At 31.9% G+C, this 129056-nt stretch overlaps 13 protein-coding genes, 1 long non-coding RNA gene, 1 other non-coding gene and 1 pseudogene across 17 annotated transcripts; 4 read left to right on the forward strand and 12 right to left on the reverse strand.

Moving 5' to 3' along the window:
- Positions 1 to 4073: 4073 nt before the first annotated feature.
- LOC114425439 (probable prefoldin subunit 3) lies at positions 4074 to 9233 on the reverse strand. 2 transcript variants are annotated; one of them, XM_028392367.1, is made up of 6 exons: positions 9065 to 9231; positions 7718 to 7775; positions 6901 to 6972; positions 5634 to 5753; positions 5100 to 5201; positions 4074 to 4505 (listed from the first exon to the last, which is right to left on the reverse strand). In XM_028392367.1, exons 1-6 carry the CDS (start codon positions 9199 to 9201, stop codon positions 4425 to 4427), a joined length of 570 nt encoding a protein of 189 aa, XP_028248168.1. In that variant the 5' UTR covers positions 9202 to 9231; the 3' UTR covers positions 4074 to 4424. The 2 variants fall into 2 exon arrangements, with proteins under 2 accessions (XP_028248168.1, XP_028248169.1); XM_028392368.1 differs by lacking the exon at positions 5100 to 5201 and having other exon boundaries at positions 9065 to 9233.
- A 16142-nt stretch (positions 9234 to 25375) lies between these two features.
- On the reverse strand, positions 25376 to 27163 carry LOC114367891 (transcription factor bHLH147-like). Its single transcript, XM_028325133.1, has one exon. The coding sequence runs from the start codon at positions 26764 to 26766 to the stop codon at positions 26158 to 26160; it is 609 nt and encodes a 202-aa protein (XP_028180934.1). The 5' UTR covers positions 26767 to 27163; the 3' UTR covers positions 25376 to 26157.
- A 7537-nt stretch (positions 27164 to 34700) lies between these two features.
- LOC114425585 lies at positions 34701 to 38424 on the reverse strand. The gene is made up of 3 exons (XR_003669252.1): positions 38267 to 38424; positions 35652 to 36013; positions 34701 to 35309 (listed from the first exon to the last, which is right to left on the reverse strand). It is a non-coding gene; the product is annotated as an uncharacterized LOC114425585 (long non-coding RNA).
- A 2599-nt stretch (positions 38425 to 41023) lies between these two features.
- LOC114367319 lies at positions 41024 to 42071 on the forward strand. Its single transcript, XM_028324478.1, has 2 exons — positions 41024 to 41094; positions 41440 to 42071. The coding sequence occupies exon 2, from the start codon at positions 41460 to 41462 to the stop codon at positions 41829 to 41831; it is 372 nt and encodes a 123-aa protein (XP_028180279.1). The 5' UTR covers positions 41024 to 41094; positions 41440 to 41459; the 3' UTR covers positions 41832 to 42071.
- A 5003-nt stretch (positions 42072 to 47074) lies between these two features.
- Positions 47075 to 52719, reverse strand: LOC114367841 (probable protein phosphatase 2C 42). The gene is made up of 4 exons (XM_028325054.1): positions 52095 to 52719; positions 51370 to 51740; positions 48286 to 48522; positions 47075 to 47710 (listed from the first exon to the last, which is right to left on the reverse strand). Exons 1-4 carry the CDS (start codon positions 52396 to 52398, stop codon positions 47498 to 47500), a joined length of 1125 nt encoding a protein of 374 aa, XP_028180855.1. The 5' UTR covers positions 52399 to 52719; the 3' UTR covers positions 47075 to 47497.
- An 853-nt stretch (positions 52720 to 53572) lies between these two features.
- LOC114367739 lies at positions 53573 to 55002 on the reverse strand (annotated as a pseudogene).
- A 943-nt stretch (positions 55003 to 55945) lies between these two features.
- Positions 55946 to 58238, reverse strand: LOC114425786 (GDSL esterase/lipase At4g16230-like). Its single transcript, XM_028392745.1, has 5 exons — positions 57974 to 58238; positions 57681 to 57808; positions 57351 to 57596; positions 56732 to 56987; positions 55946 to 56398 (listed from the first exon to the last, which is right to left on the reverse strand). The coding sequence occupies exons 1-5, from the start codon at positions 58221 to 58223 to the stop codon at positions 56169 to 56171; spliced, it is 1110 nt and encodes a 369-aa protein (XP_028248546.1). The 5' UTR covers positions 58224 to 58238; the 3' UTR covers positions 55946 to 56168.
- Positions 58239 to 64630: 6392 nt separating this feature from the next.
- LOC114425679 (probable pectinesterase 67) lies at positions 64631 to 66516 on the forward strand. The gene is made up of 5 exons (XM_028392628.1): positions 64631 to 64953; positions 65059 to 65221; positions 65419 to 65625; positions 65710 to 65957; positions 66073 to 66516. Exons 1-5 carry the CDS (start codon positions 64685 to 64687, stop codon positions 66224 to 66226), a joined length of 1041 nt encoding a protein of 346 aa, XP_028248429.1. The 5' UTR covers positions 64631 to 64684; the 3' UTR covers positions 66227 to 66516.
- Positions 66517 to 66831: 315 nt separating this feature from the next.
- On the reverse strand, positions 66832 to 67590 carry LOC114367740 (glycine-rich cell wall structural protein-like). The gene has a single exon (XM_028324933.1). The coding sequence runs from the start codon at positions 67588 to 67590 to the stop codon at positions 66832 to 66834; it is 759 nt and encodes a 252-aa protein (XP_028180734.1).
- Positions 67591 to 71212: 3622 nt separating this feature from the next.
- On the forward strand, positions 71213 to 73647 carry LOC114366860 (huntingtin-interacting protein K-like). Its single transcript, XM_028323875.1, has 3 exons — positions 71213 to 71465; positions 73069 to 73135; positions 73228 to 73647. Exons 1-3 carry the CDS (start codon positions 71281 to 71283, stop codon positions 73306 to 73308), a joined length of 333 nt encoding a protein of 110 aa, XP_028179676.1. The 5' UTR covers positions 71213 to 71280; the 3' UTR covers positions 73309 to 73647.
- Positions 73648 to 76328: 2681 nt separating this feature from the next.
- On the reverse strand, positions 76329 to 82762 carry LOC114367878 (probable serine/threonine-protein kinase DDB_G0272254). The gene is made up of 13 exons (XM_028325114.1): positions 82271 to 82762; positions 81722 to 82142; positions 80980 to 81646; positions 80667 to 80707; positions 80338 to 80406; positions 79341 to 79441; positions 79131 to 79209; positions 78742 to 78840; positions 78536 to 78604; positions 78387 to 78436; positions 78199 to 78280; positions 77607 to 77701; positions 76329 to 76966 (listed from the first exon to the last, which is right to left on the reverse strand). Exons 1-13 carry the CDS (start codon positions 82546 to 82548, stop codon positions 76840 to 76842), a joined length of 2178 nt encoding a protein of 725 aa, XP_028180915.1. The 5' UTR covers positions 82549 to 82762; the 3' UTR covers positions 76329 to 76839.
- Positions 82763 to 86431: 3669 nt separating this feature from the next.
- LOC114367291 (phytochrome B) lies at positions 86432 to 93234 on the reverse strand. The gene is made up of 4 exons (XM_028324451.1): positions 90939 to 93234; positions 89411 to 90218; positions 87847 to 88140; positions 86432 to 87334 (listed from the first exon to the last, which is right to left on the reverse strand). Exons 1-4 carry the CDS (start codon positions 93031 to 93033, stop codon positions 87118 to 87120), a joined length of 3414 nt encoding a protein of 1137 aa, XP_028180252.1. The 5' UTR covers positions 93034 to 93234; the 3' UTR covers positions 86432 to 87117.
- A 5573-nt stretch (positions 93235 to 98807) lies between these two features.
- LOC114367520 (ATP-citrate synthase beta chain protein 1-like) lies at positions 98808 to 104936 on the reverse strand. The gene is made up of 17 exons (XM_028324721.1): positions 104784 to 104936; positions 103863 to 103982; positions 103647 to 103749; positions 103381 to 103446; positions 102973 to 103096; positions 102755 to 102889; positions 101751 to 101811; positions 101602 to 101678; positions 101334 to 101489; positions 101106 to 101234; positions 100828 to 100960; positions 100588 to 100715; positions 100290 to 100395; positions 100096 to 100172; positions 99797 to 99867; positions 99403 to 99687; positions 98808 to 99142 (listed from the first exon to the last, which is right to left on the reverse strand). Exons 2-17 carry the CDS (start codon positions 103960 to 103962, stop codon positions 99067 to 99069), a joined length of 1827 nt encoding a protein of 608 aa, XP_028180522.1. The 5' UTR covers positions 103963 to 103982; positions 104784 to 104936; the 3' UTR covers positions 98808 to 99066.
- A 6376-nt stretch (positions 104937 to 111312) lies between these two features.
- On the reverse strand, positions 111313 to 116209 carry LOC114366983. The gene is made up of 12 exons (XM_028324041.1): positions 115854 to 116209; positions 115547 to 115595; positions 114770 to 114916; positions 113784 to 113917; positions 113622 to 113691; positions 113400 to 113490; positions 112951 to 113020; positions 112737 to 112832; positions 112541 to 112640; positions 112085 to 112168; positions 111894 to 111985; positions 111313 to 111688 (listed from the first exon to the last, which is right to left on the reverse strand). The coding sequence occupies exons 1-12, from the start codon at positions 116124 to 116126 to the stop codon at positions 111557 to 111559; spliced, it is 1338 nt and encodes a 445-aa protein (XP_028179842.1). The 5' UTR covers positions 116127 to 116209; the 3' UTR covers positions 111313 to 111556.
- A 2741-nt stretch (positions 116210 to 118950) lies between these two features.
- On the forward strand, positions 118951 to 126106 carry LOC114367930 (FIP1[III]-like protein). Of its 2 annotated transcripts, none has more exons than XM_028325195.1 (9): positions 118951 to 119428; positions 119775 to 119983; positions 120209 to 120335; positions 120590 to 120655; positions 120759 to 120830; positions 121219 to 121317; positions 121399 to 121592; positions 122111 to 123782; positions 125304 to 126106. In XM_028325195.1, the coding sequence occupies exons 1-9, from the start codon at positions 119099 to 119101 to the stop codon at positions 125829 to 125831; spliced, it is 3297 nt and encodes a 1098-aa protein (XP_028180996.1). In that variant the 5' UTR covers positions 118951 to 119098; the 3' UTR covers positions 125832 to 126106. The 2 variants fall into 2 exon arrangements, with proteins under 2 accessions (XP_028180996.1, XP_028180997.1); XM_028325196.1 differs by having other exon boundaries at positions 118952 to 119419.
- Positions 126107 to 126885: 779 nt separating this feature from the next.
- On the reverse strand, positions 126886 to 126957 carry TRNAT-UGU. Its single transcript has one exon. It is a non-coding gene; the product is annotated as a tRNA-Thr (tRNA).
- Between the last annotated feature and the right edge of the window lie 2099 nt (positions 126958 to 129056).

Here is a 129056-nt window from a genome sequence, read left to right on the forward strand (position 1 = left end):
ACCACTCAGTCGATTTATCATACAAAATTATGCAATGAAGTTATGTATTTTGGCTCCTACGTGTCAAATCGAAGGGATGTTTTTTCTTAAACGACAAGAATTGAAAGCACTACGCGGTTTTGGTATATTCTGTGATTGCTTCTAAGTCACGCTCTTGCCTTTTGCAATTTGCAAAGCTCATATATAACTGTAGGAACCCGAATAAAAAGGAAAAACTAGGTCTTCCTCCTTTGCTTTCCTTCGCCAGTGTCTTCTTGTTCTATTTCTTTAAATATTCTGTGGTTTGTTTAATTGTTTTTATCTTATTTTCCTTCCAGCTACCATTCCCTGCATTTTATTCATTCCGTTCTATCAATGCTTTCAACATCTTCACTATTTTAATTGCATGCATGACGGTGATTCCCTTTACCTCTTTTTAAATTGTGAATCGGGTGAATATATTATATGCTGTGACTTGTTTGGATAATACGAGACAATGAAGCGATAATTTAGCACGTCTTTCATCTACTCCTATGTTTTTCTTTTTTCCTTTTATATGCAGAAAAATCCTTATTAATGTAACAATTCCATTTTTCCTTTGTGTTTATTTAGACCACTTTATAATAATAAGTATAAGTATACATATTACTGAATGCGGAAATCAACTAATAAAAGATTTTTTTTATATTGACAGAATATTGTTATAACTTATAAGTTTCAAGTTTAAATCTTGATACAAAATTCTATCAAATAATTGAAGAAAGACTTTATCATTCATAATAATTCTATTTGGTATAAATATGATTATTTCCCATGAAAAACATCTATATTTTTTCTTACAAAATAAGTAAATATAATTATAAGCATAACTTAATGTATAAGCATTCGCCATTGGGATTTAGTAACAGTTACAAATTTTGAGTAAATTGATGAATTTAATGTATATAGAGATTTAATTTCTTAAAGATTTTAATTTTAATATATTGCTAGTTTAAAAACTTGTATGCGTACTATAAGAAATCATAATAAATATAACTTTCAAAATAATATTATTATGAATATCATTAATTTAAATTTATATATATGACAAACACGCGGATGTGAATTTTTGAGAGTAGAATAGATTATGCAAGGTTTATTATTTAAAATCAGAGATTCAAATTTTATAAATAAAAGTTAATAAAATTATGAAATGGCCGGGTGTGAAAAAAATAGCAAAAATTAAGGTATATTAAATTCACAGACAAAAAGCAAAACTAAGAAAGAGAGTTGGATAAGAAAACGCGCATTCGTTTTTTGGCATGTCAAAATGCCATCATTTTTAACACTGGTAAGAGGTAGTTCAAAGAACGTACGCATGATTAGTCCGTGGTGCATGGATGATATATTACTTAGAAAATAATAAGAGTGCAGAGGTAGTAGTGGAGACAAACACAAGACACGTAATAAACGATGCTACGTAACAGTAGAGCTAGAACAAAACAAAACGATTGAATCATTTGATTTGGTCGCAGAAGGGTTAAGTTCATTGCACATGCTCTTCACGTGCGTGACGTAGGGCAGTGTCGTGGACTCTTAGCTGGAGGAGAAGGAAAGCGGCAACGGGTCTCGGCGGCGCTGTCGGTGGTTGTCGCTTCATTCAACTCTCTCTCTCTCTCTGACTTGTGTTTTGTTGTGTCTATGTGGTGCTGCAGTGGTCTAACCACATGGGAATGAACAACCCACATAAAATCCCAAGGTCGTGTTTGGTGGTTTGAACTAGAATACCCCAGATGTCGCCGTCTCGAAGGACGTGATGAGTCTGCACTCTGCAAAACTGCATGCAGATTCAGAACTATATCTCACACCTTAGTCAACAGTCAAACCCTGTGAATATTTGTTCTTCTTCGATCAATCACCCAAAATACACTTGTGAAAAGCGTGGATCAGTTAACTTGGTTTTTAATTTCTAATTTTTGTTTAATACCGTAATTAGCATATTTTATAAATTTTAATGATTTTTCTAAGAACCACAATAGTAAAAAATCAAATTGGATCTTGAAATCAATAATTCTCATGAATAAATAATACTTAAATAATATTTTTTTTTGTAATGAAATTTTTGTATGAAACACTTTGATTCGTTAAAAGAAAAAAAAAAAAAAAATTTCACCTCTTTTGATTCTTCTTTTTATTTTCTTAGTTTTGTAATGACTAAAACTAAAAAAAATACTCGTGTTAAAAATAAGATTTTATCTCACGTTAATAAGTATTGATTTTTTTAATAACTAATATTTTCATTAAATAATAATTATTTTTAGAATCTGTTCTATTTAAACTCATGATCCATTTACAACTTAATTCATAATAATTATTTATTTATTCATTAATTGTTAATAAATCACATGAATGCGAGACATTAAATCATATATTTTTATGAAATTTTTATAATCTTTGATCTTTTGTTTAGCTATGAATATTGTTTATTATTTTTTTAAGAACTCATTATTATATTATTAGAGAATGAGTAATACAGTATTTATTTTCTCTCTCCTTTTTTTTTCGGACCAATTTTTCTCTCCTTTAAATAAATGGCCATGCAATATTGAAGGCTGATTTGTCTATCCCCGTTCCCTGCTCATTGGAACCTGTCCCATTCCGCAGGCGCGTTTTTATCCCATTTCACCGTTTTAAATTAATTTAATCTGACTAGTATTTTTTTTTTCTTTCCAAAAATATTGATACTGGATAAAATCATTACTGGTTAGTAGTTACTTTTGACGATAATAAAATTTAAATAGCTATTCTTTAAGGCAAAGATAAAATGCATATTAAAATAATTGACTTTGAAATGTTTCGCTGCAACTGTGCCTAAAAACACCTCATTTTGACATATAAAAAACAGAAAAGAATTTGATTTGGATTTACTATATTCTCATTGTTTTTTTTTTTTTTGCGCAATACTATATTCTCATTGTTTTAATTACATAGAATTATAAATTTAATAAATTGAATTTATTAAATAATATAACATGTCATTATAATAAGTTTAATGACTATACATTGTTAGTATGAAAACTTTTTACTATTAAACAATAAAAAACACATTCAGTAAGTATTAATAATATTTTTGATAAAAAAATATTCTATTTTGCTTCTTCACAAATATAAAATTAACAAAAAAATTACTATTGATATGATTTTAAAGATAAATATTATAAAAATTAACTGGCTTAAAATGCATTGTAATTTTTAATTTGATAAGGTGTAAAATTATTCATATTGTCAATATATAACTATTTTCTCTAAATTATAGTTTTATGCTTGTTTAAAAATATATCTAAAAATAGAAATGTATTAGTACACATGTAAAAGGAAGAAAAAAAAATAGGACACGAGAAATTAAGATCTACGTGGCTGAATGGAAAATAATGTTAATTATATTTTTTATCGTAACTTTTTCAACTTTTCATTTTTAGCCCTTAAATAAAAAAATTAATAGCAATATTATGGTAACAAATAAAAAGCTTTACATGTGTCCATTCACACAGGCTATTAGATTGAGATACTTCAAAAGAATTTCCCAAGAAAGGGCAGAACCCATTTTAATTATTGGCTTTTCTGCTTCACACTTTACCTAGGTCGTGTATGTTTTGAACGCAGATGATACCCACTATCGTTGTTATGGGTCCCCATGTGAAGAGTCTATGCCCAAAATATTAATTAGACAGCCAACCGTATGAGTATCAACCTCATCTTGTTTTGGCACATGAACAACAGTGCCACTCAACCAAACTCATTCATCCCATTCAAACAAGCAGAACTTGGAGACTAGATCCTGAATTACCCAGTTTTCTATTATTCCGTTACTTTCACAATCTGTATCAGTAGACCAGTTGACTAGATCATATAAAATAAACATGGCATCATCTCATCCTAGACTAATAGTGTTAATTAAATATTTCATTAGAAACCGTCCAGATCTACGACTCTTTCGAGGATAGATAAGATGAAGCTGACATTACTAGAGAGCAATTGATAGTGATGTTTTGTCCCTTTTCATTCACAAAATTGAAGCTTCTGTGGGGCCCTTATGATCATCTCTGTCATCTAGATTTTGGACTTAAACTCAGCTTACTCAGAGACAACTAACATTAGCAACAGCAACAGAAAACTTAAACAAGTAAAAAATGTTGCAGAGTAGAATATATCCATATGATCACACCAAACCAAAACTTTCCCATCAACCTAACATATGGGCATTTTACAAGAGACCAAGACAATAATAACATAAATATACGAAAAAGCTCCTACTAGTGTCTACTGTGGTAAAACCGGAACTAGAGAAAGGGAGCAACCCACAATTTATCTAAATCAGAAATTGGCAAGAGATAAAAATCATACTCTAAGCAAAAGGTATGAGTTTTCAATTTTGGATCTAGGTTTGAATAAACTCTCCTTTTTAACTAGTCTTGAGCAGTTGTAGCAACAGCTTGTTGAACTCTCCGTTGATGAACATCCCAATTATACACACGAGCAATTGTAACCTGATAAAATATAGGTAAACAATCAATAACTAAAACTAATTATTTTCCAGAACAACCTATGAAAAGATTGGGTGATTGCTGAATACTGATACATGTACTCAACAACATTTATGCAAAATACCAAAAGGAGTGTTGAAATGTCTCAAATGCATCGTATAATGTGCATGGTAGATATGAAAATGACGGTTGAAAATTCAGAGTGGACATTATTGTATGCTTGCTTATTAAGAAAACAAAGGAATGAATTAAAATGTGCCACTGTTTGCATGTTCATTGTTTGTTTGTGAATGTATTTTTCCTTACTCAATTTAGATCAAAGTAAAACCAAAAAGCAATATGAAGGTCCAACTTAAATAATCTTCGTTCCATCATTTTCCCAATTTAAAAATTTTCATTTTCTTTGCCAAAAGTTAACTAGTGAAAATAATACTCTCTCTCTCTCTCTCCTGCTAAGAACTTCCCTTAAAGGTATTAAAGGGCTCAAGGGCTTGATGCCTTTCACCATGCTATACAAGTTCAATGTCCTTGACGTTTCAATGGGAAGGTGTAGAAAATGTAGAGGGGTATGGAGCCCTTGATAGTTAGCAAGCTGACCTGAGTAATTGTCACCTGGTCCCTCAAAAACTGTAAATCAGCAATAAGAACTTCCAAACTGGCTCTAGCATTATCCAGGTTCTTCTGTAGAAGACCAGTAGCCTGCAACAGAAAGATATATAGGGGGTTTTAGAATATGGGTTTGGACCTAACTCAATCCCAAAAACTAGCTCATAGGGTGAGGATTGTCTGCCTCTTATATATTTTATTGTGGCCTTATCTCTAGCCGATGTGAGACTTGAGATTTTCTCAACACACCCCCTCCCACCCAACACTACTGGGCTTGATGCGTGGATAACATGGTGGGTGGCCCATTTAATGGATTTAGGATAGACTCTAATACCATAATAAAATGTGAGTCTGGGCCTAACTCAACCCCAAAAGCTAACTCATAGGGTGAGGGTTGCCCTCCACTTATATACTCTATATTGGCCTTATTTCTAGCCAATGTAGGACTTGAATTTTTCTCGGCTGGGAGAAAAATAAAAGAAATAAAAAAACAGAAATAACACCTAAATACTAACATACAAGTACCTCTTCTAATGAATATTCCAGCATAACATTAGCTCCCAGCCATAAACACACGGAATTGGTTTCTTCTATGCGTGCTCGTGAATAGATGCCTTCTGATACCTCAAAATCAGCAATAAGTTCCTGTATTTAGGGTCAAATATAAATCTTCAGTTTCTAACATAACATTTGCTTTTCACTTGCAGTAAAAGATTTTAATAGATTACTAGAAAGGTGGCTTGATATAGTTTAACAAGTGATCAAAATTAAATCTTTTGGGACGGATAGCAACAGCTGAGCCTGATTTTTTTAGGGGGTGGCAGTAGTGGAGGGAGAGTGATTTTTTTAGAGAATTAACTCTTCATTCAAGATAAAAAGAAGTACACAGACATATTTTAGGTACAAGGAAGATTATGAAATAATCTACTTATATAGCCTGTTTGGAACCGTGTTCCAAAACCATGTCAAAGTGGATTGGACACAGAAGAGTTAAAATGAAGGTGGCTGTACAATGCGGTACCAAACATGCATTTATTAACCTTCATTCTTTATTATTCTGACTCTTTACTCTTGTGCACCTATGTGCAGACATACAGAGTGGTAGATATAGGCATTCAGAACACAATCTCACAAAATAAGTAAACCTAGCAAAAATGAACTAAAATTTGCTGTTGTATGAGCATACAAAATGAAGGCGATGAAGAGCAAGCACAAACATGAATGAATACTCTTGCAAGTGCATCTAGGACTAGGACTGGTTCCATATCAGGAAAGAGATTCACCATGGTATCAATGTTATAAGCTATGAGGGATGAACACAAATCTTAGACAAATCCCAACAGACAGAAAGAACTTTTTCATACAGTAAACTTGACATAAAAACTATAAGCAGCAGCAATGAAGCCTAATAATTAAACATGGGGACCTGGGTCATCAACTTTTCATGGAAGATAAAATACAGGTGAGGAAACTACATGCTAGCTGCCAACAAGGAAAAAAGGATACATCTAAACAAAGGTCATAAGCCATAAAATTGGAGCTTTGCTCACATATTATTGAGGAATCAGGAAGTCTTGAGGATGTATCAACATCACAAAATATGGCAAGTCAGGACAATTATATATGTATTGACAGAATAAGATGCATGAAATTTCAGATTTCAGCTGTCTAATAACAGTTAATCTGACCACTAATACCTAGACATTTTTGTAAGATAATAACTTTTAAGCATCTTTTACCAAAATAATATTTACCAAAAAAATTTGTTAAGAAAATCAGGCTCTAAACGAACCTCACCAGTACCCTTCTTAGCTTTCAATGTAGCAACAACGTCTAAGCACTTTTCAATATCTGGTATCTTTGCCTGAAAACCACCACAAACAAAAAGTGTCACTACAATAGGTTGATTAGATATGTAAAGAAAAATTGATGAGCACTTCAGAGAGATAGTAACTTTAGATGAATCAGTTAATGTTGAACATTTTTTTACTAAAATAGAATAAAAAGACAACCAAAATATTTTTCTTGTTTTACTTGAAATTTAAAAATTAGCATTTGCTAGTGAATCAATAAGATGATTTTACATTATAAACCAATTTTCCACTTCAACTTATAAAGCCTAGACAGTTAGGAATGACCAAAGTTCAAAATATATGACAAGACAAACTTTGGATTGGAGTCTAAATCTATTAGCCTGCATAGCATAAATACAACTCAACTCAGCCGTGAACCCAAATGATTGTTCTGATTGTAGCCTACATATGTTTTTGAAAACTATATTGTAAAACCTCATGATACGAGTCCCAAGATAAATAATAGTCATATGTTACAGAGCAAATAGCCTGCTTGATCCTGTCCAGCAGGCCCCAAAACAGGCATAAAACTTTCAAATTCAAACTTCCTCTTTTGCAAGTTAAAATTTCACTCAAATGTTATTGATTCTAATTTGGAATATAATAAGACTTTTTTTTGGTCTCTTGTCTTTTTAGCCCACAATCAAAATACCAGCAAAACAATAATAACATAAAAGTATATGTATGACTCATTGTGGCTTATCTAGGATAGATCATAAAGTAAAATCTATTAGATATTTTTTAAGGAAATGAAACCTGAAGATCCCTTTGCTGAGCAAGAAGCTTCATTTCTACTACCTTGTACTGCTGAAGTCTGTAAGATAAATATGATGGATCTCAATTCATACAAACACTTATAAAAGTGAAATTGCCATGAAAACTAGAAACAAATTCACATTGGTTTTGCAAGTGTCTGGTCAATGCAACAGAACTTGTGAAACCTAGTTTTTCTTAGTAAAATTAACACATTGGTAGCATTTGTGGACGATTTAGAATGCGGACATATAGTCCCTATTCCATGTTTGATATATTTAAAAAATAGAACAAAACTTGACATGGTTGAAAATTGGTGCATGACTAAAAAGGTAGAACCAAGGAGATTAGAACCATACCATTCCATTCACATGTCAAACACTATTATCATGAAATGATAACAATGAAAGGAGGCTCATATGGATAAATTCCATTTAATGAACATAAAAATAAGGAATGACTTAATTATACAAATTGCACACTTAGTGAATCTAATGAGTGACAATGTAAGCATCATGCATTGATGCATTCCAACGTTTTGAAAAGGAATCAGATCATTGCAACCTAAAATTCACATCAAAAGCTGCCTCATTTATTAACCCCGCTATTCATATCACAAACAAAAATAACAACAGACCATAATTTCAAGTAGGTAGTATGAAGTTTATCACAGAGATCCAGAAGTAGCCAACAAATTTATTATCCATCATGAATAACTCATTTTACATCATTTGGCCTCTCCAGATTTCCAGGCAATAATTCAGTTAATCATGTACAAATTTTCTCCCCAATCCAAAAGAATCACCGCATCACACTGTGCAGTCTACAAACCAGCCATATTGATCTACTTCAGCTCACATTCAGCTGAAATTGTTATCCACACCTAGTCCCTACCTCTGTATAAAAAATCTTCATTTCTCATTTCATCACTTTTAACAATACCGACTGCCAACATTTACAAATTCACAACAATTTCTGTAACTCTACACGCATTCTTTCGAAAACCTCATAACTTCACACCATAAACTACTCCTATACCACCCAAAACCCCCATACATTTGTCAACCACACTTAAATCTCTGCATATTCTCTCGACTCCCATACTCATTAATGAAGGAAACTCTACAAGGCACTACAACTAAATGCAGATTAAAAACCTAGTTAGGAACTACTAACTCAAACCACAAATGGGAAGATAATTACCACACTGATGCAATCCGAAAAGACTATGAACAAACAAAAGAAGCTGATTTCTACTATTAAGAAAGCCAGAGGAAAATATCAAGCAGATCCTTAGGTTTCGAGAATATCGAAAGTGAGAAAGTAAAAAGGGAAAGTGAAGATGAAGACCTCTCTTGGAGAAAAGCCAGGGCTGAACCAACATCGAGACCCGATTGAGTGAGGTAAGTTTGGACATCCTCTACGAACTGAGCCCCTGGTATTCCTCTTCGCTCCGACACCGCCGATTCTGAAGACGAAGAAGCCATTGTTGACGCTCACACACCAAAATTCTCCACACGACGACCCTTTATTAGTTGTCGTTTAATTTTGGTTTTGGTCCAACTCTACTCTTATTGGGCCACGACTAAGCCCAAATCGGGGTTTGGTTCTCCGTTATTTTCACACCCCCCCTTTTAATTTTGATTTTTTGTAAGAGTAAAAGTATATCCATAAAAATAAATAAAAATTATTACACTCCATTCCTTTGCATTAATACATTATCACTGACCACCAACCGTGTAGATAAACTAGCGCAGATTTGTTTTAGCTTTAACAATAGTTTCCAAAAAAATACTTGTAGTTTGCGTGTGTGTGTATATATATATATATATATATATATATATATATATATATATATATATATATATATATATATATATATAATATGATATTATTATTAATATCTCCACAATTTAAGTCCTAGATCCTCCACTGAAAACATAAAATAAAACTTTAAAAAGATTATGTGAATAATAAAAAATATAATATTACAAGTTATCACCATTCTTCTTTTAAGATGTCCCTAATGTGTCTTATTAGATTAAATTTTCATCTAAAATATTATCCATATTTATAAAGATTATGAAATAAACTCTCTGGAACAAGGACAAAAAAATCTCATTTGACAAATTGAACCTTATAGTTTATATGAGCCAATTTTACTTGTGTATAGAATTTGAAATCTTACTGCAGTACTTAAGGTATTACGATTAAGCCAACATACATGCGAAAAATTAATTCCAAAGAGTTTACCCACTCTCTTTTTTTTCATTTTGAGAACTAAAGTAAAAAAAAATCAAGAAACTTATCCTTTTTACTAATGAGAATAGTGGCATATCCCTTTTCTTTTTTGACACTCTTTTTCCGACATATATATATTAGGTTTTGATAATATAGAAATGAAACCTACTGAATAAGTATGACCTACATATTTAATTAAATTCATATAAATCAATAAAAAAAATATTGTGTCAGAAAAAAATATTACTAACATTTATGATAAGAAAAATGGGCCCACATATTCCTAGTTGAAAGTAATGTCAATAATGGGCGCTTTAGGCTCTATCTTTTCATGGATTTCATAAAAAAATATCTTGTAGGACTTTGCTTCATGCACCCCAATCCCCAAACGAACAAGGGTGTGTGTTAGGGTTGAGAGTGAAGTGTCGCGTGAGTAAAAGTGCAAAGGGTATTTTTTCTTTCGGATCTAGTTTTAATTATGGATTAGAGAATTCAGAATAGGCAAAAAGAAAACTTATCACTTCTAGATTGTCTATTCCAAATGCATAATTTTGGAACAAGTAATATGGAATATATGTTATTTCTATATCACTTATTTTGGAATTATGTATGCATATTTTGGATTGTCCATTTCAGAATTATCCATACATAATTATGCATACATATATTTCAGATTACTTGTTTCACAATTATGTATGCATAATTTTGGAAGAAACAATCTATAAGTGCTTAGTTTTTTTTGTCTATTCTGGATTCTCCAATCCAAAATTATTTCCAGATTTAAAAAAAAAAACTTGAAACTTACCTGGAACAATTACTTTGATGTAGAGTGGTGACCCATGGAGAGCAACTGTGGTGACAAAGGCTTTTAGATGGAAGAAAAGGGAGCAATTGTGGTGATGGAGGAAAAGAAAGCAACTGTGGTAGCATAGGCTTTCAGACGGAGGTTCCAAGGAGGCAGCTCCAGGATATTTGAAAAAAGTTGGTGCAGATAGCAAAATTGGGGTGCAGGAAGCAATTGCCTATCTTGTAAACCCATCAAAACCTAGACAAAAAATCCAATAAAAGTAAGGGGAAACAGTCCAAATACTAAGGACATTTCTAAATGAGTAACTCTCAGAAGTTAAAAATTATTTTACACAAGTTTTCTTACTTCTCCATTGTACCACATCATTTTGATTATTTAAGTGTGTGTTTTATTATCCATATGAAACTTTATTCTCACTTTCCAATTACTTCCAACTTCCAAGGTGAATCCATGTATCATGTGTCATTTATGTTCAACGGAAGCTAACAGGTATTTCAACACACCCTAAGTAGTTCAATCTTCTTTTCTTTTCTTTTTTTTTTTTTAAATTTTAACCCAACAATTAAAAATTGATTTTAAACAGACTCCACCAGTTTACTGAACATTTTTATATTCTTGTCATTTCAATCATTTAATGCGTGATATTTGAACCAAAAACTATTTTAAAAAATCAGTGGGAATCATTTAAAATGAAAAAGGGAGAGTTGATGATACGAGCAACCAGAGTTCTCACGTGGTCAACTCAAACTGCTCTCCAAAAGTTCTTAATTGGTGTCAAGAATGACATATGAGTTGCTTGTCAAAGAGAAATCAGCATTGCAAATGGCCAAGAGAATGGAAACTTATGTGGATCTCATTAACGATATTCGAATCTTATTCTCCACTTAACGAGTTCACTCATTTAATAGATTTATATGACAAAAGAGTATTGGGAAAATAAAAGTGTTAAAAGTATACTACTAGCATTTCTCCTCAACATATTAACATCATGGTTGGTGGCTGATGAAAAGATACAAAGATAAAATGAGATAGCAGGCAGAGGTATGGACCCAATGGTAGGATTTACATGAAGTTTATCTAATAAAAGGGTATCGGAAAATAAACATGTGTTGAACAAATTAACATCAGGGTTGGTGGCTGATAAAATGAGAAAGGGAGGTATAGACCCAAAGAACAGAAACTTCTACTCAAGAAAATGGACAAATGAGAAGAATATTTAGGGTGTCTCAACTATTTTAGTTGTGTCACCAATTCAATTCCATTTGATTCCTATATAAAAAATAAAAAAAAAAGTCCTTAACTGCTGAACAGTCTGTCTTACATTCCTTTTCTCATTACATTTTGATTGGAAAGCCACTCTCAATTTTATATAATTTTTCTCCGTCTTCTGTCTAATCTTAAAGCGTATTTAAAAGGAAGGAATATGTGTTAATAGCCACAATTCAGCACCCAAAATTAACCCTCATTATATATGCATGATTGTTCCATCATTTGTAATAAGGTGGCGTCATGATATTGTTGAAAAATGATAAGACTTAAAATTAAAGCATAAATTTGTCCATGCCTTTGCTAGCATGAGGGAATAATCTTATTTTACTATATATCTGGTGTTGGATCTGGTTCACACTTGTTTAATGGACATCTTTTTCTCTTGGACCATGTGCTTAATTCATTGCACAAACGTAGCCTCCAAGAAAATAGATAGGAAATTAAGGTCCACTCAAGGCAAGGTTGCTTAACCAAGTTATGGGTATGTGAGCAGGATCATAACCTAATAATTTGACACTTTATGAGTTGACAATGGCGGCTAGTGACACTGCCATTTATATATACATGAACTCTACCATCTACAAAATGAATTAATTGCCTATATTCGCCGTCATATTCTCTATCAAAGGTTCCACCAAATTTATATGAATATATTGTGGATGTGATGTGAAGCGAGAAAAAAGAATAAGTGGTTAAAGAAGTAGGTGAAATATTTAGTGTTGTAAAACATAATATGTTTACTATGCTTATGTCAAAGTGCTTGAGGCCACAAATTTTATTATTCCCTTTGCAATTGACTGATTGAACGTTGTGGTGCGTAGACGAACGAGGTTCATTTCCAAAGAGACGAGCCAACGCAAAACTGACTAGCTGATCCACGAAACTTTTACTTTTGCTCAAGCAACAGTAAAATATTTTTGAATCAGCAATATAAGTCTAGGTATAGAACACTTGTTTTTTCAATAATGAATTATGGTATTCGCAAAAGGCTAAAGAATTATTAATTATTTATACAATTTCTCAAAGTTAATATGTGGATGAACACAACAAGTGACGAGGCCTTGATTTGGTGAATGAAAAGGATAAAGAGAGAGAGAGAGAGAGAGAGAGAGAGAACATAAATAATGGTTGAATTTTTATGAGTTTTTTTTTAAGAAAAACGATTTGTATACCATTAAAAAAAACTTTTGAATATTTTGTAAAAGCTTTTGAAAACGTCATGATCAAGAGCCCATAATGCTTTTGAAAACGTACAAGGACTATGGCCTTTCACACACCTCGTTTAAGTAGTCTTAAAGTGCTTGGTATGTCAAACCATCCTAGAGTTTGTACCAAATCCATTGCACTTGGGTTTTTCAAGGAAATGGAATTGGTGCAATCACCAACTCACACTTTCACACCAATCTGAGCCGTTAGACGAAGATTTTGTAGTATTTCTGTTGATGAGTCAAATCCAATTTTGCTTTTGTTGGGTTGTGGATAGCACAAACAATGATAGTGCTCTCTCTCGAGTTGTCTTAGGCTTAATTATAAAGGATATAGCGTTAGCTACTGAGCTCTACAACTTGTCGTTGTCCAATTAATTTTTCTTCTGATGGACACTTGTATGATGTATCCTCATGCAATTTAATGACAAATTTCAACTTCCTCCCTCATTCATTTATTGGACAGTTTTGGGTGGATCTGAAACTGGAGTGAAACCTCTAACTAGTAGCATTTGTCCTCGAGGAAAGGCATAGATACCATGCTTGTGGATTTGGATGTTGCAACAAGCTTGTACGTGAATTTTCAAGACTTCAGACTCACTTCTCTTTGTCTTGGGAAATAGATTCAGTGCAGTCACATTTTCATGCATTCAATTTATTTTATATTTGTTCTAAATTTCAGTAGTTCAATTTTGAACAACTGAAATTTGGAATTCATTTTTTAAAATTAATTGGTCGAAATAAAATATGAGTTATTCAATCTTCATTTGATAGTTCCAAGTTACTAAATGCATTGAAAAGTGAACGCAGAGGATCTGATCCTCTGCCTCAGTCTTTCAGTCAATGATAGGTATTCTCACACAACCTTCCAAGCTAGCTTGCTCCAATTTTTGCAAAATGCCTCAATCCTAATAGTATTAAATCCTATGTAAGAGTCACAACATAAGTTACATAACTGAAGAGTTATTAAATTTTAATATTATTTTCTAATTACCCTTTAAAAAAAAAACACCAAATACACATAACGATAACGTATGGCATTTTTAGTTTTGCCCTGTATCTAACCTATAAATTCTCTTCATCACCTGAACATTCACTTGTCCTCATTGTGGCATATTCTTTTCAACATCACCTGCACATTCACTTGTCTTCGGTGGAAACTGACAAATGCTACATAATTCTTTCTAACATGTTTATTCCTTTATAAGAGAAATGCTTGAAAGAAGAAACCAAAAGACTTAAAAAAGATTTAATCGAAACAAAAGGATTCATTATCTCAAATTTCACCATTATTCTGTACCAATTATAGCCATAGATTTAAGAAGTCCAAAACTGAAAATCAAGCACAAGTTGTACAAAATAAAAATAAGAATAAGGAAAAATTAGAATAAATTATCATTTTATTCTTGAAAGTGTATTGCATTGTCATTTTAGTTCTTGGAATTAAAAAAAATCAAATAAATTATAAAAAAATTAGATGTTTCATCTAAATTTTCAAATTTAAATTTATGTTAATATTAAGTTACATACATACATATATATATATTAATTTAAACTAACGCTATTGACAAATTATACTTTTAAAGATTTATTAAAAATTTACAAAATATTAATATTGAGAATCTTGAGAGATAAATTGAAAGAACTTTGGGGACAAGCAAAATTGCGAAAACTGGCCATGGAAAAATAATCATCATAATTGAAGAGGTGCAAGCCAACAACTTACATTGTCATTGCATTAGGCATGTCAATTAATTGTAGCCAATCCAAGCGGCTATTGGATCTAAAAAGCAGTTTGGGCACTTAGAAGGATAAGATGGAAAACAGAGGCAAATCAATTTGTTCACAAAATCACAAAACATACTAATCATGCCACTATCATCTTTAAGTAAGATACAACTCTTATCCTACCCACAGAAAAGGATGTATGACTCCGAATTTAGTGTCGTCAATTAATTAATCTATCAGAAATTAGTAATATGATACACTTTTGAGATTATAAAAATTCAGGGAGTTATACAAATTATTTATTTTACTTTTAATTTCAAAATTTTGTTGAGAAAATAGTTTAAATACTTAAATATTGTCTTAACCAATTCGGATAAGCCTAACGGTAAGGGTTAGAACTTACAATAGACGCATGAAGACTTATGTTAGATTCTCAATATCATCTTGTTCATCAAAAAGTAAAACACATTCTCTTATATTTTATTTTTTCCTAAAAAAAAGCTTACATTTTATTTTCCTGTATAACTTATTTTAGTTTCCTCCTCTTTTTTTTGGTTGATGCCGTGACGCAAAGTGGAATAGCAACATTTAAACCTAGTTAATGATATCTAATTCTGTTCAACAATGAAACAACACTTTTTTCTTTGGGTGAATACAATATGAAACAACACTTCAGTTCAACCTTTTTGACCTCTACAAGATCCCTCTTCTCAAGTCTCAACTGTAACCCGTCAAGTGTCGGTTAAATAATAACTAAGAACAAAATTGGCTTCGGGGCCTTGAGGATGACGTCCATTTATTAAACAAAATCACTACCTATCTTTTTTATTTTAGTCAATTAAGGGTGGTAAAGTATTAAATATTTTTTCCTTGAATAATTGGCTCATGCTGCGATGTCTCTCATAATACATTGAAGAAGAAAAAAAATACTGTTATTACAATTTTGTTTTAAAATATATATTACAATAGTCACTTGTTATTACAAAACTTCTAATATAAAATATGGGAGATGCTGGAGTAGTTATATAAGACTAGTTCTGTTCTACTATAACTCAGTTTAGTTTGAATTTATTTTGACAAATTTAAATTTTACAAATTAGACTTTACGTACGTGGTTTAGGTATAGGTTAGGTACTATATAATTATTCTAGTCATTCTTAATCGGGTTCGATGACCCATACTTTTTTTCTTTAATTTATACTTTTAAACAATTATATATTATTATTATTATTATCATCGATTTTTTTAATTAATAATATTAATTTTGCATAACATGATAGTATTAATGTTTATATTGATATTATTTGGTCGAAATATATTTAAATTTTTTATACTTCTTTAATACTATAACTTAACCATATATAAGCTTAAAACTTATACATTACGTTGACTTGTTTTTATCTCATATATCATGAGAACGAGTTTAAATTTAAATAAATGATCCAATTAATTTTTTTAAAATAAGATAGAGTTATAGACTACACTAAACTCAACACAACCCATGTGTCCATACAATTCCGTACCGTGTTTCGCCTTTATTATATGATAAATGCAATATTAGATTTCTAAACCGGTGTAAGAAGAAAATACTACCTATCTATCTTGTTTAGGTGTGAGTGTTTATTGTAACCCTTTAAACGCAAGGCAAGGGCACCACATGAAGAAAAGATGCTCTCTTGTTAAAATTAGAAATATTCTCTTTACTTTTGTTCAATGAAAGGGAAAACTAGGTTTAATTTAATGTTTGTTTTGAAATGTGGTCATTCTTTTTAAAATATAGCCCGTCATTATTTTCTAGTCTTCTCATGTGTGTAAGTGGGACAACGAGTTCGGTGAAAAGGCTATACTGATTGGCCTGAGTTCAGGAGATTGGCCTAAATAAACTTTAATTTAAAGTACCCATCCTTTAGCATTTCCTTGTCTATATAAAACAAAATGCAGGAAAAGAAGAGAATACACTTTATTAATTATCACCTAAATGATTACTTGCTTAGAGATTAATTGTCTGCTAGCCAGAAGTTCTATATTCACAAGCCAGTTCTTGATTATTGGATAGGAAAATTTAGTATTGATAATATACAATGTGAGATCTCGTATGAATGACAATATATATGCTTAATTTTTAACTGCTGAAATGCAGCTGGTGCCACTTATATATGACCAAACCTCGTCAAATTAAGATAGCTAGGAGCAACACTGCAACAGTAAAGGATCAGTATTTCAAGTAAAGACATATATAGTAGTATTTTTTATTTTTTATTTGGAAGGCAAAGGCATAGTAGTATGCGCCTTGCCTTCACTGTGTTTGTTGTATATCTTGTACCCTTTTCGTTATTTCTTACCTATATATATATATATAATATGTTTTTTTGGTTGATTTAAAAAGAAAAAGAAAAAAAGACAGTATATATCTAGAGAGAAGAAAAAAAAATCCGAGATAGGTCGATCGTTTCCCGTAGCAAATATATGGCAAATAGAAGTAATTATATAATGTGATCTTACTAGTTTTCATTGTGTAATCTGTTGGTTGATATAAGGAATATCCGAACATTTGTCACTAAGTTTTTTTTTTTTTTGCCTTTGTCGTTAAGTGAAACTATTACTTCTTGAAAGCATTCTAGAGATCAAGTCTCCTTTTTAATTGTCCTTTGTGTTGTAATGGTTAAGGAAAAGTGGGGATATCATGTTGTGGATTATGTTTAAGGGAATGTGGTGTCCTCAGGGTTCAGGAGTCAAGTATCAACTATATGGCACAACTTAATTATATATATATATATATATATATATATATATATATATATATATATATATATATATTTATTTGTAAATTATTTTTATTAAATTGGTACAATTAAAATAAAAATATGTAAACATGTAAAATAAAATAAAAAAGATTTATATAATAAATAAATTTGTTTAATTTATAAATTTTAATATTCAGAAAAATGTACTCTTGACATAATGATAAATATAGAATATTGTTTATAAGATTAACCCACCAAATAAGTTGCACAGTGGTTTAATGTCTTACTATTGTATGAAATGTCATGGACGAATAACTTATTGGTAAATTAATCTCATATAAAATATTTTTAATCTTAATTATTTGAATAAATTATAATTTTAATATAAATTTATTGATTATTATTCAACTATTGTCTTAGTATATGCATAGCACATAATAAATATTCATTTGTATCTAATTATAATTATCACCTATCATTATAATTATAATTCATATAAATCAATATTCTTAAATATACAAAAGTTATATTTTGAAATTATAGTAAATAATTTAAAAAGTGGTATAAAGTTATTTTTAAACTGAAATGACAAATGTTATAACAGTTAAAAATTAAATATATACAAAGAAAGATAAAATGAAGGATGAAGACGACAGATAGAGATATTTTTTAGTTAGTTGTGATGATACTATGTGAAAAAAAGACAAATTCAAACTACTTTTAGGCACCGATGTTTTCTTGGTAATATCAATTTGGGCAATTTCATCTCATTTTCATCTCTTAATTCTAAGAATAATCATTTTTTTAGGGTAAAAGATTGGTCACCAAATCAATCACTTATCAAAACTCAAACTAGTTAACTAGTCCAATTTTATTATGCAAATATATCAATAATAAATTCTTCTAATTTTTAATGATGCATAATTTGTCATTAGAAATTAAAAATAAATTATCATTTTCATAATATATAGTCACTCTTGAATCATATATATTTGAGATAAACTTTGCTTCTTTTTTGTGTGACATATACTTTGTTTTGTTTAGTAAAATTTATATTAGTGACGATTTTTAAATTAGAAAATAATATATATATATTAATTTCAAATATGTTGCGACAAACCTTGATCACCGGTGAATAAAATTATAATGAAAACTTATTTCTTTTTTACTATTGTGAATAATATGACTAAATACACTAATGATATAATATATTATTTGTGGATTTTTTTGCTATGCCAAAATCAACCGGGTTATATTATCTGCAGTATTATTATTATTATTATTATTATTATTGTGTCGATTAGTCATTGGTTACTTATAGCAAAAAAACCACTGGTATTTCTTCCAAAATCTGCAAATTTTGTAGGCAAGGAAGAAGACGAATTCTAAATTAATGTACAATATTAAGGGATCATGCTAATTGAAAGCCAACTTCTCATATCTGCGTATAGTGGCGACCATATGGGGTTGCTATCTCTACACATACACTAGCTTTTTCTTTTTATCTTTTGCCACTTTATTAATTTTTCTTCTTGAATTTGGATGGACAAGCCATGACCCCTCCATGTGGTTTAGGGAAAGCTTTTTAAATAAATTATGCAGATTTTCAAATGCTATTGTCCTTTTCTTTACCTTAGCTTTTGTTGTACTCACATGGAGCAGGCCATATGAAAAGCAATTTATATTGTTAAAGTAAAGAGAGAAAGAATAAGTAAGGAGGGTTGGTTTTGCTCACATGGCAAAGAGAAGTGGGTGGCAACATGGTTTATGGTGTTGGTGTGTGTCTTAGCACACCACATGTGACTATGATTTTTCAACGCCTGTTGTGTACCTCGTTATTCTCATAATTTCATACCTAAATATATAATATATGTTGTGCTCGATCTTCTTCATTTTCAGCACATATAATATATATTACCTGCTGAAAGAGGCTTCAAGGAAACAAAAGAACAGAGGATGATCATGACCTTGTTTTATCTTGAAAGTGTGTAACTGTGTGGCATCATCATCGTGTTTTTTGGTACAACCATTGGTGTTAAGGTAAAACTAAAGAATAGTAAAGTGAAAAGAATATAAAGCTCTAAAAAACAATAATTTGTATGGTTTATTCTTTGATTTTTTTTTTGTTGCTTTGAAAAAGAAATTTGCTGCTGCTTTTATTATTTGATTAAAATACACAAACAGTACAATTTTATTTATTTTTTATTTATAACGGTCTGACTTTTATTGCTGTGTTTAACAACGTGAAAATTTTAAAAAGATCGATGCACGAGTTTCTGAAATAAATCGTAAATGTTATATAGCTTATGATTTGTTAATATATATATATATATATATATATATATATAAAATACTATCATATATTAAATAGATTATCATTAAAATACTTTTTATATATAATGTATTTACTAATTAAGAAAAATAATAATACCAATTGTTCGTGTAAATTATAGACTACAGTTTTAAATAATTTTTTATTTATCTGTTCATGTTATTTTATTCATTTAATCTGAAACGCTCATTTCACTCTAGTTATTTCTGAATGAGAGAGACTTAAAATCATAAAAAAAATTCTCCTTTTCCACTCTTCTTTTTTGCCCATTTTTAAAACAAAACAATTTCATTTTCATCTCCTATTAATTTACTATTTCTCCTCTTTTCACGTGCTCTTTCGTATCTTAGTGAATCATATATGCTTTTTGGTAGAACTTCTGATGATATTCACATAAGAAATGATCAAGAATAGAAATATCAAAGCAATCAAGAACCTTAATGTTTCATTTACCGGGGACAAAGATTTCTCATCCTCATCACTACCACGTTTCCCACCTAAAATTTACAAGCATGATAAAAATAAACCAAAATGGTTACGCAATCTATTCTTTAATCTATGTCTTAAAGCTACTCTAACCTACCTTTAATATATAGTTAGTGTAGTCATAAAGCACAAACTGATAGCTACTTATTTTAAGTAACGACAATTGCTTTGTGGCACCGTTGTATGCCACAAGCTAAGCACTAATAATTTGATGCTTTTGTGGAGGTATATTCCTAATTAATTATAATTATGTTCTGAAGTTTGGCTCGGCTCTTTAGTCTTCAAAATTTCAAAATCAAGTTCTAACTGCGGAATAATTAATAGTACATGGCTGTCATGAATGACAATTTTCAAGTTTCAACAATATATTTATTATCACTTTTCATTTAATTAATGAAAACTATAAAGAGAGATACACAAATATCTAGGCATCCCTTACTTAATCAATTGCCTCCTTTAAAGGTCAAGCGATCATATTATTCATTTTATACTTGTTAGTTGTTACGTTTGATAGTCAAGATTAAAATAAAAATAGATAGTATGATGAAAAAAGATATATAAGAGTAGAAAAACATGTAACCATAATAAGCTCTTATCTTGTGTTTTTATTTTATTATATTTTTGGAAAAATAGAATGTAAAGTTACTTTTATAATTAAGGAAAAATATATGATTAAACTATTTTCATATAAATTATAAGTTAATTTTATAAGTTAAACTTAATAACTTATTTTAATTTCAGCCTTAAGTTAATTTTATCATTAAAGACAATAGGATTAAAATATTTTCATATAAATTGTAAGTTATTTTTATAAGTTAGCCTTAATAACTTATTTTAATTTTAGCCTTAAGTTACTTTTATCATCAAAGACAAAATATGATTAAACTTTTTCATATAAATTATAAGTTATTTTCGTAAGTTAATCTGAATAACTTATTAAAATAAGTTGAAAACAGCTTATTAACATATCATAAATTATTTTCATAAAATTTCCTAAACGCTTAACACAAATGTGTTTGTCATAATATAAATTTAAATAAGCTGTAAATATACTCTTCCCAATAGACCTTACCAAGCCTGCATCGAATGCCTCACCTAAGTTCACATAAGATTCGAAAAGCATCAAGTGAAGGTAAATTTGTGACGTCACTATTTAACAACACACCTCCAAAAGAAAGAAAAAGAAGCACACCATACACTATCCAATTATATGGCTCTTGTACTATAATGTTGTAATTTTTTAAAACAACTACCATAATGAGTATTTTTTTAAAAATTTATGAAAATTGATAAATCTTATTTTGAAATATGATTTCATTATGAAAAAAATCATGTTTCAAAGCATAATTTTGTGTTTGAGAAAACTTATATTGAAATTATATATGCCCATATGATTTTAATTTTTTAATTATTAAAAGCTGAAATGGTATATTAAAATATAATTTTAACATGTTTTTTAATTATTTTAGAAATCGTATATTAAAATACGATTTTAGTTTTTAAAGAAAAAAATATTTTAAACAAATAAACAGTAAATCTTATATCAAAGTATGATTTACTCATTTTTTATAATTTTAAAAAAAATATATATTTTGGTAATTTTTTAAAATTCTATCCGTTTTCGTAATTAACCCATTCAATTATCCTTTGTACATTTAAAATAAATAAAAAAAATTGTCCTTTGTAACATTTGAATTGACATAATGTAAAGAAATATTATTAAAGAGTTTTCACTAAAGAAACATCGATCCAAGTTTAGTAAACGACTATGTCCGAAGATTGTTTTTATGAAGGACACGTAAACCATATATATACATGCACACGCAAAAAGAATTAAACTAAAGTCATACCAACCTTTCAAAGATTATAATTAATTAAGGTAGGTTTACTCATTTGTTAATAAAACAAAATGGTATAATCTATTTAAAAAAAATTAATACAGCACAATTATGTAAAAAAAAAATTATTTACTGGTATTGTAACTTAATTCACAGTGAATATTAAATTTAAACTAAAATTTTAATTTTACGATATATGAAAGCAAATGGAAGGATATAGGAAAATGGACCAATTGTAAGAAAAGAAAATGATGAAATTAGATTACAAGGTGATTTTCAAAATCTATTGCATGTTAATTTTTTATAATAATTTATGAGTTAGATTACTTCCACACATTTTTCTCTTACATAGATAACTCATGTGACACCAATCATATCATGTCCATTCCTTTCCTCTCGCCAATTTCATCATCATAAAGATCATATTCATCACATGTAAAATTATGTGAAGCAAAATTAAATGAAACCAACATTTCCCAATATTATATGCTGCTAACTGTAAATGTTATCTGTTAAAGACAGTTAGTTGAAACCTGAAACGAATATTGCTTAATGAAGTTTCTTACCTGATCTTAACAAATATTTTTCGGTGTGGCATCAGACAAATTGCACTCAAGTTGCTTTTCACTACTATTATTATTATAGCAAGCCAACATTCCTTGTCCTTTTTCCTTTACAGCGTTATCATACGAAACCATTTGATCAAAGTTTCAAAAGCGACACCCGTAGAATTCGTATAGGAAGAGAATTGGGTGGAATAAAAGTATTATTGGTTTCATTCTTGGGTAAAATAATCGAGAATATCTTTGTCAGAAGAAACATTTTTGGGAGAAACGCATGATTAATGGAGAGGAAAACAACACAAAGGGAATAAATTTGTTAATTTTCTTATCCCTTTTGAGTGCAGATACTCTCCTCTACGGTAGATTAGAGAAATATTTGGAGCAGTAAAATTTTTATTAATCAATATTAACCTTAAATCATATACATAATCACACCAGATTCATTCTCTATAAAAAAATTTATTATTAAAATGTTGCATTAGTATATTTATGAATATTATAGAAAATGGATCTAATGTGGTTAGGTGTATGATTTAAGATTAAAATTGATCAATAAAAATTTTATTACTCCAAATACTATTCTAATCTACTACAGCAGAGGATCTGTACTCTTCCCTTTTCCCTTTTCTTGAGTCTGTTTTTGCTGTGATGGTAACATTTGTGTTACGAGTTTCATTAAGCAAACTCCACATTGACCTATGACCATTGTCACTTGTTTGAAAATAGTCATGCTTTTTATTATATGGAGCAGGATGTGGACAGATACAACATAGGCCCTTTATTTTATATTCCCATTTCCATTTCTTCTATAGTTTTTTTTATTAATCAAAATCACATTTGGTCCTTCTTTTGCATTTTTTTTCTATTGTCAGAATCCCCAATTGGGTGACCCTGGCATGGTGTAAAAAGCAATATTCAATAGCCACATGGGGAGATATTGAATTCTGGTCACCGATTACAGAAAATCTTGAAATAAATAAGTGCAACAATCACGTGACAAACTTTAAAGGCACGTACCAGTAAATACTGGAGTAGTACGAAAGATTAAAGCTTTTGATTTGAGAAGGACCTATTGTTCAATAATTAATTGCCTTTGGTGGTAAATTAACCCATACCCTCCTTTTTCTAAGCCATTTTTGTTAATGAATCATAATCCTGAAATGGGGTCTAGGAGGGAAGAGGCACCACTACTATTGATAGCGATGAAACTAAGGCACTCGTGTGCTCTCTCTGCCACCGAAAGTGAGAGGCAGTTTTTTGTCTGAGCCTAAGAATTAACAGCATGGACGCGTGATGCGGCCACGTGTCAACTCATTAGTGGTTCAGGCCATTTGCCCCCATGTGGAGGAGCATGTGAAGTATTAGCCTCAGCTTCTGAGGTACAGCCAAATTCAGTTTATGTTTTTTTCTTTATTTTTTTTAAAAATTATTAGTACTAGTATTATTTTTTGGGGGTGTGTTTTGTGATGGTGGCTTTGGCTGGTAGAGGTTGGAGGAGGACGTTAATGTTAGTAGAAGAAGAAGAGAGAGAGGGTGATGTAAAAATGTCTGCAGTGTCGTACGAGGTGGGGGCGACAAGCCACATGGGACCATAGTAATGTGTCGAATAAGCATGTTTTTGGCACTTTCGGCAAAACTTTAGAGAAGTGGAGTTAGCCATGCAATTTCATTGACACAAACTTGCTTTCCCCAACAATACCCTAACCGGGTAACCTTATCCTTCTCTATGTTACTGAGATAAAGACCAATAAATTCCCAGCGTTCAGTGCCTTGTTGGTAGTTTAAAACTCTTTCTAGAAATTCACTATCATAAAACCGGATCAGTATGACAGGGATTACTTAAAGCAATAGAGCTACCAAAATATACACACACAACCTAACAAAAATTACCCATTTGCAAAAATCTATAACCAATTATAACCTACGCACCACCACGATTTTAAAAAACTGTCTGTAAAATAGTTTTAGTTGTAATACAAAGTTTTTGAAATTTTGCAATTATATATATGATGATCCCAATTTACTCTATGGCGTATTTATTTACACTTTTCGGTAGAGAACACTATTGATCATGTAAATCAATTGGCGCTAGTTTTAGACATGTAATTATATTATACTCGTATATTCTAAAGGAGAGAGTTTTCTACTCTACATTGATCTTATCAGACTATAACAAGTTTATCTAAAATTTTGCTACTACTCACAGTGGCTGTGCAAACCATGAAGAATGAATTCTTTACCTTAACAAGGACATACACATTTATAAGTTATTACCCTCAAGATTGGATCAGTTCAGTTTGCAAGCTTCTTAACTCTACCTGACCAGCTTCTTCATCATCATATTATCATTTATTATAGTCTCTTCTTTAATCAATCCACCACTTTATTTAGACAAAAACTGAATGCTAAAACTTTTTTTTTCAGAATCAAAACGAACCCACAAGAAATAAAATAAAATCATAGAACATATAATTGATGTTACATTACATAAACCATCCTTGATTGCAGTAAAAAAAAAAATCCTTCATTGAGGAAGTTTTTGAAAAAAGGCAGCGATAATAATAGAATAACAGGGCGAATGGTGACTCCAAGAAACTGGGGCTGGTGAAATCTTCTTCAAACAGGTTCCTTCAAAGAGTGAATTCAAAAACAGGATTCCTCGCTTGAGGGCTAAGAAGATGCATCCCTTGTTGAATCCCCTCCAATGCTTCTGATTTCTTCGTCTATGCCTATGCCTCCAGAGATGGAGGAAATCGACTTCTTAAGGTAGCTTTCCTCTTCTTTTGTGGAATCGTTGATACAGTCAATTTAGTTATCGAGATATACACTTGGTGATTGAATTCTAATTTGTTGTTTTCAACTACTAATACATATATATGCTCTCAAAGTCTCACATCCCTAAAGGAGGATTGACTACCTGAGGAAAAGACCTGATGTAAAGGATTTCTTTCAGAGGATTGAGGAAGTTAAAATTAAAAGGAAATATATATTTTTTATAAATATTAAAAAACAATATTCTGATAAATGCTCCAAGCTAATTAATTATGAGATTGTTTTGCTCAAAAGGTAAATTTGAAGAGAAAAAAAAGAGAAAATAGAAGAAGATATAATATGTATGTACTTGGCCATTAACATAAGCCGAGTAGAGTGAGGGTGAAAACGAGGCAAATAATAACAAAAGTAAGAAAAAAAAATATATGAAACGTGGCATAATCGCCGGAAAGTGAGATCAACTAGGCGGCGCGGCGGTGGCGGAGGTGGAGGCGGAGGAAGAGCCTAAGAGTAAGTCAGCGAGAGCTTGCATGGCGCGAACCTGCATCTCGAGCGCGGGTATGTAATCGATGGCCTCTTCGAGAATCACCGGAAGCGGTTCTTTTCTGCAACCGGGAACCAACCGGCCCAGAACCCTAACTTTCCTCTGAACCGCGGGTAAGGTTTTCCCCCTGAGCCGGAGAACGCTGAACCGGGCCTTTTTCTTTGGCCGGCCCGGCCCAACAACAACAACCTTCTGCCTCTTGTGAACCGGCTTCCTGAACTTGAGCTTCAGCCGGTTCGTTAAGATGGCGCGGCTCCACCGCGTCCTCCCCTTGGCGGCCACGGCGAGCACCCTGTCGGCGGCATCGCGCACCGCCCTGCCGCGGCGTGGCGCGTCGCCGGAGATGTTGACACGCGCGAGGGCCTGGTGGAGCTTGGAGGAGTATAGCTGCTGCTGCGCGTGGGTTTTCCATTTCGCGTCATGCTGCTGTTGGTGTTGCTTAATAGATTTCTTCTTCTTCTTTGTGCGGTGAGAGTCACGCGAGCGATCCGCGGTTGGATTCGCGATCAGAGATGACGACATGGTACAACAACGTTGGGGAAATTAAAACCTAAAAGGGGTTTTGTGGTTTTCGTGGGTTTCTATTTGTGGGAACAAATTGTTGGATTCAGATTCGGGTGAAAGAGGGAAAATTTATGATTTTTATGGTTAGATTCCAGAGGTGAGGGAATAGGGTTTGAAGAGATATATGTGTATATATAGTTGAAGGAGCTTCTGAAGTAATCTAATATACTTATGAATGGAAATTAAGGATTTGAGAGAGAGAGAGAGAGGGTGGTGGTGGTGGTGGTGGTGGCTGGGAATGAATGATTTTTATGAATGAAAGAAATAAGAATGAATGGTGTTGGGTGGGTGGTTGAGGTGTCCCTTCAACTTCACTAGGAGGTTGAGTTTAAGGGAGAGAGAGAGAGAGAGAGGGTGGAGAAGGATTATATAAAGGAATGGCGACACCCCACGCGTCCTTTTCCTTTTCTTCTTAACCTAATAATTAACTACTAAGCTCCTTCTTAATCATGCCTTTCTTTTTAATTTGGGTTTTGTTTGGAAGCTTGCATGTTCGGATGTTGGGCCTTGCTATGTTTTGGTTTGGCAGCTGAACAGCTCCATACTTGTAAATAGATAGATTTTCTTTTTTCAGTAACACAATCTTATTTTAGACACCATTGAATATAAATATTTCTTTGAATAATAGATATTCAGACCTTCATTCATTATAGAGGACTAATTTATTGGTTGTTACAATAATATTGTGTGATGCATGACTCACATGTGAAAAAAATTTGTTGATCGAATGAATTGAATTTTTTTTAAATTGTTGTATTATTAGTTTAGTCATGTATATATTATTCAATATACTCTTACAAATTGTTTAAATTTGGTGAAAAGGAGAAAAAAGAAGGAGAAAAATTAAAATGATTTTCTCTTTAGTTTGGTTGGACATGAAAAATGAAGGAAAAATAATAATATATTAGTCCCACCTATTTATTCTTTCTTCCCATTTTGTAAAGAAAAAAAGTGACTTATAAGGGTTTAAAGACAAAAAGTGTCTTTATTTGTTATACAACTCTTTTTTTTATTTGGATCATTTGTGTTATTCGGTATTTTTTCTTTCTTTCATTCCACTACATAACCGAACAACTTACAAAATTATCTCATTTTCTACTCATTTTCTTTTATACTCCTTTCTTTCTTTTCATTTTTCTTTATCTAAATCAAACATACTATTAGTCTTATTAGAATATTTTGGTGTAGAAATTTAATAGAATTTTTTATTCAATAAATAATTTTTACATAAGAATTTATATTTAATAATTTTTGCCATAAAATTAACTACCATTTTGCTTTGCGAAAAATAAGAATTAACATCAATATAATCTTTAACGATAATCAAGATTAATTTATCATTTGAGGCATGAAAAAGTGAAATCACATTGATTCTTTTGTTATATATTGTTACGGTGTTTTGTCTAATAAAGTATTACAATCCATTAAGTGCTCTTGTTGTAATAGATTATTGCCACTTCTGCTTTCACGTTGCGTTGTCTGTACTTATCTTTTCTTCGTTTCCAATCTCACTTTCCCTTCCTTCCTATCTCCAAACTAGAGAGCATTTAAAATCTCGTTAGTGGAATTGTTTTCGTACACAAACAATTTGACTTGCTAAATATTCCTTAAATCACATGTTAAATATTTTTTATTGATAAAATATCCTTTCCTCCTTGGTCCCATTTTCATATTTGTCCTATTTTAATAATTTTTAAATATTTAAAGCAGAAAAATATAATGATAAAATAAATTAATTTCATTAAGTTGAAATTAATTAATATAATTTTAGTTTTTTTAAAAAAATAAAGAAAATAATTTCTATAAAAGTTGAAGTATATAAGTTAGTTTTAATTTATTAAAATGTTTAATTTATTTACCTTCTTATATTTTTTTTCTCCAATAAAAACTTGTGACAAACAAAACGTCGTCATTATCTCTCGATCTGCACCAAGTATAATTAACAATATTTTAAAAAAAAAAAGATGTAGAGCACATGCATGCATGGGAAAAATAAAAGGTTGGAGAGAAAATAAGGGAAAGAAACAATGGAGGGAGAGGGGAAAGTAAAGAGAGAATGAGAAACAGATAAGAGAAATGAATAATACTCTATCTTTTATAGTAAACTTGTCAGAGATGACAATGGAGTATGCAGCACGTTGACATTTGGGATGCCTTTCCACCTGTCTTTTTATAATTTTAATTTTTGTATTTTGAAATCAAATAATGATATTTAAGTCTTATTTATTTTATCTTATTTTTAATAAAATATATTATTTTCCTTTTATTGTTATTTTTGTGAAGATATTATAAAGACATTCTTTCACTTTTCATTATAGAGATAGTTATACTCTTTTCTCTTTCCCAGTGCCAATTTTATTTTTCTTTTTTTAGTTTTTACACAAAATATTTGAATATCACTTATTTTTTTATGCTTAAATTTTTTTTTCCTATATATAGGGTATGTTTGACCCAACTTATTTTTAACTTAAAAATTACTTTAAGTTAAAGTTAAAAATAGAACTAAAAGAAAAATATAAATTGCTTGTTAAATTTCATTTTTTTAGCTTAAAATTTTTTTAAAACTAAAAATAGACTGTGCCAAAGACTTTAACTTCATATAAGACATTCATATGGCGTCCACAATGAATTAAACCTGCCAGTTAATGGATCGTTAATATAAGGACTAAAATAAATATCAAACTTTTCAAAAGATCAAATTAATATCACACTTCTATTTTATGTGACAGATACAATTGTATATCTTGAGTTTTTTTGTGTGTAAGAAACTTTGTAAAATTAGGCTACACATATATATATTTGAAGAACTTGATATAAAACCTACCAATTTTTTTTTGTTCTTGTAACTTCCCTAAAAGGTACGGCAGCACACATGCAAGTTCGGCTTCTTTGTAAATAGCTAGCAATAATTGACCCAACCGTATCCTCCAAATCACATCCAAAGGATATATGTCTTCATAAAGCTATTATGAAATTCCACTCACTCATCTAATTTTGAGAACTTGATTAGGTTCTCGAGAAAGACATACCAGCAGTACAAGGGCTATTAAATAACATAAGAAAAAAATATATTCCTAAAATAAATTTATATAATATTTGTACAGTTATAAAAGTGATAAAAGAAGAATAATGTTGCAGTAATTTTCAAGATGATTAAATAATACTATAAAAGAATATCATATAAATAATATATCTCAGACACAAAAGACATGTTTCTTTTGATTCAAATATCACTTGGGCTAAAAACTGATAACTAATTTATTGAGATATTAAGATTCAGTGAAGGAGTTAGTATTTTTTCAATAAATATTTTTTTATATACACATATCAATGTTTGTTGAACCGTTTTTAAATTTTATCCGATGAAAGAATTTTATTTTGATATGTTCCTGTATTCGGTGGTTATGGTTGTCTCTCTTCAAATCTTACAGCTAACCTTGAGTACAGCTTTTTTGGCATTTATGATGTTAACTTCCGTTGAACGAAAGCAATTTTTTTTTTCTGCTCTCAAAAAATGTTGTTAGCATTGCCTCGGAAATCGTGAATCATCCACCAAACTTTGTTTCCATGATTACACAAACAAGCATGTCATCAATTGTGCCTTGTGATTAAAAGCATATTTTTACACACATTTGTGATGTTCTTCTGTCTTAGTATTTCAGTTTATTCCAGGATCTTTGTTGAATTAATTTGACTTGAGTTATGGCTAGTTAGGGTCTTAGGGATAAAATTGTACCAATTCTTACTTTTTATTTATAAAATTTAAATTCAAAATCTTATGTAATAAAAACCAAACTTCTTATTGCTTGAAATAGAGACTGGTGGCCTAATAATGTTTATAATCAGCAAATGTCGTTTTAGTGATTATTTGACAAAAAGGTATTGCAGTTAAAAATGCATTTTACTATGTCGGTAAAACTTCCCATCTTCTAATTTGAATGTAAAACTAATCCAAATGGTTCTCTTCTGTTTAGTAACCTAGACAAATAAAAAAAAAAGTAACTTGAAAAATAATAACCAAATCGATGAAGTTGCATATTACAGATTGCTGCACTTCGTAGCTGTTATCCAAAGTGCGACCAAATGTGCATATCTCAGTTAAAAACTTGTTTTCCTTTACTTGTTTAATTGTTATAGTGGTAGATAACCTACAAATAAAGTATAGTTGACAACAAGTACTTAATGTGGGATAATTTTGAGTGCAAAAGGTATGGATATCCAACATTTTTTATTTTTATTTTACAAAGTAGCAGAATTGGAAAACACTCCCAATACTATACAAGCTCAAAGCATTAGTAATTCCACCTAATTACAGCTACTCAACTAACTCCAAGATGTCAAGTGATCTTCCTGATAAGAGTAACCCACTAAGAGGAGAAAGAGCCGTTAGGGGATTCGATCCACACCCATAAAGAAGGTGAAAGTTTTTTCTGGATCCTTAACTATTTATTTCAACTCGCATTGGCATGGAAATGTTTTTTCACCCATAACAATTTTACTCAACTGAAGCATATGAATTTTACTAAAACGGTATGTTGGGTGAACGAAACCAAAATTTAAGTTGTGCATTGACCCTGCATAACCAGTACATTCATTTAATCCTATGTCTTTATATCTCCCATCAAACTTTGCCCCCAAAATCACAAGCAACATAATGCCAATCAACACGAAAGCTCACCGAGCTCAACTTTGACAAATTCTGACAATATTCGAGTTTCGGTGCCCCGATTACTTTATTATGAGCATTGAGCAATTCCATCAATACTCCATTAGGAATGGGGCATGTATGCACTTACTTGTCTTTCACCTATTAACTGAAAACATAGGCCCCACAAATTGTTTCTTTTTCATTCCGTGCAATGATTATTGGGTTTGATGATCTGCTAACACCAAAATAACACTAGAAGGAAATAAGATTGATTGAGTGATTAAAAAAAAATCTATTAATAAAAGATTAATAAATTGATAATTAATATTTACTGATAATAAAAATGGAGATAGATAGATAGATGCATTTGCTTTGTTTTGTGGGTTGTGTTGTTGCACTTTTCTATCCCCTGCATTGGTTTTGTATTTTGGTTGGGGATTTGGATTTTTACTCCATTGAGGTTGTGGATAGTTATGCTCCACAGTATACCTGAAAATTGAAATGGACCCCAGAACCCTTTGCAATAAATATTTTATCAATATGATCCTCAATTATTTCATTGTTAGCCCTTCAGAACCAAGCAGCTGACGAACAATATATATGGTGTCTCGTCTTGCTTTTTGTATTTTGTTTCAGAGCTTGCTTCCCACCATGCTCCCATTCCCAGATTGTGATAAAATAATGTGTGGTGCAAATTCAGGGGTTCAATATCGTGTCCCTACAGCAGAAACTAGAAAGCTACTCAACTAAGTGATGGATTAAAAATATAAATGTTTTTTTTTCATCTAACGAGTGACGTGATATGATAAAAAAAAAAGGAAGTAAAAGAATGAAACAAAAGGGTGTTAGATCATTTTTTATATTTTAACAATCTTATTATTAGGAATGATTCAGAAATCTACTAAAGGGGCTATTTATTTTGTTAATTATTTAAATATCTGACTTTTAATAATTATCTAAAAAAACTTTTAGCAAATAATTATATACGTTACATGATATGTAATTTATTTTTAAACTAAAAGTATTACAATAGGTACAAAAAAAATAAATTTATACTACACTAATTAAATTATTTCAAAAGCTTATATTATTTTTCAAATACATTCATTGCTTCTAAAATATTATTCAGAATACCTGTAATCATTGTTATTACTGAGAGTGTTTTTTTAAAATTAAAATTACTCATATATTTATTGAAATTAACTATATTAGATGATGTATTGATTAAATTTTTTTATTTTATATATTAATAATGAAGTATTAGAAATACTTAATTATAAAAATTTGATAAAAAATTGTGTTAATTAAAAATAAAATGTCATAAAAAAATCTTATGGTACAGACGTATAGTTAAACCAATCCTTTAATGAAAGTGCTATAATCTAATCCCAAAAACCTCTGCAGAGCCCAATGCTATAAAAAAGAAAAGCCCAACAGAGGGTGCCGAAAATGAAAACCCAATCAGTTGGCCCAGTACGTTTGAGTTGTGCTATAGCAAGGTTCCATCGAAGATGGTTTGGGTTTTAAAAATCTTTACAACAAATTTAGAACTGTCAAACGTGACTAAGTGAGGTTTAGTGCGTGTCTGTTTCTCCTCCAAGATCCACGTTTAGAGTAGAATCACATCAAAAGTGATGCAAAAACAACTATTAGTCTAAAATGTGGGTCAAAAAGGGAAATGCAAGTTCAATTTGAAAGTAATTGGAGCAGCTTCTGCATCATTTTTTTAGTACATATGGAATTCCACAAGTATGGTTTCCCAAAGGGAAATCTCCGTACAGGTACGGGAACGACACAAGAGGTTATATTGTATATGACTTCCATACAAAACTGTTTATATACTATTTGAACTCTAGTTCATGTACCATCTTATTTCAATCATTATGGCCTATGGGTGGCATGCATGTGAACACATATAGAAACATGAATGTGCACTAAATTCGATGCAGCGCTAGGGAATCAAATTTGCTTTTCCTACATGATGATACTCCTAGCACGACCCAGTGGTAAATAACAGCCAGTCGTCTCCCTGGGTTTTGGTTAAGCAGAAACAGTTAAAGTGGATATAGACACACTCTTGATGTCCCACAGACTGAAAAACTCAACATAAGATAGTGTTTTAGTGCAATTTTTGCTGATGCCGATGCACCAAATCTTACTTTAACTAAAGTTAGTTCTGAATGTCTTACTCTCATTGGCTTAAAAAGTACATGAATGGATTACATCAAAACTTTCACTTTTTAAACCACTAGTGCCTGGCCACATGCTAGCTCCATGCTTGGTGATATCGCAATTATTTCACCACTAGAATTCAAACAACACAAGTGAATTTAAGTCGGTTTCCAAATTTCAATCAATGGTTTTTAGTGAATCTTATCAGTAAGAAATAGATCTAATTATTCACTTTAAAAAGAACAAGACCTATATTTGATCAGCCATCAGTGTCACTATTCTATCAGCATTCTATATCCTCTCCCCCGTTAGTTTTTAACTACCTGACCTCCATGAGTAAAATGTTAACCGTTAATTTATGCTAGTTTCTCAAGCTGTGGATCCCATCATTAAATTCAGTGGTGTAAATTATCTTGGAACGTGAAAAGTGTTATGCAAGATTTTCCGAATGTTGTTCATGTGTCAACATAAGACCTACATTTACTGGGCCAACGGATAGAAAATGGCCTAGAGAGGTATTGAAAGAAACTGGTTCCACACTTCCATCAATTAAAGGAATTTAGGACCCTAAAATAAATAATAAAAAAAAAAAGCTCAGAGAGAGAGAATGAAGACATGAACTATAAGCAAAAACTAAAATAACATCGTCAAAGAAACCAGTGGTGTTTGAATATACATTCCCAAGACCACTAAAAAAAAAGAGTACGTGTTACCGCAAACAAAAAATTGCCAAAGTTGAGGTGCAACTGACCAGCATGTGAAGTCCTGATCATATTCTTCTTTGTGAATATTGTGATTTTTTCTCTCACATACATGTTGAGCATGTTGCTAGCATTTGTCTTGCTCATAAATGCAAAGACAATACATGCAGCTTAAATGAACCAACAAAACCTTTATAACGCATCAACAGTTCAACACAAACCACATATACGCAATTAAGATGGATTGCTTTATAAGCATCGTTTGAGGTAAAACTGATAGTTTGATACACATCTTCTGCTAACAGCAGTAATCAACCACATCATAAAAGTACTCAAATATGTATAAAAACTTCAATGGAAAACAATGCAAGTTCAGGGCAATTCTAATTTTTAAGTAGCTCAAGTCAAGTGTCAGACTAAGAACCAGTTATACCAGTTTCATGATTTCCAAGAATTTTCAGTTAAAGAGATATATTTACAAGCTACATAACTGAAGATGTTACCTCTTCTCCCATGGTTAAAAAGCATATAAACCTTAGTGGAATCGTTCAGGTTGGCGTCGGTCCTCTGTAAGGGCCACGAGTATACGAAGTGAAGAAAAGCAGAACTGATACTCCAATTACCCAAATGAAGGTACACAGAAACAACATTCGATTTTTCATCGAAAGCAAATGAGCAAACTGATCTCTCTCCTCTGGCAGGGTATAGGTTTGGAGATCGCTTATAACATACTCAATTATTCCATCCATAAGCTCTCTTCTACATTGGGGAGCAGCGTTGAGGACATCAGTTTTCACATTTCTGAGAAAATTCACAGTAATCTCTGCTTCCACAGAGTTAAACTTAGAACTATCAAATTTATCGGTGCTGATAGAATTAGTGGAGCTAATAATTCCCGTCGCGTCAGTGATTTCTTTAGGAGTTAAATCAGATGGAACCAAAGTCACCGAGGAAGGTTCTTCCAACAAGAAGGTCTGAAACTGAAACATATATAAAACACTTAAATCAGACGAAGCTTCCAGTATCAATTATCCTATCAGTACAAAATGCCTAATCAATCCAATATCCAATTGAACTCATATCAACAATTAATCAACACATGTAAGAATTGTGTCCGATGCATAAACAATAAAAATTTAAAATACAATTTGCACACCGAATAGCTTAAATTAGAAATACGATTGACAGACTTTCCAAGCTGCGACAAATTTTCGGTAGCGTTTTCACTGTCTTGTCTTCACATGACTCGTATCAATTGAAAGCGGCAACGGAAGCATCACAAAACGCAGCGGAAGAAACAAAACAGTGAGATTCGAACTTACCGTGACATCTTCGCCGTGATTTGCATACGAGATCTCTGAGATCGGTGATAAATCCACGGAATCTTCAGAAACGGATGCAAATGCAGCATTCAAGTTATTACCTGTGATCTGGCGACAGAGAAGGAAAGGAACACGAAAAAATGAATCTAAAAATGGAAAAAAATAAAAAAGCAAAACAAAAAGTGTGAGAAATTAACGCTGATGAATTGTACTGTGCCTTGTTCGACTTCTTAGACGGAAAATCCTTGAATCTGCCATGGCGATTCTCTGTGGAGCGCGCGAACACTTTGTGTGGTGTTTGGTGCTCTTTCATTGGCGTTTGGCGGGAGTTGAACAGTGATATGCGAAATTTCAATTTTTAACTATATATAGGTCGAGAATTCGAAATGGTGTTACATGTAAGGATAATATTTTTATATAAGCGATAAAAAATTCTTATATATTTATTATTTAACATTAAAATGATTTTCCTATTTAAATTTTTATTAAGAATTATATTTGTGGTACTTTATTGTATTTTTAACAAGTGAATAGCAGTGCCTTTTTTATATAAAAGTTATAGATCAGTTTATTACACTTCAAAATAAAAATAGATCAACTTATTTAATTATGTCAATTGAAAAATATATTATTAGCGATGAAAATAAAATAACCTATATTTTTTTTAAAAAAGCACTTGGATCTTTTTCATGTCCATGTGTTTGTAATTTAAATATTTGAATCTTTACCTATTTGGTACTTGAACTATTCAATTTTTTTTCAATGTAATGTTCATATTTCATATTGGTATTTTGTTATATACACTTTAATTAACGGTGAAAAATCAATGAATAAAAAATATTGATTAAAATACAAGTATGAACTATAACTTAATTGTTGTAAAAAAAACTATAAATTAATTAAAATATTATTTAAAGATCTTCAATAAAACATTAATATGTTGGTATAAAACGAACACATTTTGGATCCTTTGAATAAAGTCTTATATTTAAGTGTGTGATAAAAAAATATGATTAAGATAAGAAATTTTATTAAAGATGGTAGTCATATTTTTTAGAAAAATTAATCATTAATAAAGTTATTGCTTCACACCAATAAAATAAACTTCAAAATTTATTTAGAGACTAATTAAAAATATATTTTATCCTTATAACTATTACAATAAATAACTTCCACGTAAAAATATAAACTTAGCTGACAAATTTATAAATGCATTGCTATTTTAGAAAAACATATCTAAAGTCTCAAGTTTTTTTTTTTGCCAAAATAGTATACAATGATGAGTTAATAGAGTTATTACAATAAGAAAAATGTTATGAGCATATTATCTAGCTAACACATTCTTTTGAATGCATCATTTTTTATATTGATAAAAATTTATTAAAAATGATACAATTTTTGGGTCTCATATCATATTTAAGGATTTTTTCTTTTAATTTTATAATTTTCAATAAATTTTAATCAATTAAAAAATTATTTAAAGAAGTACGTATACTAAAAAATATATTTCTAACACTTCTTATTAGAACAATGAAACAAACAAGACATACAAATTGTAGTTTGTGAGGTGTGATGAACGAACATAAATTTCTAGTAATTCCCACCATAAACCATAAAGCAGCGGAAGTTTACAAATCGCACGAACATGCACAGTGAAATGATGCTCTGAATATTATCTCTAGCCGAAGAAAATCTCATTTAACTAAAAGGAATTTTTATTTTAAATCAGCAATATTATTTAATAAGAATGACTCTTTGATGAAAAGTGTTAATGACTTTGTAACCAATAAGAGAGGAAAGAGTACATGAATAGAGGAAAAAAGTTATTTTATAAGAAAAAAACATTTTCCTATACTTCACACACAATAACCTATTTTTGTATCCATTCAATATTTTTCAATTTGATTAAAATAACCAAATATTCTTACAATTTAGTTCATTTGATTCACCCACGTAACAAAACGTCTTCTGCTTTGCCTTAAACTATATATATATATATATATATATATATATATATATATATATATATATATCTTTTCTTTAAGATTATGTTATAAATTATAGTAATTTTTTCTCTTGAAATAAACTTATTCCCCACGAAAGCTGCTCCAAAATGGTTTTTATTGTTAATTATTAATTAATCATGAGAAACTTTGAACTCTTCTACAAATATAACAGTAAATCATAAACGTATGCTAAGTGTCAACGGCTGCAGTTACATGAAAATATATACAGTGCATATCGTCATCGGACAGTAAAGTTTTAGTCAATTTACATCAATTGGTCTATTAAAAAGCAGAGGATAAACTCTAAATCCATATAAAAACTTATGGATTTATTACACAAAAACATTACACATTGATTTGAGGTAACCCAAAATTCAAGCCTCGATAATGTATAATGTTTAAGTTTATACACCAAGTAATGAAACTATCAAAGTAAAAATACACAAGAAGTTATAAAATTAATTTGGTGATGGAATGAAAAAAAAGAAAAGAAGGTATGATAAGTTTAAGTTTTTATCATTAATAAAAACTAAGAAACTAATAATAAATATTTATCGATAAAAAAAAAATAATATGTATTAAAATTAAAAAAAAAAACACCTTAATTACCTGATCAATGCAAAAAGTTTTGGTTAAGTGCGAGATACTTGTTAAGGTACAAATAGTTATTCTCTATCGTCTCATGCCGCGCCGCCATGAAAAATGGGGATTCCTCACAAATGTCTTCAAGCTTGAACTTGAAATAGGGTCAGGATTGATCTTATCGTTCCTCATGGCTCTTGAAGAAATAAAGAGAATGAAAAGTACAAATAAATATTATTTTATTTGTAAGGATTAAAAATACATTTAAACCTAAAAATTAACACGGATTATGACTATTTTTTATAAAATTATATTGTTGGTTTTTTTTTAATTTTAGATAACTTATGATTGCAATATTGGTTAATGAATATAAACTTCACCAAAAGTTAATAGTTGATTTTATATAATTAAAACCAAAAGTTAATATTTTATAATATATATATATATATATATATATATATATATATATATATTTCATTTCAGTAAGAAAAAATCATATTATATATAAAAAAAGCTCTATATAAATTTGCATAGAGGGTCTCAACTCTCAAGCACCTTAAGTCAGCCTACTAGGGTCATCACAGGTACCCGAAGATAACTTTGTTTATCATCCCAATGTCTAGAAGCTTATCTGTAGTATGGAATATGGATGAAGAAAACATAATGGCCAAATCCGCGGCTAAATCTAATGATTTTTATGCCAACCAGTCAAAATTAATATCTTCCCAAGAGAGACTATGTAATTTGTATAATTTTATATAGGGTGGAAAAAACCTAGCTAGCTAGCTAGGGATCGATCACCTTCTTCCTCTTCCTCCATTATGTTATGCAAGTGGAGTATCATTTTACATAAGAATTTTTTTTTAAAAAAAAAAATAGAGAGGGATCAACCTAGTTTAAGAGTAAATACTTAACTTCACTTTTTTTTTATGGACATTAGATTTTATTAGTCCAATTGAGCATTTATATTAAGTAGATCAAATATATAAATATTTTCATACAATTTAAATTTTTCATATTTCATTAAATAACTTTATTTCAACATACAATGTATTTTTCAAAATATAAGTAAATATATGATTACATATCTATAAATATTCAATTGATCTAAAATTTTAGATGAATGATCATTAACACATGATATTATATGAATGGATGGTTGAATTTACAAATTTCATATTTTATAAAAAGTTATTAAGGAGAAGAAATATAAAAACTTGATTCAGTATTTTTTTATCCACAAATGCTAATTAATTATTAAAAGTGTAAATTATATATATATATATATATATATATATATATATATATATATATATAATCTGGAAAGTTATAAAATTAAAAATTAGTTAGTAATTATCACTTCGGAAAATAATGCCATGTGCATTTATTTTATAATATTAACCACCAATGGACAATGGTGTATTTTCTTGGTTCTTATTTCTCAAAATATTAACAAAATAATGTCGTACGTGGTCTAGTATATTAATTATGTATGTAAAGGAGAGCTTATTGAACAAACGAGATTCAATGTAGTGGAAAAACTTGTACACACATTTCAATATTTCATAAAATCACTTTTCAACACACCTAAACTAAAATTCTGATTATAATCGATTATAACAATAATCAATAATGTTAAATAATATGATTTCGCAGTTATTTCAAACACACCCTTAGTATTCTATTGTGTCTCAAGGATGGTTTCGTATCAAGAAGATATCTAAATGAAGGGGGAAAAAGAAATGAAGGAGAGTTCATTGATAGAATAAAGAAATTCCTCAAACTTTGAAAACATCCAAAACCAGAATCCAATCTTGATGAGTACCAACATCCTCTTCAATTCCACTTGTTCGTTGAAAATTATGTCATTCCTATCAAGCCATATAGACCAAATAGCAACCAACCAAATTATCATCCAAATTCTCCTAAGAGTTTTCCCTTTTACTAGACTCAAATGATTAGTGAAGTGAGTTTTCCCTAATTCAGTGCTACTATCAAAGCCCGACCAGGAATAAAAAATTGACCCAACCTCCACCGATAAATCACATGAGAAAATAGGTGTTTAGGTTCTTGAATATCATTGCAAATTGGACAAAACATTGAGGAAGCATCCAGACAGATATTTTTCTTTTGTCTAAATTCATCTTAATAGGAATCCTGTCCAAAATCATCAGAAACCATGTAAAGGCTTGGGAGGTGCCAATTGCAAAGCCAAAAGTCATTCAAAAATTAATTATAGTTTACCCATCTCATCATTCTTAATTGTGACCCCTTAAACTCTTTCAGCTATTACAAACCGGTTGGTATATATGTTGACTGCATGGATTAATAATATGTTATAATGCTTTCGTGATTCATGTGGATGGTATTTTAATTACACTAATTTACAATTACTATTAACGTACAATAGTAGCATGCTATTATAACATGTTAAAATTCATAACTAAACATTAATTGTTACCACATCGGATTGTTAGTAAAAACTGGCAGTCAACTAGTCACAGTACCTGGAACAATAAAAATATAGCAAATTGTCTCCCATTATTAAATCATGAAGCGGAAATTTTGCCTTTAATGATTGAATAATTGAACATAAAACCATGAATTTGCATTACTTACCGATGATAATAATAATTTCATTTTTGGTGGCCTTTCCAAGTGATATACAATGGTATATAGCGCATCATGAATATTAATTAGTGGCAACCCCACTCAAATTCCTTGCCATCTATAGTGCTACCTCAGGGGCTACTCTACCTCTTTCCAACAGTACTGTCACACATTAATCACCTCTATAAATTACCACATTTTGCAGCACAATCGTCGTAGCCTTCAAACATTTAACATATAACTTGGTACTAGCTCTAGTATACATGTCTAAAAAATCATATTTCTATGTCTTAGTTTTCTATGCTTCTAAATTCAAACTAGTCTTGTTAATTAGTAGGTGATATATATATATATATATATATATATATATATATATATATATATATATATCAGTAACCCAGTAACCTAATTATTAAGCTCTGATAACTCACACGGTTAACTAGGTTAAATTTTTCTACGAACTATGACTTTAAGCTTACCATAAGCAACAAGTATTGTTAAAGATATATACTAAGAACTCACGTAGCTACTTATATAGCTTAATTCCTTAATGTTTTTATTGATTTATTCTATGTTTATTCCTTTTGCAGGTTGTGGCAAATTGTGAAGCATGAGGACCTTATTACTTGCACTCTTGTTAGCCTTCATGATGATGGTGACCATGCTGCATGCTGGTGCAGTGAAGGTGGAGCATGAGCAAAGAACAAAGCCAAAACGCAATCTACTGAGTGAAACTTCTCTTGGCCGAAAGGGTATGGGAACCGACACAAATAACCAACAAACCATGAAGGTTTCTGCAAGTAGTAGTGCAAATACCATTAGCACTGCTGATTCTGTCAACAATAGCAAAGCGAAAAAGAACAGCGACAATAACGGCGACGACGATGACGACAAAAATGGTAGCTATCAGAGCTACGGTCCAGGGCCAGTCCTTAACAGCCACCACTATTTTCATATTCGCACCCCACCCATTCACGGCTAGCTCTATCTAGTTACTGTGTAAGTGGGAGACCAATATATATATATGCATGGTGTTGTATGTACTGAGCGCACCGGTTAAATAAAGTGCAACTAGCATGTGTCTATATATGTGTGTATGTGTGCATGTTAGTTTCACTAAGATATATAAAGCTATTAGTCTCTCCATGTGTAATGTGTAAGTATGCATTCCTGGTTACTCTAGGGCAACTGCATGTATGCATGTTTTTCTCTTTTTGGCTGATTTTCTTGGTAAACAAGACTATATCATAAGCAACTAAAAACAAGCTAGTATAGTTCTTTAGTTTCATCTTTTAATTTCTTTATTTTCATATCTGATTGGTTTGGAAAGCATGAGTGAAGTAACTAAAAATCAGGTTATAGATTATAGATCATTCAAATTCCTCTATCCCGAGCTTAAATGGGTGACCAAAACCTGTGAACTTCATCACTCAAGCAAATCTAAATAAAAAAAATAGTGGATTAGTTTGGATATTAAAGTTTAATTCAAAATGAGTGCAACTGCAACCTGGTTCTTATTATCGGATTAGATGGTGAGTTTAGGGTTTATACCAATTTTATGTTTTTAAATTCTACACTCTTAGCCTTATAATTAAGCACCTCAATTTATAAAAAGACTACCTGCAGTATTAGAACCATTTTAAATTTTATTGTATGACCGTTTGAATGTCAAGTAAATATATATATATATATATAAGCTCCAGGTAATTCTGCTTCTATCTAGATCTGTGACAATGTAAAATTTTGTTTCTTGGATTTTGAGGAAAGATAGGCATATAAGGTTTATCTCAACCATAATATGTTTTGGTCTCTTAAAAAATTCAGACCAAACTATAGTATAAAATTAATAATTTATTGTTTATTATTTATTTCTTACTCAAGGTATTTTTGCAATTAATTCAATGACTGATAGTTTTATCAAATACATCGCAAGTTCATACGTATAAATATGTAAAATTGTAAATAAATAACATTAACAGTTTTCTAACTTATCCTCAATTAAGTTTGGATATAGTCATTTCTCAGAAGAAGAAAAAAGAAGTTTTGTCATTGATATATAAATGCTTTTATTAATTAGTATTTAAATTTAACAAAAAAGAATTAAGTTGACCATTAAATTATTTTAAAAAAGTTGACCATTAATTAATGAAAAAATTACAATTAAATTAACTATTGAAAAATACAAATAAGCAAGAAGTTACGTAATACAAATTGTGATAAATTAATGTAAGAGGGTCTTAACTCTTCACCAATGACTAATAGTGATTAGCTAGTACACGATTAGTTTTCATCAATAAAGGTTTCAGTATTATGTATGAATTTTTTTGTTAAGAGACTTAGCCTCACATCATATTATGAATATTGTTTTACTTAAACAAATTTGCCTAGCTCCTATAACAACTAGGAGGTATAAAAAGATGGATGTTAGATATGGGCTAGTTCGTACCCACATGACGGGTATTCATCATTTGAGTATCCAAGAGGTAACCGATATTTATAAATTATTATTTTTAGTTAAAATAATTTAAAAATTACAAAAAGTATAAAAAGCTAGAATAAAATATACAGTGATATGATAGAGTAATAGGTAAAATAGGATATTTGTTTATATATAAACTAGAGTGTAACCCGTGATTTTGCACGAAAAATATACAATAAACAAAAAAATAGAAAAGAGAAAAAGAAAGTAAAAGAAAGAAAAAAAAAACAAATATAATGGTTATATAAACTGTCCGGTCAACACAGGACGAATATATATATATATATATATATATATATATATATATATATATATATATATATAAGTAGGAACAATATCTAATTTAATATAATGAATACATAGCTTATTTAATATCCGATTGTCTATTAATAAATCGTTGGTTAAAATGGAATTAAATTTAATGTTTTTAGGTAAATTAGTCTTAAGTTCGAGTATTATATATAAGAAAATGATTAAAAAAGATTTTAATAAATTAATTATCAATAAATTAATAAACACTTCATATCTATAAATTATAAATTAAGAGTGAAAAAGTCACTTTTTTCTTTCTTTCTTGCATATACCCATAAGTACAGGGAATTGCTGGTCAAGTTTAGACTTTACTTGCAAGTATTAACAAAGTACGGATAATTTAGTCATCCTTATGTGCATTTACATGCAAGACTAGGCAAGGAAACATTAATACTTGAAACTATATATTTTTGTCCTCCGTGTTAATACAGTAACATCCAATTTTACGTTGGATATGCATATTGATTATTGAATAACAAATCAGTTAGTACGAAAATATTTCCTATAAACTTTCTTAAGAAATTCGTACTCTATCATATTTGACTTATCTGCATCAAGAAATTTTTCAAAGATGTCATGTAGACATTTGACTTGATAAAAATCATTTTTAGCCTGAAAAAAATTACAAGGGAAGTTTTCATAGTCAATATGCACTTGACAGTCTTAGATTTGATTGAAAATCCATAATAATAATCTAATAAGTTATTGTATGTATACTTTCAATCGACCGTGAATCATCTGTAATGTTGTTTCACGAATTTTATCACGTACAGAATCCTCACGTACATGTATATTATGTTTCTATATCTTAGTATCTAAGTTTGGATCTAATTTAATCTTACAAAATTTATTTGTAAAATAAAAATTATATTATTTCTTATTTATATATTTTATTTTTGTTATATTACTAGTCAAATGTTATTTATATATTTTATTTTTGTTATATTACTAGTCAAATGTGATTATATTCTGTATAGAGAATTATACGGATGGCAACAAGTAGCTAACAACAGTTCTTTCATGTTCATGATAAGTCTTTCTTTCATATTATATACATTTACGTACTGTACCCACAACTGAGGCAAGACCCGTCAATTATGCCAATGCCTTTTATCATGAAACGCATATAGCCATCAATTAACTAGCACATCAAAGAATGACATAGATCCTTTGCAACATATAACTAACAAACCATGGGAAATCCCATTACTTTATTTCGAGGTGAGAAGAAACAAGAAAGAAACACACAAGGTTTGAACTGAAATAAAAGAGAAATAAACAAGATTTTTAGGCTGTTTGAATTAAAAAAAATGATTAAAGAAATTGGATTCTCTTTCCAATTGTTTGGTGATTAAAAAAAAATGGATTCTCTTCATATATGCAACTATTTGAGACATACTTCTCAAGTGGCAGAAGCTATTAGCTATGAATCGATATTTTGTTAACACTTGATCTTGGCACAACATTATGTTTCTTTCTTTTCTCATATATCAAATTATCATCAACAAAGATACAATTCTCATAAGGGTGTTGTTATTGGTCCTATTAGAATTGTTCTTTTCCCCTACTAAGGGATTAATTATTTTTTTATTCTAAAATTATTTTTTCCCAATCATGATTAATCGTGATTCTATTGTAAATTTTTTTAGGCCCTAAATATAATAATGGAATTACAATTTCGTTGTTATTTTTTTTACACTCTCTTGAAACAATGGAATCAAAATTTAATTGTAATAAAAAATGAAATCACAATTTTATTTTATTCTTTATCTAGACACATAAAGAAATTACGATTTCATTGTGGTGTTTAAAATCCAAAATAAGGAGTAACGAAATCGAGATTCTATTGTAGATTTTGTTACTCTTTTTTTAAAAAAAAATAAAAAAAACTGGTGGAGGATAGAGAATGGAAGGGTTGCTGCTGTGGTGGAGGAAGGAGAAGAGGAGAGAGAAGGGGGAGGGTAGCACGAGGGGGAAGAAGGAAGAGTAGTTCCCCTCTCATAAGTATATCTCCTATCCATGCGAGAGTCTGCCCAATTTGAGATGATATAGAAATATTAGTGAGAGAAAGGAATTAGCCATGATTATTTCTTGTTGTTGTTAAAAGAAAAGAAAGCAAAACTACAATCACGGAAGGAAGTTAGCAATAGCATCACCAAATAGCTGCATCTTAAGGACAACAAAAGGACAAACCAATAGATGTTATTAAATGGAGAGTTAGAGCTTAACATTTCACATGAATCTCATTAATGTTTCACATGCAAAACAGTGACATCTTAATTCCTATAGACAAGAGTCTGATGTTCTCAATTATTAGCCTGGTTAGTGGTTGGAAAGCTCTGAACTTCACATTTCTGGTGATAAAAGTGTGAGCGGCAAAGTGGGCATTTCGATAATTTTACCCAGTCATCAAAATTATTTGAGATGAGTACATTTTTTTTTAAATAAATAAAAAATTTCAATGTTTTTAGTAAATTCTATCTTAAGTATATATGCACAGGACTATCAAAATATATTTGAATCTATACTTTATAAATAATTTTACTTTACCATCAAAAGAAAATTAACTCTTTTAAATTCATTTCTAAAATATTATTTCTAAATGAAATTTAACTTTTTCAACATCGAATCATTTAAATTAATTTTACTAAGATATAAAATGAACAGAGCTGATACCGATTAGAGTATTAATATTATATATCTATAAATGTTATTTCGAATTTTATAAGTACTTAATTATGGAGGTAATTTTACAATGTTCCAATCACTATTGTAATTATATTATTATTAATTTTGTTGATCAATTCTTATAATTTTTCACTTGATGAATTATATATTTGTTGATAAAAAAAATTGAGTGTGGGATCATTATTGTATTATGTTTTTCCAAGTAACACTCACACAGCCTTTCTTACGCTGGCATTTAATTTTTTCCCCTTAAATAGAAGATGCTTAACAGTGTTATTAAATGATTATGTAAACAACTTTACCACATAAGGATGTAGATTATCAAGCATCAGCCAGGATCTGTTTATCTAAAATTTTAAAATGATCCATAACCACATTTAAAGTTAAAAATTATCCCTAACAATGACAAGCCTTTATTTGTAAATTTTTTGAACGATTGAAAAATATTTTTTAAATTAATAAACTTTTCTTTTCTAATTAGAATACTTTTCGTCCGTAAGGTAATAAATCTTTAAAACATTCATAATATGAACACTTCATATGGTAAGTGCTTCAACTACACAATTTCTGAGCACACTCAATTTTCTAAATTAATCATTAGAATTGGACACTAATAAAGTTATCAAACCCAACACATGCATGTTATATGATTCATTAATCATTCTATAGTCCATGAATTTTAACATTGGCGGTTAGTGTTGAAAAAGACAAAACAATCATATACCTCATTCCGCTACGATAATTAATTATACACGAAAACTCTAACATATCTTCTGATCAAATAATTGAATTCATTCAATCAACAAGCTGATTGAGGATTATCCATGAACTCTTACATACATGATACAACTTTGCTCGTGCACGAAATTTGCACGGAGATTAGATCAAGCACTTCCTTCTAATAACAGCATTATTTAATTCTAGGGGATTTGACAAATTGCTAGACAAAATTACTTTTCTGATTTTTTTTTCTTTTTCATTTTCATGGATAAATTTCTAACAAGTGTTACAAGTTCGTGCGTCATCAATAAGTTGTCTCGTTATCAGTAACCATACGTGGCAGCACTATGAATGGTATATTCTAGCAACGTGCCAATGGTGTATTTTCTGGAATTGGCACAGTTGCCAGAACACCCGTATAAGAGAAGCATGTTTACAAATCATAAGAGTCAGTGATCGAGAGCACTTCGAATTGTGAGTGGCGTATTTAGAACTGCGCCTCTGGATATAAGGTCGTGGTTTAAGAATAAAACAATAACAGTTATATCGTCGTGAAAATGGCGACGAACCTTCTTGTCAATCTTGTAAAGGTCTGAATATCGCATTTCACGCTTTCTTGCTGCTTCGTGTAGGGCAGCCTTGACAAGTCTCTTGGCACTACCCTGAATTCACACAACTTATAAGCACCAATGGATTCAAGATAGGCACGAGAATGGCATGAGCGCATGACAGTAGAAAGAAAAAACTAAACTAAACAAAACAAACAACCAGCTGAGAAAATAAAATCAACCCCTCAAAATTTCAACTATTGTGCAAAAATAAAATGCAAATCCATATCATGAAATTGTATTTCTAGAACTTCATGATTCTCGAGTACTCTGCATCCCTTGGAGGAATAGCAATAGAGGTTGCAAGAGTTTCGCAACTCATTGACAAAGTCAAAGCACCAGGCAAAACAGTAGAGAAGTTGACAGTGAAGATGTATAACTTGTTAAGCCTATGATACTGGTAATTACACATACTATTCTATTCACTGTAATACTGCAAAATAGTAGTAGTTGCGCTCATAATACAGGCAAAGATAGATGTAATCAATGTGTTAAATCAAGTTCAAAACAAATAAAAGCAAAGCATTCTTTAGTCATATTTAGATGACGGAAAGAAACCATGAACCAAGTGATGTCCAGTACACAACTAAGTACTATTAAGAAAATCAAAAGGTGGAAAAGAATCTTACCGCGCGTGGACTGCTGTGAACAATATCCACTGCTTGATCATTACTCAAGTGCTCCCATAAACCATCTGATGCAAATATAAGGAAGGAATCATTTGGTTGGAGAGTATGAGAAAGAATAGTTGGATTAGCAGACAAGAAAGGCATGTCCATTGGTTCGGGGAGTCTGAATTTTGCATTAATGGGTTCGCGGTTAAACTGCGCATGTTTCATATATACGTCACCTATAGATCTAGAAACCTGCACCAAATATCATGAAAGTGGTGATATGTATCAACATTAATTCGAGAGTGGAAAGTAAGACACTAACACTGAAAAATAAGATAATGGTTGCAGGAATTTCTTGGAAAAACATGAACCATTAATATCATAAATTGAATAAAAAAAGCAGCTGAAGATTGAATGGGAAAAGCATATTTACAGTTTGTGATTACTGCTTTCATTGTTCTCATATATAACCACGATAATAACGTGAATGGTTTTTCACAGAATTTATACCTGAAAACTAAGGTTTGTATACAGGAACCAAGAAATAGAATAAATTTTCTTGTTTCTAACAAAATAGATGAAGTTTCTTATTGTATCCTTTTTCACTTTTACTCCATAGTAAACGTTTACAAGTTGTTTTTGATTTTCACTTTCATGATATATGTGTAAATTAAAAATTAGGTGGGAAGTAAAAGTATAATTGATGAAAAATAATGTTACCTTGAACTTTGAAAACAACAAATAGGAACAAAAATCTAAAAATTCAACACACAAAAAGAAATAGAGGGATATAAACAAAATGAGTGATTGATCATTTTGGGTCATTTTTATAAACAAAACACCAATATGAGTCTATTTCAAAACAATTTACCACTATGGGCCTGTTTGACCGTTGATCGGTCAAAATTATATGTTTGACTAATAAGTTCAATAAAACATGACATGTGTCAAATAACATGCCAAGTGTCATGTTCTCCTTAAACCTATCAATCAAAATTTTGGACAGTCAACAGCCAAACAGACACATAACGGTAAATTGTTTTGAAAAAAAAAACCCATATTGGTATTTTGTTTATAAAAATGACCCAAAATGATCAATCACTCAAACAAAAATAACAGCAAGATGAGTAGAAGCAGAATTTTGTGAAATAAAAAAATATTAAGTTTTCTAAAGTACCAATTATTTTACATTAGTAAACAACCAGCTTAAAACACTCCTCTCCAATCCCAGCACCCACCTTTTTCATATCACAATTACCATAATCATAAGAATTTTTCTAATAAAAAGATTGACTTTTACATTTTTTTAATCTTTTTAAATCTTCAAATATATGATGTGGGATAACCAACCCCCTCATGCAAAATATAGGTGACAACGTTGTTGCAATCAAACTTCTAGCCTATTACTAATCTTTCTGTCGTTGTGTTTCTTGGTATGTTGCTGTATCATTTCCTGTGTACTTAATCGAAGCACAAAAACACTAGATTTACATTGATAGTAGACAACTCTGAAATATGAAAAATACAAGCAAATCTATTTATGTTGTATTTATGTAGGTGGTATAAGATTATCACTTCTAAACTCACGGAGATGCTCAATGATATATACCAATAATATACTGCAAAACAGAAGGCCAAGTGAACACTTTCGCTTGATATATGTGTTATGCATAGCATTAGATAGGCATCAGCATTCAACGCTTCTTTTGTTATTGCATTGTCCTATAGCCACTTGGATCTGAAGTAGGTTACTTCATGCCATTGGGGAATTTGGAATCCAGGGCTGGGAATAATCTCTCAACTTGGACCAACTCCATTCAAGTTTCAACTAGTTTTAAGGAATTTGGTATAACTACGGAAGATTAACTTTATGCTATTTGGCTAGCTATTAATTATGCTTGTTTTTGCATTTACTGTAATGATCATATCTTTAAAAATTCTTCTCAATCCTCACATCTCATGTGGAAGGATTCCTTTTCTGGCCTATTTTTCGTAAAGCCCATGAAACTGTTAGCATGCCAACGAATAGTCAGATATACAAAGGGTTTATTGAGTTTTATTGTCTTGATCTCCTTGATTGTCTTTTATATGTTTCTTGCTTGTTCCTTGCTTTATGAGGATATCTAGTTCGACTCTTTTCTTCATAACGTTTCTTTCTTCCCCAATCATCTTTTATAGCACAAAGGATATTTATACTTTCAGCAGAAAAAAAAAAGACAGTCTGAACTGAATGGGTTTGTTTAATAAATTAGAATGCACTGACAGTGAAAAACTTTATTTATACTAGATTAAATTGTGAAGTATAGTAAGATAGTTGACTTTTGTAATAATTACTTTAAAAGTCATTTCAAGAGTGATTTCTAATTGATTGATAGTGTAAAAAATTATAGTGACAATATATGAAAATTAAACTATTTACAATGACTTCAAACATTATCATCAAGCTTCACTAACTATACTTCCCAAGTCTGTTCTCTGCTTCCATTGCATGAAGCTGTATGCCACAATGATTAAACTTGGTTGAAGTAGAAGACGAATAGTTTTATAATATTTTTATGCAGCAATAACTAAGTTAATGTATTTTTCTTTTTGGTGAAGAACTTAAGTTAATGTATTCTAATTCTAAATGAAAACTTTCTTTTTATCAGGCAATTTGGAGGAATTTCTGGCAAACAATATTGTAGAAGATAAAGAGGATGGGAATAGCATGAGGAATGTCATGTGGCACACACAAATATATAATATATATAATAATAATATAACTTAAAGATAAATTACAAAATACGGTAAAATAACAATTATACCCTCCTGAGACTATGGCTTTACATATCTTGAGTCGGTTAACATATATGGTTTTCATAAACTATAGATCATCAAATGCAGCATGTATGGAAACAGATGTTTTTTTTATTCCTCTTCTTTTTAGAAGCATGAGGACAAAGGTTCAGTTGGTTCCAACACTATTGTCCTATCATCAAGACTCAATACTCGAGTTCCTTCCGCTCAGGACTTCAAGAAGAAAACACAATAGAGAATTCAAACAAACATTAATTGGCAAGTAAGGAGGGTTTTTGAGAGGACGCAAGCATATAAAATTACCTGAATAATTCCCTTTACTCTCCACACTCCATGTTTGAGGACAACAATCTGGGGGTCATTCGGGTGCAATTCCTTAAGCTCCTGCCTGATAGCCTCAAAATTCGCATTGTGCTCCGTAGACAACTGAATCGCGGCCATCCCACCGGTGTTGCCGACTCTCCTACCCAACACAGCACGGGAATCTCCAAGACTCGCCACAAAGAGCGTCTGCCGGCAAATAACCCCAACCAAACAACACGTCCCAGTAGTCGCAATCTGCGGCCGGGAGCTCCACAGCTCCGAAACAAGCGCCGTGAACCCCTCCTCAGTCCGCCGGAACGCCTGTTGAATGGCCTCAGATGTCACAACACTCTGTGACTCAGCCAATATCGCTGCGGAACAAACAACAACTACATGACAATGGCTCCTAAAGTACCTAAACACACAATATCCATTGACCATTCCACACACATACATGACAATATTAATTTTTTAAAAAAAGGAGAGGTCGATTGTGACATAGCTCCAACAGAATTACACAACACGCATTTTTCAACTGTGCAATGATTCCTGTGAAAACTGAAAAGCGCAACTACTTTTAGGTGGTGAAATTAAAGTCCAAAACCGAAATTCACGAAAAGCGAAGATACGAAAATCACTTGCAACTAAAAACAGTTCTGACTCACGATCGAGAATTGGAATTGCGCTATATATAAGGAAAGAGATTGAATCGCGAAGTAACTAACCTTGGAGATTGCGGAACAAGTTGTCGCAGACATAGCGGGAGCAATCGGGGCCGCCGTGGCCGTCGTAGACGCCGACGAAGGAGCCGAAGGCGCCGGACTCGATCTGGCTCTGGTCCTCGAGGACCTGGTTGGCCTGGACGACGGCCATGGAGAAATCGCCGGCGGCAAACTTTCCGATGTCGCGGAACCAGAGGAGGCCGTCCTTGCATTCTCTTCCGGCGGCGGCGGCGGCATTAGCGGCGTCGTCACCGTGCCCGAACGGCTTCCAACAGCGCGCGATAAGGCTCATCAATGCATGGAACATCCCACATCTCTCAGAAACCCTAACCCTAGGCTCCCCAGCACCGGAAAGCTTTTTTTTTCCGAATCTGAGGAAAGAATGGGATAAAGAAGGAGTGCGCAATTTAAGCAGGGGGCGCAGGTTAGCGCGAGGTGATGAAGGAAGGAAAGGGCGTGTGTGTTCGGTGGTGGAGGAACAGGAATGGGCTCTTGTTGGGAGAGGATGGTGTGGGGAAGCCCTTGTTGCGTGCTTTTCTTTTTATTATCATCACCTCTTTTTTTCCACTTAATATTCTTTTCATAGTTTTTTTTGGTATAGAATTATTATGTCTCTTCCCATGATTAATGCACATTAGAATTCAAACTCAAAATCTTATATTAAACTGAAATAATTATATATCAATTAATTCCTCTTTACTCACATGGAATTGCTTCAAACAAGGGAGAGAAAATTTAAGGTAAGGATTTGACTCATATATCATAAGGAAATGAGTTTGAATTTTGTTTTTTATGTTAAAACCTTGTCACCCATGCCAAGTCAACTTTTTTTTTTTGTCTTGAAACCATTTTATTCCATTAGTCATTTTTCTATTATTCCAGCACCCAATTACTATCTCAATTATATATTAAATCACCGCCATCTACCTTCTACGTCTCTTCTCCTTTTTATCAGTGCCACAAAACTTACAATTTTATAATTATTGGTGATGCAATTCTCGAATTAAAATTAATTGTTATTTTTCATCATGTCACTATCGTTTTCTATTCAAAGGTAGAGTGAATATCTTCTTTACTATTACCTTTTAACCGTGGAAGAACTATAACAATTCACGGCTGCTAATTAGCACTATCTTTTTTTTTTTTTTATGCGTGAAACTGTTATTAAATTCGTTTTCTAGCATAATACACTCTCTTTTTTTGGTGGGAAGCATAATATACTCTATCCATTCAAAAGCTTATCTTACTAATCAAATGCTATGTCAAAAACTTATTTTGTCATAACATTTTATCCTTTGCCTAAAAAAAACTATTTTATACTTAAGTAGTAATATACAAATTATTAATTGATGTATAATTTTAAAATATTAAATAGAAAGCTCAATACTAAAATCAAGAAAATTAAGAATTCTTTTTTTAAGGTTAAATGAAATTAATTTTGAAATCTTGTAAAAATTAATTTTCAAATATGGGCTGGACTGTTACCGGAATATATATTTAAATTGATGTTAACCATAAGTTTTACATTAATACGTGTCCTATACTAAATAAAATTAAATAACGACCCCTCCAATTTTGTCCTCAGTTCTGCAACAAGGTTCTTCAATTGGGTGTTAAAAAACTGAGCTAGCTCATTTGGGAAAGTTACACATTCATCTCCAGCTAATGGGTTAAAATCCCTCACATATGGTATGCACCCAATAGGCCCTACATTAGCCACAACAATTTTTCTGGCCCCTAGACTGAATAGCCGCCGCAAATAGTAAATTGCTCGTGATCAACAAAGAAAATAGAAACATTTTTTTTTAAAACAAAGCTTTCTAGGTTCTTAGAAAAATTAGAGTGAGTTGTAGTCTGAGTCTTGATATCAATGTGACCACAAATGTTTCCGGAGATACCAACACCCTTTCTGGAATTTGAGCCTAGTGCTATTGTAAAGAGGGCCTTCTTAAACAAATTGCGAGCCGCAGGAACACCAATTAATGAGATGATTTCTTGCCTAGTATTTGCATAGGTGTCAATCTGTGCATCGAAGTTGATTCGACCACCCTGTTATTAACATGAAGATTATGCTTATCATCACTATTTAACATATAAATGGCATACAAATCACTAGTTTAATTTTCATAAAAAGTCAACCAATTATAGATTAACTTAAATATGATTTTCAAAGTAATCATTACAAAGATAAGCAATCCATTCTAACAAAGGAGTGTGACACAGGACTAGAAGTAAGGAAAAGGCTGTTTTGTATGGTTCAAAATCGAAATTTGAAGTTTAATACTCCCAACTATTGTACATAGAACTTAACCAAGCATTAATTGAAGCATAAAACTTACAAAATTTTCGCCATGAGTTATTAAGAATTCCACCTGCACCAGAGGCATAATTGACACCCTTTAGAACCACTGATCCAGTAGTAGTGGGAACCAAGGCCCAGTTTCTGATCTGGTAGCACACATCACACAATTAAAGAGAAATAATAATCAATACATTAATTTGAACAAAGAAATAAAGAAATATAGAACCTAATGAAAATCAGTAACTCTCACTTATGACATCTGCAACTGTTTTTCCATTGCTGAACCGCCCAGTGGGCATTCCAAAATCAATTCCATAGGGGTCATGGTTTGCTTTGGCCAGTGAAACAGTGTAGTTGTTGTTCCCCACATCGAGCAGGGAATCCCCGAAAACAAAAGACGCTGGTATATCATTTGAGAGGCCAATCCTGAACAAGAGCAAGACCACAAAAACTCTTCTATTATACCCATAAAAAAGGATATTATTAGAGAAAATGCTTGTTTTGTTCTCTGCTCAAGGATGGGGCATACAATGAGTTTTATAATATGCCAATGATTAAGGTGAAATACCCAAATAATTGCCACTAACTGTTAGTCTTGTTAAAGCACATTGTGGACCCACCAAGGAATTTTTATAATATGGTGTGGAAAATGAGCTTAATTATTTAGTAGGCTAGAAAACAAGTTTTTCATTCTATGGCATCAAAATCGCTAGTGTCACACATTGTAAGCATAAAGGCATTGTCCGTGAGGGAAATGATTAGTCAATAAATTGATAAGGGGTGGCAGTGCAATTATAAAATGGTCCTGGTTATCCCAATTTATTCTAAAGAGTTGTCCTGTTTAAACAAGAGTTTACAGTAAGGAATATGGTGTTGCATATGGTACAAGCCACTTCTTAGTGAGGCAACAAAACTGGTCAATTATAATGGGATTCCTTACGCTATCCATGTGAATATTACTGAATGTCACTCCTGATACTGATCCACCTTGCCATGTCTTGATTCTAACCTCATTATCTGAGACTTCTATAACTGAGTCCCTCACGGTAATGTTTGAAACACAGGCTCAAGAGTTGTGAAGAAGGTTCATATGAAATGGTGGGTTTTTTTTTTTTTTTTTTAAATGTATCTCTTTCTTTATGTGATATTTGAATCTAAAATCAACCTAAATTGGAATAGAACTATTATTTTGGTTAAAAAAGATTAACCTTCGATATTAAAGATTATTCAAATGGTGTTGCATCGTCAATGTTTCAGTAGATTAAATACCTAATCTATTATTAAAATGGATTAAACATAAATAAGCTTATAATTTAAACAGAGCAATAAGGCCTTGCTATTCATATTTTCAGTTGAACAAAATGAGACCTATGGTTCTGTTTATGGTAATTGACTTTTGGATTAAACATTTAACAGTTTGGTTCCTGAGCCATGCTTTAGCTGCATCCGTTGATTGACTGTACTTAGATGTCTTGGATTCAAAAGATATGCTCGTGCTTGAATCCACCACCAAAGGTAATGCAAATAAACTAGGATTATAAAAATGCTTGCATTTCATCGTAAATCACGAGTTTCACTGTTACATTTTAAACTAGCCAGTGCATTAATCACTAGAGAGGCACACATTTGACAATTGACATTTCCTAGTTGCAGGGGTACCCTGCCCTAACAACAACATCAATCAATAAACATATTGCCTACTCTCAATACAAAATGTAGGATATCTATAATAGTATCTCCAAAGCATCCCTCAAACATTCATATTAGCAGAAGAATCAGATCAAATATTGAATGAGTTGGCCAACATTCATTGGAAAAATGTCATTATGATCACCATCTAAGAGGCGCTTAGCGATGATAACATTTGCAGCATCAGTAGGATGCCAAGGGTCCCAGAACACATACTTGGATCTGTCCCAGCAAATGCTCGAAGTAGGACCACAGGGAACCAAACCTCCAAAACGCCCAGCCATGGAACAACACGAGGAAGATGGGTTCTCAAAACCTACCACATTAAAAAAAAAGGGTCTAATTAGTTCAAAAACATCATGCAAAGGTGAAATTATTATATGATCGGGAATCACCATGATACTAATCAATTTTCACATGACACATAATCAAGCATTATTTGTTTTTTCTTGTAATTTGAAAATTTTGACTATATATTATGTAGAGATTGATTAAAATTAAACATGTTATGATCTTGAGACTATCTAAATATTTCTCCATCCAAAATTAAGGTAATAATAGATATGAATGGGGTGGTCACTCCTTGTGACTGTCCTATTTTTATGATTAATGAAATTTTAACAGATTAGTTGTCACGTCAGACACACACCATATGCTTCGTAATTGTTGAGTATATCTTCTAAAATGTTGTAGACATCTGCATAAACAAACATTGCACCCTTCAAATTTGAATTGAGCTCTGCGATGAGGCCCTTCAACTGGATATTAAATGACTGTGCTAACTGATTGGGGAAAGTGACACAGCCATCACCAGCAGCTGGATTCATATCCCTCTGAATTGGTATACACCCAATAGGCCCCACATTTGTCACGATAATTTTCCTGGCACCTAGATTGAATAGCCTCTGCAGACATTAATGTTCATAAGCATAACAATAATTAACACCAAACTTTATAAAAGAACAATGATATAATCATCAATATCCTACTAATCCTTCTAATATTTAGAGAAAAAAAAAGTTTAATTTCTATACATTATTAACGTAAAAAATTTTATATTATCAACCAATTAAAAATTATTATAACAGTAAACAAATTTATATATTTATATATATATATATATATATATATATATATATATAAATTTATGATCAAAGGACAATGTAAAAAATTATTCACATAGTCAATGTATGAGTTATTTACTCTAAAAAAAAAGTACTATTATCTGAATGAAATATTAAGAAGCTAGGTCTTCTGAGAAACATTACAATGAGCTGTTCTCTGAACCTTGAGACTAAGGTGGTCACAAAGAGTTCTGGAGATGCCAAATTCTTCTCGTAAATTAAGACTGCTGGTGCTAAATAGTTATTAATGAAATCGTTGGAACCCATTGCTACTGAAAATAAAGACCTTTTGAATAGATTGAGAGCCGCAGGAACACCAATGTTAGAGATGATGTCTTGCCTTGTATTAGCAAAATTATCTAATTGTGCATCGAAGTTGATTCGGTCACCCTACAAAATCACATGCACATTGTTACTATTTCATTCAACTAAGAGTTGGAACTTAAACAATAGATATTGAAGCAGAAAACTTACAAAGAGTTTTCCAGTGAGATTGAGGATTCCACTTGCACCAGAAGCATAGTTGACACCTTCCAAAACCCCTGGTCCAACTGTGGTGGGTGCTAAGTAAGGTGGTGTAAAACCAATACCCATTTCTTGACCTGATTGCACATGATAAAGCTATTAGACAAGTGACAGATAAGTGAACAACAACAACGACAACAACAAAGCTTTATCCCATTATTAGATAAGGTTGGCTACATGGATAACACCATGCAATAAGTAGGATATATAAGAAGAAGAAAAAAACAAGCAGTAAATCTTGCCTATAATGTCAACAATGGTTCTTCCATTTGTGAACCTCCCTGTTGGTCTTCCAAAGTCAATTCCAAAAGGAACATAATTGGCCTTTGAGAGGGAAGCAATGTAATTATTGTTCCCAACATCGACAAGAGAATCTCCGAAGACAAAATTTGCTGGTTGTAAATCCGAAGTTGTAATCCTAAACAACGATAGGACTATAAAAACTTGAAACAAAATCTTAACAGTGACTAGTCTATTCAACTTGATACCCATTAGAAAATATATAGAACAAATAATCAATACAATGAAAAATTTGAAGCTCTATTTTTTTGTCTATAACTAACTGCTATAAGGTGCACAAGACCATAAGAATATGATTGGTATTTGATAATGTTGATGGGGTCAGGATAATATATAGAGAAGTTCCTCGAGAGGAAAGAGAAATTTGTATCCTCTAGTGTTAGTAAGAAGCATGATAATGTCATGCAATAAGAAAGAAAAACATAAAATAATTATAATACGATGTACTGTATCGTTATTTGTGGAGTTTATTAATGTAAGTTGTCTTTTTTCCCTTTAACATGATATTATCTAATGTCATGTTTTTCATTTGAGTTTTGAAGGAAAAGAAAGGAGGGACACATTTTTTTATTTTATGATTAAGAGAATTATATAACCTTTACAAAAATAAAGAAAACAGTTAGTATATTAATAAGTTTGTACTAATATATTACTTTATTTCTTTCATTTAAAAAAGTTATCAAAAAAAAAATACTGTTTTATTAAAAGTAAAAAAAAAAAAAAAATCTCTCTCTCCGTTACTTTTAAAACTCAACTTCCCAACATACTGTTTAAAATCAAAGTATGGAGATAGTCAGCATTAATGGCTCTCATGTCCAGCAACCAATCATGAATGCAAATCTGTTACATCTATTTTATAAGATAATAAAAAAAAGTGCTTAAAAAAGATAATAAGAAAAATATTCTTTTTATTTTAAAACATATCTTTTCTTTTACAAAAAAATGCTAATACTTTTTCATGAGTTAAAAGATAAGCAACTTTAGAAAAAAGCTATAAAAAATAATTACAAATTTTAAAACTTTCTAAAATCTGTCTCAAAAACTGATAAAAATAAATACGTTTTATTAAATTAAGTTTTATTTTCAAAAAATACAAATATTCACTCTTAATCAAGACATTAATTAAGAAATTAAAAATGATTTTTTTAAAAGTAAAGGGGGGCATTTACACTAATGTAAAGACATTTTATAATGTCATTTTAGGAGTGAATAGGCAATTTAGTCCCTGAGATTGTACCTATTTTGCATATTAGTCCCTAACTTAATATTAAATTTAAAATAATCCCTATCTTTGCATAAGTGTTGCAAAATAGTCCTTCCGTTAAATTGTAAAGTAACGCCGTTAATGAGGTCAATTTTAGTGCCACGTGGACTATCCACGTGACACTAAAGGATGACGTGGCATGACACGTGGACATGTTTGATGCCACGTCATTTGATGATAACAAAATGAGTAAATAGACAATTTAGTCCCTGACTGTGTACCCTTGTTGCATATTAGTCCCTAACTTAATGAAAAATTCAAAATAGTCCCTATCTTTTACATAAGTATTGCAAAATAGTCCTTCCGTTAAATTTTAAAGTAATGTTGTTAGTAAGGTCAATTTTAGTGTCACGCCATTTGATGATGATAGAATGAGTGACTTCTTCAAATTTAATGGTTTTGAACCAATTGAGGCATATATACGAAAAAGAACTCACACACTTGCACAAATAAAAAGAACCAAAAATCCACAGCAACAACCTTATCTCTGTAGCTGTCAACACCAATGAGCGAGGTCTGCATAACCATTCTCTTTTCCTCTTTTTTTTTTTCTTCAATTACCATCAATGTATCATTCTGGGTTCTGATTTTTTGTGTGTTTTGAATAGGAAGAGAAAAAACCAGAGGAAAACAAAGTGGAGGAGAAAAAAGCAAATGAAGAAGAAAAGAAAGAAGAAGAGAAAAAACCAAAGGAATCAAAAGACGACAAGGAATCCAAGGAGGAATCTGCGCAGTCAGAAATCGTGCTAGGCACAACCTTTGCAATGCATGGACACTTTAAGCATGATTTCTAGCATCTTTTAAGTTAGGGACTATTTTGCAATACTTATGCAAAAGATAGGGACTATTTTGAATTTTTCATTAAGTTAGGGACTAATATGTAACAGAGGTACAAAGTCAGGGACTAAATTACCTATTTACTCATTTTGTTATCATCAAATGACGTGGCATCAGGCATGTCCACGTGTCATGTCACGTCATCCTTTAGTGCCACGTGGATAGTTCACGTGGCACTAAAATTGACCTCACTAACGGCGTTACTTTAAAATTTAACGGAAGGACTATTTTGCAACACTTATGCAAAGATATGGACTATTTTAAATTTAATATTAAGTTAGGGACTAATATGCAAAATGGGTACAATCTCAGGGACTAAATTACCTATTCACTCGTCATTTTAGAGAAATTATTGGATGGTACTTAAACATCAATTGTTCATGATATAAAGTCATTTTATAAAGTCTATATATAACAGGTATTCAATTTTCACAATTTATAAAAAAGAAATAATAATACTTAAGTATCATCTAAAGATTAACCGATAATCTATTTTTTTATATTTTATCATAAATTATTATGTATAATAAAGTTATTGTCTTATAAAGATTAACTAGGATGATGGTAGTCTAAAACAATCTAATAATTATCTAAAAAATCATTCATGATTAATAGTGTAAAAAAGTTTACATTAGTGTTATCAATATACTCTCATCATCATGTATGAAAAACTATACTTTCATGATAAGTTTTAATATACTCTCAGTATAGTTTTTGACAAAAAAAAAAACTTTTTATCTATTAATTTCTGAAATATAACCCAGAGACAATCATCGATGCAACTTGTTTTGTCCCCGAACCAGCTGTTTTCTAACTATGAGCTTCTTCAACTATGTGCCAAAGTTGTGTGCAACACAATGAAATCCGTGCATGGCATAGCTAGCAATCATTCATTTTAAAAATATTCTTCAACTATCAACAAAATGCAGGAGGTTAAGTGAAAGCCTACGGATTGTCACGTTTCCCCAATTAAATGTGCTCCTGCCTCTTGCAAAAAAAAAGTATGAATCCATGACACTTGACAGGAACTTTCCCCATTTCGTAATTTCATCACTGCTTTGAATTTAAGATAACCTGTCAACTTGCCACTCTTCTTTTCAGTTTCTTTACGGTGCACAGTGAACAGCATATGAAAGAATTACAAAGCTTTTCATCAAATTGAAGCTATCAGGTTTGAGGAATGATCGATTAGGATGCATTGCATCATATATGTACTTATCTTAGAATTTAGATTTGTTCTAACTCAATCCAAATATTCTATTGATATAGTCATATTAAAGTATAAAAAAAGGGATAAGTCTCATTTAAAAGTATTTAGGATTGAATTAGATTAAACTCAAATTACAAGATAATATTAAAGTTTATCTTAATAATTACTACCCTACCACACATAAATGTCCAGTTATCCAATTGTGTTTGACATGTTCAATTGTAGGTGTGAGAAAGATATGTTGGAGATCCATTATTGATCAGTGATATAATAAAATTAACGTATATAAACGTGAAACAACTGTTATACATCTGTCAATTTTGATGGATTGAGTTTGATCTAAATAATAAGAACTTATATTGGTGTTGAACATGCCCAACATGTACAGTAGCATCATATGCATGCATAAACGCGTAAACACTAGTGTTGCTGGCAATTGACTTCTATTTTTAACTATACAAAAAAAAAAAATGTTGGAGTAGGACTTCCAAACCAAGTTCCAAAGTCCGTGAAACTTTGTTATCTCACCCTCATTATTGTTTAGGCATAGTATGACAGTAAGATATGGGCGTTCAGTATTGTGGCTACAGAATAAATAATGGCGGGTAGGTTGTCAAATCTTTAATGCAGCAAAAATAGTGAGTTTATGTCCGAATTTTAATTAGCAATTAGCAAGGCACCACAGACAGGTGAATGTCTGCGTGAAGCAAATACTCTACAGTTTTGTAAGAATACAGATAACATCTCGTTCGCACCCTCCAATTTTTCACGTTCTTCATTCAATTTGTTCAGTTATGATTTGATGGAGCAAATAAGGATTAGATCAATAAACTTGGATACTTTATATGGATTATACAGTGCTGGTAATTGCCACCATTATACCTAAAAAAGTTGGGTTAAATTAGAAAAAAAAGTGTTATCTAAATTGTGGTAAACACGAAAAATAAAATAAAGTACTAAAAATAAAAAATAATTTTACAAGAATAAAATATAAAAAAATATTAAATTATAAGGACTAAAAAGATATTTAAGTTAATTATAAATTTAAGGATATATATTTTTTATTAATTGGGAGGAAAGACTCCATCAAATATAATTAGTCAAATTTTTCAATAAAAATATTTATTGATAAAATTGATAAATACTTCACACAAATAATTTTGAGTTATTTTAATTTAATTAAAAATTTTGAGCTTAAATCTTATGAATGTAGTTATATTAAATGTTGAAAAGAATTTTTTTACTATTAAGTGATTCTAATTAGCTCAAGTAAAATTATCTCATATATATATAATAAATTTACAATTTATATGTTTAATTCTTTACACAATTCAAATATATTTTAAGCTAATTTTAATTATAAAAAAATTAAAATTACATTTAAAATTCAAAATTATAATTGCAATTCTCTCTTTCCATTAAGACCTCAAGTTGTTGCACGATTAGATCAATGGTAATTAAATAAAACACTACATTTAGAGTTACTATTTGATATGTCACTATAAAATATTTATAAATTATTAAAATTATACTCTTTTTTTCAAACAAAAACAGACCTGCGCAAGAGCAAAGAGCAGGGAGATACAAATCTATTTTATTAATTTACAATAAAGCTAAAAAGAATTGAAACATAACGATAACTTTTTTGTTGAAGTTTAAATTAACCCTTCTTTTAAGGAATGCTGATAGGAAGATATTTTGGTCAAAAGTTTTATGAATGAATATTTAAGCAATAAGGAGGGAGAATAAATTGTTTGAAGCAAGAAGAAAAAAGGTTATTAAAAGAAAAAAGTGTTTTCGTACATTATTACCAAATTATTTAACATTTTTCTTCATTGCTAGGTAAATCATCATCTAGGAATGACGAGCAACATTAATCATAAAATCAACTGCAAGTCGTCTTTCGTGACATATAATCTTCATTTGTTTTCTCAAATGATTTTTCCTAGTGAAATTACATTTAACAGACTTTTGCTATATCTACACTCCTTTTTTGCTAAGTATACTCCTATTTAACTTTTTCAACTTTTTTATTATCATATATACTCTCCATACCATAAACATTGATACAGAATTATTATTCCAGAATATACTTTCCATAACTATGTTTTGTTTTTGACATTACTAAAAATATTTTTTGGAATATTATTTAATGTTTTAGAAAGTACTTTTCGGAATGTTAAAAATTAAAACTGAGTTCTGGAAAGTATTTTTTGGAACAATTGTTTTTTACATCCTAGAAAGTATTTTTTGGAACAATTGTTTTTTACATTTTGTCTTCCGAAAAATATTTTTCCAGAATGTTAAGAAAAACATGCTAAAAAATTCAAGCAAAAAACACTAGGACCATTAAAAATCTAATATAAAAGAAAAATTGTACAATGAAGCAATTGAAGTGGAGAAAACATATAATTGATATGGATCATTCAATCTAAACAAATCTAAGAGGCACTCCACTGCGACAACAGGGAGTTTGGAGGATGAAAAAAATCCTAATAATACAACAAAAGGACAACATAACAAGAGATCAAAAGGGATAAATAGAGTGAAAGAGGGGAGGGAGAGGGAGTGTCATGAGAGAAGAAAATGTGTTGTTTCTATGAAAAACGAGAGGTGTTGTTGTGTTGAAAAGGGGGTATGCCAGGGAGAGAAGATTGTTTTCAAGAAAGGAAGGGTAGTGTACTTAAAAAAAAAATGGGATGGATATAACTATTGCAAAGTCCATTTAATAGTGGTTACTGATATTTTTATATATTTTAGACTTCTATCTGACACACAATCAATCTTCTTTCACTAGTAAGATTGACCTATTTAATTTGAGGTAAAATGTTAAATAACGAAATGCACAAAATAAGCATGTGGTTGATGAATACATTTTAATTTAAATACATAAACTTATCAATATCAATTATTTTGGAATAAGTATTTAATTTGTACCAATAAATATAGGCGTAAGTATATATCATACAGAAACTTGCGTTTTCATTAAGAAATGAGATGTTACCCTGATCATATGTAATCAATTTTAATCCTTCAATTCATTTAGTACCGGCCAAAAGCCCAAAAGTAGTAACATAGAAACCAAACTAACCACTTGCCGCATGGGTCACGCAACTAAATTAAATGAACTAATGGACATCCTCCAATATAGAGAATATCTTGTAACCATCCTTTGTCCTTCAATTGGGTGACGCTCAATTTTACCTTCCTAACATCTTAACTCCAAAAATAAAGAATGCCCTTAGGCACTTAAGAGCCTCCCATTTCCCATAGTCATGCCTCACACAAAAGCCACGAAACGCAAATTCTAACTTCACATTCTCAACCCACCCACTCCAAGACATGGCTTCTCCTCGTTCTTGGTTGTCTTTTCATGTCTCATCATTCATAGTGACAATTCTCATTTTTTGCTTGTCACATTGTGCTCTTTGCCTTGATGGACAAACCGTTGTAGACTCTCCTTTGTTAACAGAAAAATTAGGAATCAATCGCACCATCAAAGTAGATATCAATGGCAATGGAGAGTTCAAATCTATCCAAGCTGCCATAGATTCCATTCCTGAAGGAAATTCTAAATGGGTCATCGTCCATGTTAGAAAAGGAATATACAGGTACAAATATATTATTTATAATAACCTAACCATAACAAGTTAATTGATCATATTTAGGAACTTAACGTGCTAAATTTTATTTATTTTCATTTTGATCATGTGAAGAGAAAAGGTGCACGTACCACAAAATAAGCCTTATATATTCATGAGAGGGAATGGGAGAGGAAAAACTGCCATAGTTTGGTCTCAGAGCTCTGAAGATAACATAGATTCTGCCACCTTCAAAGTCGAAGCACACGACTTCATTGCCTTTGGAATTAGCTTCAAGGTCAATTCTTTCTATATACTCAAAACTTTGCAACCTTGTGATGGAAAAGGGGGTTGAAAATGAAATAAAATTTATCAGGAGAAAATATTTTGTGATAAAATTTAAGGAATATGCATTGTATTTTAAATATTTTTTTACATTTATCCACATCTAGCTAAATTTTTTTAACAAAGTTGTGATAGTTATTTTCATTGCAGAATGAGGCACCTACGGGGATTGCATATACCTCGCAAAACCAATCAGTGGCAGCATTTGTGGCAGCAGACAAAGTGGCATTTTATCATTGCGCATTTTACAGTACTCATAATACTCTTTTCGATTACAAAGGTAGACATTACTATGAAAGTTGCTACATTCAAGGCTCAATTGATTTCATATTTGGCCGTGGCAGATCGATCTTCCATGTAAGTTACATGCGTCTTTCATCCATACTTTTCTTAGCAACCATTATTAGGAGTGAATCACACACTGAATACGTTTCTATGTAGAAAGCGGATATATTTGTGGTGGATGACAAAAGGGTAACGATTAAAGGTTCAGTCACAGCTCAAAATAGGGAAAGTGAAGGTGAGATGAGCGGGTTTATCTTCATCAAAGGAAAGGTTTATGGCATTGGAGGGGTGTACCTAGGAAGAGCAAAGGGTCCTTATTCTAGGGTGATTTTTGCTGAGACGTATCTATCTAAGACCATTGTCCCAGAAGGGTGGACCAATTGGAGCTATGATGGTAGCACAAAGTAAGAAAATCACTAATTGAACTTCCTCTTATATTTGTACATAGTATGATTATGTATTTATGTTAATGAGATTAATATTGATTAATTGTGTGGTAATAATTGATTAAAATTGTAGAGATCTATACCATGCGGAGTACGAATGCCATGGACCTGGAGCTTTAACAACGGGACGTGCTCCTTGGTCTAGGCAGCTAACTAAGGAAGAAGTTGCTCCTTTCATATCAATAGATTACATAGATGGCAAGAATTGGTTGCCAGCGTGGGTATAATCGTGTTGTTCTCATGCAAAGCTTTTAGATGGAGAATGAAGGACGTGAGAGACTCTTGAATATGCATTTGGATTGTGTTAGCAGATGCTGCATTGTGTAGTCACTTTGTCATGACACAGCTTGTAATTTATAGTAGTACTTTAGATTTATGCCTAGTTCGCATTTTAGATTGAATTAAAATTATCAAAGATCAACCGTTTTTAAGAGTAGGTATCGTTATTGCCTTGTACTTGTCTTCTTTGGCTCTTGTTAATGCTATAAAAGATTATTTGAGTTAAACCAGAAACATGTAATTTCAGGTGCATGTTTGTTATTTTTATAGACTGTTTTACATTTACAAGTTAATTGTGGCGGTAATGGATTGTGTTCATGTAGAACGTACGCTAACTCAATAATAATAATAATAATAATAATATTTTTATTATTATGTGAAAGCTTAAGATTAACAAAAACTACAATTTATTCGTTAATTTATATTATACTTATACTTGCATCAACATATGGATGCATGGACATGAGTTTATTTAATTAATATATATTATTGCACGTTACATCCATGCATGCATGATAGTGCAACATCATATTTTTAGGAATATTTATTTATATTAATAGCCACTGCCACGGGAACTCCCACTTGCATGACCACCTACAACTCCTCCATTGCCGCCACCTTTGCCACCTCCAACACAAGCACTACCACCATGTCCCCCTCCAAAGCCACCACCAACACCTCCACCTTTTCCATCTCCATATCCCCCACCAACTCCTCCTACAGTGCCACTAGCAACACCAGCTCCAAATCCTCCTCCATTGCGACCACCATGTCCACCTCCAATTCCACCAGCTCCTCCTCTGGCACTTCCTCCTTTACCACCTCCATAACCTCCACCAACACCAACTCCTCCTCCTCCACCTCCACCTCCACCATGTCCACCTCCTATGCTGCCTCCAGTACCACCTCCTCCAACTCCACTACCATCACCAGCTCCTCCTCCAATGCCACCACCATCTCCTCCTCCTAAACCCCCACCAGCACCACTTCCACCTCCTCCAACACCACCAACTCCTCCTCCAATACCATCATGTTCACCTCCACCACCTAAACCTCCACCAATACCACCTCCTACACCTCTATAGCCTCCACCACCTCCGCCAGCTCCTCCTCCTACACCACTTCCATGTTCATCTCCAAACCCACCACCTGCATCTCCACCACTTTTACCGAAACCTTCTCCGTTGCCAAAACCACCTCCTTCAAAGCCCTCGAGTAATTCATCTTTTTTTACTTTTTGGCATTCTGCTATTACTATCACTAGTAATAAGAACACAAAAAGTATTCCGATACTCTTACGTAATTTCCCCATTACTGAACAATCACAAAAAATCAAACTAGAAATTTTTGCGTTATATATGCTTGCAATTTGAAAGCTAGCAAAGGAGTAGTATTTATAGTGGAAGCCACACTACATGCCATTAATTCACGTTGTTGAGATCTCTCTTTCATTGTGATATTGATGCCTTTCCATAGTATTACTGTCCATTACTTGGCCAAAACAATTCAAACTCGTCTGGAATATGGAGTATAAGACTTTTTTTTTCCATGCCATTCCTTTTTTGGCACCTAATAATCTATTAATATGTTTATGAAACAACTTTTATATCTGCTAAACTTGTTAGAACACTTAGTTTTTTAAACAAGAAGAACTAATGCTAATAATGCATCACATATTTTTAAATATATAGTAATTGTTAAGTAAAATTTATCAAATAATAAAAATAAATATAAAATGTGCCATTATTTATCTCTTAATTTAACCAAGATTTTTGGATACTAATTAATGACTTATATCAAATATTGCTGCCGACAATTTTTAATCTGAAAGTGGGATGAAATTTAGTGGCTCTTTATCCATTCTTGACTTTCATCCATTACCTTTCATTTAATTTAATTTGTTTTTACCAAATAAAGTACCAATTGAACTCAAAATGACAGCAAATATAGACGTAAAAAAAATTTCAAACGAAAATGATCACTTCAAATTAAATTTACTATTTTCATTCAATTTTTTGGTAATTTGTTCAAGCTCAACTAAGATCTATTGTATCAGTTAACTAAAAAATAAGGATAATTAATGGCGATTAATTCACAAGTTTAGTGCACTTTTTCATGGCCCGTTAAATATGTACTATCTACAGCACAAAATGTAGTTTCAAAATGAGAGCAATAATCATACTGTTTTTCTTTGAATAAATGAACAATCATACTTATAATTGTATAAATTTGACGGAATTATAGAGTAAGATGGACCTACTACTCAAAATAGTTGAGGGTCAGTTTGACACAGCCTCTTGCATGAATTACACACCGGCCAAAAAAATTATATGATAAATTCTTAACTAACCATAGAATAAGAAAAAAATATTGTCATATGCACTGTAAACATACATGCATATACATGATTTTATTAATGTGAATAAATGGTTCAAGGTTTAACAAGAACATAATATTTAATATTTCATTATAAATATTGTAAAATATTAACAATTAAAATGAGACCTTTTTTTTGTTAAAACATCCAAGTGAGACAGGGTATTATTATTATTATTATTATTATTATTATTATTATTATTTTAAAAATATTCGTGAGTCTTTTTTGTGAATATAAAAAAAAAAATAAGTTGTAGTAACAATATTCCATTTTAAAAGTTTGTACATTCAAATTTGCTGTCATTTTAGTTGGTAAAAATTCAAATAGGTCATGATCAATAGATACAAATCTACTACTAATTTTAAAGTTATGTTTAAAATTTCTCTTTTGAAAGTTCAGTTTGACTTTTCTCTCTCTGGTCTCTGTTTTTTTACTGATGACAATATCCTCACTTTTAATTATTTAATGAAAATAAATTTACGTTGAATATAAACCTTTTAGTAATGTCAATTAATATAGTCTTCGGTAATTTTCGTTATATATTTTAGGTCTAAAATAAGAATTATATAGAGGCTTCTGTCAACAACAAAAAATAAATTGGAGGCTCCGAGAATAGATATAAATAAGTTACTGGAGTAATACATGTCCATGTATGTTTTGATGAAAAAGGCCAAGACATGGATAGAGTTGTTAATAAACCGATCAAATCCAATGAGATTAAAGAATGGATAACTGAGTAAACTGAAAATTAAATGGATAAAAAAATTAGAAAATCAAAATTTTTAATTGGATTAGATTTTGGATTTAATTTTAAAAATCAATCCAAATCAAATTTATATATATATATATATATATATTCATAAATTTTTAATATCATTCATTTTTTTATTTCTTATATATTTATAAAATTATCATATAATTTATATCTATTTTTAAAAATATATTTAATTAAAAATATTTTTACTAATTATTTAAGTTAATAAATATTTTATTATTAGTTATATAATGACATATAAATAAAATATGTGGTATCTTTTATTGTATTCATTATATATCTTACCTTTTAGTTAGTTAGAAAAAAATAAAAATAAGATTAAAATCTAAAATTGATCCAATTTAAATTGTGTTTAAATTGGAATGAATCTGATAAAAAGTTTAAACTAAACTAATTGGATGATAAATTAACAAAAATAAAATAATTAAATCATATGATTTTCTCTTTAAAATCTATCCAATCTAATCTGTTAAACCGCAGTGTCGCCTCTACTGTAAGATTAGGGTGTAATTCCATTCTTATATTTTTTTTAAAATAAATTAAATAAAACAAACACCTTGTGAGCCACTTGTCATTCGTAAATCGCAAGTGGGAAACTTGTGTTGTGTGTCCCATCACTTAGTACACACACGGAAAAAAAAAAAAACACATGTATTATTTATTAATTAATTAATCCAAAACCATATATGCAATTAGTGCGAGTTAGCTTTTCATACATGAAAAACTATGTACTCTGAAGTTTAAAACTGCAAGAGTGATCAGTTTATTTTGGAAATTTAGCACTCTCAAGCTTTATAGATTTTTTACCCACTCTAGTAGATTTTAGACGTTGTTTACAGATATTTAGAAAGAAACGACACGTATGTAAAAGATTTATCCTGTCATAAGTCATTAAGTTGAAACTAGTAAAGAGAACAAATAATCTAGTTGAATAGCTAACCTTACAAAATTACCGAATTACATAATGTTTAATGTTTATGTGCAAAGTTCCTAAAACCAAAGCTTTAGAGTTCTCAACCAAACTTTAGAGTTCGGGTGAATTTAAGATGATAATTGATAAATAACATCAACCTTATTCATGAAATATAATTTGATTAAAGGATTAGATTTAATATTAGAAGATAAACTATTTTAATTATATTTTGTCCATTATTCTCAATTAGCCTATCTAATTAGATTAGACGATTCACAACCCCTCACATCTTGAGTTAAAAAGGCATAAACCTTTGTTATGCTCAGATGGTCAATTTAGTTAGACAATTCACACCCCCTCAAGCACTAAGCTTGAAAGATATAAATATTTGTTATGTTTGATCAACCTGGTCAAATAGTTTACAATCTTTTAAGTGTTGAACCTAAAAGACGAGAATGCTTATTATGTTCCATTAATTTATTCAATTAAATAGTCCATAACCCAATCAAGTATTAGATCTGAAAGGTATATTTGATCGATCTATATGACTAAACAATCCACATCTCATGAAGTGCTGAACCTAAAACACATTTTTGTAAAGTAAAATACACACTAAAATTACATTTTTGTTGTGTATTTTTTGAAGAAAAAAAAAACAATTTATGTAATGTATTTGGACTGCATCCCCGTTACGCACTAGAAGCGCATTTTGGTTGTGCATTTTGAGTGACCGAAATGTGTTTCCATAAGGGGTATTTTTGGAAATAAAAAAAGTCAAAGGCCTTATGTAGAGGCCTCTAGGTGGAAGCCCATGGGTGATAGGCCCATTGGAATGAGGGAAGAAGGTCCACAGTCCACTCCATTGTGAAGGGTTAGGGCATAGAAAGAAAGAAAAAGGGTGGGGAGTGGTGAGTGGTGCGTTTGGGAAAGCGTAGCAATGGAGGGCGGAGAAGAAGGAGTGGAGATGATGGTGGACTCAAAGGACTTACAGCAACAGAGCAAAGCGTTGGACAAACTCACTGACCGCGTCGAGGATCGCCAACTGGATTCCACTCGCGTCCTCGAGGCCATGGCTTCCATCGCTGCTTCTGCCCAAGCTGATCGCAATGCCATGCGTATTAGGTCACTATATTTCATTATTCCTTATACTATGCTCACTACTTCATTTTTCTCTTAGGGAATCATCATTGTTGAAATGCATAATAAACTTCAAACTTTAAGACGCTATTATATGCCTATTTGAGACTTTTCTCTCACTTTTTTCATTCCAACAATGATCCACCCCCAATTACTTGTTCAAGATGTCACACCATGGCCACCCACTGTTGGGTCACGAAGGAAGCCAAAACCGTAAGGCATTAAGTGAATGGATCCCCGTTGTTTATAGGCACTAGCTCATGAAGCCTGTGATGATCCTTTAACTTACTTGCCATTACTAAAATTACTGAGAACAACAAACAGAGAGAAGTCAGAACCACTATACCAAAGAAATGAGTGAGGAGAGGACCCTTAATACAAACAAATGAAAAAGGAGAGAGAGCCAGCTGAAACAATCAATCGAAGGGGAAATAATGGCTGTAGAAAACAAGGACTCAAATGGAATGGAGAGAAATAGAAAAGAAATTGAGAAGAAAGGAAATAGAGTGAAACAAAGAAGCAGAGAAAGAAAGAACAAAAAGGTTACAATACACAATCCGGTGGGTTGTTCATTGGACATGGTGTACATCGTCATTTGGTTTATAATAAATGTAGTAGTCATGGAGTGGAGGTCATTAGGCTAATAATAGGCTTTGCTTGTGCATGGACATCAAGTCCCTTTTTCTTAAAACATGCTAAACAAATTGTTGAATGGTCAAAACTAATCAGTTTTTTTTTTTTAAATAAAAAAGCATAAAATACTTTTTCTCCCATGACTACCATAGTCACCAAGTCAAAGGCAGCTGCCACAGGTTGCAATGTAAACCCACAATGACACTAAACATTTGATGACAATCTGTTAGAATTTAGAATGCTGCAACCAATAACACCGTGGCCACCGGTTGACAACACTAGGCTCGGGGGTTATTTACTTGGTAAATATATAGGTGTTCCCTTCCTTTATTCAAGGTCAAACCCCAAAACATCAATAAAAAATTGTATAATTTTACCCTTACATTCTCTTAACCTCCAGTGTGGTAAGTAACAAAAAAATCTTTGATGGTCTTTAAGCTGAAAAATCTGAAATTATAGGAGGTGTTTTTATTCCTAGTTTTATAATTCATGATATGGATATGGTTCCTTTAAAGTGACCAACTCACATTAGAAGATACGGTAAGTAATTTCAGCTGTTAATGAGAAAATTAAAGGTTGATATTACGTGTACCTGCATAACAAATCATGTATGTTTTGGAATATCAGCAAATGAAATTGTGTACTTTACCCTTACTCACCTTAGAAGAGCCAAATCATATAATTTCAGTTGTTTACTAATGTTTAATATCGAAGCTTTCCTTCACTTCATATTGTTGTACTTCTTTTTTTTTTTTTTTTGTATATGAATTGAAATATAAAGTTGCATTGCTGATAGAAATATAAAGTGAAGTGCTTGTTTATTTTTTAGGTCATAATTTAAACATTAATGAAACATGATTATGCAAATTAAAAAGACCCTATAGATGATTTGTTTGGTCTGCATTTGTTTACCTTTTATCTCTAAACTTTAGTATGCATTGTTATCCAATTACAGGGAGAAAGAATTAGCTGCTGTTAAGATAAATGCAGCAGATGTTGATATAATTGCAAATGAACTAGAGGTAACTTCTTCAACAGATTGTTCATCAATCCGTCTAGAAGATTTTATTCCATTGAATAGAATATTGATATATTTTCTTATTGTTTCCAACAGTTGGACATAAAAGTTGCTGAAAGAACTTTGCGGGAGCATAAAGGTGATGCAGTTGCTGCCATTCGGCACTTGCTTCACTAGCGAGGGAAGTAACAAGGGTGAATGCTTCAGAGAATTATATTATGTGTATCAGCTTATATTGTTTTTCATAGAAATTGAATCTCAAATGTATACTCTGACCTAATTCATTAAGAAATCATAACTGTGTTATTGATTGACATCGAGTTTACCACCCCTCCCCCTAAACTTTTCTGTGTTAAGAAAAGAACCCGTTATCTAACGGTGAAGTTAAGTGCTTCATGAGGACCTCCACGTGTCGAATCATACATATGCTTGCTCATTAAGCATAGATAGTGTTTGTTATCTTCAAGCTCAGCATGTGATTGTTTCAACTCAAATAGAAAGCCTTATATTTTTCAACTCTTGTAGATTGCGGTCTGTAATGCTTGTGCAAGTAGCATCTCTTATTTTGTTTGTTTCATCCAAATTGATGAAGCTAAGATTTCAGATTTTTTTGCCAGTGTTTCTTGAAATGGACATTGATGTGATGGAAGTGTCCACACTCTTACTAACTTTTGCTTATTCAGTAAGATTATGTTGCTGGCACCATGCAATGCCAAGGTCCCCCACTCTATGGTGCCTTTTCTTTCATTGGCCATACACCCTAATAATGTCTTGCAGAGTTAATTATTGCCATCCATTTTTGTTTCTAACTCCACCAGTTTCCTCTTCCGAAAGGGCACTGTACTTCCACTTTATGAGTAATAAAATCTCAAATCATGGTAATTAAATAGGTGATGTAAATTTCCCAAAGGCCGGTGTATCTATAATGGTAGGGATCCAGTTCGGGAGCATTTTTTTTTTGTTAAATTAGTTTTTGTACTCAATTAGGTCTTTTAATTTTTTTGTGCTCAATTAGGTCATGAACATTATGCATTCAACCAGAATTACACGTCATTGACTATCAAGACCTAATTGAATTTATTTTAAAAATTAGAGGACCTAATTGAACTTAAAATAACTTAGAAGACCAAATCAATCAAATAAATTAGAGAAAAAATTAATTTAAGTTTTTTTAACACAAATTCTGTGAGCATTTTTTTATTTTTTATTTATCATAGAAGTATTTTTTTTCTTTGGCCAAATGACTTATTTAGTCATTTATCTTCTTTTATTTTTTGGATCATTTTGGTCTTTTATGTTTTAAAAAAAAGATCAAAATGATCCTTCGGTCAATACAAATTTAATACCATTAATGAAACTAAGTGGTGATTAAAAGTCGTCAAAAAATGTAATTTTTTTTCTTCATCTTCCTCCTCTTCTCCCTTCCTCCTCCCTTATCTTCATCTCCAACTCAACAACATACAACAAAATTCTTCAACTCCAAAATACCAATCACACCCACAATCCAAAAAACAAGATCGAATGGTCTCAAAATGGTGGAAAACTAACTCAAAACAAAACCTCCAATTTACTCAATTAGGGTTTAATCTATTCCCGACTTCCTCCTCCACCACGACCACCACATCGTCGATCAAATCCAGTTCCTGTTGCACCACTGCATCCTAGCGCTCCTCGACATTTGCAAGAAGTTCCTCAAAGTCCGTGATCTCGCATTTGAGTTTGTTGTTGTGACAACCTTCGCAACACAACAATGACCGCAAGCACGAGGGTAGTGGAACTCTACGATTTTGTTAGTACAGATCTACCTTGCTTCCCTAACCAAAGTCACTCATCGACATGGTTGTTGATACAATTCTGTGTAGTCTCTCCAAATTTGAACTTGTTGCGATGGGTGTGCTTCAAATGCGTCAACGAACCACCACCAAGCCAAGTTACACAACTTGTGAGATTTGACTTTATGAGATTTGATTGTGTTGTTGAAAGACATGGATTGGAGGAGAACGGTTGTGTATGTGGGGAAGATAGTTTTTTTTTCTTTCAAATTTATAAATGTTTAATAGTGGTGACTAAAAACTATCATTATCTAAGTTTTCCAAATGGTGTTTAGTGTGCATTGATGGAAGGATCATTTTGATCATTTTTTAAACAGAAGAATAAAATAAACTTTTTAAAAGAAAAAAGATCAAAATAAATAATAAAAAAATTAAGATAAAAGACCAAATAGATCATTTCCTATTTTTCTTTCAAATATTAGATTTCCTTGCAATCCGTAATGGTATTTTGCCCCCCTTCCATCAGCCAAAAGAACAAAACAAGGTTCTTTGAGACATTCTACAAATTGCATGAGAAAGTTTGATGTGTCTCCTTTGTTATCCGCTTCACGTGATCTTATTCGTCGTGTCGCACTCCCACCCGAAAAACAAACTCAGCAGCAGGACAGAATAAAAATAATGTTTAGATATATATTGGAGATTAAGAATTTAATTTTATAAAGAGTTTTTATATTATCATGGACATTGTCACACTGATTTATATATAATAATTATCTTGAAAGTAATAACTTATATGGTATAATTTGTATCATTTTTTATTGATTGACAATATAAAATAATATATACTGGTATAAAAATTAAACACGAGTAACTTTTTCAATGTGGCAGTTAGGTCGTTTTCAGTCTTTAATCTGTTCATATTGTATAGTCGGAATGTGTTCTTATATTCGAAAAGTAGCTGAATCGATCGTCAAATTTATCTATCAAGAATATGACGTTGGCAATTTTTTTCGAAGATGAAAATTGCTCACAAACTTTATGAATATGCAATCTATCAGTCAAATTCGTTCTCATGTTAATCACATAAGTTAATTTATTACATGTAATTAATAATTTCTTGTTCCTTCTCCACACTTAAAACATCTACGAGGTGAAATGAAAAAGGTGTTTATTTCCCTCCCATTTTCTTCAACAAAGGAAAGTTAACCTATATCTTCAAGGGATTAAAAATATATTCACCATTGTTTTAAAATGGATTAAGTTTACAAGATACTTAAATTCAAATTAATATAAGATACTACTATATCCTTACTTTTCTCATATCACACATTTATTCATTTTAAAAGAATGAAATCTATCTTTTAAATGCTCCAATTGATATATCCCCTTAACTGTCTAGCTGATATAGGTCTAAGAGATTAGTGATATCCCTACAACTATCAATAGTTTTTCATGTAATCAATAAACTCATGTCAAATATACAACTAGAGTTTCAGAAACTTATTTCTCATTCTCAAATTCTCTCTCTGAACTCACTCTGTTTACTATTTTCCTGTCTCCACTGATTTCTTTTGTTCTTTTTTCCAACTTTCTATACAACTAAAAGTGGCACAAACATTTCCCATACAAAATTACAATGATGATAATGGGAACCTATTCACAACTAAAACATCACTAGTAAGTTTAACAACTTCTATGGTGCCATCAAGGAAATATCATGACAAAACCAATTTGGTAACCATTTTCCTACTTATAGGATGATAGCTGGACAAATATAATGATGAACCAGCAACACAACAGGACTCCAAGCCCAGCAGTTATTTGTATCAACACATCTATTCATCAGGAATGTTTTGTATTATATATGTGTAAAATTCCTTATGCACCAGCCTGTTAGTGATAAAATAGAAACAAGCACAAAGATTGTGGCCACTTGCTAGAACTCCTTTTGAGTGCCTTCCTCAACAGCAGATCGAGCTGCCTGGAATTCAATTGTGTACCGTCTCTGCAGTTCTTTTAGCCTTTCTAACAGTTCCTGGAATGCTGGTCGGCAAGCTGGATCGCTGGTGGTAATGTACAAAATTGTAAGTTAGCATGTGAGTGTTGGTAATTGCACCACACTTTTGTTTCAAAATAACAAAGTGTGATTGATAACTAATAATGTTTAATATGAAAACTTTAACTAATGAAGTAAACAATTTAATAAGCATTGATTAAAAGAAATAAGGAAAACGTTATTTTGAAAAATCCATGTTAACCAAACACAAGCTATGATCTATTAAATTTTTCAGTTGGAGTAAAAAACCCACGCACCCTACATATGCGAGCTTCAAGTTAGCTATATGAATTAATTAAAATTCATCCCACAGGCTTTCAGCTTGTAACTCATCTAGATATAATGTAGATATTAAGCAGGGAAGTCTCACAAATACCAATAAAGAATAAGGAGGAATATAGGAGAACTAGAGTGTTGCTACCAGCAGTACCACACCAAAAGACCATTTCACTCATGTATGATTTTTAAACATGATACTTAGCATATAGTCATTCTATACAATTGATCTCCATTAGTTTTAGTATTTTTTTGTTTTCTGAAATAGTGCAATAGCATAATTTTTTTTTGAAAGTGTGATAATAATTGTGCTATGGATATTAGAGCTGTGGGAAAGAAAAAAAATAATGACAGTGACAAAAAAAGCACACCTGTGCCAGCAGCTCTCAATTATAGAAGTCCACTGTGGATCAACATCTTCTGGAATTTCTAGCCGATGGTTCATAAACCCTACAGCTCCAACAACCTGCAAGAATCCAACACGAAGAAACAAATGACGATAAAAACTGTCACTCACTATTGTCTTCTAAGACTATTTGTAAATTAAAAATTAGATTAGTGACAACACGAAGAAACAATTCAAAGTTCAAACACCTAGTTTGCATACTCTGGTAAAATGACTTGTCTCCAATCACTAGAATTAGTGGAATCACAAATCTAAAAATATTAAATGTTTCAACCAAAGTAGCATTTTTCTTTTTGCATTCAATAAGCTTAACTATCACATCACTTTTTATAGGCAAATGCTAAAGTTAAGGAAGTAAAAGTAGAAAGTTTTTTATTGGGATGCATAAAAAATGCGCTACCCTGTGATTTTTAATGTGCTTCGATATGATTTCCAATAAAAAATTTCTTCTTTAAATTCCTTAACCAATGCCCTTTAGGCATTAGTAAGCAAGACTCCTTTTTATATACGTTCACTTCCATAAATTTCTATGGTTCATGTACACATTAAAACTATACCTGCATTGGGTTCAGAGTATCCCACGGGATCTTTTCGGTCGTAAGTTCCCACAATATCACCCCAAAGCTGTAAACATCAGACCTAATGGTCCCGTGAAGCAGCAAAAGATAATTAAAATGGGATTTTAGTAATAATATTAAGGAAGACAAAAGGAGAGAGAGTAATAGAGAGCATAAACCACACATACTTCTCATCTGACAGTTCATTACGAAGAACTTCTGGTGCCATCCATTGAGGCTACAAAGCAGAATAAAAACTGGAGAGTCAGAAACATATTCTGACACTGAAGAAGCAGAAAACAAATCATCTAAGGGACCACAACAAATGAGAGCCTACCGTCCCCTTTCCTGTCTTAGTAGTGAGATATGTTTCATGTTTAAGACGTGAAAGACCAAAATCACCGACCTGTTTTGCCAACACAAGCTTAATATATATTGTCTGGCTAAATAGGACAGAAAATAAGCTGTAATTCCTTAAGCACTCAACTGAATGAATACAACCCAACGTACAGAGAATAAAAAGAAAAGTGAGAAGTGGCAGACCTTCACAGTCCAATTCTTATCAACTAGAATATTTGAAGACTTCAAATCTCGATGGATGATAGGTGGGTTGCAATGATGAAGATAATTTACACCTCGTGCCTATAGAAAGAGTAAGCATACACCATTGCTTCAATCACAGTGATAGAGATCCTTTCTAAGATAACAGATTGAAGTTAAAGTCAAAATCTACTAGTAGTGCTCCAATAATACATGTCTGGCATGATTAATAATATTGAGAGAGGAAAAGAGAGGGAAACAAAAGGTTAACATGCCACTATTCCTCAACAAACATTAGCATCATAAGAATGAGATGTAATTAGTTAAAACGAATATACATATATATAGATACAGAGAGAGATCTTGTCCGTAATACTGCTTTAAGTACTTACAACATCTAAGGCCATATGAACTCGCCGTCTCCAATCAATTTTGGATGTGTTTCTCTGAAGCAAACGAAACAAGCTTCCACTGAATGGATAAAATATAAATGGATGCAACAATTATCAGCACAAATCAACATTATGTGACAGTGAGACACAACAAATTGAATCAGAATGCTCATGACACTGAGTAAATCAGAAATGAAGTACAGGACAAACCGTGGGAGAAACTCTGTTACAATGCATAGATGTTGAGGTGAAGTCACAGCCCCCATAAAGAGAATAATGTTTGGATGACGAAGTCTTTTCATGACAGACACCTGCTTACAGAAGACATTGTCAAATCAATGGTATATAATAATATAAAGGAATTTTAAGGGAGGCTCAATTACGCGCTGGAACTACCAAATATAAGGTGGAATTGTCTGATTATCAAAATAAAAGAAAAAATAATCAAAGGGGAAAGCTTGAGGAAGTGAAAGAACAAGCTCTTGCACATATAGCTCTATATCAGCTACATTCTAAGATGGCACATCAATATCAAATCCCAGGTATACCTCATAGCTATTACTCCACTGTTACCCATTAGGTTCCTGTATTCTTCCAATTATGAGTTTTTCCAATTCTTTTAATTGACAACATTTTTAATTCATTATTAAGAATTGCACGAATACACTCAACAAAATATAATACCAGTTATAACACTGATATCATGTATCGTTGTTGTCAAGGTAAATTGGAGTATAATTTCAGTTATTATCAAGGAAAGACCAAGTATGACAAGAACAAAACCCTATCTATGGGTAGTATATGAACAAGGCAGCATTTACAGCAGAGTCAACAGGATGATTATTATTAATCCTTATTGAACATAACCAAGCTTGATGAAACAATCTCATAAGTATGAATAGTAGATATAATCATGATCTCATATTAAGAGCTCATAACTCTAACATCCTACATGCATGTAGATTTTAGCTTGACACATAAAAGCAATAAATATTTTGCAAAATGTAATAAAGATGGTCTCATTGCAAAAACAGCATCAAAGTAAAATCCACAGAAGAAAATCGATTATGGTCTAATCAAATTTTCTCTCCCAGTTAATGGCAATCACATCATTCTTTAAACATAAGCTGATTTCATCATATGGATAAAATTTATCTTAATTCCCATTTCTCAACATAACAGCAAATTAGACTACCAGACATCATACCTCTTGTTTGAAGGACAGTATTGTATCATCTGTGTATTCATGCTTTGAGAAAACCTTGACAGCAACATCCTGCAGAAAATTAATATAAGTTGAAATCTGAATAGTGCCACTGGCCAGAAAAAAATCATTTACATTACAGGGCTTCCAGAAATCAGACAATGCCCTAATTAGACAAAAATCAATTTAACACATAAAAAAGGACCTGTGTACTATATACACCAGTAATTTGAGTTGCAACATAACAATTTGCATAATGTATATGAAAAACTTAAACATGTTAAGCAACATGAACTTTAAACCAGAAATTACAGGAGAAGAAAACAACATACCGATCCATACCACTGAGCATGATATACAGTTCCACAAGAACCTGCAAAGAAACAACAGAAAGGTAAGTAGAAAACACTCAAACAGATATAGCATACAAATGAACAATAAGCATTGATCACTAGATATTCGGGTTTGCAAGCAGGGGCATCATATTAACACAGGGGGCCTCATAAAGAAGCAAAGAAATTTCAAAAATAAAAAGTCTGTTTACAGATATGTAAACATTGTTTAAACAAATGTCTTTGTTGATGCATGGATATTGTAAAAAGCTTATTTTCTCAAGCATGACGCTCTAGTATTGAGCATGACTACCTTGCCCAATTGGTTCTCCCATTGTCAGGTCCTCCCACAAAATTTCATAATCCAAGCAATCAGAGTCAACATCCCCTTTAATATTGGCTGCACTACTGCTGACACTCCCACAGCTGCTGGTACTACCTGTGCTGTTAACATTAAAAAATGAGGACCAGGATCCTGAAGCCTCGTTAATACCAGATCGATTACTTTCTCCTGCTTGGCTTTCTGGCTTCAATCCAGAAGAAATATTCTTCTGATTAACTGACTCATTTTCTTGATCGCCCTGTGACCAAGGCCAGGCAACACGAACATTCCTTGCCTCGGATCCTTCCTGATCGTTTGCTCTCCATGGCCATGAAGATGTTTTCTTTTGAATCCATGTTTCAGCCTTAGAAGTTATGATCTTGTGAATAGGTTTTCCTTGACTTTGTTCACCCGAGCCTCTAACAGATTTTCCTTCGGATTTCTCTTCAACATGAGAAAATACACCAAAAGGAGATTTTAGCACCTCTCCTCTGGGTGTGCTAGCTCCACTTGAATTACCATCCTCTCTCTGGTCAGCTAGAACACAGTCCGAGAGACTAGGCTCAGAATGATGACTCTCTCCGCTCCCACCTTCACCATTGGTGTTACTTTCTCCAGTCCTGATTCTAGACTTAACTTTGTTACTCACCTTCGAGGCCTGCCTCAACGATTGCAAACATCAAGACAAGCCAAACTATACATAAAACACAAACACGAAAAGCACAAGACTAACCAAATTTGAAATTTTCGACGCCAGAGCAGCTTGAAGTGGCTGCTTAGAGTCAAGGCCAAGCTTATCCGAAATGCTACTCCTCCTACGACCATTCAAACCTGAATCCGGTTCGGCATTCTCTACCCCTGACAAGGGAATTCTGGTCTCAAGGAAGGGCCTTGAATCACAGGAGACACAAATAACCCCAACCAAGCTTCCATCATCATCATCATAGAAAGGTGTATTGGTTGTAACAGCATAGAACCTATCCCCTCTCTTATTCTTAACAGGGAGCTGGCCTCTCCAACTCTCTCCCCTTTTGACATGGTTGAACACATCATTGGCTAAGCCAAAATCACTGGGATCCACAAGCATCTCAATCCCATCCTGCCCTAGAACTTCTTCAGCGGCATAACCATACATACTCTCCGCACTAGGGTTCCTGCAAAAAACGATGATCACAAAATAGTCAACCCCAGAAATAAAAAAACAATTTTTACCACTGAGATGCAACAAAAATGAACACCCCACATGACAAAACTTGAAGAAGCATCAAAATAAGCTACTCACCAGTACATGATACGACATTGAAGATCCAACACATGAACAGCGTGGCCCATTGACTGCAAGATATTGAGATACTTGTTTCCATTTTGATGCAGAGAAGAAGAGGGTTTGTTACACGTGGCAGCACCGAACCTGGAACGAGACTTGTTGTTTTGGAAGAGCTTGAAGTTGGACATTTCTTGCTTGAGGTGAGCGTGACCAGCTTCTAGCCGTTCTATCTTCTTCAGAAGCTCTTCTTCTTTTTCTTCTTCTGGGATTCCCATTTCAGTACTACTACCCATGATCAAATACTAACTATCTCAACTTTTAAGAAAGAAGAACACAAATCATGTCATATGTGTTGTTCGCAACTTACAAGGGTCAACAACAAACGGCAAGCTCTTCTTTTTTATCAGTTCCAGTTTTGTTTTAGCTTCTTTCCTTTTGTTCGGTCGGCTTTGACGGTGTTAGGCGGCTTCAACTTTAATTCTTGTTCTTCTTCATATTTTATGTTTTAGGAATCGTGAAACGTTAGAATATTAAATGGAAATTATTAGATTAGATTATACAGAAGATATATATGCATGAATCTTTTAAGTAGAGATTTTTATTTTCCTCTTAGATCACATTTATCTCTTATATGAAACAATGCTGAGAAAATGTTTAGTTTAGCCGGACCGACCTAATGAAATATAGGACTTTATTTTAATTTTATAAGCTTAAATTGAATTTGAACATTTTACTCCAATTCAATCAAGTGCCTAGCGCGGCCTAAGTCTAAAAAACTCATTAAAAGTTAGTTAAAATTGGGTTTTTGGACTTTATTTTTAGGTTTGAATTAGATCTAAGTTGATTGTTGGATAGTTTATTTTACCATCTATAAGATACATGTTATTTAAGTCGAATATCACTATTATTACTAAATTGGATAAAAAATTTCTTCTAAACATTTTGCATTTCATATCGTTATATATTTAAATCTTGAATTTGAGACCACTAATTCTATGTTGTTGGTAGCATTTCTCATTAAACAATAACAACCTTATAATACACGTTGAATTTATGAGAAACAAATTTGATCTTCACATAATACATTTTTGTAAAAGAGACAATTTTTTTTTAAGTGTGATCAAACTTCCTTTTTAAAGACTTAAGTTAAATATAGGACTTAAAAGGATAATTTTAAAAAATTTAAGGACCAAATACAATAAAATTATTTTTGGAGGACTAAAAGCAATATGATTCAATATTTAGAGGATCAAAATCATATTTAACTTTTTTATATTTAACAATTTCATTTCACTTTTACATAAAGACACATTTATCCTATAAAGGTGTTGTACCTTTTGATATAGGGGTATTTATCAATCGATCTAATTCAATCAAAACCAAAAAACTTATCCACATAATAAAAAAACCAAAAAAATCAAAAATCAAATGGATCAATTTTTTTTAAAAAAAAATTCATTAGATTGGATCAAATTTAGATTTGATTTTAAAATTCAATCCAATTGAAACCTAACTTATATATACATATACCTTTTTATAAATAAATTTATGTTACTACATGTTTACATTTTTTATATATGTTTACAAAATTATCACATAATTTATAATTTTTTGTGAAAAAACAATTTGATTGAAGATAATTTTTAGTAACTATTTGATTAAAAGTGCATAAGTATAATTATTAAGTTTGTAAATTTAATTTTAATATATAGTGTATATTTGAAGAGTTATACTACTACTATTAATTGTTTATTGACTTATAACGAAGATATTTAAAATCTTAAATTATCTTTTACTATGTTTATCATATATTACCATTTATTTAATACTTTCTCCAAAGAATAAAAAATGATTAAAATTAAAATCTAATCTAATCCAAAGCATTTTAAATGGGATTAGATTAGTTGCGAACTTAAATTTTTAATCAAACCGATTGGATGATTAATTTATATTTCATTTAAATCGAAGTGATTGGATTGGTTTTAAATAGAGAAACCATTTGATTGGATGATTAAGAAAATCAAAGTGATTAGATTGAATGATTTTTCTCTTTAAAACTGGTCTAATCCAATCCCTGAATACTCTGATTTTTATTTTGATAACACGTTTAATTTAGATTTCATTTTTAAAAAAAATTGAGCCAATCATATCCACCATACCAAAGTGTTGTTAACAATTATTTAGCCTTTTCAATTCCATATTTTGCCTATGTTACAAAGTAGGTTTAGGGTTAACTAACACCACAAAATTAACTTCTAAGATGAGTATTGTTCTCTCTTATATATTTTATACACTATTTTTAGCTAGTATGAGAATTCAACGCACCTCTCTTTGCCCATGACTACCCACCACAATTAAGGTAGGCTACGGTTGACACTTACACTCAAAGTTACCTCCTTAAAGCATGATAAACTCGTGACTCATCAATGAATTTAAGATAGATTTTGTTACCATATTACAACTTGAGTTTAGATCAAACTCAACCTCAAAATCAATTTACAAGATAAGGATTATTTCTCACTTATATACTATATGTATTATCTCTTTGCCCACGACATCTAAGGTGGACTAAAAATAATCATAATAAGGTGTATTTCCAACAACATATAACGAAATAGTATATTAAAATCTTATCATCATTAATAATCACATGTGCTTGGTCCTCCTCTTCTTTAGTTTAAATAAGATTATACTATTTTTAAGAGTACTTATCTCCTCAACGAGATTATCTTGATTATTTGTCTATTTTCTCTCTTTAAGAGTTTTGCCTTTTGAATCGAGTAGTCTATCATGTTTTATGCATGTTTAGACTGATTAGTATGCTGGGGGAGGGGAGATGCTAAGAGGATTTAAAAAAAATGAATTAAACTTTCTGAAGTAATTAAACTTCATGATTACAAGGAAGAATAATAAGGGGTGCTACATCCTATCCAATGCTAATGAATGCTATTTGCTAAGTATACGTTGAACCTACATATACATGGATCTGAACTGATTATTTCCAACAAGTATCAATGAATTGTTCTGCTAGGGCGTCATTCCGAATAGAAGCATATGTAGTTGGTAGTAAGATTTAGTTACCTTTGATCAATGAATCCGTCCTTAAATTAAGTTCACATTGCTTCGCATGAGTAAAATTAAATGATGATACATTCATGTAACTTGACTTTCAAAACTCTTATTCTCTCTCTCTCTCATGCTAGGAGATAACAATCAACAAAAATGCTGTAAAAAGATCTTCTCGCAATCACTCAAAATACTTAATCATAAAAGAAAGTACACAAATAACATATATTTCTGACATTTGTGAAGTCTTATCTTAATGCATAGAGAAGAAACGTTAGCCAAAAACACTTAGATTTCCTCTTTTTATTATATATTAAGCTTGAGAGCATTAGGTAGGAAGCCGATGTTTGAACACCGGCTACTCGAAACGATATTTGCTGCAAAGTGTGTCTGCTCTTGAGCATAGCACCTGAATGCCGTCCATAAAATATCACTAATTGTACTTGTGGCGTAAAACAAAAGGAAGAAAGAATACTTTGCAAATGTAAAGCATTTGAAGTACACCTTTCCTCATCAATTCATTAATAAAGTTCCTCTCTTTTTTTTATTTCTTTTCTCTTTTCATTTTTTGTCATAATTTATCACTAAATCCCTAATTACTGAATTAGGATGTTGATGTACTTGAATTTATATTATGTAATGGATGAATGATTTTTATTTTAACTAACCACACAATTAGTAGTTTCCTTAGAAGACTTAACCATCAAATCTGTCATCCTAAAAATTTTCTCTTGATTGTTGAAAAACCCAAAACCAAGTCGTTGTTAACTATGTTTCACTTCAAGTGGATTTACTTTCAACATTATGTTCATTTCAATTAGAACATCCTCAATCCCTTATTTGATCCGTTCAACTAGTGTTATTTAGTAAACAGTATCTGGTCGTACTCACCCTCATGATCTCATATATAAAAATAAGCAATTCCCATAATTGTGATGTTTGAATGGTGAACTCAAGATACAAGAAAAAAACACTACAAAAGCTTTCAAGCTCATCAAACCATCCAGTAACATCAGCTTTGGAGTTCTCTAAGGATATTCACTCGCTCCCTAATGTGTTGCGGAATAAAATAAATCTCAGAAACACAGTCTCAAAAATAAAGACAATAAAGAAAGATAAGTGCATTTCATTTTTTTTATTAAAGAAAAGCTAGTTTTCACGAAATTAAAAAAAAAATACGGGATAAATAATCCAGCTTTTATTACAGAGTAGGTAGGGATTTACAGGCAATGATGGAAAAAAAAAAGGTGGAGAGTTGGAAAGCAACATTGCAGATGGCAAATCTTGTTGGAGACTAAGATTTTACAATTATTTGCCCACTTGGGAACGCATTTGGTATAAGCAGTTACTATCAGAACATACAACAGTGCAGGAGATGGATGCAGTTCAATCCAACTATAGATTGGAGTTCACTACAGCTGCTAATGATGTAAGCATTTGCTTGAAAATGTTCACAGGAGACTCCACTTGGCCATAAACATGTGCGCATATTGGCGAAACTTCATTTCATCTACTCTGCCATATCTTTATCAGTAAGATTTAAGGTTACATTTAGCCACATATTAACTAGCCACTCTTGCTGTACCGAACAAGTTTTGTCAGGGTGCAAAACAACAGTCCAATTTGGTAGAATTACATGTGACTGAGATAGCTAGCCAAATCAGCTTGTTCAAATGCTTGCCCCTTAAGTTGCCTTGTTAGGTGAGAGCATAATCTATAACAACAAACTATCTACGGTCAGCATGAGGGGCAATGCCAGGGCTTTAAACTTAATCTTACAGCTACAGAATACATATTTAACACTTTTTAGAGCTTCTCCGTGTCACAGGTAGTTCAAGAAGAACATAGAAGTAGCACCGTTCGGCCTCCCTGATATACTGCACTTCGCCGTTCATTAGCTTTAGAATCTTCCTGCTCATGCTCAGCCCTAAACCTTCTTGAGTCCCCCACCGACTGTTATTGAACATGTCTTGAATCAATTCAGGAGGAAGACCTTCACCAGGACATACCATTCTTCATAAAAGAAAAAATATAACACAAACAAATATTAACCACTCGAAAATAATAACAGCCAAGTAAAAATTGAATATATAGAAAACAGGTTAGTACTACAAGTTGCTAAATGTATAGAATGCATTTAGCTAATAATCAGCAATTGCAATTTTTATATTTTTCTTTCTTTCTTTTTGTAGTGTAAGAACAGTTATTTCTTCTTTTGTGTAATCTCTTTTCAAGAAATTACATGGAATGGCAAGAGATCGTAACAGTAGTGGATAAAAATATCACATCTATCTCCAGGGTCTTCCAGAGAGAGTTAAAAATTAAGCACGCTCTGTTGAGGGGTGAGTTCAGATGGGAAACTTAGATTTTTCAATAAGTTTCAGAATATTTAATTGTTATATTGTCATATTTTGACAGATTTATACCTGGGGCTCTTAAAAACACTTATTTGAGGTTTAGATTATCATCCATAAACTCTTGAAGAAAAAAATAATGAAAATTACTTGAAGATCTTGCCACAATACCTAAATTCAGCATGGAGAAGAGTGAGCCCATCTGAGATTTGTTTTATTCTTGGACGTACATGAATCTCTACCCAGCCATCTGGAGATGGTGCATAGCGCACTATATTCAACAAGAAATCAGACAACACTTGTTGAATCCTCAATTGATCACCATAAACTGCCAATGTCTTGATTTCTTCAGGAATATCACGAATCAACTGTAAATTTCTTTCTCTTAACAGTAACATTACTTGGCTAACAACTGCATTTATGACATTTCCAAGCAAGAATTCCCCCTTTTCAAGCTCCAGGGACCTAACCCCAAATAGAAAACAAAAAATGAATCACACCTTACTCAAAAGATAATCAATGCAGTAAGTTTATAGAGGCATTAAAGCAAGTAAGCACACAGAGGAAACTAACAAAGGAACCAAAACATGAAATGAAAATAGCAACCCACTAGCAAAGTAGGGTATATTGAGATAGAATTGATTATTGATATTCACAGATACCAACCAACTCCAAAAATTTGCATATCCTAGCGAGAAGGTAGTGTATATTTTTATGAGTGACATGTGCTTTGTCTGACTTAGTCTATTTAGGAGCACCATACAAGACAAGTGAAATCCATACACATCATTGGCAAACATGTAAAAAACAGGGCATTTGACAAACTATTAGATGCTTCGGTATGTTATCAGATCAAAGCAAAATTGAAATTTTCATGTCATATCAATAAAACATAGATATGATCAAAGCCAACTAGAAAACAGTTTTTTTAAAAATTATTTTCATTGCTTCTTGTACAAACCTTTGAAAACAGAAAAAAAAAATACTGTAATTAAAAGTGAAACAAGAAACAAAAAAAAAAATGTTTTCTCAAAGTAATCAGGCCTTAAGATATTTGCCCACCCCATCAATATCAGATATTAAGTAATTCTCATGTTCTCGTTCTTTAGCATCAACCAGTCATCAGCATCTAATAGTACCAGGACTATCTTATCAGAAGGGAAAAATAACTATATAATGAACTTGATAACTATGTTAGGTTTATATCTTTAGCAGTACTAGAGAAGTTAATTTCACATAAAACCATCAAATACGCTGGGTGACAAGTGCAAATTCAATACTCAATTTGCACAATAGGATGCCTTCATGAATCATATCACAAGTGAAAAAAACCCATTGACCTTTCAGATAGCTTTTAGAATTCCAACATACCTCACACGTGAAAACCTGCAAGGCCTTAAATATATATAGATATCAGGCTCACAAATCAAAAAGTCTGGACCTACAGGCAACTTTACATTGACATTTTAGTTACAGTACTGTGGAGCAACATTGAACCTTAGGACTAACTCGGTCCCTAGTCCCATGTCAAAATACCATTTGTTCTAAAAACTTAGCTATTATATTTCAATACTATACAACTTTGAATTGTTATTCTGTAAGTCATCACATTTCAAAACTAGCAAGCTTTCACGTGACATGAGAGGGATATTGGATTTATATAGCCAAGTTCTATAATTCTTAACACTCTTCCAGGACAACCAAAAGTTGTTAAAGGATTAAATAGAAAACTTACCCATCCTCGATGCTTTCAAGATCAACGTCGCGTATTATCTTTAACATTTGCTTCTCACAAGCAACACTAGTCTCAAGAAACTGCTTTTGCTCATTGGTCAAGCTTGTAGCCTCCAAAAGAGAGTTTGTAAAGCGTATGCCACTCAAAGGATTCTTAACTCCTTGACAAATATAAGCTAACTCTTTCATCCTACCAAAGGAATTCTTTTCTTGTTGTCTCTGTGCCTTAAGAGCCTGCTGAAGTTCCGGACTCATGATTTGCAAAAAGCAAAAAGCTCCTATGATCTGACCCTCCATGTTAACCCTCTTATTTGCAGTCAGGAAAGTTTGTACATACTTTCCGTGCCGATCAAGAAATGAGAAAGGGAATTTATCTGTATCTTGTCCACCAAGTGCATTGTGTAAGACAATCATGAACTTTGTTATTGAATCTGAACCCTTCAACTGACAGCAACTACCAAAAACCTCTCCCACCAACATTTTTCCAATGACATCCACACGGCCCCAACCAGTAAGCTTTTCCATTGCAGTGTTCCACTCTAAGCAACATGTGTTATCGTCCGATGCAAAAATGGGAGGGATCAAAGGATTTGGGCTATGTACAATAGCCTTGTAGTCACCTTGTATGTTGATGAATTTGTCCATTACAATTTTTTGACCAGTAACATCCTGACCAACAAAGCACACTCCAACTACATTATTTGTAAAATCCTTGCTGGAGCAAGCATTCACCACTAAAAACACTGCCTTATTTTGATGTTCTGGGCCAAACGTCCTCATTTTTATCTCAACATTCTTATCTTCTTCACCTGTACTAATTAAATTTAAGTTATGTCATTGTACAACCAAATTATCAATACCTTATTTCTCCTAAAGCCAAACTAGATGTAGTTTATAGAGTAGGCAACAATTTACTTCTAAGTTCATTGAAATACAGTCTGCCTGATTGAGTACTTGGAATGCAGGAAAGCACAAAAGTGAAACTGAGTACATTTTGTTTTCTAAAACATCATACCTTTTTTATATCAAGCAAGAGTTAAAATGATATTAATTCCAGAATCTCCACCTTTGCACTAGTAGCCTCTTACTCCAATCAAGCAGACACTAGATCCTAAATGACATGAATGCTAACCAACGTAGAATGAAAACTATATTGGACTGCAAATATTTTCTTTTCGTCTTTTTCCCTTTTACAAGCTTTGCATTGTTACAAAGTTGAATTTTATGCCTATGTTGAGGTTTTTATTGAATTACTAATGACTGAACCATTATGTGCATAGTTGTTTACAACATCGGATAATTTGGAAAAGGCAGTTATTTATCGTGCTATGAACTATTATTACTGTCCAGTTGACTCCAATACCATTAAGTATCCTGTGCACCTACTAAACATCTAGCCATCATGTTTACAAGTATAGTTTTGCCAAACAAAAATAGCCAGATTGGCATGCTCTTCCAGAAGGCACAGGGTTCTCCTACCAAATATACTCAATGAATTGACCAGAATGCCAGAGTGTTAGAAAGGATACCTTTTAAAGCACGAGAAAGAAGCTTGTTCATAGTTTCTTCAGACTCCTTAAACACAAGATCGTGAACCAAGGACTTCCCCATAGCCTCCTCAACTGGGAGTCCTGTTAATTCTGAAACCTTTGCATTCCACCCATTTACGTGGCCATCGACATCAACAGCAAATATTGGAGCAGTGGCTGTTTCTATCAATCTAACCATCTCTCTGGCCACAGAACTTAGTTCATCCACCCCTTGCAACTCTTGTTCTGACACATGGGGATCCACAACAGCCTTAGAATTTCTATGCTCAGCATCTTTAAACGAGTCACGCAGAATAAGCTGCAAAGAGTGAATTGCATCCATTTCCGCATTCTCCCACGGCAAGCTACGGCTTTTCACCACTTCTAAAAACGCCTTGAAGGAAGAACGGGGATGCATTCTCTGCCCATCATCCTTGTCCTCAGGATGATGCTTTGCACCACCCCATTTGATCTCTTTGGCCGTGTGCGACCTGAACCAGAAAAGAAAATCCTTCTCTGTAATATAAGCAACCGCCATCCCACAAACTGCATCCCCAAGCGAGGCAGCCCCGGGATATCCAGCATCACCCAGACTATCAGTACTCAAACCGGTCGAATCTCCATGGAAGGCCAACAACCACTCAATAATATCCCTAATCTGAGCTTCAGTTGGAGTCACACCCAACGGATAATAGTTCCCTTGGAAATAAAGGGCAGCCCCATCACACTTCACCAAGTCCATTATACTAGGACTCTGAGTAACAATGCCAGTAGGCGAGTCCCTAAGAAGCATATCACACAACAGAGTCTGTGTCCTCAAAACCCGCTTCTCCAACGACTGCGCGGCCAACTGAAGCTCCATGTTCAACTGCAGCCCAAACGCCTGCATCAGAAACTCACAAGCATACCTCAAGGGAAAAGGAATACACCTGGCAGAGGTATGGTGGCAGACAACAAGCCCCCACAGCCTCATCGAACTGCGACCACCAACGCCTTCCTCGTCATTCCCATTGATAATAACTGCCATCACCAAAGACGCAATCGAGCCCATGTTAGCCATATACTGAGCATGACAACCGTGAGGTGCCCTAAGGGTGGACCCAACCAAACACAAAGGCTGCACAAGAGCCTCATCCTGCACCACCCTCACAGCAGAAGCATGACAATCCACAATCATCCTAACTCTATTTTGCTTAAACAAAAACCTAGAAGCCTGAGGAATATCAGTAGCAGGATAATGCAATCCAATGTAAGGCTCCAAATCAGGCCTCTTACTCTCAGAAACAACCTCTCCATGCTCATCCTCATGAAACTTATAAACCATAACCCTATCATAACCCGTCAATTCCCTAACACTTTCCACAACAGTGTCACAGAGAAGCTTAACATCACCGCCGGGGAGAGATTGAAGCTGCGAAATCGCGCGAACCGCGAGCTTCTGCGACTGGACAGCTCCAGCGATAGAGAGGGCAGGATCCTCCGTACGCGCAGGCTCCAAATCGATGACAATTCCGACGTCAATTCGGTGGAGGATTCCATAGAAAGGCTTCCCGGAGGTTCTGGAGTGGATCCAGATAGGGTTCATGAGGCTAATTTCGCGTGCGGAGAAGGCCTTTTCGAGGAGTAAGGCGCTGGAGTGAGTGAAGAGGGCTCGGACATCGGTGCCGAGAGCGAAGGCGGCGTCGTTCTTGTCGTCGAGCGAAGGGACGGACTGCGGAGTAATGCCGAGCATGTCGCGGGCGTTGTCGGAGTAACCGAGGATGCGGAAGGAGGGCTCGTCGACGGCGATCATGGAGCCGAAGGGCTGGATGAAGCCGCCGCGCTGGATTTTGACAAGGTAAGCCGTTATCTGCTGCTCGGGGACGGATTCCGATGCGATGCGGATTGATTCGGAGTAGTTGAAGGACCTCCCGGACTCGCCGGACTGCTCGAAGACGGCGTGGAGCCGCGCGTCCTCCGTGTACTGCGCGATGGCCTTGCTCATGGAGTCGATGTTGTTGTTGTTGTTGCTGCTGTGGTGGCTCAGCTTTGTTCGTGAGGTGTGGATTTGCGGCGGCGGAACGGAGGAATTCGCCGCTCCGCTTGCTGAAGCCATTGGAAAATAAATTACCACCACTGCAGAGAAGAGAGAAAAAGTTACTTCTATTCTATCACTTCTTCTTCTTCTTCTTCTCTATTCTATCACTTTTTTTCATGAGGTTATGATTATTGTTTAGCGAAATTTTGGAGGGGAAGAGTGAAAAAAAAAAAGACAGAGTGACAGTGACAGGTGCAGCAGCAAAGTAACGCTGCTTTTCTTGTTTGGCGTTTCTCTCGCACGCGACGCGATTGCTCGATGGCTTCTTCTGAAAGAAAAGTGAACTTGATCAAAACCCTTTCTTTCTTCAAAATTACTACTACAGTTTACCATCGGTAAAAGTGTATTTATGGAGTATTTTAAAATCAATACTCTTATTACACTCGTTAGTCATGTTAACTATGTCATTATTGTTCTTAATAATTTGTTTTTGTCCAACTTATAGTTTTTACTTTTAATTTGTTGAATGAAGAAAAGTAACTGTCTCTGATTTGAGTCACAAACTCGCATTGACATTATTATACGGAATAAAGCAAGCCGCAGATTAAATTAGGTAAACATATAATCAAACATATTAGGACTTGTTTGTTTGTGTTTCCATTCATTATGTGATGAAGCCTATTCTTAATCCTTTTGAAAACATCTTTTTGAGCTCCAAACTTACACTCAATATACTTTTTTGTTTAGTCAAGTACTTTTCATAGAGTTTAACTTTGAGGAATATGATTAAAGTAATTAATTATCTGGAGATTTTTTTTATCTTTTCAAAAATAATATAATTTTATTTGCTTTTGCTTTCTTTGTTTTTTTGTTCTGATTTTGGTGAGGTGGAATTAGTAGTGGCAGGGATTTGGTCGTGCGAACATAATTGAGCTTTGCCACATTGGAGGACCGTGACGGCCAAAGATTAGATTAGAAAGTTTAATAATACTTCTTGGAAAGCTGATATAAACTTATCCAGTAAAAAAATAACACTTTTACAATAATTTTGTATACTTTTTTACCCAACAAGAAACTAAAATAAAATAAAAAGAAAGCAAAATGTGGTAATATAGTTAATGTGATGAAAATAATATTATATTATATACTGTACTATGATAATATAGCTAAAAGAAACTGTTGTAACAGACTTTCCTCTTTCCATTATCAAGCTTCCTACAATCAATAATTCAACGGTGGAGATATTCTTAAGATTTTTAGGTTATCTTTCATGAGATATTTTAATTTTTTTATTATCTACAAGTTTATTTGATTATTTGATAAATAAATTTTTTAATAATTTATAATTTTTTAAAATTCTAACTGTGACCAATTTTTTATTTTAAAAGATGTTAAAATTGTAATATTTTTTAGTTTAAAATATTGAAATTAGTGCAGGAATGGTTTTATCCTAAAATGATGATTAAATTTTGTCAAAAATCATAAATACATATCAAATAAATACTATTTTTCTGTCAAAATTTATTTCATATTCAAATTAATCAAAATTTGAATTTTTAGATCACTTAATTAAAAAATAATGATCATTATCACTTCTATCGACATTGGGTGAAAAAAATATAAAAAAATATACATATACTTATTTTTGTAAACTATTTCAAGTATCTTATCTATCCTAATATAAAAACCAGGCAGCTACTATCATATGTGTCGCTCCCACATACTGTTTTGGTGGGTTTTTTTTTTTCCTTTATCAATTTACTCTCTCTTTTTCTCCCTTGCGAGCACAAGCCACTCTTAGTAGCTTATAATTTCCTAGATTTTTTTTTAAAAAAAAAAAACCTTCTTTATTTCTCACTAACTTACCAGAAATCTCATTTTATTATTTTTATTTTATTTTTATTATTTTGGTTATCATACTTGAAGAGTATTAAGCAAAATCATCAATTTTTCATCATTTTTTGAATAATATAAAATTTAAAAAGAGTTGCCTTCATTTTTAAGATAATATGATATTACAAGAAATTTAAATATTGAAAGTGATAAATAAATATATTGATATATAATTATAATAATCAAATAATAAACATGCCATTTTATATCATTTAACATTTATCAACTAGTTTATCAATTGATCTTATATGACATTATCAATCCGACATTTTTTAAGTTTCTAGATCTTAGCTTATACTCACATATAAGTCTTAATTAGCTTATAAATTAGGTTTGCCAAACACATTTAGAGTTGAATTTTTATGCACCTATAAAAAATTTTACATTATCAATCTATTAGTTATTTTAATAGATATGATTTTTAAGATGATTATTATAAAATTAATTAATTAATTATAAAAAAAATTTATTTAATTATTATAAAAATAAGTTAACTTATTATACATAATAATTTGTTATTGGTTAACAATGCAAAAAAATTCACATATTTCAACTATTTTTTCACATATTTCAGTATATTACATTTCCATCTCCTTAATATAAATTATAAAAAAAATATTTGAGTACTTTTCGTAAAAAAAACAATGTAATTCAATTAAATTATAATTTCAATGAGAAACGATTAATCAGTAATCACACAAAAGACTTCCAGCAAAACGACATATATGAATCTTTTCATGATCATGATTTTACCAATAATTGTTATTATGTTAATTTATTTATTTTTACGTGGCACTATCAGTGGCACAGTGACACGGGCAAAAGTGTGATTGTCAATCTTGATCCCATGAAGTATGTGTCACCCTATTCACTTTACAATACATCTTGTACATCTACTCACAGGAAGAAGTGGCAATAATATGAAGGAGATGAGTGAGGTCCTGATCGAGGGAGAAAGAGGATCGCAAATGGTCGTTCGATTTTATTACTAAGATAGACGAAGACGAAAATGAATGAAAAAGTAAAAAAATTGTGGAATTTAACGGCAACATGATCATAACAGAAAACAATTATTTTAACATGCTTTCATCTTAAGTTTTTCCTTGACCATATGTAATTGTTTAAGTACTTTATTTATAATGTAGTATAATGCTCTTCTATAAATAAATTGTTAAACAAAAAGTATTATCATTTTAAAAAAAATATAATGACATAAACAAACAAATTATATTTAATAACATAATAATATTAAAAGTTTTAATTTTTTTACTAAAGCAAATATATTATTAGACAAAATTCATATTTAAAAAAATGTTCACCTACAACATACCTTATATAAATTAAATAATACAAGATAAGTAATTATGTTTAATAATATTATTTTTTATTAAAAAAATTATTTTAATAAAAAAATTATTTTTAAAATCAATTAAAATATATTTATATAATATAATATTTGTACTATTTAATAATTTAAATTAAAATAAAAATTTAAACATATAAATTAATTTAAAAAAAGAGGCCGATACGGAAGTCAGAACAGTGAACATAAAAATATGGTGTACATTAAATTTTTTTTTGACAAACTTATGAAATTTAAGAAAAGATACGTGACAAAATGTGTAATTTGAGAAATTTTCCACAAAGTTTATTTTAAGTGTGAAACTTATTATAACTTTTAAAAAAGTATTCGTACATTTTAAAAGTGATTCTATTTTAATATTGAGATAAAATCACTTTTACTATAAAAAAAACAAACAGTGAATAAATGTGTCAGTCAAATGACAATTCTCATGTTTATCAGTAGATTAGATTAATCTAACTAACGCACATTATTTCATATCTGAATATTTGTTATAATTTGATTATATATAGTTTATTTTTTTAAAGGCAAATTATATAGTTACTTTTATTTGTTTTCCACGTATCTACACTTGATTCTACCACGTAGTTTTACATGTGAGAGTCTGCAGACTGCAGAGAGATGTGAGACATACGAATGGATAACTAGAAATGTTTCATACAATTATTAGGGTTTAATTTTGATTTGTTACGATAAAAAATTATGCAGTTAGTCATGCATTGTTGCTCAATTATATTGTTTTTGTATTACCATTTTATCAGATGGGAGAATTCAAATATATGACCTCTCCCTCATTTCTTTATTCTTTTCCAACTACTGAATTAACATAGTATATCCCAATAAGAGCAATTGCATTAACATTGGGTTCTAAATATCGTTAGGAAATTAATTGAACGAAAAAATAATATAGTGACAATTTTTTTTTTACACTAAGGATTTCTCAAACCAATAGTCTTTTTCATTAAAATGAAATTTGTTTCTTAAAGTCTTGACAATATACTAAGGATTTTTCATTCCTAGACAATATACTTAGAACCTAGTTATCTACTAATTATCATGAACCTTGAGCCTTGTTAATTAGTTTATAATGATACCAAAATGTGTGCATGTAAAATGCTTTTCGTTGATTAATGGAGTGATGCTTTTTGTGACATTTGGATCATAGTACGATAACTCGGTTTATAAACGAAGGAATACGAAGCAAATAATGCCATGTGAAAAGGTGATTGAGTCAATTGTTGAAGATAGATGAGGTGATAAAAAGTAGCAGTGGAGGTAATGGAATAGATATAATTCTAGTACTAGTTAAGATTCTACGAACAAAAACAGTGGTAGAGAAGAGAATAATTTTATCAACAACAACCATAGAGAGAGCTACGATGATGGGCTTGAAAGAAATGACGATAGCTATAGTACCATTATTGTTGTTGCCAAAGATTATTTTATTTACTTTTTCTCAATGTATAGTTTTAATAGTAACAATGCATGATGATTATCAATTTATTTATTTATTTTTCTAAAAAAGAAGGTAACGATCATGACAGACAAGATAACAATAATATTCGCAAGGTTGTCTTAGCAAAGAGATAACTCTCCAATCCTTTCACAACTTTATTGATGGCTGTACAATGCGCGATCGATGATAAAACTTCAAAAATTCAAAGCATCCACGCATGTGAAAACTCAGAACCAAACCAATAGTTTTCACATTTATTTAAGGTTGTCAGAAGCTGGGTTTTGATTTATGAATGTGCTTCTAAAAGTAACCTAGACTGTTGGTGTTTTTGTTCTTATTGGAAATACTATAGTTTGATGACTCACTAGCCAGTGAACAGCAACGACGACTGGATTTGAAAAATTAAAAATACACCTATTAAATTTTTTAACCATTTCTTGTGAAGGTTTGGTATACAGCAACAACCGACGGAAGAAATTTCATATTTTCAAGATGATTTTATTTTATTTTCTTTCTGTCCATTTCCATCCCCACCATACTTCACTCATCACAAAATATTTTTTTTTAAATTTTTCTGAATTATAAACTAATTCAATCTTATAAAATCAGCTTATAAAATAAGAATTATCTCATCTGATCTTATTGATAAGAAACAATTATCTAATTGATCAACACCAATAGAATGATTAGATTAATTAATTTTTATCAATTTAATTTTATTTCAAAACCACCCATTATATTAAATGATTTAAGGGATATATAATTTTTCAACTAAGTATACCTTTTTTTTTATTGATAGCTCAATAAATACTTCCACTTTTATGAGAAATCATTAATAGATCTCACACTTATCCAAAAAAAATTAATAGATCTCATAATTAATTAGGAAAATAAAATAACAATAAAAAAATAATCTTATATTCCTCATAATTAATACCAAGAAAATATTATTTTTTATTTCCTATGGATAAATATAAGACCGGAGGTAATACTATATTTTTTGGCCCATCACTAATCGTTTTGGAAACTGAAATAAGTTTCAAAGTTGTGCATGAGAAAATAGGCCACCAACGTATTCAAACCGGATCTTTTAGCGGCCATAGCAAAACATTTCATACGCTGAGGGCAATAAAATTGTCGTTTCCATGAACATATATCATACTGCAGAATAAATGCGCCAAAATATTCATCAAGAGAAATATAATTTTAAAAATGACCAAGTTCTCTCTTTATGAAATTTAATACAAGTTACAAATGGAAGATGACTTTTCACCAATAGATCGTACAACACTAGTCTAACAGCTACAAAACCACTCCAGCATATTTCAGATGTGCATGATTTCCCAAAAGATTGCTAATTTGAAGCATGTCAAAGTTCTTACAGTCGCACAAAACTTTCTCACTTTGTGTAGAGAACATCCTCCCATGGGTGACGGTAAAGTGGTTGCTTCAATCGCTTTTGGTCAAAGGTGTGCCTGAAATTTTAAATAATGAATGAGACCAAGCCATAATTTTTTATTTATTTTTTAGATGGATGGATATTCTCAGTTCAATTGATTCACAAACGACAGCATATCCAGTAGTAGTGGTTATGAAGGCCATCTACTGAATGTATAACTCTTTGGATCATAAGTCCACTAGAGAATTGTGGATAAAATAGCCACAAAGGTCTAAAACTACAACAATGTCTAAAAAGTGTTGTTCACATGAAATGGTATAATTAATTTAAACTTACCCAATCAGACCAATGGAGCGTGCCAGCACAAAGAGGCCATTCAGATAGCCAATCTCCACAATTTCATCAATCTCTTGTTTGGTGAACATTCCACTACCAGCAAGAAGATCCAAGAAAAGAGATCCAATTGCACCATCTACGTTAAGAACTAAATTATTTGCCTTTGTGAGCGTGTAGGTCTCAACTTGAACAGCATATTCCATGTATTTCACAGAAGGAAAATGTGTGCGTGCAAACTTCTGTAGCAGCTCAACTCTCTTATCTTTGTTGTCCCTATTCTTGATCCTGTTCACAAGGCAAAACAAAGCCTCGGATTTATTATAAAACACTACAGCAATAGCAAGGGAATTGGAACATTTATTGCTTAATAAAATGAACAGATGGAATACGTTACCTGTGCCCTATTCCTGGCACACGAATTCCCTTCTTCTTCATACTTTCAACAAACTCATAAGGACTAAGCGCCTGTGACAAGACACAGTAAAAAGTACCACACATTAGATGAAAGACAAGGTTCGTGGTGTTTTTATTTTTATTTTTTTGGGGCTGGAGGGGATCTGAGGTTTTTGAATTTTTCCCCTGGTTCTAAGTTTATTTTATAAAATAATTCTTTAACCCATTAGGTTCATTCTACCACTCCCCGATGTTTTTATTCTAGTTCCAACCAGCTTCACAGGAAAGAACTAATCATACCCTGTCATGAGCATCCTTGAAGTAGCGAGCAGCATCATCAATGGCACCCCCAAATCGAGGACCAATTGTAAGCAAACCTGTTTCAGAAGCTTGTTAGTAACCGTTTTATGACATTATTAGCATACAAAGTTTTGGTCACCCCATCAGATACAATACCCACACCGGTAGTTGACAGATTAAAGGCATGTATTTACCTGATACAAGACTAGAAACTAGGTCCTTCCCAGCCCTTGCTGTCACAATAGTATTGTGAGCACCAGAGACACAAGGACCATGGTCGGCACATAGCATGATGCATATCTGACCAATGTAATGTATCAGCAAGATAGAAGGTGGAAGATGATATGAATAGTTTGCTTTGGGAAAAAAAATCTAAAAGGAAAACTGACAACATAAAAGTTTGTCTGTAGAGTGTAGAATATTTTCACATACTCCAGACAAACACTGTGAAAGGAAAGTATTCAATGAAATCTCTGCTGTTGAATAGCCTACCTCAATAAATTGAGTACAGTAACGGGGAAGGCTTCGTTTAAACCACAAAAGAGAGATAACATCACCAACACCATAACCTTTTTCAATAATGGAAGACATGGGTACACCAGCATAGCATGGCTCCTCTCCTTCAGAAAATATTGGAAGAAAACTTTAGTTTAACTATCAAATTTGAGTGTCTTATCCAGAAAATGAAAGGCATCCAATTTCTAAATTACATCAGTGGATTCCAACACATACCTCTGTCATCAGAAATGGTGGAAATAATATGAGTTGGAGCACGGACTTTTCCACTCTTAATTGCAGTACTAAGGTCCTCAGGGATTGGTGGAGGTGTGATTTCCTTGATTGGTGTGATCTTCCCATCTTCAACCTATCAAAGATAAGATAACTATGAATATTACAACTTATTAAGGAAATTAAAGAGACTTCTTCAACCATTGTCTATTTCCAGGATTAGGAGATGGGAGAAAACTCAATTAAACTTAAGGAAAATTTCAATATACATGCATACTAACCAATTTATCAAATGTTTCCTTAATTGAAACTTCAAAAGCTTCATATGATGTGGGAACAACAGCTCCAGCATCCCTTAGTGCCTGATTCTTTGCTTGAGCAGACTCCAACTCACCACCACTTTTGGCTCCCTGATTTATGCAAGAGCCAACAAACATTAAGAATGTTGTCCTTTTATGATGAATGCTTTAATTGAGAATTTTGTCAAAGTTAAAGGAGCTGAGACATACTGCATGACCAAATTGTACTTCAGATTTGAATAGTCGTGCACATGTCCCACTGACCCAGGCAACAACCGGTTTGGATACTTTTCCTTGTTTTAAGGCCTCCACTAAGGAATACTCATCACGCCCACCAAGTTCCCCAAGTACTACCATCATTTTAACCTGAAGTTTAATGTAATCCAAGACAGTAAATAACCAAAAAAACTTATATGCTCTAGATTCTACTTGATGCAAACATTTTAGGTAGCTCCCCAAGAAGAAAGCAAAAATTTACCTGTGGCATGTTGTTAAACCGTAAAACATGGTCAGAAAGTGTGGAACCAGGGAAAACATCTCCTCCAATAGCAATGCCTACAGTGAAATAAGACATAACTCAATACTGGCATTAACAAAACAGAAAAGATAAAGTCAGCATATAAATACCTTCATAAATCCCATCAGTTACGCGGGCAATAGTGTTGTATAGTTCATTGGACATCCCACCCTGTAATTTAAAAAGTTATCTTCCCTCAGAACCATCCATTCACACATTAAATCACGCAAAAAATAAAAAAAATAAAGATCAACTGTTAAATATCTATAAAACACTATTTGGTGCTAAATGTTAAATAAAAGCAATTTCATTGAACATGTGATATTAATATTAGCTAAAGAAGCTATTACCATTATTTAGCAATAGAGAGAGAAGGGGAGGAGAAGAGTGACTATTAATGTTCAAAAACCTTATCACGCAAGTAAACTACCAATTCATGCTATGATGCCATTAAGCTTTGCCATTCTCTAGTTATAATTTGATTTATCTGTGTTCCACCATTATTATTATCATCTCACTGTCCACTCTGAAATCTAATATAAAGATTGAGTTCAATCTCCACAAAAGTATATAAAGGCAATCTCTTTGGTTCTTTCAGAAAGGAGAAACAAAATTTAAATGAGAGAAAAATAAATTCAAAGATAAGGATGTGAGCTCCAGAAAATTGCTATTAGCCATTTCACTCTGCCCAATCACACCAGCATACTACCTACACAATAAGCTAGTAAATAAACAAGGTATTCAAGAGACAGCCAAGAACTAGTAAGTAACTATACTATTTTTCAAGATTCTAGATGAACTAATCCATGATGGACAAGTATAAACAGGCAAAAGGCAAGATTCTTAAATTTTTTGAAGCTGCTATTTGGAACTTGAATTAGCTTCTGTTGGTGGAATCTTTCTCTGGGTAAAAGATAGGTACACATAACAAAGTATCATATCTAAATTCAAAAAATAAATGCATGCATTTGCTAAGACCTTGAAAACATCCTGCACCTTCTTAATATAAAAGCAGGTTGGCATTATCAAAAGCTTTATAGTGGTACTAGAAGAAAAAGTGTATCCCCAATGCGAAGATGACATAAACATGAGTAAGAAGTGAATAACAACATACAGATTTAGAAACAAATCCAACAGATCCAGGCCTGTAGAGCTTGCACTGAATTATATTGTCAATTGTTCCAGCTGTGTCACCAATTTTAAAAGCACCTGCTTGAATGCCTCCAACTGTGGCTGGGCCAATAACAACCTATCAAATCAAGAGCATTAAAATCAGTTTTTCCATGTTACTATATAGCTATTAAGTCGACCAATATCTATTTCAACTCCCACCTTATTGTTTGATCGGGCATATGCAATCAATTGCTTAGTGTCTGACTCGGGTACTCCTTCAGCAATAATAGCAACAACTCTAATTGTTGGCTGTTTTAAAGCAGCCATGGATGATGCTGCAGCACTGCATGTGCAGATCAATTTGTACATGTTGAAATCATAAGGATATTGATTTGATATAACATGATATGAACTAATGAACGAGAGACTAAGTACTAACAACTATATATATTAATATTAATACTAGACTCCTAATCCTAATTAAATAAGGAAATAACTCATGAAATATGTAGCCACTCCTAAAAGATCATATAAGATACTCTAAAATATTCAATGATACAAAATTGTTACTATGAAATCTTTTATGGATATGCTACTGGTATTCATGTATAATAATAATTTGCCGACCTTCTAAATGAAGCAAAGTTGATGAAGACATCGGCAGTAGGATGTGCAGCACAAGCTGCTTCAACGCTGCAAAATAAGTCAACAGAAATCACCCCAGACAAACAAGAACGTCAAGCACTAAAGTTGGTTACTTTGTATTCTGAAAAAGTAAGAAGACCACTAAAATAAAGAAAAATCTCCCCTTGGCTACAACTTCAAGCAACCAAATTCCAAATTGAAGCAGAAAAAGGAAATTTTGAGTACAGAAATGAATGAGCAACACATACGTAGCATGCACTGGGATGGCAATTTCCTCCTGACCAAAAAAAAGTTTTTGAAATCCCTCAGAACCAGGGTTAATTATTCCAGCAACTGATGGTGTTTCCCTGCCTGCGAACACAAAATTAGAGCTTCCATTAGTATTAAAAGCAAATATTAATGTCAATGTATCATTTTCTGTAATCCGCCTAGAAGAAAACGAAGACGATAGAGCCGGCACAAACCGCAAAGGAAGTCAAAATCAAGCATCCGCTGGATGGGAAGTTGCTTGTAGTTGTAAAACAAAGCCTGTGTAGTACGCGAGAATAGTTGTCCGGTTGCCATGACGAAGAAACAGAATAGATCTGGAAACAAACAAGTGCACTACTTTTTATATTGCAAAAGAAAAGATACAGAGGAATATTTAAAATGTAATATAAATAAAACACGAAATCAAATAATTAATAATTTACTATATTCTCCATATCAGTTGAAATCAAACATCGAGATTGATATCTCTCTCCAAGTACTAACATTAATAAGCTATCTCAAGCAACCACAGATTCAACAAGATTAAAAAAATGTCATTCACAACTATAGCCACGTGATCTTCATGATCCAAAATAAGCAAAAAAAAAAAAAAAAAAAAACAGAGTAGATTAACGACTAAAACGTTGCGTTTGGAGAATGAAGCAGAATTTGAAATCTCTTTGACTATAAAAGGAAGAGAACGAAACCGGAATCGATCGTTTAATGCGTCAATAAAAAACGAAAAACGTCATCCATCACCAGAAGAACGGAAATAAAGATTTACGCTATTTGATTTGAAAAATTAAGCGAAGGAAACAAGCGAACGAAGCAGATCCACAACAAGAACAAGTTTAAGCAACGATCAATCATCCAACTAACGGAAACCAAACTCGCAACTAAGCTAGTAACTACCAGCACAAGTTCAAGCCAAATGCACGAAAACTCGAACACGAAACAACGAAAAAACCAAAGCAGAAGAGAAGATTCTGGAATATGCAGCGAGAGTATCCCTAAAATCACGAAGATTTGAGATTCGGGAGCGAAGAGGGAATCAAAGAGAGAGAATCAGAGATCTAGGATCGCGAATGAGAGAAGAGAAGAAAAATTCGGTGGAGGTTAGTTAGAGAGTACCTTACCTTACCAACCCGATTCACTCGACTCGTTCGCGGAATCGGACAAGGATGTGAGTCGAGGGCGAGTTGGGAGGTGAGAGAGTGGAAAATGAAGGGAAGGTGGAGAGAGGTGGTATATATAGTGATGGAGAGAGTGTGTGCGAGTTGAATTGCGCGAGTCACGTGGAGGGTGGTAGTTAGCTTCTTGGCTGTACAATTTTTACTTCAAATTTCTGTGTGTGTTAGTTAGATCCAAGGGAAGGAAAGAAAAATGCACAAAACGAGACTCGAGTTAGGTGGTAAGGTGGCTATTGCCAATTTCATTTTATTACTTTATAAAATACTACTAATAAATAAATAATTAATAAAAGTAGTTTTTTTTTTCAGACGAGGGCTAATAAAGTAATAATATACACTTTAATATATTTCTCTTAAGATATTCTTTATTGTTAATTAAAGTTTATTTAAAATTACGTAAATATGAATAAACTTCATTAAATAAAAAGTACTACTTATAAAATTTTCTGATTTTTTAATAAATTTTAATGAATGATAGAGATTATGTTTAAAATAATATGTTTTAATATTTCCTTTTTTATTTATGTATCTATGCATTAAATAATATCTATTCAATATCTTAAATTATTAGGAAAAAAAAGTAAAAGTGTAATAATTAATGAGAAAAAGATTTATGTACTTTGACAGATTTAAAATTATTTACACAATTATCCAATCACAATTTATTATATAAGTTTATTAATTTTTAAAATAATTATCTCAAATTAATTATTCAAACAATGATATGTGATTGGATGACGGTGTAAAATTATTTAATGTAATTATTAATATATAAAATGTTTTTTTATATTTAATATAACTATTGAATAATATATTTTATTTTATATTTTAATGTAATAAATAAATTTTCAATACAAGTTAATTTTTTATGTATATAAATTCACAATAGACAATTTCGTAAGACAAAAAACACGCATGATTATTCATAAAAAAAAAAAAGCACCATAATTTTTATTTTTAAAATTTCACGCGAGTTGTCCCACGAATTATTGATAATTTAAAATTGGATAAAACTTAGGTATGATAGTTTAAATATCATTTACATTAAATTTTAATCAAAATCAGTTTATCTTCATAAATCTTAACGTGAAGGTTAAGATTTTTGTATATACAATGACTATAATAAAATTCGAACTTAAAACTACCCAACTTTCACTCAGGAATAATCTCTAGTGGGTTGGTAAAGTTTAGGATTTAAAGTATAACAATTGTAAAGATCAAACTTAATTTTAATTTATCAACTAATTAAAACCACGAAAATACTACACATAGCTTTCGTAATAGTAGTTTATAGTTTTAAAAACCAAATGGGTTTGATTGGTAGACGGAAAATTGATCAAATCATCACTTAATAATAAATAATCCAAAAAATCAGTGGAGCAAAAAAGAAACTAATACAAAAATTATTTGAGCCAAATTTTACAAACTAAAATAATTTTTGGATTTCGAAACTTTTAAATGTTTTATTTTAAATTTTGTTAAATAATAAAAACCCATATGATCTAGGTAAGGATAATTATTATTTAAATATTTATTATAATTTTTTATCTTCTAAAATATGTAGATCTTTTATGCGAATATAAAATTTTATATAACTTAATTTTTTTAATTATATATTAATTCATTACTAATGTACCATTACCAGTTTAAAGCCTGATATTGTTTTAAAAACATTGATTTTAACTATATTATATATTTTACCTTTATTTTAAATTTTTATACAAATATTATAATAATTCTCTAATAAATTCATTATAAATCAAGTACTAACAATGATTAGGTTTAACAAAAAGGATCAATTTCTCAAAAAATGGTGGATTAAAATTCAAATTTTGTGTCCAACAATACTTTACATAAGATTGTCTTTTAAGGATATATAATACATGTAAAGAACTAAAATAATACTATATTAAATTATTTTATTAAATGCAAATGGACCTAATTAACCGTGAAATCTTTTATGAAAAACAGTATGTCATTGTACTTTGTGAATTTGGTTGCTTTTTAGATACCAAGTTAATCTCGAGTTCTCCATATGTTTAAGGGGATTGAATACTTTTCCCCCTATTATAAACATCAATTAAACGTCATCCAAGACCAATGAGTCAAGCTATTCTAGTCAAGAATTGAAAAATATAAATTGGTAGAAATCAACAACTCAACGGTTCCAAGTGGTGTAACAAGTGACACTGCAGCAGCAAATAAAACACAAATGAAATCGGGTTAACGGCACTCTCATTTGATCTATATTGTTGTCCTCGTTTTAAGTTTTAATCCTTATATAAGAAAATCATAAGTTTTATTAAACTTAAAATGGGAAGTGAACCGCATGAATAGTTTAATAAACAAATTATTTGTGTAAGAAACTAACTATAATGCTTGTAAGTTAAGCGTTGAGTACAAAACTACGAAGCTTTGTCTTCTAGTAATTTTGTATTTTTGCTGCCTTTAATGGTTAACTTTTGCAATTTTTTTAATCGATAGTATTTTTTATGAGTATATTTAAAGCATTTTATCGTTCTCTCAAGGACTGTAGAGTTATGTGTTTTCTTTCAAAACGTGAAGTTATTCGTAATTATTAAAATATACGTACATGGTGTACATGTTATGTCGTTGTTACGTTTTTATAAAAAAGAATATATTAAATATTAGGCCTTGCCAAAGCAGCTCTGTCTATAACAAGCATAGTGGCGATAATATTATTATTGCCTAAGAGGTTATGTGTTTTTTGAGCATAAGAAAGGAAAGACTTGATGGATGTCTAAATTGACCTAAAGAGAGTTTACAATAGGCCAAAGTGTGCCTTGGTTCGTGATACTTTAATGCATATTGGTTTTTGAGATAAGTTTGTAATTTTTGATGTTTTAATGTATCTTTTGGTATTCTTTTGGAATAAAGAAGTGTTTGAATAGTTTTCTTCTTTTAGAGAAGTTTGACAGGGTGATCCAATTTTTCCTTATCTTTTTGTTCTTTTTATCAAAAGACTCTTTCACATGATTTATTTGACTGTTGATCATAATTAATAGAAACCTATACAATTGGCTAAAAGGGGTTCAAAACACTCTCTCAATTAGCTTTTGTGGATGTCATGTCATCCTTCTCTTAGTAAAGGAAATTATTGAAGAGGAAAAGGTGAACTTAGATAAACCTAAGATCCTTTTTTCAAAAAACATTTAGTGGCAAGTTAGATAACAAAAAGATCAAGTAAGTTTCCATTAGTACATGGAAGGCATGACAATCATCCCTAGATAAGAGATTGCCTCTTACAAGATCACTGCTCTAGGAGGCTCTTCCCAATTACATTAAGCAAACCACTTGGCTCCCAGGATCAATTTGCGACGAGCTTGACAAAATATGTTGGTGTTTTATTTAGGGGATGTGGATGAATGAAAGCATATTCATCTTCCAAGTTGGAGTTTTATTTGTCTTCTAAAATATTTTGGGATATAGGCCTTAATCTACTAGGTTGGCCAATGATGCAAATTTTATGCATTTTAGTTAAAAGGTAATTTGTAGCAAACTAAACAACCTTTGTAAATGGGTTATTAAAAACAAATATAAATGTAATATTTTAAGAATTTCTTTCATCAACGTTAACATAATGATTTTGAAAAGGATTCGAACCTCCAATTTCTCCTTTCTCCTTCTCTCTTCACCTTTAAGCTTTCATTTTTAACTATCAAATCAACCTTATATCTCCCTATGTGACAAATGGATAATGAAAACTCCATTTCTTTTTGGATCAACCCTAGGTTCCAAACTTGGACAACCTCTTGCTTCCCTAACAACTCAATCTAGGGTTTTCTCCCAATGTATACCCTAATTTATTTTTTTGTCAATTCATCTTGGGTCATGACTAGCCTAGACTTTGTACTGTTAGTGTTTTTTTTTTCAACGATAAAATAGTTATTTTTTCCTTCTTTTTTTAAAAATTCTTATAGTTCAAGCTGATAATAATCCCTTCACTTATCAGCTTGAGGAGGGGGGTGGGGGTGGGTGGGTTAACAAAGATTATAGAAGGTAAGTGAGTCACTTAGAAAGTTATAAATTAGGGGTAATTAACACAATCAGCTCTATAAATAAGAGTTTTCTTCATTGTATAATTTTCATCTTTTTTCAAGCAATTTAATATATTGTTTATGAGTAGCAATATGCTTTTTAATAACTCTCTTTACGAATTTGATCTTCATTGATTCATAGATTCTTAACATCCCTTTCTTATAATTTTTTTTTCTCTCATCTAATCTTATAAAACATACTACAAAGTGAGGTATACCTACTCTCCAATAACCCCAAGTATTTCAGAAGGTATTGTTGTGCTTTGTAGTTTGTACGTAAAGGTTATGACTGTCATTATTTTTACAGAATACAACTTTCAGTCTTTTACGAATAAAAATTCTAAAATCAAACTTTAATTTATGTTTTATATTTGTATGCTTGAAATTTGAAAAGGAAGAAGTTGCTGACCAGCTAATAATCAGAGGAAGTGTGCATAACTTAAATTGGAGGGAATGGATGTATGTTGAGCCATAAAAATCAATCTTAGTACACAGCACAGCTATGGCCCCAAACCATGTTGCTAGCGTGAACTTAAAGTCAGGTTATGAATTGGTGTCTTGTTAATTGTCATTAATTAATGCTATTGCACTCAGAAAGGAAATTAAGATCGTGTGTTGGTAAAACTAAAAGACTCGATCAACTACAAACTGTAATTACTTTTGCCATATAAAAAAGACATAAACTACAAGTTTGAATTCTATTGGAATTTTGGATGGGAATTTTAAATCAAATCCAAAGAATTTAATGATAATAGTATTTTTTTAAAATTATGAGAATTTTATAAGAAAATAGTTTTTAAAAAAATAAAAGAATTTTAAATAATACTTAAAATGAAAGATATTTCATTTTTTTTTTCTTTTTCATGATCTCAATGATTCGTGAATACTCTCACAGTCTCACCTGAAACTCTCTCTCTCCTTCCTCTACACATGCATCTATTTTTCTCGATTTACACTTATATGAATAATGCTATCAATACTTCTTCTATAAAATTAACTATATGCAACTTCTCCTATAACAGAAAAAATCATTCCTCGTGCAACACATGCTAAACATAATAATACTAAATTAAATTGGGCCTAGGCCCTCCTCAGTACAAAAAGAAGAAGAAAAATTAATAATTAAACTTCCCGCATAATTTCCTGCCATCTCTATGGAATCCACGGGTTGGTAATACATGTATTATTATTTTTTATAATGTTATTTTTATTTATAAATATAAAATATAAATATAAATAATGTTAGAGTTACTCATTTTTTTGGTGAAAATTAGAGTTACTCATAATATTTAGATTAATATATAATACACATCAATAAATAAACTGAATCTCATTTAAAGACTTAAAGTATTAAAATTTGTAAAACTTGTGTTTATAAATCATATTTATAATCAACTCAGCACGATAGCCACATTACAAATTTTAAACCTTTTTAAAGACCATATAGATTATTTATTAACTACAAGTTATAATTAACTAATCTTTTAAACAACAATTAATAGTCTTAGCTGAATTATGTTTGATTAATACACTTATCTTAAAAACGATTATTATATTTGTTGAAGTGTAAGTCAATGTGGCCTTGATTGAATAATTTAAGCATAATTTTACACTATTTGTATAAATAATAATAATAATAATAATAATAATAATAATAATAAATAAATAAATAAACACAAGAAAAGTACTTATAGTTACGAGCATTGGTGTAAAGCAATGCTCAAACTTCAAATGACAAATATATGGTACCTTACTACAATACTACTCTTTACATTTTCTTTGGTGTATGTCTCATTCTCAAATGATTGGAACTTATATGCCTTGAACGTCACTCCAAATTTTTGTTAATAGCAATGTCATATTGTGATGTGCCAGGAAAAAATAATGTATAAAAAATTGAGTAATGGAGACCCATTTTTAAGTAAAAAATATGCGTAGCATGGGAAACGAGGGACCATGCTCGTGTTCCGCGAATCCTTAAATCTATTATTAAAAAATAAAAAATAAACAGGTGAAAAATTGTTCTAACTTCTATATCATGATCGTAACTTTAATTTAATTTAGAGGATGAGAACGTGCGTATTTTTTTGTTATATGTCAGGCTTAATAGTCTCTTTTTAAGATATATGATCTAACCTCTTTAACTAAAAAGTTTTTTTTTTTCTTTCAAAAGTTTGAGTCCAATATGTTTGTTAAACAAATCGAGTCAAATTAAATCCTAAACAAGCTGCATATTTGCATACTCATCTATTAACTTGTACGTATTTATGTTAAATTGAACATTTTCTCTCATTATAATTTGGTTTTCACAAATCAGTAAAACTATATGCTATTATAATGCTAACATTAACGAAGAAGGATCAATAGAAAATAACATTTATTAAAAGTATAGTATATAACTTAATTGGACAAATACATTAAAAATAATTAATTCTTAATATGTAACGTTATAAACAGTTATTTAACTTAATTTAAAAATCTTTTGATTTCTAATTATTAAGTGTAACAAATATATCATGTTTCTATTCTTCCTCCATTATTAACAGCCATATATGATCCAATTGTCCTCAATTATTACTATTTTCTAACAAGTTTCTATTCTTCCTAGGTAGCTACACTTGCAAATACAACCATCAAGGGTGATTGTGAAATTGTCATCAATCATAGACATTTAATAGGCCCCACCAATGCAAGTGCTTCCTTAAGAGCCATCAAGAGATGCTGGGGATGTTCCTCAATTGAAGCAGCTGCACCATGTTGGGATTGCATTGATCTCAATATTCTTCCAACAATCTGAAAAAAAAAATGTACATAGTGAGATTTTTGATAAATTGTCATGCCATATATAGTCACATGATGTGTCTCTTTTTTATAAGCCAATAATGTATTATTATTAACTAACTACACAGTTTATGTAACATGTAACTCACATCAATACGCTTAACTAACTAAAGAAAATAAGGGTGGAAACAAAATTGGGGTATAAATTACGTGTTACCTTCCGTGCGTAGCCACCATAAGCAATGCCGCTAATTAAAGCATGTGATGAATCAGATGAGCTTGTTGTTGACGTATCATCATGTAAGTATTCTAGGAAAATTTAACCAAAAAGAAGGTTTAATTATAATGCAATGAAGAAAAGAGTGAATAACAAGAGAACATACAAAGGAACAAAGTGGGGGACATTACCATAAATAGTTTTTTGAAAGAGTCCCTCTTTTTTCAACCCATCAATTGTGTGAGCGTTAGTTCCACCAGCAAGTTGAAGAAAACCTACATATTAAGGGACACAAAAACTAATAGAATTAGGATAGATGTGAATCTTGAAGGTCTTCAAGGGACCATAAATTGAGTTATATTCCATCCGTTCTCTTTTATAAGCAAAAAAAAAACATTTTTTTTGTTCTCTTTTATAAGCAAACTTGACTACTTTTGCTTCATTTAATGAGATTCTGTACAAAATACTCTTCATTTAATAGGGAGATTATGCTTAATATCAAGTTCCAATGAAGGATAATTTAGGAAAATGATTGGTTTATAATTGGAAATGATCAAATGACACAATTTAATGAAATAAATTAACTCTTTTAGTGTGAAATAAGTTTTGTTTTTTGGCAAAAGAGGGAGTAACTTATAAATACAAACCAGGAGGTCTTTCTTTTGCTTTAGCCAATTGAACAGCAAAGGCAATTGATTCCTTAGTTGCTCCTCGCCCAATATCTCCACTCATAGGACGACCATCTAACTTGAGTTTATATAAGAAAAAAGATGGACTTGTTAATAGAAATATGGAATAAAATTTGGCTTATAAAAATTATTTTGAGAATGTTCAAAGGCACACCTGCCATAAGTTGAAGCTTTGAAGATTGGGTTTCATAATAGAGAACATTTTGTTCATAGAGGATATTGTTGAATCACCACCGTTTGGTAAGCTAACCTGGATTATTTCAACAGTAAATTCTTCACTCAAATGCCAAGAGGCTAAGTATTCACTGAAAAGTTACTTATACAGTTATACCCCTAAAATATTAGAATATATTGGAGGCACCACTTACAGCTATGAGCTTCAAATATCCTACTGATTCTCCTAGAGCACTCCAGAGTTCTTTGAACAAAGTACTCTGTCTATAAAAGTATCACAGGTCATATAAGGAAATGAATTCAGAGATATCAAACGTACATCATCATAGAAATAGCGCATATCAAATTACTGACAACTGAGGTTTGATCTATTCATTAAATCAACTGAATCATAATCCAATCCCTTCCTTTGAAATATGAAAAGAAAACAGAAAACCCATGTATGGGGACATGGTTGAGCAATGCCCCAAGCACAGAAAACTTGGTGAACACATTACATGTATATGGAAATTGAGAATTATCCCTTTATTACATTATGTGATTGATAAAATTCTTGGCATATCAATCATGAAACATATTTCCAAAGGGATTACAGTTATATCCGTGTATTATTTGATATAATTAATTTGATAATTAATATTACCTTCCACTTGTATGAATCTCCATAGCATCAACATCATTTCTCTTGATGAGATCAGCAGTTGTAATAGCATCTCTTACATATGTTACCTCTCCTGGGTCATTACAAAAAATATATATTGTTGAAAAACAAATAATATCATGGAGATAGTAACTAAACAAAATTGAGCTAAATAATTAAGAGTTAAGGACATATAATCACAGATGGAACTGGAAAATATCCCACTTATTTTATCGTAGGGGCAAACTGGAAGACAGCGACCACAGCCATAGCAACGTTCTGTTATGACTCCATCCTGTATGTTCAAGCCAATTGAACATTACACCTTTTGATTTCTAAAAACATAGCTGCTTGTATGCTATAAATTAAGTAAAATCAAGTTAAAACCTTCAGTACTCTTGGTGCTTCAGTGTTATGTGAAATTACTGAAGTAGATTTCCCTTGGAATGTTATTGCATTAGCAGGGCACACATTTTCACAAGGCCGTGAACAGTCTGCTGGACAGTCTTCTGGATCAAATTCTGTTCAAAAGACATTAATTCAACATTCATTAATTGCTAGTATGTAAGTGATATATTATGCTTTATATTTGTTAAGATTAGTGCTTAAACCAAATGCATCATATTCAATCTTTGTCATTTGAGAAAACTTTTAATTTGATGATCATAAAAGATGGTCATACTTTTGGTGTGGCATGCCATTCCACGTTTTTAATATGATGAACATAAGAGATGGCCACACTTTCAAGGTAACATGGCATTCCACCTATGACAACCCTTTACTCCATGGAAGTGATGGAACAACATAGGAAATATAAAATAAAACCCCCAGCATAAGAGGAATAACATCTTTAATCGATGTTCTGTTTTTAGTATAACTCCTGCATGATCATAGCCCTATAGTCAAGATTATGAATTTAACAAGGAGTACAAGTTCATATTTTAGACATTAAACTGCCACTTCATCAATGTTGAAGTAAATAAGTCTCTCACCACATAGTCAGCAAGTAGACTTCTTCAACTTGGGAATTATTTGACTCATATTCAAGTCCTAAAATTGGACACATATGTTCCATATCATCAGTAAGAGTATAAAAGAATGACATAGTTTTGGTTAAAGGAACAACCAATCAGCCAAATTATACACTAAAAGTACTCACAATCAAATATGTAAACTATGTTCTGCATCTAAAAGTTTTCAATGTTAAAATAATTTTAACCGAAGAATTCAACCATGATAATTAAAACACTGATGTCTTGCACATAACATGAAAAACCAGACTATATTTGCATTGCATATCAAACTAAATCACTAGATTTCTAATCTAGGATGATCCTGACATATGAATACAAATAAGCCCAATTAGAACTTACCAGCCTTACGAAAATGAAGATCTTTATCATCATTGACACTGATCATCACCCAGGGCCTTCTAAGGCATACAATATCTCTTGCAGCTTCAATTCCTTCATTCACAGCACTAAGAACCGATGCATCAGCAGCACAGTCAATGCAGTCAACTGCAACCAAATAATCCAATTAAAATCACAGGATCATATCCCTTATTAAGTCAATGAGTTCCTTACAAGATCAAGTTTGCCTAATTGAGACAATGAAAACTAATGTCCAATGGCCGTAGGCTCCTCGCGGAAGGTATTGGAGAGGGTTATTGTACGCAACCTTAACTTTGCATATGCAAATAGACTATTTCCAGATTCAAACCCATGACCAACCGGTTATACGACACAAATTTACTGCTATGTATAATTGAGACAATGAAAGGAAAAATATTGTATGCAATTCCTTAGGTGCTTTTGGTATTGCTCTCTAATCAGAATTGGTGTTTCACCTTGATAATCCATGTAATATCAGAATGAAACTAATTCTGATCCGAGAGAATAGCTCTGAAAGCACCTAAGAAATTACTTATTACAAATAATTCTTCTCTGCAATGAAAACCCAATAGGCATAATTTTTGTTTCAGAAACAAATGATTTATATATTCTCAGGGAAAGTATTGCACAAAGAAGCTTCAATTGTCCCCAAAAATAAAAGGAAAAACCACAGCATGCTGATTAATGTTTATCATGCATGTATCTTCTGTTATATTAATATTAATCCTAAAAACTTATAGTTATAAAAGACCTTACCTCCAGCAAGAGTGTAAACCAGACTGAGATTTCTGATATCAACAACATCCTGTATATATATATATATACAGAGTGAGAGAGTGAATAATATAATATAGACTTAAATACCTTTAAGATATTAATAAATGATATGAATTTTGTTTTAAGTGCTTAATATATTAAAACTTTTGTCATGAGTTCATGTCGTCAGTTAAGTGAAGTGATGACATGACCCAAATGAAAATTCGTTTATTGGGACTTAAACATATTATAATATTATAAGTATGAGAAACTCAAAGAAAGGGACAAGTTGAGTTTGCATATATACCTCAAAGCTTGCACCACAAATGAGCTTGACCCAGTTGCCTCTGTGGAGAGACTCGAGTGGAGTGGATGAAATGGAAGGAAGCACGACCGTGCTAACGAGGCTCTTCACGTTCTCAGCAGTAATAAACTTGTTCTTGCTGTTTCTCGCAGCAGGTATGGAATTCTGCATGCGTGTGCTTGTTAGAGAAAGAGAAGAAGAAACAAGAGTTATAACAGAAGCATGATGATGATGTTGGGTTGAAATATTTGTAGTGCAGAAATATCTGAGAGCCATACTCCCATTCTCTATCAGGCCCTTGTTCTATAGTCCTGCGAACGGATAAATCCGCAGATTTTTATTTATTTATTCTTAAATTTCCCCTTCTTTGGTGCTTTTCTTTTTCTTGTCAGATTAGACGAGTCTCCAATGCACACTCGTATTATATGACTCACGGGAGAATTTTACACTACGAATAAGACAAATTAATTTTCTCGTTAAATAATTAATTTTCTCGTTAAATGCACTCTTACCATAATGATGCAAGGATACAAGATGATTTCTGGTTAGCTGGTAAAAATCTCATAGTATTGTCCACCCTACTACAATGGCGGGTTGATTCAAATCTTTGTTGTACACAACTTTTTGATAATAATTTCCGTCTTTGTCAACCAAATGTTATATTCCACTTGATAGCATATACCTTACCAACTTCACCAAAAATCTACATGTCATATCACAAAATAAGATTGGTTAGTTACACGAAATAACAGAAAAATCAAATGTTAATTAAATTAAAATGAACATGACCTGGTCCTTAGCGTGAACAGTCTGGAAAAAAGCCTTTGGTGGAGTCGCGACATTCTGCATTATGTTTGTCATTTTCCTCCACTCTATGTGCTCTTCAATGGTTAATTCTGACATAATCAAGCAATTAACAGGCATTCAAGCACAAAACAAAATTAACATTCAAGTAACTATATTTTAATTCTTACGAGGCACATTCGCAAGAAGTTGTTCCAGTTCCTCATTGAGGTCGGTCCAACGTGATGACAACGCACGAGAGCATGACATTTTGAAATATATTTGACAAAATAATATTGTAATATAATCCTACTAACATTTCTTAAATAAACTGAATAATAAATAAATCATTCATAAAATCAATAATAAACAAACTAAAATGAATAATATTTGACATTCTTATTTTTTTCTTAAAAATGATTTTTTTTATAAAAAAAACTCATACGAATTGTCAATCTATATAAATCATACGGATCAGCAATCCGTATAAGCCATACGAATTACTGATTCGTATGACAGAATTTTTTTTTAAAAAAAAAAGTCATACGGATTGCCAATCCGTATGACTTTTATCTAACAGAAAATAATTTTTTTTTAAAAAAAAACTATACGGATTGACAATCCGTATAGATTATATGGATCAACAATCCATATAGACCATACAAATTGTTAATATGTATGTCTTATTTTCGTAGAACAAACACATGAAGACGAAGAAAACGCCAATGAAGAAGAAGACAAACGTAGTAAACACTAAGAAAAATGCAATCAATAAAAAGAACAAGCAGTAACAACCACAAACAAACATCAACAACAAACGAAGAAGGATAACTTACCTCGAATGAGAAGAAGAAGGAAGAAGTAGCAACAACAGAACACAGTCATGGTCACGACGGCAGCAGCAGAATGCACAGTCACAATCACAGCGGCACGATCACAGTCACGGTTCGAGGAAGGAGGAAGGAGAGAAGAGAAAGAAAAAGGTGAATAATAACTCGTACGGATGAGTCACTATTTGGTTTTTATAGGAAAGGGTGAAGGGTATTTTTGCCCTTTCATCTGACTTGCTGGGTGCCCTAGCAAAAATGTTGGGTACCCCAAGCAATAGCCTTTTGTGAGTCCATTTAAATTGAGGTTTTTTAGCTCAATCCATTTAACACGTAGGTGAAACAAGCTTGACCATGAGCTTTATGGACAACCCACACATGGTATTTTTATGTTTTTGTATTTTATTTTAAAAAACTAAGTTTCAGGAATATGAGTTAAATTTTTGTATATAAATTGTTTTAGAAAGTGACATAAAACTAATTAATGTTATTAAAGCTTTGAGACCATTGTACATACTTAACTTTTAATATTAAGAAAGTAACTCTCCTTAGAATAATGTTTTAATATTAATTTAATCCAGTCATGGATTTAATTTAAAACTAATGTAAGCCTACAATCATTTCCTTTTTTAGTTACTTTTATATTTGTTTCTAGACCATTGTTTCTAAAAGGATTTCAAAATGGGTCAAATTTCATATATTGTTTTAAAAATTATTTTCTATTTTTTTTTTAATTTTGTAAATGCGGGCCAACTCGTTTAGTTTAGCCTACAAGTTAAACGGTTCGAGGTTTCCAAAAATGAAGTTCGTTTAAATTTTGGGCTTAATGAGAGGGTTGGAATTATACATGTGCATGCTTAAACGAGTGAGTTTATATGCATATCTAACTCAACTCTAGTTGTCGCCAACATCACAACAACAACCACAATAGCTCTAATGATCATTTTTGTCACTATCACTACAAATTAGTTACTCTCATTATCACAATTATCATTATGACCATTATTATCATTAGTCATTGTAGTCACTACCATCATTATTATTAAACTACCATCACTTGCCACATCAACAATAATTATCACCATAGTGACTATAATAATCTTAACCTAATAATCATTATGACTATCACCATTATCATCACTCTTATTATTACTACATTATTATCGTAATGATCATCATCACCATGTGTTATTGTCACAGTTGTACCACCATCACTATCTACATCATCACAAATTTATTGTTGTCATTTTTTTATCGTAACCTCCATCACTAAATAAGTTTGAATAAAAAATAAAATGGATGATTTATGTGATATGGATTTAAGTTTGAAAATTGAAAAACAATAAACTTTTATGATTCTTTTATTTATAATGGAAAAAAAGAAGAAAAAATGTCCAATTGAGAAAAGAATAATTCACAAAATAATATTACATTAACAATTCATTAATTCTTACTCTATTTAATTTTTCAAAGCTCTAAAATACGCATGCTAGGGTTTAAGATTGTGCAAGGGTTATGGCAAAAGATACAGTTTTGTTAAGGAAGGGTTTTTGTTTTGACGAGATATTTATAGATTAGTTAGGGGTTTTAGGATTCTTCTTTCCCAGGTGGCTGCGATGTGACTGTGAGTAACTGAAAATGGAAGGTTTAGACGATGACGATTTCGGCGAACTCTACACTGTCGACATTGAAGTTCCCAATGCCATCCCCGAAGAAGAAGAAGAAGAAGAAGAAGAAGATGAAATTGATGTAAACAGTAACATTGTGAATCTTGATAAGGATATGGACAGCGAGACAGTGAATGATGACTGTGCTGCTGAGAGTGACAGCAGCGACGACGACGACGGTCTGAAAATCGTGCTGAATGACGAGGATATTCCTGTCGGAGCTGATGCTCGCGACGAAGGCAATGGCGACAACGGTGATGATAACAATGGTTCCAGATTTTTTCATCCTAAGGTTAGTAAGGTGCTGCTGCTGCTTCTTACTTTCTTTGAGTTGTTGACTTGTTTCTATTTTTGAAATTTGTTTTGTTTCGTTAGTTATTGGATGATGTGGAATTGGATTGCTGTTTCAATTGTTTGTGGATACTGTAATGAATAGTAAGCAATGTCTCAACAAAAATAAATTACAAGTTAGATTCAGTTTATAAATTGCGTGATATTTTTGTTATTTTCCTATTTGCTTTATTTTTATGGTTCAATGTATTTTTCTGTTTAGTGTTTAGATTTTAATTATGCAACTGAGACGGGTATTTAGTGTTTAAATTGTTCAAGTTGTGTTGATTAGGTTGAACTGTGATTTCTTTATGTAGACTGGGAGGAGTCGAGGATTGGCGATTTTGAATAATATGAAGGCCAATGCGTCCATGGGTATGGCTTCTTACATTTCATCGTTGAACAAAGGGAGGAGGAATGGCGATGCCTGCATCCAGAACCTTGCTTTGAGCTCCTCTCGAGTGTGTCTTGCAGCAAATCCTATGGCTGTTCAATGTGGATATGGATCGGCTCTTCCTTGGTACTGGTCAGTCTATGCAGTCCATACAGAGCTCAGTTAATTTTTGTTTCTTTGATAAACTAAATGTGGCATGAATAAGTGGTATATCATTGCAGAGTTCAGTGTGATCACGTGTATCTCATACTGAAATTGGCAATGATCATGATTCATGGTATTTTGGACATGTTATATTATTCTGGCTAGAATTTGTAAATCTTATTGTCTATTGTGATTTCCTGCCCTCTATTGCAGGGGTATATTTGATGTAAACACTGATACATTAACGGAGAAGCTATGGAAGGTTCCTGGAGTTGACATAACGGATTACTTTAACTTTGGTTTTAATGAGAGCACTTGGAAGTTATACTGTTCTTCATTGGTGGGTATATTATTATGCCCAATAGATCTCACTTTATAGCTTTTATGTGATGCTTGTCTTTTGGTGTCTCTGGTTAGATGCTGGCATAATTTATTTATCCATTCCTCTAGCTAGCTGTACTGGAATTTCTGCCACTGTTGTTGGTATAACCCACTAGGTTATCTGTTTAGTGGTTTAATGGTGAGATAATTGACATTTGTTTTTTATTAGAGACACGAGAAACATAACTGATAAGAGTGTTACACTGTTTGTAGGAGCAACTTTGGCGAACATCCTTGCAAACTGGTATTTCTGTTGATGACGCTGCAAACTGGAATCAGGTGTTTAATATAATATATCTGTATACTTAAGTAATAACTAATATGTTGTGTTATTGTGGTGAATTCTCTTGTCTGATCTTGCTCACCAGGATAAATATTTCAGGAAGTCATGAGAGAGCAAACTGATCAAGTTGTGTCAGGAAATGCATTTTTTCCTTCATCAGATTGTGGATTGGTACGCAGATATTCAGCTGTTGGCTCTTGTTAGAATATTTGGGTTATTCATGTGTTGGGAGTCATGTTTTGTTAACAGTATTATTGGGATGGATTTGAATTAATTGAACTAAATTAGTGCTTGACCTAGGCTATTAGCATAAGTCAGACCAGTTAATGTTTTGTAACACATCTCATTCTCACACATTAAGAGTAACGTTCAGAGCTCCCCTGCCCCCCTTCTCTTCCTTTTTTCCATCTTTTCCTTATAATTTCAGCACCTATTATAATTTTAAAGCTTTTGGTATTTTGTGAGTTTCTTCAAGTTATCATCTTAACTGTTGCTTGTAAATATGAACTTGGATTTTGATACTGAGTTACTGACTGATGACTGATATTTGATAATTCAGCCAAAAGGCAGAGCAATTCAGGTTGAGGACAGCATGGTTGAACGACAGCCATCCATAGATGTAAGGCGTCCACGTAATAGGGATTTTAATGTTATAGAGGTGTGCACTCACTCTGTTTACAACAATTTTTGTGCTGTAGCTGCTTATGTCATTGCAGTAATTATTATTGGTTTTGGGCAGATCAAGCTGCTTGACTCCTCTGATGACTGTTCTGGTTCTGGCAATAGCACTGTAATGAATGCATCATTAGAAGGCGAATCTATGGCAGGCAATAAGAGAAGTGTTCTCAATTCTTCTGGTGAGCTCAATGAAATGCTGTCTGAAGATCAGTTGGAAGATGTGAAAAAAGCAGAGGACTCTTCTCTTCATAGAAGGTCAGATACACTGCATCTGTCTGATTCCTTTCTGTATATTTTCTTGTGTGGATTATTGAATACAGATCTGTTTGAACTTCATTGAAGCTTGCTTGCATTTCTGTATACTCCATGTTAGAAGTATGGATGAATTCAAGTTTAAGATGAAACTATAAAGTAATATAGATATGTGAATGGTTTTTGATTTGCCAAATATAGAAAACCCCTATCCTCAACCTTGTGTTGATTGTCTGTAAAATCTTATTGGATGAAAGGCATACCACATAACACTAGTACTTTAACTGCAGCTTTATCCTACAACGTATACTAGGATAATCATTTCTTATGTATAGTTGTCAGCATTCCTTGTTTCAAATTGATTCTTTATTTTTAATTTGTAAATGACTACCATGTTTTCCCCCATTGACACATTAGGTGATTGTTAAAATGCTTAAGGTTTTCTTAAAGTCACTTCTTGGTTTAGTACATTAGACCTTTTATCAACTTCACAACTCATATCTGGACTCTGCATTTCACAGAAGCGGGCCGATTCCTGGTGTAGATGGAGATGAGCATCGGGATCAAGCAGACCAACATTCTGAAGATACTGCAGAAGTGCCAGAGGGAGAAACAAAAGCAGAGGAAGGTGGTGGCATAGACGCATGTAGTTCTTATCCATGTTGGATTGAATCAGAATTGTCTCTTGGAGATCAAGAGCATAGCCTGACTTCCTATACTGATAGCGATTCTGAGGCAATGGATAACAGTGTACAAGTTGATAATGATAAAAGTTTCAGCCCTTTAAAAAGGAAATCGTTGAATTGTGTCACTGACATGAAGGAGTCTTTGCCACTTTGTTGGAAGAATTCAAAGAACAATAGTATCAATAAAAAAGCAGTAAGTGCAGCTTATAATTCAAGAACTAGAGGTCAATTCAGAAAGGAATGGAGGCACCGAAGTGGTGGATATGAACCTAGTAGTTATGATATGAATAAGCACACTGAAAATGATAATGATGTCTCCATCCTCAAGTCCAGTGCAAGGAATCTGTCTCTGTTGGCTCGCCGACCAGTTGATTATGGCAGACATAAAGACCGACTGCAAGTTTTTGGCAGTCATAAAATAAGAGATCTTTCATGTAATAGGGAAACAAAACAATCCTACTATTATGGCGATGAAAAGGTTGTTGATGAGTTGGTTGCATGCCGCTCTAAATATTATCATGAAGATCAAGAAAGCTTAAGGGAGAATACAAACCGACATGACCGAAAAAATGGGGATGTGGAGGATTATTTTTTTGAACCAGGCCCTCGATTTGCAGATAGTGAGGACAGAGAGAGAGATTGGTATCATCTTGGTTGTGAGTACTCTTCTGATAACCTGAGTCCTTGCTCCTACAGGGAGTCAAGGAAGTTTCCTCCAAAACATTCATCTTTTCCTGATGAAGAGAGGTATACTCAAAGGAAAAGAATGGATGGAAAATCCCATTTTATAGACAGAAATTGCATTGATGATTTTGATGAATGCGAGTTTAAGTTTCTAAACAAGAGCTATAGAATGTCTACTATTGCTGAGAGAGAACTGGAATTTTTAGATAATTATCGTGAAGAGCAGTTTCCACATATTGATAGAGATTGGAGAAGATCTGTCTGTAGGGGAAGACATTATGATAGCCCCCCTTTAGTTCTGAATAACTTGTGTTCTGGGATAATGGAAGTTGAAGATAATTGTCAGAAATATACACATTGCCAGACTTCAAGTTTTAAGTATCGTAGACAATCTTATACAGATTCAGCGAAAAATTATGCATATGGGGAAAGAGTAAATGGAAACTTTGGGGGTTTGGGGAGAGATAAGCATGCTAGGGACAACAGAGGCAGTAACTGGTTGTGTGGTTATACTGACACTGCTGAAGATGAAGATTTCCCAATTTATCCTGTAAAAAAGTATCAGTTTTACAGGTCCCCATCTAAGTTCCTGAACTGGACAGAGGATGAAATTATTTATAGACATCATGAAACTCATGCAACATCTCTGTTTGCTAAGGTTCAGAGTGATGATTTGCCATTGCAGCGGCATCAGCTAAGCATGCCAATACGAGATAGTGAGAAATATTTTAAAGGTAGCTCTAAGATTATGTGCAGAAGTAAGGGTGGGCAGGCATTGCTGAGATGCAGGAAATCAGTTGACTTGATTCATGGGGAAGGAAAGGTAAAGATGGGGAAAATATGGTCAAGAACATGTACTTTTGTCTTTATGAAAGAGTTATTTGACATCTGTTTACTTTATTTCTTTTTGGTAACTGTTATTCATATAATGTCCGCTGTACTACCTTTCTCCCAAATATTAACTATGTTTTATCTTTTCGTTCTCAACTTTTATTTGTTTTAAAAATGATTTTAAGTTTGGACCGATTTCAGATTGTATTGATGTTGAGTTTCAACATCAATATCAAGCTAAAATGGAAAATTCTAGAGAATTCCTGGTCAAGTGTATGAAATAAATCTGTGCAGTTTCTTGAAGTCGCAACATTATTCTCATTTGTTTAGTAATATTGTATGCTACATTAATAGTCAGCAGTGTTGTTAAATAGTGGCCATGGTGGTGCCATAAGGCACAATGGCGCGTTTATATGGCTGAATTTCGGCCTTCTGCCATGTTCCTCCATCATTCCTTATCATGGCCACATCTGTAAATCTCTTGGCCTGAGATAATGAATGCACTTATTTTGTTTAGAATTTTAATTGATTGGATATCACACATCTTTTTTTTTTTGAATTTCTTATTCAATTAGGTATGATATATATTATTGGTAAACTATAACTTATCCTTAGATCTTGATGGGCATAGTATGCTGTTTAGCCTTTAATTACTTTTATAAGCAGGCTGGGGAGAGAATTGGACAAGACTATCTCTTCTTCCTAACTTGTCAAAATTGCTTTGTATATTCAATTCTATTATTAATGCATGGATCTGCAAAATAGTTGTAATGTTTTATCACTTTCAAAAGCCTGCATTGGTTTTTATGTATAAATGCTGTGTTTTTGGACGATAAGGGTGTCTTTTCAGGTATTTACCTTTCTCTGCTAAATGCTCCCATCTGCCTATAAGCCTATTATATGTTTAAGGTTTGTATACTTTATAACTGGTTTCTGGCTTTTGTTCTGTGGGCTTTTCTTCAAATGAAGTTTTAGTTCTTTAAAATGATTTCCAAAGTTGATTATTGGCAGCACGAAGTTGTTTTATTGTGTTGATTTTGTGATAAAAAGACATTGGCCACTCTACCAAATTCGATATTTTATAAGTCTCATTTTCATGCTTAGATTATCTTGATCTGATATGACTTTTGATAGTTTCAGTGTCATTCATACTTATAGTTGTATTTCTCAATATTAGATTTGTCCAGATACTAAGTGTAGTACCCAATTTGATTTGTATTTAATGGATGATTTAGCAGATTCATAACTTTTTGTATGGTACATTTTTTTCATATTGAGCTCATAATAAAGCTTGAAAGGCATCTAATACCTTTACCATGTTTTTCACTATAATGCTTACTTACTAATGATCATTCTGTTAGTTTCTATGTTTATATTTGACACTCCCGTGGCTCACATTTGTCACACCTCACTATTATTTATTTGGTGCTATATTCTGCATATTTCAGCATTGGTGTTTCTTATTTGTTAGATGTATTGATATTTTCCTGGTTTTTGGTTTGACTATTAACAGTCTCAAGTGAGAAGTTCCAGAGTCTTGTGCAATGGCAGGCTTGAAAATGCCAACCAGAGGATTGCTAAGAAGCGGAGGAGAGCTGCAGTGGGTTTTGATGAATCTAATAAAAATGCCAGCAAATTTGACACCCCAAAACACAAGAGCAACCAGGAAAGTAAGAAATGGGTGCAGGACCTTCAAGATCAAGCGCAGAAAGAAAGCTCAGAAATCGAGGAAGGTCAGTTTGTAGCAGAAGAACCATACATGGAGGAGGCTTCTGAAGGTCCAGCAGTGACTGATGGTGTGAACAAGAAGAGAATGTCACAAAATGAAAATAGTTCTGAGCAATGTATTGGTGGTTACGACAGTCAAAGGATTCTTGATTCATTAGCCAAGATGGAGAAACGTAGGGAGCGCTTTAAGCAACCCATGACAATGAAAAAAGAAGCAGAAGAGAGTTTGAAGCTCAACGATGATTCCATTGTAGATAAAGGTGAAATGAAGCAACATAGACCAGCTCGAAAGAGGCGTTGGGTTGGTAATTAGCTTTTATTGATGGCTAGAGCTTCTTTCAGATTCCATAAAGGACAAGTGCCATGGCGGAACTTGGTTAATCCACCTTGGTAGAAACTATATTTTGCCCTTGGCAAAATTGAGATTATAGATGTCGTTTTCTTTTGACTTGGAATAAAGCCTAATTGGCTCAACAGTTTTGGCAGATTTATTGAAAGCTCTATATTTCGAGGACTGTAAATAACCCTGACATATATGAATAATCAAATCGATTTTTGGATGCCTCTAGCTCAGGCAACATCAAATCACATAGTAGAGTTGGCTTGCTATTCTTACAACTTATTAGGTACAGAAATATATTTCCGGTGGTAGATTTGGGATTGGTATTAAAATATGCACGAAAAATACTAGATGCATGTAAAAACCGGAACAAAACAATAGGAAGCTAAAAAAAAAAGGGTTGAGAATCAGTTGTCAAACCTAACGTCTATAAAAGTAAAATATTTTTACATTAAAAGCTTACAATGAAAATGATAAAAATACCAATTTATAAAACAAATAAATTATACCAACAGTAATTTCTAATTGCTTATTGACAATATAAATATTTTTATACTGATAATGCATTGTGATTAAACTCTTATTTAATTTTCCTCAACAATATATTTACTATCAATTACTACAAGAAACTTTAGTAATCTTGCATTATATTATCACGGATTTTATTTTAATCTATGAAACTGAAAGGGTTTATTCTCACTTATTTATAAATTAACATTGGTAGAAATTATTTATTTTCAAGAAATATTTATAAATCACTTGGAAGGATCTAAAATACAAGACTTGAACATAATAAGGATTCTACACATTTTTTTACTGGAACAAAAACAGAGATGATCCAATATATGATAATAAAAAAATAGAGATGACGCAGTAAAAAAAAAAAAGAGATAAACATATTTATGTGAATAAACCACCAATTTGTATTGTCCTTAAACATTATCCTCTCTTCCAAGTGGTCACTTAAAAAAAGTACATAGCTACTTGAAGTACAAAAAGATTAACAGAGGATATATTAAAAGGAGATTGCCCCCATGCAGGATCGAACTACAGACCTTCAGTTTACAAGACTGACGCTCTACCACTGAGCTATAGGGGCAACGACGAAAAGTTTTCCACGAATAACGTATTTAATAGAGCTTTCCTGTTTTCTAAACCGAAGAAAATTTGATCCATTCTATTATTATTATTATTATTATTATTATTATTATTATTATTTTAAAGGCAGTCATAGTGAGCGTGCCTTTGGAAAACCTAAAAGTTAAAAATCATAGTCATAAAACAAAAATTAGTGACCAAATCAGTACAGAAGTATGTCAAGATCTAATGTTTCAACTTTGATTTGAATTGCACTCTCTCTCTGTATATACAAAGCTTATATTTATAAAAAGGATGTATTGGTATTCGACTTTTTTTTTTTTAGTATTAGACTAGTAGTAGAATGACTGGTCTTAGTCTAAGAAATTATTTCACTTCAAAGTTGTAGCATTTAACATTTTTTAACGTTATTTTTAGAATCATTTTTTAACGTTAAATATAGAGTGGTTCACACAATTTTTTTTTACTGCAGTTTTTAAGCTATACCAGTATATCAGTTTTTTTTAAAGAATATATTAGTTTTGTATGATACGCTTATATATCCACCTCAAATCATTGGTAGCATCCACAAGAATCTACTTAATTATTTGAATTTGAAATTTTCACAAGTACGGCATGATTGTTTTCTGAAAAAAAGTACGTGATCCTTTCACTTCAACAACATAATTTTCTTTTTGACATCATTAGGAATGTACTTATTTTTTCTAAATATGACAGGAGGAGCCAATTTCTTATGAGTTAATTATTATACGGTACTCAGTTGATTTAAATTAAGTTGCATTCCTAGATATATAGTTCAAGATATATTCAGGATCGTCTGACGACAAACGAAGTCTATTTTTTTTTTTAATATGTTGGACCTTTTTGTTAAAATATGTGACTTATATGACACTTTTTTCACTTTATAAACACTAACAATACATATTTTTTTTTACTAGAGGACTTAAAACATAACCTTTAGTTATTTTACATTTGGAATAATTTCCTAGACATTTGATTTGCTAATATTTCCTCACATACATGGATCAATGGATGTGTACACTGTTCAAATTGGCTATTTAATTATTTTTATTGTGATGATTAATTTAGGAATACATAGAACGTGTCCTTAAAGTTATGATAGCCTGAGAGTCTGAGACGAAACCCTGCCATCACTATAGCAGCTATTTACGTGTCTACAATGTGGCGATAGATTTCGACTCAATTGATTTGAACTCATGGCCGTACCGATAGATAAGAGGCATGACCATTTATGTACTTTATGGTAACACATTGTTTCGACATAAAGTACGTATGAGAAACGATAAAACTTAAAATCATGCCTTTATATCTTGATAATATTAGATAGCATTATTTGATCTAAGAATCCACTGACAAGAAAAGAAGACATTTGATTAAATTATAGAAATAATCTGCTGTAAAATTTTATTATGTTCATATGTAGATAGAATGATTTATTTAATGAAAAAATTATATTTATTTTTTTTATATATATTTTTTAAACCAACAATCATTATATTATAAAATATTTGTGATATCTGACCTAAAACAAAAATAAAATTTGATTTAATTGTTATCTTAATTAAATTAACAATTCTTACACACGAAGACGATGATTTGTATTATTATTATTTTTATGGACAAAAGATAAATTTTATTAAGGGCACCAGTGGTGCCCTAATATTCCAACCTGCAGATTTGACATTCATATGTAACCAAACTTGGCTATAGACATTTTGCTACATTTTGTATATATCAACAGCCCCTTTACATATTTATATATTTACCTAACCAAATTAACATTGTATTGCAAAACTTCACAGATCAAAGAACCATGTTAAAGCCACTTTCCTCTCCCGAATTGTAAGTGAGTGGTTATTGCATTAAGCCATTAACTTCCAATTCCCACAACTCCAACGAACAGGAAAAAAAAAACAATTAGCAGCAGATACCCTTCTCTTCAGAACAGCAGATATTAATTTTGGGATGTATGGGTGGAAGAAAAAGGCATAGATATATAACTCCGTGTCAAGGATACACATAAAGCTAGCGTTAATTTATGCTGAGATTATCAGATATGCATCTCATCTGTTATAATCA

Source organism: Glycine soja, chromosome 9 (assembly GCF_004193775.1).
Source record: "Glycine soja cultivar W05 chromosome 9, ASM419377v2, whole genome shotgun sequence".
Classification (NCBI taxonomy): domain Eukaryota; kingdom Viridiplantae; phylum Streptophyta; class Magnoliopsida; order Fabales; family Fabaceae; genus Glycine; species Glycine soja.

Bases quoted from the DNA above. Each gene is read 5' to 3' on its own strand.
- LOC114425439 (XM_028392367.1), bottom strand. From the start codon at position 9,201: ATGGCTTCTTCGTCTTCAGAATCGGCGGTGTCGGAGCGAAGAGGAATA. The intron at 5,202-5,633 runs GTACTTGTATGT...TTTCTGTTGCAG, and splicing joins TGGAATATTCATTAGAAGAG to GCTACTGGTCTTCTACAGAA. The intron at 4,506-5,099 runs GTCAGCTTGCTA...ATATTTTATCAG, and splicing joins ACCAGGTGACAATTACTCAG to GTTACAATTGCTCGTGTGTA.
- LOC114367891 (XM_028325133.1), bottom strand. From the start codon at position 26,766: ATGTCGTCATCTCTGATCGCGAATCCAACCGCGGATCGCTCGCGTGAC.
- LOC114367319 (XM_028324478.1), top strand. From the start codon at position 41,460: ATGAGGACCTTATTACTTGCACTCTTGTTAGCCTTCATGATGATGGTG.
- LOC114367841 (XM_028325054.1), bottom strand. From the start codon at position 52,398: ATGTTCCATGCATTGATGAGCCTTATCGCGCGCTGTTGGAAGCCGTTC. The intron at 48,523-51,369 runs GTAATTTTATAT...TATTTGGTGCAG, and splicing joins GAGTAAAGGGAATTATTCAG to GTTTCTAGATCTATAGGTGA. The intron at 47,711-48,285 runs GTAAGATTCTTT...GTGTGAATTCAG, and splicing joins TTCACAGCAGTCCACGCGCG to GGTAGTGCCAAGAGACTTGT.
- LOC114425786 (XM_028392745.1), bottom strand. From the start codon at position 58,223: ATGGGTATCAAGTTGAATAGACTAGTCACTGTTAAGATTTTGTTTCAA. The intron at 56,988-57,350 runs GTAATGTTTCTC...TAATGTCTGCAG, and splicing joins GGTTCAGAGAACAGCTCATT to AGGCTATTCAATCTAGGTGC. The intron at 56,399-56,731 runs GTGTGTGTCTGA...TTAATGTGGTAG, and splicing joins CAACAATTACGAAGCATATG to GTTTTGAGAACCCATCTTCC.
- LOC114425679 (XM_028392628.1), top strand. From the start codon at position 64,685: ATGGCTTCTCCTCGTTCTTGGTTGTCTTTTCATGTCTCATCATTCATA. The intron at 64,954-65,058 runs GTACAAATATAT...GATCATGTGAAG, and splicing joins GTTAGAAAAGGAATATACAG to AGAAAAGGTGCACGTACCAC. The intron at 65,626-65,709 runs GTAAGTTACATG...GTTTCTATGTAG, and splicing joins GTGGCAGATCGATCTTCCAT to AAAGCGGATATATTTGTGGT.
- LOC114367740 (XM_028324933.1), bottom strand. From the start codon at position 67,590: ATGGGGAAATTACGTAAGAGTATCGGAATACTTTTTGTGTTCTTATTA.
- LOC114366860 (XM_028323875.1), top strand. From the start codon at position 71,281: ATGGAGGGCGGAGAAGAAGGAGTGGAGATGATGGTGGACTCAAAGGAC. The intron at 71,466-73,068 runs GTCACTATATTT...ATCCAATTACAG, and splicing joins CGCAATGCCATGCGTATTAG to GGAGAAAGAATTAGCTGCTG. The intron at 73,136-73,227 runs GTAACTTCTTCA...TGTTTCCAACAG, and splicing joins TAATTGCAAATGAACTAGAG to TTGGACATAAAAGTTGCTGA.
- LOC114367878 (XM_028325114.1), bottom strand. From the start codon at position 82,548: ATGGGTAGTAGTACTGAAATGGGAATCCCAGAAGAAGAAAAAGAAGAA. The intron at 79,442-80,337 runs GTATGATGTCTG...TTCTGTAAGCAG, and splicing joins TACTGTCCTTCAAACAAGAG to GTGTCTGTCATGAAAAGACT. The intron at 76,967-77,606 runs GTGTGCTTTTTT...CATTACCACCAG, and splicing joins ATTGAGAGCTGCTGGCACAG to CGATCCAGCTTGCCGACCAG.
- LOC114367291 (XM_028324451.1), bottom strand. From the start codon at position 93,033: ATGGCTTCAGCAAGCGGAGCGGCGAATTCCTCCGTTCCGCCGCCGCAA. The intron at 90,219-90,938 runs GTATCCTTTCTA...TAATTAGTACAG, and splicing joins TCTTTCTCGTGCTTTAAAAG to GTGAAGAAGATAAGAATGTT. The intron at 88,141-89,410 runs GTAAGTTTTCTA...ATTTGGGGTTAG, and splicing joins CTTGAAAGCATCGAGGATGG to GTCCCTGGAGCTTGAAAAGG.
- LOC114367520 (XM_028324721.1), bottom strand. From the start codon at position 103,962: ATGGCAACCGGACAACTATTCTCGCGTACTACACAGGCTTTGTTTTAC. The intron at 100,716-100,827 runs GTATGTGTTGGA...TATTTTCTGAAG, and splicing joins CACCATTTCTGATGACAGAG to GAGAGGAGCCATGCTATGCT. The intron at 100,173-100,289 runs GTAAATACATGC...CTTCTGAAACAG, and splicing joins AGTTTCTAGTCTTGTATCAG to GTTTGCTTACAATTGGTCCT.
- LOC114366983 (XM_028324041.1), bottom strand. From the start codon at position 116,126: ATGGCTCTCAGATATTTCTGCACTACAAATATTTCAACCCAACATCAT. The intron at 114,917-115,546 runs GTAAGGTCTTTT...ATTTGGTTGCAG, and splicing joins GGTTTACACTCTTGCTGGAG to TTGACTGCATTGACTGTGCT. The intron at 111,689-111,893 runs GTAACACGTAAT...TTTTTTTTTCAG, and splicing joins ATGGTGGCTACGCACGGAAG to ATTGTTGGAAGAATATTGAG.
- LOC114367930 (XM_028325195.1), top strand. From the start codon at position 119,099: ATGGAAGGTTTAGACGATGACGATTTCGGCGAACTCTACACTGTCGAC. The intron at 119,429-119,774 runs GTGCTGCTGCTG...TTCTTTATGTAG, and splicing joins TTCATCCTAAGGTTAGTAAG to ACTGGGAGGAGTCGAGGATT. The intron at 120,831-121,218 runs GTACGCAGATAT...TTGATAATTCAG, and splicing joins CTTCATCAGATTGTGGATTG to CCAAAAGGCAGAGCAATTCA.